Source organism: Ctenopharyngodon idella, chromosome 12 (genome assembly GCF_019924925.1).
Source record: "Ctenopharyngodon idella isolate HZGC_01 chromosome 12, HZGC01, whole genome shotgun sequence".
Lineage (NCBI taxonomy): Eukaryota > Metazoa > Chordata > Actinopteri > Cypriniformes > Xenocyprididae > Ctenopharyngodon > Ctenopharyngodon idella.
In genome coordinates, this window is record NC_067231.1 from 16,394,087 (window position 1) to 16,514,121 (window position 120,035).

Consider the following 120,035-nt stretch of genomic DNA (forward strand, 5'->3'; position numbering starts at 1 on the left):
CGGCTTTCTTGTGTGTGTCCTGTTTCACATGGTTGAATGAGCAGTGCGTTAACCATCTAATGGGGCCAAAGGACGTGTCCGCTGAACTACACTGAATACACACACACACACTCCTCACTCACACTACACCTGAATGAGCACTGAGTTAACCATCTAATGAGGCCAAAGGACGTGTCCACTGAACTCAACACACACTCATACACACACACTAGCCCATTCTCTCTTGAAATGTTCCTCCTCATACAGCATCTGCTGATTCCTTTCAGACATTTAAAAGCATGGATTTAACATATCTCTAGCCATTGTCTTTTTTTAAAGTAATCCAAAGCAAGATTTTTAGGCCTAATGCATTATAGCACTATTGTTAATGCATTAAGGCATCCATAACGCCAAATTGCCAATTAATACATCTTATAATCAGGTGTATGTTCTCTTTAATAATTGTAACCACATTTATAATCTATAATGATACTTACCTACTTATGGATACACTTTTAAAGTTGGCATGAAATTGTCTATGCATGTTATTTATCTTACTGTGAACTATTCATCCCTGTGTATGTTTAATTTTTTTTACATTTTTTTGACATCGTAACTTCTCTCTGATGACTTATGCAAATGTGTCAAATACAGTTTTATGGCCAGTACATTTTCTCAATTTACCTGCCACTGACAATGTAATGCATGAGCTGGTGAATTTGTTCACCATCTCATGCATTACACACTTTTTAAAGAGTCACCGTGAACAAGTAAGCATTATAAATTTGTTTATACTTACACTAGCATTATATAATGGATTTTAAAGTGCATTATAAGACATTATGAACACCTTTATGGTGCATTATCTACAACTTAAATCGAATGTTTCCATTTGCTGTGCTGATTCATGCCCGTATGGGATGTGTTGCTATGGTGTATATATGTATAGATAAAACCTAAAGATGATGATGAGGCACCTGAGAGAGACTGAGTCTTCTGAATGAAAGACCATGAGCGGGGGAGAGATGACCCACTCAGATTAGCTTCATATGCACGGAGGCCTCTGCTGAAAGGCTCTGATCAGACTCTGCCCCCAGACTTCAGACAGACACAGAGACCTGGGCTAGACTGACCTGGGAATGGCACATACGGACAGAGGAGGGAGAGAATGAGATAACAGGAGTGGAATGGAGAGATGGTTGTTGAGGGATGTACCAGCTTGAGTTGCATAGTGAGTGCTGAGCTGTTTTCCTTTAACTTGAATGAAATGAATGACTGAACCATAATCACAATAAAACCAAATCAATCCTACTGATTAAACTACTGTGAGGAAATGAAACACTACCAAATGTTGTTTGGCACTTTAAATGCCCAAACAATTCATAGGATCTACTTTTATGTGGATTCTTTATTGTAATTTTCACTGTGATTAAAATTTATTTGATACTTCTAGCATTGAGGTTTAACCCTGATGTAAACACACAACGTGTGCTTATGTAGATGTGTGTGTGTGTGTGTGTGTGTGTGTGTGTGTGTGTGTGTGTGTGTGTGTTTAATGGCATGAGTAGGGCAGGAGATCGGTGCTGGCTATAAAGTATCTCATTAAAGCTGTCAGGGCTACAGTTCAAATCAACTACAGCTGTGCTGTGTCTGCCTGTTGAACTGCCTAACTGAACACTTCCCCAACAAACACAAACACACACACACACACACACACACACACACACACACACACACAAAAGTGCTTGACAGAAAAGCATTGGTCTTTTGGTACCTGTCCTATAAATAAATATCAGAAAGGATAAATTGGCGTAATTGTGCATTACAGTGCGTGTAAGTACTCAAATGAAGCTAGATCTGTCCCCTTTCAGAAATAGTGGCAATCAGACCAACAGTAAAAATGCAAGTGTTACATTGCTTATAAAACAATAAAGAAATTAATTTTAGGTACCTTACATTTTAGGCACCATATTGCCAGTTACTTTATTTTTACTATTTTCAGGGAAAATAATTCCATAATTGATAAAAGGCCTATATACTTTGCACAGCATAAATGAGTACAGCCCCTCTGAACAAAATTCAAAAGATGTATTTTCTTTATGATCACTAATACAGTTCATGGAAAGATGGCAAAACTAAAATGTATTAAACATATACATAATAAAACCTGAGAAATATATGTCATTAATAGCCATAAATTGGTAAATTAGCCAATTTTGTTTAAATTAAGGAATGCAGAAATGAGTACACCCTAGATTTAATTCAACAAATGTATAATATTCTAGTACTTAGTATGTCCTCCATAATTTTGAATATACTGCTCTGACCCTTCTTGGCACGGAGTGTACAAGTTCATGACAAATTGTCACATCTGTCCTGTTTAACTCCTGGATGATGAGCTCCTTAAATGCCCTGATCTTTAATGGGGAGTGTTGCTCAACTCGTCTCTACAGAATCCCCCACAGGTGCTCAAGAGTGTTAAGATTGAGTACAATACATGTCCACAGAAGGTTTCTCACCCTGGGAGAATGCATATCCTCATTGTCATGTTGAAAAAATGCCCAACAATGCAGGGAATGAGGAAAGGGTAACATCTTCTGTTTCAAGTTTGTGTATTAAATTACACAGTGGTGTGGAAATTCATGACAGCATTGATAAAGCACAACTCCCTCACACCTTTAGCACTCATACATCCCTATATAAGAGCTTTACTACCACTGAACTTTACTGTGGGAACCAGGCACTTCTCACTGTACTCCTCCTCTAGCAACGCCATAACATTTTGGATGCTGTTAGATCCAAAATGATTGATTTGGTCTCATGAGACCAGAGTATTGATTCCCAGAATCTATATTTTGTAAATATGGGCTTTGGATATGGCTAACTGACTTTATTGTGTTTTGGCTACAGTAGGTAGTTCCAGTGAGAACAACAACCTTGCATGTCACTTCTGCAGGCTGTCACTCTTTTCATACCTTTTGCTGTCTCTGAGACACTTGCTTGGTATTTCTCCCGCTCTTTGTCTAGCAAACAAATCCCTCATCACTAAATGAAAGCTTAAAATGAAGGCCTGATTATTTCAGGGGCCTTGTCACAAGTCCATAGTTTTTGAATTTCTGTGTTACTTTTGCTATATTTTTACACTTAAAACAATGATTTGATAATCCTCTTGTACCACTGTCCTTTTTTGTGCTAAGAAATAAGTCTCCTGGCAGTTCTCTCCCAAGTGGTTGCATTGTTGTCAGCATTAAGTCTGAGAATGATTCAGTGGGATATATAACACTTTTAATTGTCAAGAAATGACTTCTCTTTAAATGTTTTGGTTCAACATACTTACCTGTTGATCAAACATTGCCTTAAACTTACACCAGAAAAAAAAATATTTTATTTTATTTAGTAACTTTTAGGAAGGTGTACTCATTTTGGCTACACAACATTTTATCACCTTGATCAGAAAATCTTGTTTTCCTGAATAATTTTGACATGCTTCTTTGGTAATTGATTAAGCAGACTTGCTGGAACATTACACAAGGAGGGGGTGTACTCATTTATGCTGTGCACTGTATATATATATATATATATATATAGCTTGTTTTTGAGCAAATCAGTCGATTGAATGATTCACTTTTAATTGAATGATTCAGTGAGTCACTTATATTGCCACCTACTGACAATGGTGTTTCTTTCCTGAGTACCACTTGAATAAATGGATGTTTTTGAACAAAACATTTGAGTGAATGATTCAGCGATTCACTTTGGAATGAACGATTCAATGAGTCACCTGTTACCACCCACTGGCATAATGATGTAAGATACAGAAACAGTCCACTGAAAAGACTTGGTGTACTAAGGGTACCTAGAGAAATATCTAATTATTCAACTGACAAAAAAGAAAGTGTGGAATATTGGTTACTTTATGCACTCACAGCTTTCCATAATTAAAGGAGCCTGGCGAGAAATTGTCGAGGTGTTGCAACTAACTTCTAGGGAGAAGACAGCACAGCATCTTTCAAATGTAAGCTGAATGTTTTATCATTTTTGTGTTATGTATGTTTCAATATTTGTACATTTTGCACTATGAACGTAGGATACATAATAACTTATAGGCTATTAAGTTAGCAAGCATGCTAAAGCTGGGTAGAAAACAGCGAGTGCTTGCGTGTAGCAAGAAAAAAAATGCTATGCTGCCTTCACATGCTATCGGAAATTTAATAATTCTTACTTCTGAAGACGTGATTACGAGCTCATCGCTTTCAAGTTTCGAAATGGGAGGCCGTTCATGTGCAATTTTTACCTAGGAAATTCGATAATTCCGAGAGGACGTGAAGGGAGCATAAATCACGACGTACTGCATCTACATTCATCGTGTTACTTGTTACGTGACTTGCAGTACAGCACCATTGATCATATTTCAAATAAGAAAAAAAAAACTATAATGCAACCAAGGCCAAATTATGAGAAACAAAAACGATTAATTCATTGTTTAGCTGGGTCTTCAGGCTATGCAGTCTGTTAATCACATCAATATGCATATTTAAACGCCCCCATACCCTAATATAGTGCAATATTACAGCCATTTGAAGTGGTGTACAAAACTATAATGGACATTGAGTGGACTCATTCAGTCTAATAATGCACCTCAATAACGAGTGTACAACCACTGTACACCAAAAGGCTAGCTGCTAGCGAATACACTGTGAGCGTCAAGCTGAATGAATTCAGAAGATGGCATCTCCAGCATTTCTGGCACACTCATTGTCCGAATTCACTCACTCATTTTTATTCACTCATTTAGTGAACTGTGTTACTGGAGTAATGTAGGGTAGTGAATGAGGGTATAGGAGGCATTTTCTAATACATTCATAGACTAGATAGCTAGTACATAATTTGAGAAAAATGTAAATACATTCCTTTTCAGTTCATCTTCAAATCTTTCGGTTGTTTAGTTAATCATAACTGAGTCTGACTGTGCCAACTTTCATCCTGTCACCTCATAACAATTCTTTCTCTCTTTATCCATTGCTAACACCTTGTGGGCCACAGAGCATTTAGGAAGGAGGTGAGGATCATGAATGCTTAATAGACAGGGATGCCTCCCCTTTGACCTCAACCTGTAAAAGGGAAATGGGAGAAATACTTCAGTTACTCCGCATGCTTACAAAGAGCCGTTGCTCATATTAGCACAATAGCAATTCAGAAGAAAAGAGAGGAAGGGGGGAATGAAGTGTTTTGTTCTTTGTTACATTCTGTAGCTGATTGCAGACTGGACTATGGTGTCACATGACTTGAGTGATTCGCTCTCTTCTAACCACCACAGCCCCCCTTCCCATCACCCCACCGTGGCCCTCATCAGGTCATGTCAGCTCGAGTTTGTTGCTCCTGTAGTTTTTAATTCTGTCTGATAGCTGGACAAAAGCAGAGTGGAGGAACAGAGGGGGAAAGAGGGCGACTATGGTGCATTGTGGGTAATAATAAAGCATGTAGTAGGAAAAAATGGGGAACAAAAGCATTTTGTTATTATGTTTTTTTTATAACCCGTCATTATTGCAACTTTTCTTTTTCATTTTTCTTTCACTCTTTCTCCCATGCTCTTCCTCTTTCTTGTCTTGACTGAATGGATGTTGGTCCTTGTGGTTTTTTTTTTTTTTCTTGCTACCCATTCATATTACAAGACAAATGATGTTTTTCCAAAATCCAGAAACTAAGATCAGATTTCTTGACTCTGGATTCTCTCCAGTTTCTGCTAATAGCAGAATAGCACTTAGCTTTGACCTAAGGCCCTCTATGAATGACAGAAGCAAATGAAAAAAGAGAGGGGGAGGGAGAAAACGCGACCACACCAGCCTACAGCGAGACCATTATGTTTGATGAATCTGGCCACCGGTATGTGCCATTTTGAAGTGTTCTGAAGGGGATGTATGGTTTACATATTAATCGTGAGGTTGCCCAAAAGTTGTTCAGAGCTTGTGTGAAGACTGTGGGAGAAACACGAATTGTGAAGAGAATCTACTAACTCTCTCTCTCTTTTTCTCTCTCCCGCTCTCTTTCACACATGATAGAAAGAGCTCCCTCTGCTGAGCTTACTCGATCTCTGTCTAACTGTCTCTCTTTCTCTTAGTGTCAATCTACTGTGGGGCTAGTTGTCACACAGAGAAGTTGTCACAATGGCTGTAACACAGTAACTAAAAGGTTCTGAGTAAGAAGTACAGTTGCACTAATGATTATTTTGCATTTGCACAAGATTTAACAATGACATTATTGATGGTTGCTTTTTATGTTTTGTGCTGATTCAGTGATAGTTTTTTTGGTCATAATTGCTTTACAGTTATTTTGCTAAAAGGCCTGCAATAAACTGTGTAAAGGCAGATATTGTAACTTATCCCATGTGGTGTGACAACATGCCTGCCCCATTGATCACAAGAGGAACTGTATCTTTTTTCCAGGGCAGTAATGGTGCAAATGTTCATTAGTTTTTATGTAGCCATGGCTTTACAGTAGTAGTTCTCAACCAGGGGTCTGGGGCCCACTAGGGGGCCTCAGTAAACTTCCAAGGGGGAGATTTGAAATAAAAAAACAAGCATTAAAATAGGCCAAAACAGCTAAAAATCAATATATTTTAATTTAACCCCTCAACAACTAAAGACCGGAACACACCAAGCTGACGGTCGGCCGTCGGGCAGTTTTTGTTCGGCGGCCGACAAAGTTTTCTCAGTATGTTCCGCACCGTCGGCTGAAGTTGGTCCTCGTTGGCTTTTTTCGGCCGATTCGACATGTTGAATCGGCGTCGGAGCTTGTCAGTCAGTCGGGCCATATGATAATTCTAATTGGCTGTTCAGCTACTGCCACCTGCTGGTACGGAAAGGCATTTATTCATACGCAGGCGTAGACCGAACGTGCTACTTGGCCGTCGGGTGTCGAGCGTTGGTATGCGTTGGTATGTCAGGGCAACTTTGGACCCAGACGTTGCCAACGTGAGCCAACCCCTCAGTCTGCTTTCGTCGCCACTAGTTCGTTGGCATCTGCTTGGTGTTGGCATCAATGTTCACTGGAGTCGAAAGGTTTCAAATGCCTCCTGGAGCTCAGAAAAGGGCCAAAACTATTTTCTGTCAGACTTCCATCAGATTTAAGTCTGAGAGGAAAATGGAAGCTTGGATTAACAAGGGATTTTGGCACAAAAGCTTTGCCATAATGAACCCAGAACATCTCAGCCTCAGGCACCCATAGACAGTCTCACAGTCAAAAGATCAGGACCCCCAAACCTCTCTAAAAACACACTTCAGCCAATAAACAAGAGCATTACCTGTCTGTTAGATCAGCTTTCCAAAAATTGGACTAAAGTGTTTACATGACATTTAAAAAATAATTATTGATTTAGTCTGACTAAAAGCGATGTAAACGTCTCTCCCAATGCCACTGACTAGCAAGTAGTTTCATAGCTGTGAAGTAACAAACTTTACAATTAGGAAAAGCGTCAATACAGGACAGAAAACTGCACTTGTCGAGTGATTTCATGGGACTTTAACCCTTTACATGTAACACACACGTCAGCATTATAACAGACGCCTAGTAGTCTCTCTAAATGAATAAGTAGGGGGTGTTCTGTTTTCTCAGCCCACAGCTTCATGAATCTGACAACTATAGGAGACAGGAAAAAAAGCTAAACCACAGAGACATTTTCATGACATTTGGAGTGCTACTGCTACCCCAGCCAATAACCAAACTTAACCTGTGCAATTAGAGCATGTTACACCGTCTGAGGAGGTGCTTTGAAGCTGTCGGCACCAGACATAGATAATAAAGGGCTCTGCTTTGAACTGGTCAGATGAGGACTACTTAAATTAAAGCTGTCATGCCTCAACATCTTGTGTCCCATGACATAAAGTAGTCTGTTACTTCTATAATTTTTGTTTTTTCAGACAGTGAGAGCAAGGCCTCACCCAATGCTAGATGGATTTAAGCATCATTGAATAGTAATTACAAAAGTAGCTTTAGACTGTTGACTATATTTTAAAGGAATATTCCGGGTTCAATAAAGTTAAAGGCAACATGAAATGAAAATTCACAGTATCAATGCATGTTATAGATCTTATTGATTTATCCTATTTTGATTTATGTATGTATGTATGTTTTGTTGTTGTTTTTACCTCATGTTTAAAAGGTTTAAAGGTAAACTATGTATTTTTTTTTTTTTTTTTCAGAATTTACAAAATTTACATAATGAGCGAGTAGCCTTCATCATGAATCCATCTTCCAAACTGTACTTTTGTCTTGATCCTGAATCGCAATGGTATGCCTCTAATAAGTGTTTATAATCTGACCGTGTTTAAGTGTTTTAGACCGGGTGGGACAACAACCACTGTGGAGTAGCCCAGTGTCTACGTGACTCGTCATATCCATAAACAGAGAGCAGTAGCTCCTGCTATAATGTTCTTCTGCAAGATGCATGCAGTTTTTTATTTAACTGCTAGAGCGCCAAAATTTACATAGTGTACCTTTAATCAAAAATGACAGACTTCTCTCTGGTCACATATGCTGAACTTCTCCAATCATTTAGTCCACTTAAACCCTTCACAACCATCTGCAAGCTTGCATTAATTTTTGAGTCCCACGGCCACATTTCAAAATTCAATCAACAACCGATGATTAAAACCAAGTCCCCGCCCTACATTTTTTTCTATTTCGATAATTTGTTACACTCAGATGTCCATCAAAATACAGAAGGATCTGTCACTACTTATTCTAAGCTTTATCAACAGCATTAGTGACATAAATTTGATTGCCTCAACAAGTAATTTTGAATCGTTCCTTGTTTTCTTTAAAAACTGCAAAAATCAAGGTTACAGTGAGACACAGAAGTGAATGGGGCCAATTTTTAGGATTTAAAAGCAGAAATTTGAAGCTTATAAGTTTATAAAAACACACATGAATTCTTCTGTTAAAACTTGTGTATTATTTGATCTGTACAGCTGTTTAAATCATTATTTTTTACAGTCATTTTAGTGTTTGTGAAGTTGATTTGTCATGACAAAGTAAAATTACATATAACTTTACACAGAAACAGTTAGTACTGATTTTTTTTCGCACTAAATTCATGTTAACATGCATATTGTTTACTTTTGTTTATGTTTGGATGAGTTTTGCTCATGTTTAGCTCTGTTTTCTGTGTTTGAGTTAGTTTCCTTGGTTACTCATTGTTTGATTATCATTTGTACCTGATGTTCATTAGTTTCTTTGTGTTTAAGCTCTGTGTTTCTTTCATTTGATTGTCAGTTCTCATCACATTTTAGTTTGGTTGTTCCTGGAATTGTACCATGTAGTTCATTATGATGACGACAGCCTGCATGTGTTTTTCCTCAATCCTCGAGGGACGTTCAAGAAGTACATGGACTGGGTACTCCTTCACGATGGTTCCCCCTTCACCATCTGTGAGAGCAAGGAAGAAAAGAGTGAACCATTCACAGCCACCAGCCCAGCAACCGCAAAGCCAGAGCCCACCGCAGACGCTGAGCCAGAGCCTGCTAGGATACCAGAGCCAGAGCCTGATCCACAGATTTCCCCAGAGCCCAGATGAACCAAGTCTGAACAGGTACGTGAGCTGGTAACAACACTTGTCCCTGTGGATATACTGGTGGAGTATGAGGGGATGGAATCAAGCCCTGTCCCTTCTGCTCAGGTGGATATAGAAGCGCTGGACTCTGAGTCATTCAGACGCATTCACTCAGGAGAGAGTGCAAAAAAGACAAGGTGTTTTTCATTCAGTGAGTCTTCAGCAATACCTAACTTTCAACCGAATACCAGGTTTTTCATTAAAAAACCACCAATTTCCAAGTCTCCACCATGGCTCCTCCCTCCCTCGACTCCACCATGGGCCTTCATACTGGGGTTCATGGGGATTCCATTCTGGCTTCTTCAACTGTCATCTCCACCCTGGATCCCGTGTATGTCCCTTGTGCCTGTCCTACATCCCCCCACCTAAGCCCCCACCCAAGCCCCCACCCGCCCTCTTTTGGACTTTTTTGTGTAGTTATTGTTATAGTAAAGGTGCGTAAACGGGCCTTCTTGATGGGGGATGTAAGGGAAAATCTGGGTTTTGTTTCTGTTAGGGTGGGTTTTGCTCATGTTTAGTTCTATTTCCTGTGTTTGAGTTAGTTTACTTGTTTACTTATTGTTTGATTATTGTTTACACCTGATGTCCATTAGTTTCTTTGTGTATTTAAGCTCTGCGTTTCTTTCAGTTGATTGTCAGTTCTCATCATGTTTTAGTTTGGTTGTCTGTTCTTGTTTTCAGTGTCCTGAATTCATTGTAAAATAAACTTTAATTACTGCATTTAGATCCTGCACTCATCGTTATTTCAACCAACTGTGACATATGTCACAATTGCTGTCGATTGAGCTTAACTTGTGCTGAACCCAGAATATTCTTTTAAAAAGCAAATTTCGGTCAAAGCTACTAAACTGCCATCTCTTTTCTGTCTTTCTCCCACATAGTGCTATTCACACAATCTTCCCCTCCAGAAGCTACATCTTCTCCTCCAGAAGTTACATTTTCTGATCCCATTGATCCAGTTGGGGTGAGTTGAGCCAGTGTCTTATCAATAATTACTGTAGGATGTGAACATGGGAAATTGTTGTCATATAAACCCCCATGAACACAGACACACACACCTGCCTCTGTCTAATAAAAATGGAGCTACTGAGAAGATGGAGACACAGACATTGACTCATGGATAAAGCTCTCTATACCTTCATCGACTTGGTAACCTGTATGTGTGTGTAATTGATTTGGGCAGAAGGTCTAGAGAGGAAGCAGCACCGAAATCTATACCCATAAACCTGACTCTGTTTAGAGGAACTGGAATCTTAATATCACTGTTTCTTGATTCACAGTCTCCTTCTGTCTGGCTTCCTAATGTTTGATTTCAGTGTAAATCTATAAGTTCATTATTTGAAGACACTAACACAAGCAGTGATTACACACATTTAAATGCTGAAAAAATACAATTGCTAATGGGGTAATAAAAAACTTGAAATAAAGTTACATTGAAATAAGTCAAAAATCTAAAAGTAAGTCTCAACATCTTACACAATTTTGCTTCTAAATTCTAAATTGCTTCTAGATTTACTTTTAAATATATAATATTGTACATTTATATTGTTGTAAGGAGGTTTATTGGTAACACTTTACAATACCGGTGCACTAATATGCATTAATTCATGCTTAACTAATGCACAGATAATCATGTTTTAATGTATGACTCATGAAGAACTAAACCATATTAATGATTACTGCATCACCAACTAATAAAGTTTCTATATGATTAATAGATTAACTAATATATGAATTGTTATTAATTAAATGTGTCATAATGTATTAATTCCTTAATAACATATTTTATTAACTAATAGTGTAAGTTAATGTGTTAATTACCACAATGATTTGAAGCCATGTACTTCAACTTCCAGTTGTCCGCTTTAATTAATCATTAACTAATGATTTGCAAATGTATCATTATGTTATGACTTTACTTGTTGAGGCACATGACTATTAACTATGTTAAGTAATATGTCATTATGGTTTTGACATCTACACTAAGCCATGGATTTCAATTTCCAGCCATTTAGAACCTGTGATTCCACTGTACCAGATGAACTGCTGCATCCAGAATCTTGTTGTTCATGGCACAGGAATATGTCAGGTTAAGCTTGAGGTCTAGGATTCAAAGGCAGAACACTGAGAACATGCAGCCGGGCACTGCTATTTCGTAACACTGTGTCAAGACTGGGCAAAGAGAATAGAACCCATTATAATCAGTGATAGTGATTCAACACTGGATTCAACACGACGCAACACAACACAACAAAACCTCACTTCTGTTATGAAGGACAAATGGACTTGCAATGGTCTGTCATGTCAAGTGTAAACAGCTGTTGCGGCATGACTCGATAATGGTCGCATCCAGTTTAAACACAGTGCAACATCAATCTGTAGTTCAGATTCTGGTGTGCTGATATTTGTGTGCAGCCCAACTTACCCATCCTTCAAACACATTCTCTGACATTACACTCACTGCATGTGCAACTGTCAAACCCATTAATTACATATTACTTAACAATTAGTTAATAGTCATGTGCCTTAACAAGTAAAGTCATAACATAATAATACATTTACAAATCATTAGTTAATGATTAATTAAAGCAGACAACTGAAAGTTGAAGTACCATTGTGGTAATTAACACATTAATTTACACTTTTAGGTAATAAAATATGTTATTAAGGAATTAATACATTATGACATGTTTAATTAATAACAATTCATATATTACTTAATCTATTAATCATATAGAATCTTTATTAGTAGCTGATGCAGTAATCATTAATTAATGGTTTAGTTCTTTGTGAGTCATACATTAACTCATGATTATCTGTGCATTAGTTAAGCATGAATTAATGCATATTAGTGCACCAGTATTGTAAAGTGTTACCGGTTTATTTTACTGCAAAACAAGGCAGAAATAATGATTAAGAAAATTATTTTTTTTAAATGTGAAGTCTGCACAGTATTCTACAATTGCCAATTTAAATTACTCTTGATATAAAGATATACTGAAATAAGCAGAAAATCTCTCTCAAATTCTTACGCAATTTTGCTTCTTAATTAAATTCTAAAATCTAAACTCTAATTAGCTTCTAATTGTGCTTCTAAATATATCATATAGGCCTAATATATTACATTTATTCTGTTTTAAGGATGTTTATTTTACTGCAAAACGAGAAATACAGCTTAAGAAAATTATATTAAATTATGTGAAATGTGAAATCTGCACAGTATTTTATTAATTATTATTTTTACAATAAAATTAATTTTATAAAGTATTTTTAAAACTTGTTTTTCAACACATTGTCATAAAAGGAACATTGTATGGCAAAGCAGTTCCATGTGTGCCTGTCATTATTCGGTGTGGATGATGAATAGAGCAGCATATGGCATTGACTGATGTTGCCGTGTCGATACGGTGCGCTCGCTTGCTGATATGTAACCAGTCAGATAAAGTCATGTGTGGAGATACCTTATCTCTCACTGTGGACCAAATCAATAGACTGTCTCTCCCTTTTCGCCTCTCTGTCCCTCATTTTCCTATGTTCCCCTCCCCACCTTACCCCACAACACGTTTTCTCTCTCTGCTTGTTTTTTTGTTTCTCTGTTTTTTTTTTTTTTTTTTTTCTGGTTTATTGACCATGCCTTGCTAAGAAACACAGAATCATTATATTTGCCATATTTGAAACCACATACAGTACCTCAATATTTGTGTGATTGAGTATCAACTTACTTATTTACAGCGGACAAACTTTTTCAAACTCTAGTTCCCATGTCAACTGACTCTCCCCTTTCTAAGGCCATTTCATGCCCTTTGAGTAAAGTGAGATGACTTGCTGAAATTATGAGGAAAAGTTATATTATAATGACCCCACAACATTATAATAGATTATTTCTCTAAAAAAAAAAAAAGAAAAAACTTGCAGCAGTCGGCCTATGTGTTTCACGTTTGCAGGATCCATATCACACAGTCCATTGTGCTGCCCCTTTAAAGTAATGAAGCTTGTGATGAGTGACACTTCATTACTGCGTAAAAAAACCCAGTGATCATTTCTTTTGTCCAGCATGGAAACAGAGCACTTTCCCTTCAGTTGAACTCTCTGTCACTGGATGGAAGTGTTTGCTATTGACCAACCAACCTATTTGATCTGTAGGGAGACTAAGCTAGCTTGAAAAGGTGATGATGACAGACAAAAAATTCATGAGACAGCGTTTTAAATAGATTCAGTAAAGCATCTTTGTTGTAGTTTTTTTAAACAAAAGTTGATTCAATTCTTATCTTAGAGTTTCACTATGAAGTAACCTTTACATTGTATTTGTTTCGTCACTCTAATAGTGGTTTGACTGTTGTGTTTTACTGCTGTCAGTTTATCCCACCACTCATTATCTCCACCTATTAGGGTCAAGTCATTTGAAACATGCAGCAGACTTCTGCCATAAACTGCCAGATCATAAGATGTTTTGTGTGTCCTTATGTATAGATCTTATCTGTATTATATAGCTCTCTGTATCTCTTCTCCCCTTCCCATAATCGATTGATAGCTCTCGTAAATTCCTCCTGTGTGATTGCAGTAAGACAAACAAGGGTGTGCATCTTCAAGCTAAACAATAAAAACATTCTTCTGTGGTTGCTTCCTGAATCAAAACTGACATCAGGTTCAGAACATGGATTGTAAAGATAATTTAGATAAAGGATGATGTCACATTTATTTTAAACTTGGAATTAGACATTTAGTCAAACTAATTTTTTTTTAAAAAATGTTTTTTTTTTTTCTTAAAGGATTAGTTCACTTTAAAATGAAATTACCCCAAGATTTACTCACCCTCAAGCCATCTTAGGTGTATATGACTTTCTTCTTTCTGATGAACACAATCGGAGTTATATTAATAAATATCCTGCCGCATCCAAGCTTTATAATGGCAATAAACGGGGTATGAAGCTCAAGTAAGTGCATCCATCCATCATAAACATGCTCCACATGGCTCTGGGGGGGTTAATAAAGACCTTCTGAAGTGAAACGATGCGTTTGTGTAAGGAAAATATTAATATTTAACAGGTTATAAAGTAAAATATCTAGCTTCTGCCTTACAAAGAAAGTGTAACGCCTCTCGCAGTTCAAAATGCTTACGCTATGTCCTATGCCTTCCGTATTCAACTATGAAAAAACACGTCACGTCAGTTGCGCTTTTTCCATAAGTTGAATACGGAAGGCCTTTATTTACCCCCCGGAGCCATGTGGAGTGTGTTTATGTTGGATGGATGCACTTTCTTGAGCTTCAAACTCGTTGGTCCCGTTCACTGCCATTATAAAGCTTGGACGCATCAGGATGTTTTTAATATAACTCCGATTGTGTTCATCAGAAAGAAGAAAGTCAGATACACCTAGGATGGCTTGAGGGTGAGTAAATAATGGGATAATTTTCATTTTAAAGTGAACTAATCCTTTAAGTCTTTAGGTAAAAGTCCATTCCATTAGACAGACAGACAGACAGATAGACAGATAGACAGATAGATAGATAGATTGTTAGAAAAAAAAGTAGCAGCTAAAACATATTTTTAAATGGATTAAGTGAATTACATTGGGCAGCAGATGTAACTCCTGTGTGTCTCCATCCTCATTTCTAAAAGTGCTTTAGCTTTAGATAGCGTATTTAAGCCTAGCTAGACTGACTTTTTCTGTAATGGCTGGAAAGCAGAGGAGAAAGAAGAGGGGGTATTGACAGGCTTTTGTTGAGTGCTGGCTCCAGGCATATTAGATTAAGACAGACAGACTGTGATGGAGCAGTCAGTAAAATATGATTAACCAGTGATCAGTGCTGGCTCATGAAACTGTGCTAAAGATAAAGAGACCCATTGAGGAGATGTCTTCAGATCTAAGAGATTAGCCAAATGCTAATATTAAAGATAATTTTATAAAGAGAGAGAAAGAGTTTTCCCTACTTTGCACCATTTCAGTTTTGATCCAAATGCCAATATAGGTGCCATCGGTTGATTTCAGGGGCAGATGCATGAGCAGATAACATTCATAAAGGATCACATACCCATCATTACGGAAATTCAGTTTTTATTCATTATATATATATATATATATATATATATATAGATATATATATATTCTTGTACCCAACAGACAGGAATGTATTGCATGTGTATCTAAAGTTTATTTAAATCCTTTAAAAATCAGTTTGACTTGCATGCAGCATGGGTAAATATTACATGTGTGTATGAATCAAAAGTAAACAGATTCAATCTGAGATAAAACCAGTCCAAACAATGACTCAAACATTCAGCCAGGAAGGATACTCGATTTGTTTGTACAAGTTTAAAAGCCAACTCAAATCTTGTGTTTGAAGCATACACACAGCCTATATTAGTCAGTCACAATCGTTCACAAAATTGTGAATTATGAATCTGATAACATGTAACAAACGCACTGTATGTGAGAAGTGTGAGAAGGTATGTGTGGCTGTGAAAAATTCAGAACAGAAATATAGAAAGCAAGTTCCAAAAATAATGTTTTGCTAACGTTCCCATAAAGTTCAAAATTCAATTGTATTTAATTTCCTACTGTATCGGAAAGAAATATGAGAATATACATACATACATACATATATATATATATATACAGTGCACAGCATAAATGAGTACACCCCCTCTGAACAAATATAAAAGATGTATTTTCTTTATGATCACTAATTCAATTCATGGAAAGATAGCAAAACTAAAATGTATTAAACATATACATAATAAAAACTGAGAAATGTCATAGCCATAAAATAATTGCAGAAATGAGTACACCCTAGATTTAATTCAACAAATGTATAATATTCTAGTACTTAGTCTGCCCTCCATAATTTTGAATATACTGCTCTGACCCTTCTTGGCACGGAGTGTACAAGTTCATAACAAATGGTCACATCTGTCCTGTTTAACTCCTGGATGATAAGCTTCTTATATGCCCTGATCTTTAATGGGGAGTGTTGCTCAACTCGTCTCTACAGAATCCCCCACAGGTGCTCAAGAGTGTTAAGATTGAGTGCAATACATGTCCACAGAAGGTTTTTCACCTTGGGAGAATGCATATCCTCATTGTCATGTTGAAAAAATGCCAAACAATGCAGGGAATGAGGAAAGGGTAACATCTTCTGTTTCAAGTTTGTGTATTAAATTACACAGTGGTGTGGAAATTCATGACAGCATTGATAAAGCACAACTCCCTCACACCTTCAGCACTCATACATCCCTATATAAGAGCTTTACTACCACTGAACTTTACTGTGGGAACCAGGCACTTCTCACTGTACTCCTCCTCTAGCAACACCATAACATTTTGGATGCTGTTAGATCCAAAATGATTGATTTGGTCTCATGAGACCAGAGTATTGATTCCCAGAATCTATATTTTGTAAATATGGGCTTTGGATATGGCTAACTGACTTTATTGTGTTTTGGCTACAGTAGGTAGTTTCAGTGAGAACAACAACCTTGCATGTCACTTCTGCAGGCTGCATCTTACTCTGTGAGATAAACAGTCACTCTTTTCATAGCTTTTGCTGTCTCTGAGACACTCGCTTGGTATTTCTCCTGCTCTTTGTCTAGCAAAAAAAATCCCTCATCACTAAATGAAAGCTTAAAATGAAGACCTGATTATTTCAGGGGCCTTGTCACAAGTCCATTGTTTTTGAATTTCTGTGTTACTTTTGCTATATTTTCACACTTAAAACAATGATTTGGTAATCCTCTTGTACCACTGTCCTCTTTTGTGTTAAGAAATAAGTCTCCTGGCAGTTCTCTCCCAAGTGGTTGCATTGTTGTCAGCCTTAAGTCTGAGAATGATTCAGTGGACTATATAACACTTTTAATTGTCAAGAAATTACTTCTCTTTAAATGTTTTGGTTCAACATACTTACCTGTTGATCAAGCATATATATATATATATATATAAGGAAAGAAATTACCAGTTGTGGGTCTTTCATGCAGATAACTTTTGATAATGATTATTTGATAATGATAATGATTTAAAAGATAATGACCAAACATATCTTTATAAAAGTTCACAATGTAGTTTCAGATGAAATATAATGTGGATAACATTGAATAAATGTTTTTTTTTATCAGGTTAGATACTGATTATTAATCACTCAAAACCCACCTCTCACCCACCCACCATGTTTGTAGTTTTTTCATTCTTTTTATTCATGTTTGTAGTTCTAATCGAATCCTCATCCAAAGTGCAATGGGTTGTAGGCAATATTAGCTGTTAGAGTGTGCAGGGATCTAGGAAATATTAAACCATTCAGGTATCTTTGGTATACTAATTTCAGCATACTACGATTTGGGAATTCTAATTCTAATTTCAAATACTAATTAGGATGGATAGTATGTGAATTGGGACGCAGCACAGATAACTTTGAACAAACATTCTATTAACATTACTAATGTTTGTTCATAACTTTGAGAGAACCTTGCCAGAACGTAATCTAAAGCTCTGAGAACGTTCCCTGTTAGCTGGTTTGGCATGCCTTGATTTCAGTCATTGCTATATTGGTGAAGAGACTGATGGCAAGGACTACACAATTATTCATGCACTCAACACACAAACACATCCACTAAGCCAGACTGACTCCTCTACAGAAAAATCCTGGCTCCTTTTCAATAATCAGAGTCTATAAATTAATTCTTATTGTTGGGGAGTAGCTCCCTCCTGCTTACTTTTCCTCCCTCTCTCTCTCTCTCTCTCTCTCTCTCTCTCTCTCTCTCTCTCTCTCTCTCTCTCTCTCTCTAATGTGTTTCATACACTCAGCTGCTGTCCACATAAAATACCAAGAGGTTTTCCAGCAACCTACTGTACTTTGCCAGTGATCATATTTCTCTTCCATAACTGACCAATCAGATGAGACTTCACCAAACGCTTTCTGCCATCTAAAATCTTCTTAAATTCAATGTTCAAATTTACTGCCATATGAGAAAACAAGAGATGGTTAATTGTTCATGATTATGCATTGTTTTGTCAGCTTTATTTTTATTTTGATAGACAAATGGTGCATATCTTTCATTTTAATTGATGTTTAGATTGATAAATGTGATATTAAACAAGGTCAGTGAACATTTAGATCATTTTCTTGAGTTATACATATATAAATTGTATACTGAACACACTTTATAGACAGTTGACAGTTGTATAATGGGTGGCCCCACAAAAGGCCTTTTACGAAAAGATAGACAAAGAATGTGTATGTGTGCGCATGTGCGTGTATGTGTAAGATGGTGAAAAAAAGAGCACTTAGCTTTAAAGTGCTTTTCCGTACTAATGGAGGAATATTTTGTGTGGTTTAAGGAAAAGCTTCCATTTCGACTAATGAACCCAGGTCATGTAAATATTTAGACACCAATCCAAACTATATCCAGACATGTATAGTGCCCTAAAAAGCCCCGACTATCACACATGCACCCGCCTCCTCCAACAGCAGCAAACATAAAGCATACTATATCCCTCATACTTACAATACAATATACAAAAAGTTAACTGTTTAAAATAATAACTTTTAAAACCATATATATATATATATATATATATATATATATATATAATAAAAAACAAAGATATGACATCCAAAGTATGTAAGGTAGTACAACTAGATCTCTTGTATTGAATCCAAAAGGTTTTAATTATATTTTGCTACACATAAAGGTATTTTTAAAGATTTTGAAGTCATTCAGTTTAACCGTCCAAAGGCCAATATGGCCATTTCATTTGTGATTAAAATATCTTAAAATGTATTAAATGTATATATTTTTTATTCTGGCATGATTTTATAACATCATATATCAAAATGGAATTAAAATTATGTGTAGAAGTCGTTGCTTTGTTATGAGGAAGAATGTCCGGAAAAATGAATTTCATTGATGTCATTCGGAGTAACCAATATAAAGGAACCATTTTGGATCAAGTCATTCATGTGGTCAATATCATGTGACAGGATGTGACATCATTCAGACACCTGCAAAGGACCACATGGTCATGAAGCAAAGTAACAAACTCTCTTTTAACTATTTAAAAAAAACATGTTTTCACTTGCTCATACGCATGTCCCGAAAATCAGGTCATTCGGTACAACCGCTATAAAACATGTAAAATGTTGTAATATTTTAAAAACTTGTACTAAATATAAAATGTTTGATTTTCCTTTTGCTAGCTAGCTAGATATCAGCTTGTTAGCATTCGGTATAACCAAGTGTCATCCGCTAAAACCAACATTTTGGTTACATTTTCTTCATCTCCAAATCACCATGAAATCAAAATTAAGATAAAAATCTAAATCAAAATTCTTATTTTTTAATGGAATACTGTAGTATTTATTATAAATGGTTTATCCATGCACATCATCATTATTATTGTTTTAATTCATGTGCCCTTGTAATCTTTAATCAAAATAACTTCCCCTCCCTCTTGCAGCGACATCTCTTCTCTTCTTTGGGGAAAAAAGACAATAGGGAATAAAAGACTATTGCAACTTCCTTTTTAATGCCGACTTTAAAGGTGCTGTTTGTAATTTTTTGACTGTACTAAAGCATAAAAATACTATAGTATGTTTTCAGATATTTAGGAAATATGTTACGTTCACATACTCATTTCTCTAAAAAAAACAATACTACAGCCAGTTATTTTACTTTGAAATGTGACGGAATGTCTGTTTTTGTTTTGGTCTGTGTGATTCCGCCCACTGCCAATTTACCCAATAGTATTTTGACACCCCGTGTTGCCAATTGGCGGAAAACACAGCGTATTGTAGCCATGGAAGCCAGCAAACAAACTGGTCAACAATCGTCAACCTCATAAGGTCAAACTAAATACTATTTGAGCTGTTTTATTTTCTATTCATTTTTATGAAATTTGCCATTTTTTATAACCAAAAATTTGGGACATAAATACATTTAGAAATCTCAATTTGTTGTATTCACTCAGTAGGTGCTACCTAGTTTGGGACTAAATGCTGATTTGTAGTTTTAATATATAAGAAGCCGAAAATGGAATGTTTATTTACACTTAGTGCAAAGTGAATACTACTGTTTTCACTTTTTGTTGCTATTTACACTAAGAGTAAATAGCATCTATCGCTAAAGAGTATCGCTAGGTATCGCTAAAAAGTCAAGACCAAGTGTATCATATATGTAGAAAGCAGCTAATATAATATTGTTAATAAAAGTGTTATCAGATCTACATTTTCAAATGTATTAGACATGAAATTAATTATTTGTATGAAGGCTTTTCTGGGCATTGACGTGTCACGTACACATGAGTGTACATGTGTGGGAGTCGGTGTGTTATCGGGAGATCGGATAGCAGAGAGTGGTTTAGTCAGTGTGTAACAGAAGGTCTCTGTTGGTCTGAGGTTCCTGTCGCCTAAGTCTTGTGTCTCCAAACGCTCTGGGGGAAACAAGAATCTCCTGCAACTGCTGCTTCTAATCTAGTCAGTAACCACACAATATACACACACATACTTACGCACTGCATGTCAGGGCTGGTCTGGACACCCAGTAGCCAGTGAGCTTCCTCATGCCTTATCTCCTTCATCAGCACTTCTTCAAAGCTGCTTCTGCTCTAGAGAGGCTGGATCCATGAAAGAAAGGCAAGGAGGGGGTCTTAGACGATTGTCATGCATCATTGTGTTGAGGTCAACATACACACGCACGCAAGACTAAATGTCATGAAACATTGCCAGAAGAATTGCTCTATTGTTGAAAAGTTTTTACATTTTAAAATACATTCAAATAGAAAACTAAAACTAAAATTATTTTTACTGTTATTTTTTGATCAAATAAATGCAGACTTGGTGAGATTCAGAGATTTTCAAAAAACATCACAAAATCTTAACGACTTTTGAACATTACTGTATGTATAAGGGTTTCTTCAACTTAAGGTACTTTTATGTTGTAAAGGTTATTTTTATTAAAACATATTTTAATTACTGTTATTTTTAAATTAATAATTCATTTTTTTTATTTATTTTTTTTTTTTTAAATGCCGTTTGTCATTTATTTATTTATTTTTTTTTCAGGTGACTTTAAAATACGTTACCAAACACAATATAGATTTTGAGATGTAGAGTAAATAATTTTTTTTTTTTTTTTTTAGATAAATGAGTCTAGATATATGACAATTAAGAACAAAATGACAAAATGTACAAAATTGTCCTTTGATGCATGTATATACATACACTTTGCACATTGTTAAAGGGATAGTTTTAATAAAGGGATAGTTTTAATAATGTGCAATGGGGGGGCAGACCTCATCCCCCATTGACTACCATAGTAGGAAACAAATACTATGGTAGTCAATGGGGGGCGAGATCTGATTAGTTACAAACATTCTTTAGAATATCTTCCTTTGTGTTCAGCAGAACAAAGAAATTCATACAGGTTTGGAACAACTTGAGGGTGAGTAAATGATGACAGAATTTTCATTTTTGGGTGAACTATCCCTTTAATAGTCAAATTGAGTGAAAAGAGTGTTTTAAGAGAGTCACAAGCCAATATTGTAGTGACTAGTGAGTGCTGTGAATTTCATCACTTGAAATAAATAAATGGTGCTGTATATCACAATTGGTTTCTGAGTATTTGATGGCGTGCAGAGTGTGTGCACTGTGCATGGTTTTTTTTTTTTTTTTTTGGAGTTGAAGAGATAAGAGAGAATGGAGCCGTAGATTAGATACACGTGGCAAATAGTACAACAATCAGAATATCCAGACATGTCGGAGGTTCTGCTATCATGATGGGCAAAAATGAGTGCAGCTCTGGAATGTGTGTGTCCCACGTGTGTACTCCAAGAAGAATTTATCAGGATGCATAGTCTGAAAGGGCATCTTTTATTGTTTGTAATTTTTGGTATCTTTTGAAATCAATGAATAATGATCACGTTTAAATGCATTTGGCTTAGTTTTTTTGGTGGAAGCAGCATTCTGAAAATGTCATGTAAACTGGTTATGGAACAAGTGTGTCTTTAGCTCTTCCTTCCACTGCCTCGTATTCATCCTTATCTGACTTTATATTTCAGTTCTGGTATTGTATAATTCGCTATCTCATTTATAATTGTTGACAAATAAAAAATGATTGTAATTTTAACAGTGAAAGACTGTAAAAATGTAAAAATCTAACCTTACATTTCATGTCATTTTACAGTAATATACTGTTAAATGTACCATTTTTAGAAGTAAAAAAAATAACAAATCATCTTATAATTTATAGTGAAAAGCCACAAACTGACATTCCCAGAATTCCCTGTGTGACACTTCACATTTGATGGTTTTTAATTTAAATCAGTATGTTTCTTCTTAGTTTTTTGTTATCAGTTATGTATCTTAGGGTTTTATGTTACATTTTATGCTGTTAAATGAATGTTTATTGCATTATTTTAGTTTCATTTGTGTTACAATGATGGTGTTTTGTATTTGTATGCATGACACTGCATGCACCTTCTATATATATATATATATATATATATATATATAATGTGTATAGATTACTTCTGTTAATTAGCAAGGCCACACTGCTACTAAAGTGTATATATAATATATATATATATATGCTATATATATACACATATATATATATATATATGCCCATGTTCCAAAAGGAAGGGCAACTTTATTTAGTATCTAGTGTGACCAGTTCCAAAATTGGGAGCTTTGTAAGACGTAAGCAGTGTCCCGTATTTCAATTATGTCTATATTATTTTTTTCTTTCCTAAAATTACAATACCACATTAAGAAATATAATACTAAAAAATGCAATTGACCCTTCGCAAAGACCCGCCCCCCTTAGTTACTATTGCTTTGTCCGACAAGCCATGGCGCTGTCACGCGACAGTAAGCGTAAATACATTGCGGAGCAAAGAGGACACTGACAACTGGTCGACAGACAAGACAGAGCAGGTTACTTTTGATATGAAACAAAGTCTCAAATTTCAAATTTTGTCATTTTTAAAGAAATTTAAACAAAAAATACCATTTTGTGGCTCTTTAATGTGTTGTGACAGATCGCTGTACCGCCTCAGTTCAAGTGGCATCTCTTCCTGCTAGTTCATTTATAGCATCAAATAAACATGAATAAACATCATAAGGAATGTTGTTTCAAACGCGGAAAAACGTCAGAACACACCATTTTTCAAGTTCAAGTCCACCGAGGTTAATCTTCTAACTCCTGACTGCTTTATCAGACAAAATGGCTGATTCGGCGTTATGATTGGTTAGATCGCCTGTCAATCAAACTCCTGGCGAAGGGTCAGTTGGCATTTAAGTTCACTGTGGACCTCATCAAAACATGTTAAATACAGCTACACCAGCCAGGACTTCCTCTAGACAGGTACTGGATAAGAACATCCTGATCCATCCAGATCCAACAACAACAACAACAACAAAAAAAGTTCAAGATGCACTGAATCCAGTAAAATGCATTTATTGTTTGTATAGTCTAATAAAGGAAAGTAAACTAGTTGCTACTTAAGGAAATGTTTTTTAGTATAAAATGTGATTTTTACCTACTAGCCTGTTATTCTGTTATTTTACCTTTCTAGCTTGTTATTATTATTTATATTTAGTAGACTGAATATAGGTCCCGTAGAGTAAATTACATTGTATCAGTCAAACCTTGGCAAATTGAGTGCCAGTCACAGAGCCAGTCACAATTAACAAAGCTTATTGACGATTTAAAACGTTATCATCCAAAGTGATGGCAATAGGCTTTCCAACTAATGTAAATCAATATTTACCTAGTATAATAGTAGTGAATTTATCTCTCCTTAATCACATCTAATGTCCTGCAACAGAACAATACCCAGTGGTCGCCCTATTAGTATTGCATGTTTACGTCACAATCCTAGAATGCACTGCGACAAGCTCTGTGAAAACATAAATCCAAGATGGACAAGTCAAGAAAAACATCAGTTATGAAAGGTATAAATAATCAATAGTTTTTTTCAAGAATTTTACTCAATATTTGTGTATGCTATGTATTTTATGCTTGTTAGAGTACTGTGTTGCTTGCTTAGTAACATGCTAATGTCAAACTATGGAAAGTCTTGGCTGTTGTGGTGTTCTGTTGATTTACCTCACACGTTGCTGTGGTGAACTTTGTCTTAAGCTCTCTTTCACTTAAATCTGAACTGATGACTAAAGAATTGCTGGTAAAAAGTTTTGTGGTAGAGGTAAGTGTTCTTGTGTTAGCTCTTTTAATAAAACAGGGCTGTGTTGGCTGACCTTAACTGTATTTACTGCAGGAACAATTTTATAAGCTTTTTGGAGATTGAATGTAAAAGGAATGACATGAAACAGATCAGCAGACAAGAACATAAGTCTAGGCGTCATCCCTTTGGTTGTGTGTCTGTTTGTGTATTGATTCTGTGGGTGCACTATTTAATGAGTCACACACTTTTATAACAGAATGTTACTTCCATTTAAATGTCATTTCCTTTCCTCAAGCACTCTTTACGACATCATTACAAGTATGTAAATTAGCTCATAAAAACTGAAACAGTTTCGAAGGGAATTGAAACACATATTCTTTCTGTAAGTTTTATAATCAGTGAGACAAAGACAACATTTGATCACGAGCAGCAAAGGAAAGACAGAGCTCATGTTTGTTGTCAGTATCTGTTCTGTGTATGTGGTATGTGGATGTTTGTGATTTGGCGTCCCTCTCATGAGTCAGAGGATTATGACCGCATTTATTGTCTGATGGTCTCACTGTCTGCTCTCTCAGGCCATTTTGACCATTTTATTCCACCCACATGCAGTTGGGACACGCACAACACAGCCCCGTGCACCTATTCATATTTATTTCTGTAACTTCCTTTAACTTTCCTTTCTCACACACATACAATAATTTATACAATAAGTTATCTCTATACATAAAAGTCCGTTCAAAAGTTTGGGGGCGGTAAGATTTTGTAATATTTTTGAAAGCAGTCTCTTATGCTCATCAAGGCTGCATTTATTTGAACAAAAATACAGTAAAAACAGTAATATTGTGAAATAGTATTACATTTTAAAATTACTGTTTTCTATTCTAACATATATTCTAACATTTTATTTATTCCTGTGATGGCAAAGCTGAATTTTCAAACATTTTTTTGCATTGTACCTGTCTTTATTATGTCTTTTTAATTTAATACATCCTTGCTGAAGTATTAATACATCCTAGAAAAGTATTAATATCTTTCAAAAAACAAATAAATGAATAGCATAATGACCTCAAACATTTGAATGGGAGTGTATGTGTGTGTTGAAATGAGCAGTATACTAAATTATTATTTTGTCATCAGGTAGAAATACTTCACAAATCCAACTAGTCTAGTCACTGACTAGCAGGTCCAGGCAGAATATGCTAAATTTTTCCACACTGTTTCAATTTACATATATTAATATTTATAATATAACCAGAACTATGAGTGCTAGATATAGTTGCTTAAAGGTAGGGTAGGTAATTTTCAGAGAGGCTAGCAATAGCGAGCTAGCTTTGAAATCATAAAATCCCACCCTCCCTTCAGAGCGCTCTACAAAGCCATGCCTTCTCCAAATTATCACGGTTACAAATGTAACCCTGGTTCCCTGAGAATGGGAAGGAGACACTGCGTCCTAGGCTTTGGAGAACAAATACCCACTCCATGCCATGCTGAAGGAAAGAATGTCATAATAGCTGACATAAGGTCAATGACTCCACAGAGCTAGGTCTGGAGTCACCATTCCCCATTTTAGATGGTACGCACCAGTGGCCGTCGTGACTCTATTCCCTCTGTTCCCATTCGAAAGGGAACACATGAACAGGTACAGCAAGGAGCAAACAAAAGCGCCACAAGAGACGGTGTTAAACTACCTCATGTCTCAAAGCACATAACATAACCTGTACCACCTGACTGCTTCAGATTAATTTCGGCGTTGATAGTGTTGCCATTGAAACACATCCATTCGAGTCACAAACTGCTCTGAGTATAATGTCACGGGTTTCCATCTCTTCCAAATTATGATAGTTATGGTGTGAACGCAGCATAAGCTTGTTGTTTTGGTTCAAGAGGAACTGTAAAAGGTAGCTGCTATTTCAGTTGCGGTGCTAGGTGGCTGACGTCTGTTTAACTCTGCATAGCATGAAATGCGTTGATGACGTGTGATGTCGGCCTGAGCAGGGTGCACGGAGGTATGGAAATACATACGCTGACGGGCAGGTCGGATTAAAATTTGGTCCTTTACTTTCCCTCATTCTAAACCTGTATGTCCCGCTTCTTCTGTGGATAGAAGGTATTTTGAATGTCTCAGTGATTCTTTTTTTTTTCCTTCCTTACAATGAAGGTCAATTGGGTCCAGTGCTGTTTTGGAGTTTCATTATATGGACAAAAATAGTTGAATCATTTTTTAAAAATGTTCCTTTTCTGTTCCACAGAAGAAAGAAAGTCATACAGTTTTGGAATGTCAGGATGATTAAATGATGACAACTGTCCCTTTAAGAAATTGTTTCTTTTTCTCTCATCCCCTCTTCTGTCTCCTTTATCTGTCTCGTTTATCAGTTTTTCATTTTACTTGATCTTGATTTCCTTTTCTGTTTACGTCTTCTCAATTGAATTTCTCAGCGGTTCCGTCTCTCCCTGTGGCTGTTGCTGTCTGTCTTTAGTGTGCTGATTACTGCTGACACTGATGTCCTCATTAGATTAAGAGACAGGGGGCCATGATCTCATTGCTACTGCAATAATTACAGCTCTCTCCCGCAGTCCAATAACCCCTGAACCCCTGAGGAATTTTCAAACACACTCACGCAGGAGAACAGCCCGGCACACACTTACAGCCATTAGCCATTGCGGCGAGGAGCTTTGGCACCAGAATTAGGGTGGAGACAGGGGGCATTCTCAGGCTGACTTAGCATGCTGCCTAAATAGAGAGCAGTCATGCCATCTTCCATTTTTTCTCTGCTTCTTCCTCTCTGAATGATGTGCAGGCAGAGGAAGTTTGTGGTGGTAAATAGCGGCGTTCCTCCCAGACGCACAGACGTCAGCGTGGCTTGGACGCTCACTCTGGAATGCTGGGAATTATAGCCTGTGTGGTTCTCTCTTGCTCTCAGAGCAGTGCAGTTCCTTTCAGTGTGTGTGTGTGAAAGTGTGACTGCTAGGCATATGGTTTTGTGTTTAAGTTTCCGTTCATAGCCAGTCTCCCGCTTTTATGAATGAATGAAGTTTATTCTGGGAAATAGGAAAGGCCAGTCTTTCATGTTCACACAGTAGATTTTCATTGATATGTAATTGGTGCTGTTCATTTATAACACACTTAGATAGACACAGGCCACATAAGCACACCAACAGTGGCTTGTTGGTGACACAAAATTATCTGCAGTTCATTTCTTTTATATTATTTTTATACTCACTGTAGAGTTTTAGTTATATGTACATCATTCATTTTTTTTATACACCTCAAAAAATATACAGTTGCAAGAAAAAGTATGTGAACCACTTGCAGAATCTGTGAAAATGTGCAAAATTTTAACAAAATAAGAGAGATCATACAAAATGCATGTTATTTTTTATTTAGTACTGTCCTGAGTAAGATATTTTACATAAAAGATGTTTACATATAATCCATAAGACAAAAAAAATAGCTGAATTTATTAAAATGACCCAGTTCAAAAGTTAGTGAACCATTGATTCTTAATACTGTGTGTGGTTACCTGGATGATGTACGACTGTTTTTTTTTGTTGTTGTTTTGTGATGGTTGTTCATGAGTCCCTTGTTTATTCTGAGCAGTTAAACTGAGCTCTATCAGAAAAAAATCTCCAGGTCCCAAAAATTCTTCAGTTTTCCACCATCTTTTGCATATTTGAACCCTTTACAGCAGTGACTGAATGATTTTGAGATCCATCTTTTCACATGGAGGACAACTGAGGGACTCAAACACAACTATTAAAAAAGGTTCAAACATTCACTGATGCTTCAGAAGGAAACATGATGCATTAAGATTCGGGGGGTGAAAACTTTTGAACAGGATGAAGAGGTCCAAATTTTTCTTATTTCGCTTGAATATAATTTTTTTTTTTCATTTAGTACTGCCCTTCGGAAGCAACAGAAGATTCTTGCATGTTTCCCGGAAGACAAATGAAATACAATTTACCTTGATCTTCAAATTCCAAATGTTTTCACCCCCCATCTATTAATGCATCATGTTTTTTTCTGGAGCATCAGTGAATGTTTGAACCTTTTTTAAAAGTTGTGTTTGAGTCCCTCAGTTGTCCTCAGTGTGAAAAGACGGATCTCAAAATCATTCAGTCACTGCTGTAAAGGGTTCAAATATGCAAAAAATGCTGGAAAACTGAAGAATCTGCAGGACCTGGAGTTTTTTTCTGAAGATCAGAGCTCAGTTTAACTGCTCAGGACAAACAAGGGACTCATGAACAACCATCACAAAACAAAAAAACAGTCGTACATCATCCAGGTAACCACACACAGTATTAAGAATCAATGGTTCACATACTTATGAATGGGGTTATTTTAATAAATTCAGTTTTTTTTTTTTGTCTTGTGGATTATATGTAAACATCTTTTATGTAAAATATCTTACTCAGGACAGTACTAAATAAAAAATAACATGCATTTTGTATTATCTCCCTTATTTTGTTAAAATTATTAACATTTTCACAGATTCTGCAAGTGGTTCACATACTTTTTCTTGCAACTGTATATATATAATTTTAATTTTTTTTTTTTTTTTTTTCATTTTAAAAATAAAATAAAAATGCTTTGCTAAATTTACGTAATGTATTAAGACCTGAGAATATGTGAATGTGTGGGTTTGTATACACTACTTCTCAAAAAGTTTGGGGTTGTTTTTTAAAGAAATTAATCCTATTTTATTCTCTACTAGCACTATTACTGTTTGAAAGGAATAATACTTTTATTCTGCAATGATGCATTAAATTGATCAAAAGTGACTACAATACATTTCAGTCATGACAACTCTCGGGGTGGATAAATTTCAAAAGCATTTATTGGCATGGAGCATGGAATATACATAGGCTTGATTTTGGTGGACGAGATTTGCTATGCTGCTGCTGCTCAGAAAAAATAAACCTTTGTTCTGCAAAATAACAAACAAACGGAAGACTGCTACAAGTAATGGTAGATCCCTGTAACAGATCTCTACAGGTGGTGCTTGGGAGGGGGATGGATAATGGAAGCTTTCATATCGCGCAGCGTGCCGATCACAGGCTAGGGTACAATATATATGATTACATGGATTTGGAAGTACTTCTGATTGACTTGTACCGTGGCGTTGAAAAAACCAATCTACGTTCGGTAGAGTTTCATGCCTGAACTATGTATTTATGTTACAAAATATTTCTATAGTATTTTTGAAATAAATGTTATACTTCTGAACAGATTTAGAACAATCCTGGAAAAAGTGTATTAGGGTAATCGCTGCTGAAAATATAGCTTTGCCATCACAGGAATAAATTACATTTTGAAATAATATGATAAACAAAACCAAAGCAGGAAATAAAAAAAAAAAAATCAAGGGTGCTGGAGAGAGTATAACAGCTAGCATTAATGCATAGACAAAACAGGACAATGAACTGAACAAAACTCAGGGCTTAAATACACAGGGCTTAAAGCATTAGTTCACTTTCAAATAAAAAATACCTCAAGCTTTACTCACGCTCAAGCCATCCTAGGTGTATATGACTTTCTTCTTTTTGATGAACACAATCTGAGATATATTAGTAAATATCCTGACGCATCCGAGCTTTATAATGGCAGTGAGTGGGATAAACGAGTATAAGCTGAAGAAAGTGCTTCCATCCACATCCATCCATCATAAACATACTCCACTCCATATCTAGCTTCCGCCAGACTGCCTTCCGTATTCAAATTATGAAAAAAACAGAACTGGCGTCGCGTCAGTTAAGCTTTTTCCGTAAGTTGAACAGGGAGACGTAGGACGTAGCGTAAGCTTTCTTTAAGCTTTCTTCGTAAGTAGAATACGGAAGGCGGTCTGGCGGAAGCTAGATGAGAGGAGCCAGGAAATAGATGATGGAGGGAGGAGCCAGGGAGGAGAGGACAGAGAGAGAAGCCAAGCAGTGACCCAGAGCAGAGCCATTAGGACGAAGGCCCATGGCAGAACCGATGGAGGGAGGAGCCAGGAGCCCAATCAATTGAGGTGGAGCCAGGAGTGGTAGAAACCCAGGCAGAGCCGAAGGGACGAACACCCGGAGCAACATTGTTAGCCTGGAGGGCAAAGGCAGAGTCGCAGGCTTGTAGGACCGAGGTGGAGACAGGGGCTTTGCTGACCTGGGAGGAGCCGGTGGGAGTGAGGACAATGGTGGAATGGGAGGGAAGGATTGAGGCGTAGCCAGAGACCTGGAAGTCTGAGGCAAAGCCAGAGCTATGATGGACCAAGGTGGAGCCAGAGGGACGAAGGAACTTTGGGAAGCCTGAGGGATGACGGAACACAGTGGTGCTGAAGGAGCGTGGAGCCAAGGTGAAGCCGACGGGTCGGCGGGCTAAGGGTTGAGTCCTAGGCTCAGAGGTCCGAGTTGGAGCTAGGGGACTGACACATCAGTGCAGAGTTGGAGACCTGGAAGTCCAAGGTGGATCCGAGCAGTTGGGAGGAGCCACTGAAAGAGGAGCCGAAGGGCTGAATTGCATTGTCAGAGGAGGAGGGAGTGGGAGGCTGGGCGGGTCCAGCGGTGACAAAGGAGACTTGAGGCTGAGCGGGCTGTGCAATTTTGGCCACGATTTGGTCGTCTGAGACACATTTTGAAAATCCTAAAAGATTCCTATAATCCTAGGCTAAAATCTGTAGTCATTGATTACTAGTTTGACATGTTCACCGACAGCTGATTAATGACCGTTGCGATCAAATTTTACCTCAGACGAAATTCTGGCAGTGTCAGAAGATTTGGCGCACAGTCCTGCAGTGTGACTTCTCCTAAGACAAACATCACATTTTCTTCAATTTTTTTAAGACAGGCCGTGATCAAAATTAATGCTAGAGATTTCTTTGTTAGCCACCATTTCAGGCCCGCATGTAATGCAGCTCACAGTCACTGAACATGAATGGGTTGATGATGTAAAACTCAGAACAAGTTTTCATGCACACATCCATTTTTAACGTACAGTCTGACATGAATGACAGCTGAGATCCCACAGCGTGACATGAGGATCATGTTCGTACAGTCTGACGAGCAACAATTGTAAAGGACTATTATAAATCACCACTGTGCTCCTGGCTTAAGGAGACTTGAGGCTGGGTGGGACCATAGAGTCCATTATATTAAGAGTGCTCATAAGGAGCAAATCCATGCCAAGGGTGGGGGCATGTGCGCGACCTAACGCTAAACAGTCCAATTCCACCACACCACACTATTCTACCTAAAATACACATTTGGACGGTCAAGGGTGCTGGTTCTTGCGCACCTGGTCAGACATGGCAACTGGCTTGGGCTCCGGGACAAATATGGCTACTGGCTCTAGCTCCAAGGCGACCATCTCCATCTGGAGGGTCCTTGGTGGGCATTGGCTCTGGCTCTGGTCTCATAGCAGGCTCAGGTTTTCAGTGGGCTCTGGCTCTGTGACCATGGCGGGTATGATAAGGTGCTTAATGGGCTCTGAGCACATGGTGAGCGGGTGGTGAATTCCTCCCTTACCTCACCCACGGTGAATGAGGAGCCACTCTTTGTGAGAACTAATTCAACAAAGTCCATAGATTTCCCTCGACGACCATAAAGGGACAGGTGAACTAGTTGTTTGACTTGTTCATTTAAGCCAGTCCAGAAAAAGGACATCAGTGCACTGTGTATGGTATGCTATATCCAGGAACTCACTGGTGTGGTCCTCGAGGGAGCGGTCATCCTGGGTGAGGAGGGGGAGGCAAACGGCTGGAAGATCCATAATCTTTTCTAGGTCCTGTATTCTGTTACGTCAAGCAAGGCAGGCAAAGGAAGAGGAGAAGGAGAGGTGGATGTAATTGTAACTATTTTATTGATAAACAAAAACAAAGCAGGAAATCCAACAAAAAAACGGTCACAGAAGAGAACATAACCACTAGCATTAAAGCATAGACAATACAGGACAATGAACAGAACAAAACTCAGGGCTTAAATACACTGGACTTAATGACAACATTAACCAGAACCAGGTGTACAACATAATTAGTAACCATGACAACAAATGAAGAGTGAGAATGTGGGGAACAAAGGAAACAGGAACAGCACACAGGAAAACAAGGTGATACAAAGTACAAGTGCATAAAACAGAACATAAACCTGACACACTAGCAAAATCTACTATTTTATTCCTTATTTTTGCAGAATACATATGTTATGCACACATTAACGCATCATGAATTATTAAATCTACATAAAACCATACACATGTATGTTTCATTTCATTTAGTCCGATTATTACTATTTTTTTTGCACCAGGCCAGTTCCATTCATCTCCATTGGTCCATCAGCTGACTGCTGACTGTTGCCTTAATGAGCGTAGGTGTTTACTTCCTCTTGCCCTGCCAAGTCAAACAGTGAAAAACATTGCCTTCATCTTACATGTTCTTTTAGATTTCTCTGCTGTAGTGCCAAAACCCCCTATTCCTATGATGCAGAGTTAAAAAAAGAACGAAAGAAAAAAAACTTCCTAAGCAATTAAATGTTACCCTGGGGATTTCTCCTGGACTAGTATCTTCTTTATACAGTAGTTAGTGAAGGTTTGACAAGATTATTCACATGTGCATTTTAACAACATTTTGTGAAAAAGTAATTCCAACTCTCTCTTGCTAATTAGACCACACAAAGTTTATCTCTGCTTTGAATCCCATATCATGTTCCAATGTCAGATATCCTGTAAAAAGCCAGATCTTTGTAACCATAACATAATCCCTTCAATTTTATTTTATTTTATTTTACTTGTTAGAGTGTCTTCACCACATTTGTTTCCAAAGTCAAATGTCTTTTTGAAGAAAATCAGTAAAAATATATATTTGTGAAATTAGTTCATAGAGATGGGGCTCTTAGATATTTGGAAAGAACAGAAAAGCAAGTGAAGCAGGGCAAAAAAAAGTGTGACAGATAGGCTGGAGGAAAAGTTGAAAAATGAGTGGGTCGAGCAGATAAATAAGAACAAGGAACTTTTATCATGAGGGATGAGCTTGATTCTGTAGAACTGGTCTGTCTACAGCCTTGGAGACAAATGAGCCTGAAATCCACTATCTGTGGAAATGCAGTAACTGTGCCTAGTGTGTGTGAGAGAGATTTTAAACACTGCATCTGGCAGGTGTGTTATCACAATTTTCTGTGATAGTATACTGCACAGCCTTGACTAGCTTGGAGCCAAGATACATGTGCACCAATAATGTGATTATTTCCAGTAATCAGAGTAAGGACTTAATCGCAGTAAGATGTTTATATGACATGCGCAAACCTCTTCACTCCCATTTACACGCAATTTTCATTATTTTGATTATTCGCTAAGAAGTGTGGTTATTTTTACCGCCATTATCCAAATGAACAACTCGGTATAGGCATGTTATGGGCCACTGTTTTAATCTACCTACATCAAATGCAAAAGACATTTGTATGGAAATATTGGAAGGTTTTTTGGTGTTGTGATGCTGTAGCTGGGTTTGCCTGTGCTTTTCTTTGCGCTGTCTCTGTATGAAGATATGTAGTTTTGTTGACAGAGTTGTGTTGACAGAGTTTAGCGATTCGGAGTAGAGGGAAAACTTGTCTTAGACACACATTGCATTCAAACATATACAGAGACAACTCTTCGAGACTTCCCTTAACTTCTCTTATCCCTCTGCCCAGACATATATACATATAGCCTATCATTTGGCAGAGTGAAACAGGGATAAAAAGATAGGATGGTAGGGATGGGAGAGAGACAGTAACTGAACATGCAATGATGCAATGACTTGTTGATAATGGCCATATATTCCATTCCCCCCCCCCACAAAAAAAAAAAAAAAAATCATTTTAAATTTGTAAAGTTCAGCATTTAGAACAGCACAGCCAAAATAAATAAGATACTGATGAAAAATTGGCCAGCTGACACATACAGAAAGGGACAGAAGCACATAAAGATGAATTATGCAGACTGCCTTTGTAAGCTGTTTCCATGCCAAAGTAAACAGAATGGCACTTTTGTGGTCCAGTGTTACAGGTGGATAAAAATCTTTGAGAAGGGTGATGACGGACAGTTCTGGGTCACTCTGGCATGTCCCCAGTATGTAGGCAGTGTGATGGTTTGAGTTGGCACAAATTAAAAACTGAGTAGTGACACATAGTCCTCCTGTCCTTCAATGACTGAAATTTGTTTCCTTAGCCTGTTACCGGTAATCAAACAAAATTACTTGGCTTCATCTCTGGGGTCCAAGAAAAGCAGTAAGGGCAATTTAAGTTTGGGGTTTAGAGGGTTTAACTTGAAAGCTCTTGACAAATTTAAAAAAACAAAACAAAACAAAAACAGTACACATAGCTAAAATGTTATGCACACTCAGATTAATTTCCAATTACCTTGATTCAAGTGTAATTAAACAATGCATTTATTCATGCAATACAGTAAGCGTTTCATGTTTTGGCAACTGCAGCGTGGAAGGAGTAAACCCAAAAGAGCTCCAGGATATTTGTGTGTTTTAATGTGCATTGAGGAAAGTTGATTTTAATGATTTTTTTCAATCTAATTTGAAAATCTAAACTAGCTATTAACTTGTATAACCCAGTAAAGCCTGACAAATGAAATAATAGTCAGAAAAAAATATTTTGACAAAATATCAAAACAAATTTAAAAAAGTTTGCACATGTTGAGTATCATATGTGACCCTGGACCACAAACCAGTCATAAGAGTCTGAAAAGCTGAATAAATAAGCTTTCATTGATGTATGGTTTGTTAGGATAGGACAATATTTGGCCGAGATACAACTATTGAAAATCTGGAATCTGAAGGTGCAAAAAAAATCTTGAGAAGATTTTTTTTTGCAAACTATAGAGAAAATCGCCTTTAAAGTTGTCTAAATGAAGTCCTTAGCAATGCATATCTACTCACAGAAATAATGTTTGATATATTTACAGTAGGAAATTTACAAAATATCTTCATGGAACATTATCTTTACTTAATATCCTAATGATTTTGGCATAAAAGAAAAATCGGCCTATGTGTTTCACGTTTGCAGGATCCATATCACACAGTCCATTGTGCTGCCCCTTTAAAGTAATGAAGCTTGTGATGAGTGACACTTCATTACTGCGTAAAAAAACCCAGTGATCATTTCTTTTGTCCAGCATGGAAACAGAGCACTTTCCCTTCAGTTGAACTCTCTGTCACTGGATGGAAGTGTTTGCTATTGACCAACCAACCTATTTGATCTGTAGGGAGACTAAGCTAGCTTGAAAAGGTGATGATGACAGACAAAAAATTCATGAGACAGCGTTTTAAATAGATTCAGTAAAGCATCTTTGTTGTAGTTTTTTTAAACAAAAGTTGATTCAATTCTTATCTTAGAGTTTCACTATGAAGTAACCTTTACATTGTATTTGTTTCGTCACTCTAATAGTGGTTTGACTGTTGTGTTTTACTGCTGTCAGTTTATCCCACCACTCATTATCTCCACCTATTAGGGTCAAGTCATTTGAAACATGCAGCAGACTTCTGCCATAAACTGCCAGATCATAAGATGTTTTGTGTGTCCTTATGTATAGATCTTATCTGTATTATATAGCTCTCTGTATCTCTTCTCCCCTTCCCATAATCGATTGATAGCTCTCGTAAATTCCTCCTGTGTGATTGCAGTAAGACAAACAAGGGTGTGCATCTTCAAGCTAAACAATAAAAACATTCTTCTGTGGTTGCTTCCTGAATCAAAACTGACATCAGGTTCAGAACATGGATTGTAAAGATAATTTAGATAAAGGATGATGTCACATTTATTTTAAACTTGGAATTAGACATTTAGTCAAACTAATTTTTTTTTAAAAAATGTTTTTTTTTTTTCTTAAAGGATTAGTTCACTTTAAAATGAAATTACCCCAAGATTTACTCACCCTCAAGCCATCTTAGGTGTATATGACTTTCTTCTTTCTGATGAACACAATCGGAGTTATATTAATAAATATCCTGCCGCATCCAAGCTTTATAATGGCAATAAACGGGGTATGAAGCTCAAGTAAGTGCATCCATCCATCATAAACATGCTCCACATGGCTCTGGGGGGGTTAATAAGACCTTCTGAAGTGAAACGATGCGTTTGTGTAAGGAAAATATTAATATTTAACAGGTTATAAAGTAAAATATCTAGCTTCTGCCTTACAAAGAAAGTGTAACGCCTCTCGCAGTTCAAAATGCTTACGCTATGTCCTATGCCTTCCGTATTCAACTATGAAAAAACACGTCACGTCAGTTGCGCTTTTTCCATAAGTTGAATACGGAAGGCCTTTATTTACCCCCCGGAGCCATGTGGAGTGTGTTTATGTTGGATGGATGCACTTTCTTGAGCTTCAAACTCGTTGGTCCCGTTCACTGCCATTATAAAGCTTGGACGCATCAGGATGTTTTTAATATAACTCCGATTGTGTTCATCAGAAAGAAGAAAGTCAGATACACCTAGGATGGCTTGAGGGTGAGTAAATAATGGGATAATTTTCATTTTAAAGTGAACTAATCCTTTAAGTCTTTAGGTAAAAGTCCATTCCATTAGACAGACAGACAGACAGATAGACAGATAGACAGATAGATAGATAGATTGTTAGAAAAAAAAGTAGCAGCTAAAACATATTTTTAAATGGATTAAGTGAATTACATTGGGCAGCAGATGTAACTCCTGTGTGTCTCCATCCTCATTTCTAAAAGTGCTTTAGCTTTAGATAGCGTATTTAAGCCTAGCTAGACTGACTTTTTCTGTAATGGCTGGAAAGCAGAGGAGAAAGAAGAGGGGGTATTGACAGGCTTTTGTTGAGTGCTGGCTCCAGGCATATTAGATTAAGACAGACAGACTGTGATGGAGCAGTCAGTAAAATATGATTAACCAGTGATCAGTGCTGGCTCATGAAACTGTGCTAAAGATAAAGAGACCCATTGAGGAGATGTCTTCAGATCTAAGAGATTAGCCAAATGCTAATATTAAAGATAATTTTATAAAGAGAGAGAAAGAGTTTTCCCTACTTTGCACCATTTCAGTTTTGATCCAAATGCCAATATAGGTGCCATCGGTTGATTTCAGGGGCAGATGCATGAGCAGATAACATTCATAAAGGATCACATACCCATCATTACGGAAATTCAGTTTTTATTCATTATATATATATATATATATATATATATATAGATATATATATATTCTTGTACCCAACAGACAGGAATGTATTGCATGTGTATCTAAAGTTTATTTAAATCCTTTAAAAATCAGTTTGACTTGCATGCAGCATGGGTAAATATTACATGTGTGTATGAATCAAAAGTAAACAGATTCAATCTGAGATAAAACCAGTCCAAACAATGACTCAAACATTCAGCCAGGAAGGATACTCGATTTGTTTGTACAAGTTTAAAAGCCAACTCAAATCTTGTGTTTGAAGCATACACACAGCCTATATTAGTCAGTCACAATCGTTCACAAAATTGTGAATTATGAATCTGATAACATGTAACAAACGCACTGTATGTGAGAAGTGTGAGAAGGTATGTGTGGCTGTGAAAAATTCAGAACAGAAATATAGAAAGCAAGTTCCAAAAATAATGTTTTGCTAACGTTCCCATAAAGTTCAAAATTCAATTGTATTTAATTTCCTACTGTATCGGAAAGAAATATGAGAATATACATACATACATACATATATATATATATATACAGTGCACAGCATAAATGAGTACACCCCCTCTGAACAAATATAAAAGATGTATTTTCTTTATGATCACTAATTCAATTCATGGAAAGATAGCAAAACTAAAATGTATTAAACATATACATAATAAAAACTGAGAAATGTCATAGCCATAAAATAATTGCAGAAATGAGTACACCCTAGATTTAATTCAACAAATGTATAATATTCTAGTACTTAGTCTGCCCTCCATAATTTTGAATATACTGCTCTGACCCTTCTTGGCACGGAGTGTACAAGTTCATAACAAATGGTCACATCTGTCCTGTTTAACTCCTGGATGATAAGCTTCTTATATGCCCTGATCTTTAATGGGGAGTGTTGCTCAACTCGTCTCTACAGAATCCCCCACAGGTGCTCAAGAGTGTTAAGATTGAGTGCAATACATGTCCACAGAAGGTTTTTCACCTTGGGAGAATGCATATCCTCATTGTCATGTTGAAAAAATGCCAAACAATGCAGGGAATGAGGAAAGGGTAACATCTTCTGTTTCAAGTTTGTGTATTAAATTACACAGTGGTGTGGAAATTCATGACAGCATTGATAAAGCACAACTCCCTCACACCTTCAGCACTCATACATCCCTATATAAGAGCTTTACTACCACTGAACTTTACTGTGGGAACCAGGCACTTCTCACTGTACTCCTCCTCTAGCAACACCATAACATTTTGGATGCTGTTAGATCCAAAATGATTGATTTGGTCTCATGAGACCAGAGTATTGATTCCCAGAATCTATATTTTGTAAATATGGGCTTTGGATATGGCTAACTGACTTTATTGTGTTTTGGCTACAGTAGGTAGTTTCAGTGAGAACAACAACCTTGCATGTCACTTCTGCAGGCTGCATCTTACTCTGTGAGATAAACAGTCACTCTTTTCATAGCTTTTGCTGTCTCTGAGACACTCGCTTGGTATTTCTCCTGCTCTTTGTCTAGCAAAAAAAATCCCTCATCACTAAATGAAAGCTTAAAATGAAGACCTGATTATTTCAGGGGCCTTGTCACAAGTCCATTGTTTTTGAATTTCTGTGTTACTTTTGCTATATTTTCACACTTAAAACAATGATTTGGTAATCCTCTTGTACCACTGTCCTCTTTTGTGTTAAGAAATAAGTCTCCTGGCAGTTCTCTCCCAAGTGGTTGCATTGTTGTCAGCCTTAAGTCTGAGAATGATTCAGTGGACTATATAACACTTTTAATTGTCAAGAAATTACTTCTCTTTAAATGTTTTGGTTCAACATACTTACCTGTTGATCAAGCATATATATATATATATATATAAGGAAAGAAATTACCAGTTGTGGGTCTTTCATGCAGATAACTTTTGATAATGATTATTTGATAATGATAATGATTTAAAAGATAATGACCAAACATATCTTTATAAAAGTTCACAATGTAGTTTCAGATGAAATATAATGTGGATAACATTGAATAAATGTTTTTTTTTATCAGGTTAGATACTGATTATTAATCACTCAAAACCCACCTCTCACCCACCCACCATGTTTGTAGTTTTTTCATTCTTTTTATTCATGTTTGTAGTTCTAATCGAATCCTCATCCAAAGTGCAATGGGTTGTAGGCAATATTAGCTGTTAGAGTGTGCAGGGATCTAGGAAATATTAAACCATTCAGGTATCTTTGGTATACTAATTTCAGCATACTACGATTTGGGAATTCTAATTCTAATTTCAAATACTAATTAGGATGGATAGTATGTGAATTGGGACGCAGCACAGATAACTTTGAACAAACATTCTATTAACATTACTAATGTTTGTTCATAACTTTGAGAGAACCTTGCCAGAACGTAATCTAAAGCTCTGAGAACGTTCCCTGTTAGCTGGTTTGGCATGCCTTGATTTCAGTCATTGCTATATTGGTGAAGAGACTGATGGCAAGGACTACACAATTATTCATGCACTCAACACACAAACACATCCACTAAGCCAGACTGACTCCTCTACAGAAAAATCCTGGCTCCTTTTCAATAATCAGAGTCTATAAATTAATTCTTATTGTTGGGGAGTAGCTCCCTCCTGCTTACTTTTCCTCCCTCTCTCTCTCTCTCTCTCTCTCTCTCTCTCTCTCTCTCTCTCTCTCTCTCTCTCTCTCTCTAATGTGTTTCATACACTCAGCTGCTGTCCACATAAAATACCAAGAGGTTTTCCAGCAACCTACTGTACTTTGCCAGTGATCATATTTCTCTTCCATAACTGACCAATCAGATGAGACTTCACCAAACGCTTTCTGCCATCTAAAATCTTCTTAAATTCAATGTTCAAATTTACTGCCATATGAGAAAACAAGAGATGGTTAATTGTTCATGATTATGCATTGTTTTGTCAGCTTTATTTTTATTTTGATAGACAAATGGTGCATATCTTTCATTTTAATTGATGTTTAGATTGATAAATGTGATATTAAACAAGGTCAGTGAACATTTAGATCATTTTCTTGAGTTATACATATATAAATTGTATACTGAACACACTTTATAGACAGTTGACAGTTGTATAATGGGTGGCCCCACAAAAGGCCTTTTACGAAAAGATAGACAAAGAATGTGTATGTGTGCGCATGTGCGTGTATGTGTAAGATGGTGAAAAAAAGAGCACTTAGCTTTAAAGTGCTTTTCCGTACTAATGGAGGAATATTTTGTGTGGTTTAAGGAAAAGCTTCCATTTCGACTAATGAACCCAGGTCATGTAAATATTTAGACACCAATCCAAACTATATCCAGACATGTATAGTGCCCTAAAAAGCCCCGACTATCACACATGCACCCGCCTCCTCCAACAGCAGCAAACATAAAGCATACTATATCCCTCATACTTACAATACAATATACAAAAAGTTAACTGTTTAAAATAATAACTTTTAAAACCATATATATATATATATATATATATATATATATATATAATAATAAAAAACAAAGATATGACATCCAAAGTATGTAAGGTAGTACAACTAGATCTCTTTTATTGAATCCAAAAGGTTTTAATTATATTTTGCTACACATAAAGGTATTTTTAAAGATTTTGAAGTCATTCAGTTTAACCGTCCAAAGGCCAATACGGCCATTTCATTTGTGATTAAAATATCTTAAAATGTATTAAATGTATATATTTTTTATTCTGGCATGATTTTATAACATCATATATCAAAATGGAATTAAAATTATGTGTAGAAGTCGTTGCTTTGTTATGAGGAAGAATGTCCGGAAAAATGAATTTCATTGATGTCATTCGGAGTAACCAATATAAAGGAACCATTTTGGATCAAGTCATTCATGTGGTCAATATCATGTGACAGGATGTGACATCATTCAGACACCTGCAAAGGACCACATGGTCATGAAGCAAAGTAACAAACTCTCTTTTAACTATTTAAAAAAAACATGTTTTCACTTGCTCATACGCATGTCCCGAAAATCAGGTCATTCGGTACAACCGCTATAAAACATGTAAAATGTTGTAATATTTTAAAAACTTGTACTAAATATAAAATGTTTGATTTTCCTTTTGCTAGCTAGCTAGATATCAGCTTGTTAGCATTCGGTATAACCAAGTGTCATCCGCTAAAACCAACATTTTGGTTACATTTTCTTCATCTCCAAATCACCATGAAATCAAAATTAAGATAAAAATCTAAATCAAAATTCTTATTTTTTAATGGAATACTGTAGTATTTATTATAAATGGTTTATCCATGCACATCATCATTATTATTGTTTTAATTCATGTGCCCTTGTAATCTTTAATCAAAATAACTTCCCCTCCCTCTTGCAGCGACATCTCTTCTCTTCTTTGGGGAAAAAAGACAATAGGGAATAAAAGACTATTGCAACTTCCTTTTTAATGCCGACTTTAAAGGTGCTGTTTGTAATTTTTTGACTGTACTAAAGCATAAAAATACTATAGTATGTTTTCAGATATTTAGGAAATATGTTACGTTCACATACTCATTTCTCTAAAAAAAACAATACTACAGCCAGTTATTTTACTTTGAAATGTGACGGAATGTCTGTTTTTGTTTTGGTCTGTGTGATTCCGCCCACTGCCAATTTACCCAATAGTATTTTGACACCCCGTGTTGCCAATTGGCGGAAAACACAGCGTATTGTAGCCATGGAAGCCAGCAAACAAACTGGTCAACAATCGTCAACCTCATAAGGTCAAACTAAATACTATTTGAGCTGTTTTATTTTCTATTCATTTTTATGAAATTTGCCATTTTTTATAACCAAAAATTTGGGACATAAATACATTTAGAAATCTCAATTTGTTGTATTCACTCAGTAGGTGCTACCTAGTTTGGGACTAAATGCTGATTTGTAGTTTTAATATATAAGAAGCCGAAAATGGAATGTTTATTTACACTTAGTGCAAAGTGAATACTACTGTTTTCACTTTTTGTTGCTATTTACACTAAGAGTAAATAGCATCTATCGCTAAAGAGTATCGCTAGGTATCGCTAAAAAGTCAAGACCAAGTGTATCATATATGTAGAAAGCAGCTAATATAATATTGTTAATAAAAGTGTTATCAGATCTACATTTTCAAATGTATTAGACATGAAATTAATTATTTGTATGAAGGCTTTTCTGGGCATTGACGTGTCACGTACACATGAGTGTACATGTGTGGGAGTCGGTGTGTTATCGGGAGATCGGATAGCAGAGAGTGGTTTAGTCAGTGTGTAACAGAAGGTCTCTGTTGGTCTGAGGTTCCTGTCGCCTAAGTCTTGTGTCTCCAAACGCTCTGGGGGAAACAAGAATCTCCTGCAACTGCTGCTTCTAATCTAGTCAGTAACCACACAATATACACACACATACTTACGCACTGCATGTCAGGGCTGGTCTGGACACCCAGTAGCCAGTGAGCTTCCTCATGCCTTATCTCCTTCATCAGCACTTCTTCAAAGCTGCTTCTGCTCTAGAGAGGCTGGATCCATGAAAGAAAGGCAAGGAGGGGGTCTTAGACGATTGTCATGCATCATTGTGTTGAGGTCAACATACACACGCACGCAAGACTAAATGTCATGAAACATTGCCAGAAGAATTGCTCTATTGTTGAAAAGTTTTTACATTTTAAAATACATTCAAATAGAAAACTAAAACTAAAATTATTTTTACTGTTATTTTTTGATCAAATAAATGCAGACTTGGTGAGATTCAGAGATTTTCAAAAAACATCACAAAATCTTAACGACTTTTGAACATTACTGTATGTATAAGGGTTTCTTCAACTTAAGGTACTTTTATGTTGTAAAGGTTATTTTTATTAAAACATATTTTAATTACTGTTATTTTTAAATTAATAATTCATTTTTTTTATTTATTTTTTTTTTTTTAAATGCCGTTTGTCATTTATTTATTTATTTTTTTTTCAGGTGACTTTAAAATACGTTACCAAACACAATATAGATTTTGAGATGTAGAGTAAATAATTTTTTTTTTTTTTTTTTAGATAAATGAGTCTAGATATATGACAATTAAGAACAAAATGACAAAATGTACAAAATTGTCCTTTGATGCATGTATATACATACACTTTGCACATTGTTAAAGGGATAGTTTTAATAAAGGGATAGTTTTAATAATGTGCAATGGGGGGGCAGACCTCATCCCCCATTGACTACCATAGTAGGAAACAAATACTATGGTAGTCAATGGGGGGCGAGATCTGATTAGTTACAAACATTCTTTAGAATATCTTCCTTTGTGTTCAGCAGAACAAAGAAATTCATACAGGTTTGGAACAACTTGAGGGTGAGTAAATGATGACAGAATTTTCATTTTTGGGTGAACTATCCCTTTAATAGTCAAATTGAGTGAAAAGAGTGTTTTAAGAGAGTCACAAGCCAATATTGTAGTGACTAGTGAGTGCTGTGAATTTCATCACTTGAAATAAATAAATGGTGCTGTATATCACAATTGGTTTCTGAGTATTTGATGGCGTGCAGAGTGTGTGCACTGTGCATGGTTTTTTTTTTTTTTTTTTGGAGTTGAAGAGATAAGAGAGAATGGAGCCGTAGATTAGATACACGTGGCAAATAGTACAACAATCAGAATATCCAGACATGTCGGAGGTTCTGCTATCATGATGGGCAAAAATGAGTGCAGCTCTGGAATGTGTGTGTCCCACGTGTGTACTCCAAGAAGAATTTATCAGGATGCATAGTCTGAAAGGGCATCTTTTATTGTTTGTAATTTTTGGTATCTTTTGAAATCAATGAATAATGATCACGTTTAAATGCATTTGGCTTAGTTTTTTTGGTGGAAGCAGCATTCTGAAAATGTCATGTAAACTGGTTATGGAACAAGTGTGTCTTTAGCTCTTCCTTCCACTGCCTCGTATTCATCCTTATCTGACTTTATATTTCAGTTCTGGTATTGTATAATTCGCTATCTCATTTATAATTGTTGACAAATAAAAAATGATTGTAATTTTAACAGTGAAAGACTGTAAAAATGTAAAAATCTAACCTTACATTTCATGTCATTTTACAGTAATATACTGTTAAATGTACCATTTTTAGAAGTAAAAAAAATAACAAATCATCTTATAATTTATAGTGAAAAGCCACAAACTGACATTCCCAGAATTCCCTGTGTGACACTTCACATTTGATGGTTTTTAATTTAAATCAGTATGTTTCTTCTTAGTTTTTTGTTATCAGTTATGTATCTTAGGGTTTTATGTTACATTTTATGCTGTTAAATGAATGTTTATTGCATTATTTTAGTTTCATTTGTGTTACAATGATGGTGTTTTGTATTTGTATGCATGACACTGCATGCACCTTCTATATATATATATATATATATATATATATATAATGTGTATAGATTACTTCTGTTAATTAGCAAGGCCACACTGCTACTAAAGTGTATATATAATATATATATATATATATATATGCTATATATATACACATATATATATATATATATGCCCATGTTCCAAAAGGAAGGGCAACTTTATTTAGTATCTAGTGTGACCAGTTCCAAAATTGGGAGCTTTGTAAGACGTAAGCAGTGTCCCGTATTTCAATTATGTCTATATTATTTTTTTCTTTCCTAAAATTACAATACCACATTAAGAAATATAATACTAAAAAATGCAATTGACCCTTCGCAAAGACCCGCCCCCCTTAGTTACTATTGCTTTGTCCGACAAGCCATGGCGCTGTCACGCGACAGTAAGCGTAAATACATTGCGGAGCAAAGAGGACACTGACAACTGGTCGACAGACAAGACAGAGCAGGTTACTTTTGATATGAAACAAAGTCTCAAATTTCAAATTTTGTCATTTTTAAAGAAATTTAAACAAAAAATACCATTTTGTGGCTCTTTAATGTGTTGTGACAGATCGCTGTACCGCCTCAGTTCAAGTGGCATCTCTTCCTGCTAGTTCATTTATAGCATCAAATAAACATGAATAAACATCATAAGGAATGTTGTTTCAAACGCGGAAAAACGTCAGAACACACCATTTTTCAAGTTCAAGTCCACCGAGGTTAATCTTCTAACTCCTGACTGCTTTATCAGACAAAATGGCTGATTCGGCGTTATGATTGGTTAGATCGCCTGTCAATCAAACTCCTGGCGAAGGGTCAGTTGGCATTTAAGTTCACTGTGGACCTCATCAAAACATGTTAAATACAGCTACACCAGCCAGGACTTCCTCTAGACAGGTACTGGATAAGAACATCCTGATCCATCCAGATCCAACAACAACAACAACAACAAAAAAAGTTCAAGATGCACTGAATCCAGTAAAATGCATTTATTGTTTGTATAGTCTAATAAAGGAAAGTAAACTAGTTGCTACTTAAGGAAATGTTTTTTAGTATAAAATGTGATTTTTACCTACTAGCCTGTTATTCTGTTATTTTACCTTTCTAGCTTGTTATTATTATTTATATTTAGTAGACTGAATATAGGTCCCGTAGAGTAAATTACATTGTATCAGTCAAACCTTGGCAAATTGAGTGCCAGTCACAGAGCCAGTCACAATTAACAAAGCTTATTGACGATTTAAAACGTTATCATCCAAAGTGATGGCAATAGGCTTTCCAACTAATGTAAATCAATATTTACCTAGTATAATAGTAGTGAATTTATCTCTCCTTAATCACATCTAATGTCCTGCAACAGAACAATACCCAGTGGTCGCCCTATTAGTATTGCATGTTTACGTCACAATCCTAGAATGCACTGCGACAAGCTCTGTGAAAACATAAATCCAAGATGGACAAGTCAAGAAAAACATCAGTTATGAAAGGTATAAATAATCAATAGTTTTTTTCAAGAATTTTACTCAATATTTGTGTATGCTATGTATTTTATGCTTGTTAGAGTACTGTGTTGCTTGCTTAGTAACATGCTAATGTCAAACTATGGAAAGTCTTGGCTGTTGTGGTGTTCTGTTGATTTACCTCACACGTTGCTGTGGTGAACTTTGTCTTAAGCTCTCTTTCACTTAAATCTGAACTGATGACTAAAGAATTGCTGGTAAAAAGTTTTGTGGTAGAGGTAAGTGTTCTTGTGTTAGCTCTTTTAATAAAACAGGGCTGTGTTGGCTGACCTTAACTGTATTTACTGCAGGAACAATTTTATAAGCTTTTTGGAGATTGAATGTAAAAGGAATGACATGAAACAGATCAGCAGACAAGAACATAAGTCTAGGCGTCATCCCTTTGGTTGTGTGTCTGTTTGTGTATTGATTCTGTGGGTGCACTATTTAATGAGTCACACACTTTTATAACAGAATGTTACTTCCATTTAAATGTCATTTCCTTTCCTCAAGCACTCTTTACGACATCATTACAAGTATGTAAATTAGCTCATAAAAACTGAAACAGTTTCGAAGGGAATTGAAACACATATTCTTTCTGTAAGTTTTATAATCAGTGAGACAAAGACAACATTTGATCACGAGCAGCAAAGGAAAGACAGAGCTCATGTTTGTTGTCAGTATCTGTTCTGTGTATGTGGTATGTGGATGTTTGTGATTTGGCGTCCCTCTCATGAGTCAGAGGATTATGACCGCATTTATTGTCTGATGGTCTCACTGTCTGCTCTCTCAGGCCATTTTGACCATTTTATTCCACCCACATGCAGTTGGGACACGCACAACACAGCCCCGTGCATCTATTCATATTTATTTCTGTAACTTCCTTTAACTTTCCTTTCTCACACACATACAATAATTTATACAATAAGTTATCTCTATACATAAAAGTCCGTTCTAAAGTTTGGGGGCGGTAAGATTTTGTAATATTTTTGAAAGCAGTCTCTTATGCTCATCAAGGCTGCATTTATTTGAACAAAAATACAGTAAAAACAGTAATATTGTGAAATAGTATTACATTTTAAAATTACTGTTTTCTATTCTAACATATATTCTAACATTTTATTTATTCCTGTGATGGCAAAGCTGAATTTTCAAACATTTTTTTGCATTGTACCTGTCTTTATTATGTCTTTTTAATTTAATACATCCTTGCTGAAGTATTAATACATCCTAGAAAAGTATTAATATCTTTCAAAAAACAAATAAATGAATAGCATAATGACCTCAAACATTTGAATGGGAGTGTATGTGTGTGTTGAAATGAGCAGTATACTGAATTATTTTATTGTCATCAGGTAGAAATACTTCACAAATCCAACTAGTCTAGTCACTGACTAGCAGGTCCAGGCAGAATATGCTAAATTTTTCCACACTGTTTCAATTTACATATATTAATATTTATAATATAACCAGAACTATGAGTGCTAGACATAGTTGCTTAAAGGTAGGGTAGGTAATTTTCAGAGAGGCTAGCAATAGCGAGCTAGCTTTGAAATCATAAAATCCCACCCTCCCTTCAGAGCGCTCTACAAAGCCATGCCTTCTCCAAATTATCACGGTTACAAATGTAACCCTGGTTCCCTGAGAATGGGAAGGAGACACTGCGTCCTAGGCTTTGGAGAACAAATACCCACTCCATGCCATGCTGAAGGAAAGAATGTCATAATAGCTGACATAAGGTCAATGACTCCACAGAGCTAGGTCTGGAGTCACCATTCCCCATTTTAGATGGTACGCACCAGTGGCCGTCGTGACTCTATTCCCTCTGTTCCCATTCGAAAGGGAACACATGAACAGGTACAGCAAGGAGCAAACAAAAGCGCCACAAGAGACGGTGTTAAACTACCTCATGTCTCAAAGCACATAACATAACCTGTACCACCTGACTGCTTCAGATTAATTTCGGCGTTGATAGTGTTGCCATTGAAACACATCCATTCGAGTCACAAACTGCTCTGAGTATAATGTCACGGGTTTCCATCTCTTCCAAATTATGATAGTTATGGTGTGAACGCAGCATAAGCTTGTTGTTTTGGTTCAAGAGGAACTGTAAAAGGTAGCTGCTATTTCAGTTGCGGTGCTAGGTGGCTGACGTCTGTTTAACTCTGCATAGCATGAAATGCGTTGATGACGTGTGATGTCGGCCTGAGCAGGGTGCACGGAGGTATGGAAATACATACGCTGACGGGCAGGTCGGATTAAAATTTGGTCCTTTACTTTCCCTCATTCTAAACCTGTATGTCCCGCTTCTTCTGTGGATAGAAGGTATTTTGAATGTCTCAGTGATTCTTTTTTTTTTCCTTCCTTACAATGAAGGTCAATTGGGTCCAGTGCTGTTTTGGAGTTTCATTATATGGACAAAAATAGTTGAATCATTTTTTAAAAATGTTCCTTTTCTGTTCCACAGAAGAAAGAAAGTCATACAGTTTTGGAATGTCAGGATGATTAAATGATGACAACTGTCCCTTTAAGAAATTGTTTCTTTTTCTCTCATCCCCTCTTCTGTCTCCTTTATCTGTCTCGTTTATCAGTTTTTCATTTTACTTGATCTTGATTTCCTTTTCTGTTTACGTCTTCTCAATTGAATTTCTCAGCGGTTCCGTCTCTCCCTGTGGCTGTTGCTGTCTGTCTTTAGTGTGCTGATTACTGCTGACACTGATGTCCTCATTAGATTAAGAGACAGGGGGCCATGATCTCATTGCTACTGCAATAATTACAGCTCTCTCCCGCAGTCCAATAACCCCTGAACCCCTGAGGAATTTTCAAACACACTCACGCAGGAGAACAGCCCGGCACACACTTACAGCCATTAGCCATTGCGGCGAGGAGCTTTGGCACCAGAATTAGGGTGGAGACAGGGGGCATTCTCAGGCTGACTTAGCATGCTGCCTAAATAGAGAGCAGTCATGCCATCTTCCATTTTTTCTCTGCTTCTTCCTCTCTGAATGATGTGCAGGCAGAGGAAGTTTGTGGTGGTAAATAGCGGCGTTCCTCCCAGACGCACAGACGTCAGCGTGGCTTGGACGCTCACTCTGGAATGCTGGGAATTATAGCCTGTGTGGTTCTCTCTTGCTCTCAGAGCAGTGCAGTTCCTTTCAGTGTGTGTGTGTGAAAGTGTGACTGCTAGGCATATGGTTTTGTGTTTAAGTTTCCGTTCATAGCCAGTCTCCCGCTTTTATGAATGAATGAAGTTTATTCTGGGAAATAGGAAAGGCCAGTCTTTCATGTTCACACAGTAGATTTTCATTGATATGTAATTGGTGCTGTTCATTTATAACACACTTAGATAGACACAGGCCACATAAGCACACCAACAGTGGCTTGTTGGTGACACAAAATTATCTGCAGTTCATTTCTTTTATATTATTTTTATACTCACTGTAGAGTTTTAGTTATATGTACATCATTCATTTTTTTTATACACCTCAAAAAATATACAGTTGCAAGAAAAAGTATGTGAACCACTTGCAGAATCTGTGAAAATGTGCAAAATTTTAACAAAATAAGAGAGATCATACAAAATGCATGTTATTTTTTATTTAGTACTGTCCTGAGTAAGATATTTTACATAAAAGATGTTTACATATAATCCATAAGACAAAAAAAATAGCTGAATTTATTAAAATGACCCAGTTCAAAAGTTAGTGAACCATTGATTCTTAATACTGTGTGTGGTTACCTGGATGATGTACGACTGTTTTTTTTTGTTGTTGTTTTGTGATGGTTGTTCATGAGTCCCTTGTTTATTCTGAGCAGTTAAACTGAGCTCTATCAGAAAAAAATCTCCAGGTCCCAAAAATTCTTCAGTTTTCCACCATCTTTTGCATATTTGAACCCTTTACAGCAGTGACTGAATGATTTTGAGATCCATCTTTTCACATGGAGGACAACTGAGGGACTCAAACACAACTATTAAAAAAGGTTCAAACATTCACTGATGCTTCAGAAGGAAACATGATGCATTAAGATTCGGGGGGTGAAAACTTTGAACAGGATGAAGAGGTCCAAATTTTTCTTATTTCGCTTGAATATAATTTTTTTTTTTCATTTAGTACTGCCCTTCGGAAGCAACAGAAGATTCTTGCATGTTTCCCGGAAGACAAATGAAATACAATTTACCTTGATCTTCAAATTCCAAATGTTTTCACCCCCCATCTATTAATGCATCATGTTTTTTTCTGGAGCATCAGTGAATGTTTGAACCTTTTTTAAAAGTTGTGTTTGAGTCCCTCAGTTGTCCTCAGTGTGAAAAGACGGATCTCAAAATCATTCAGTCACTGCTGTAAAGGGTTCAAATATGCAAAAAATGCTGGAAAACTGAAGAATCTGCAGGACCTGGAGTTTTTTTCTGAAGATCAGAGCTCAGTTTAACTGCTCAGGACAAACAAGGGACTCATGAACAACCATCACAAAACAAAAAAACAGTCGTACATCATCCAGGTAACCACACACAGTATTAAGAATCAATGGTTCACATACTTATGAATGGGGTTATTTTAATAAATTCAGTTTTTTTTTTTTGTCTTGTGGATTATATGTAAACATCTTTTATGTAAAATATCTTACTCAGGACAGTACTAAATAAAAAATAACATGCATTTTGTATTATCTCCCTTATTTTGTTAAAATTATTAACATTTTCACAGATTCTGCAAGTGGTTCACATACTTTTTCTTGCAACTGTATATATATAATTTTAATTTTTTTTTTTTTTTTTTTTTCATTTTAAAAATAAAATAAAAATGCTTTGCTAAATTTACGTAATGTATTAAGACCTGAGAATATGTGAATGTGTGGGTTTGTATACACTACTTCTCAAAAAGTTTGGGGTTGTTTTTTAAAGAAATTAATCCTATTTTATTCTCTACTAGCACTATTACTGTTTGAAAGGAATAATACTTTTATTCTGCAATGATGCATTAAATTGATCAAAAGTGACTACAATACATTTCAGTCATGACAACTCTCGGGGTGGATAAATTTCAAAAGCATTTATTGGCATGGAGCATGGAATATACATAGGCTTGATTTTGGTGGACGAGATTTGCTATGCTGCTGCTGCTCAGAAAAAATAAACCTTTGTTCTGCAAAATAACAAACAAACGGAAGACTGCTACAAGTAATGGTAGATCCCTGTAACAGATCTCTACAGGTGGTGCTTGGGAGGGGGATGGATAATGGAAGCTTTCATATCGCGCAGCGTGCCGATCACAGGCTAGGGTACAATATATATGATTACATGGATTTGGAAGTACTTCTGATTGACTTGTACCGTGGCGTTGAAAAAACCAATCTACGTTCGGTAGAGTTTCATGCCTGAACTATGTATTTATGTTACAAAATATTTCTATAGTATTTTTGAAATAAATGTTATACTTCTGAACAGATTTAGAACAATCCTGGAAAAAGTGTATTAGGGTAATCGCTGCTGAAAATATAGCTTTGCCATCACAGGAATAAATTACATTTTGAAATAATATGATAAACAAAACCAAAGCAGGAAATAAAAAAAAAAAAATCAAGGGTGCTGGAGAGAGTATAACAGCTAGCATTAATGCATAGACAAAACAGGACAATGAACTGAACAAAACTCAGGGCTTAAATACACAGGGCTTAAAGCATTAGTTCACTTTCAAATAAAAAATACCTCAAGCTTTACTCACGCTCAAGCCATCCTAGGTGTATATGACTTTCTTCTTTTTGATGAACACAATCTGAGATATATTAGTAAATATCCTGACGCATCCGAGCTTTATAATGGCAGTGAGTGGGATAAACGAGTATAAGCTGAAGAAAGTGCTTCCATCCACATCCATCCATCATAAACATACTCCACTCCATATCTAGCTTCCGCCAGACTGCCTTCCGTATTCAAATTATGAAAAAAACAGAACTGGCGTCGCGTCAGTTAAGCTTTTTCCGTAAGTTGAACAGGGAGACGTAGGACGTAGCGTAAGCTTTCTTTAAGCTTTCTTCGTAAGTAGAATACGGAAGGCGGTCTGGCGGAAGCTAGATGAGAGGAGCCAGGAAATAGATGATGGAGGGAGGAGCCAGGGAGGAGAGGACAGAGAGAGAAGCCAAGCAGTGACCCAGAGCAGAGCCATTAGGACGAAGGCCCATGGCAGAACCGATGGAGGGAGGAGCCAGGAGCCCAATCAATTGAGGTGGAGCCAGGAGTGGTAGAAACCCAGGCAGAGCCGAAGGGACGAACACCCGGAGCAACATTGTTAGCCTGGAGGGCAAAGGCAGAGTCGCAGGCTTGTAGGACCGAGGTGGAGACAGGGGCTTTGCTGACCTGGGAGGAGCCGGTGGGAGTGAGGACAATGGTGGAATGGGAGGGAAGGATTGAGGCGTAGCCAGAGACCTGGAAGTCTGAGGCAAAGCCAGAGCTATGATGGACCAAGGTGGAGCCAGAGGGACGAAGGAACTTTGGGAAGCCTGAGGGATGACGGAACACAGTGGTGCTGAAGGAGCGTGGAGCCAAGGTGAAGCCGACGGGTCGGCGGGCTAAGGGTTGAGTCCTAGGCTCAGAGGTCCGAGTTGGAGCTAGGGGACTGACACATCAGTGCAGAGTTGGAGACCTGGAAGTCCAAGGTGGATCCGAGCAGTTGGGAGGAGCCACTGAAAGAGGAGCCGAAGGGCTGAATTGCATTGTCAGAGGAGGAGGGAGTGGGAGGCTGGGCGGGTCCAGCGGTGACAAAGGAGACTTGAGGCTGAGCGGGCTGTGCAATTTTGGCCACGATTTGGTCGTCTGAGACACATTTTGAAAATCCTAAAAGATTCCTATAATCCTAGGCTAAAATCTGTAGTCATTGATTACTAGTTTGACATGTTCACCGACAGCTGATTAATGACCGTTGCGATCAAATTTTACCTCAGACGAAATTCTGGCAGTGTCAGAAGATTTGGCGCACAGTCCTGCAGTGTGACTTCTCCTAAGACAAACATCACATTTTCTTCAATTTTTTTAAGACAGGCCGTGATCAAAATTAATGCTAGAGATTTCTTTGTTAGCCACCATTTCAGGCCCGCATGTAATGCAGCTCACAGTCACTGAACATGAATGGGTTGATGATGTAAAACTCAGAACAAGTTTTCATGCACACATCCATTTTTAACGTACAGTCTGACATGAATGACAGCTGAGATCCCACAGCGTGACATGAGGATCATGTTCGTACAGTCTGACGAGCAACAATTGTAAAGGACTATTATAAATCACCACTGTGCTCCTGGCTTAAGGAGACTTGAGGCTGGGTGGGACCATAGAGTCCATTATATTAAGAGTGCTCATAAGGAGCAAATCCATGCCAAGGGTGGGGGCATGTGCGCGACCTAACGCTAAACAGTCCAATTCCACCACACCACACTATTCTACCTAAAATACACATTTGGACGGTCAAGGGTGCTGGTTCTTGCGCACCTGGTCAGACATGGCAACTGGCTTGGGCTCCGGGACAAATATGGCTACTGGCTCTAGCTCCAAGGCGACCATCTCCATCTGGAGGGTCCTTGGTGGGCATTGGCTCTGGCTCTGGTCTCATAGCAGGCTCAGGTTTTCAGTGGGCTCTGGCTCTGTGACCATGGCGGGTATGATAAGGTGCTTAATGGGCTCTGAGCACATGGTGAGCGGGTGGTGAATTCCTCCCTTACCTCACCCACGGTGAATGAGGAGCCACTCTTTGTGAGAACTAATTCAACAAAGTCCATAGATTTCCCTCGACGACCATAAAGGGACAGGTGAACTAGTTGTTTGACTTGTTCATTTAAGCCAGTCCAGAAAAAGGACATCAGTGCACTGTGTATGGTATGCTATATCCAGGAACTCACTGGTGTGGTCCTCGAGGGAGCGGTCATCCTGGGTGAGGAGGGGGAGGCAAACGGCTGGAAGATCCATAATCTTTTCTAGGTCCTGTATTCTGTTACGTCAAGCAAGGCAGGCAAAGGAAGAGGAGAAGGAGAGGTGGATGTAATTGTAACTATTTTATTGATAAACAAAAACAAAGCAGGAAATCCAACAAAAAAACGGTCACAGAAGAGAACATAACCACTAGCATTAAAGCATAGACAATACAGGACAATGAACAGAACAAAACTCAGGGCTTAAATACACTGGACTTAATGACAACATTAACCAGAACCAGGTGTACAACATAATTAGTAACCATGACAACAAATGAAGAGTGAGAATGTGGGGAACAAAGGAAACAGGAACAGCACACAGGAAAACAAGGTGATACAAAGTACAAGTGCATAAAACAGAACATAAACCTGACACACTAGCAAAATCTACTATTTTATTCCTTATTTTTGCAGAATACATATGTTATGCACACATTAACGCATCATGAATTATTAAATCTACATAAAACCATACACATGTATGTTTCATTTCATTTAGTCCGATTATTACTATTTTTTTTGCACCAGGCCAGTTCCATTCATCTCCATTGGTCCATCAGCTGACTGCTGACTGTTGCCTTAATGAGCGTAGGTGTTTACTTCCTCTTGCCCTGCCAAGTCAAACAGTGAAAAACATTGCCTTCATCTTACATGTTCTTTTAGATTTCTCTGCTGTAGTGCCAAAACCCCCTATTCCTATGATGCAGAGTTAAAAAAAGAACGAAAGAAAAAAAACTTCCTAAGCAATTAAATGTTACCCTGGGGATTTCTCCTGGACTAGTATCTTCTTTATACAGTAGTTAGTGAAGGTTTGACAAGATTATTCACATGTGCATTTTAACAACATTTTGTGAAAAAGTAATTCCAACTCTCTCTTGCTAATTAGACCACACAAAGTTTATCTCTGCTTTGAATCCCATATCATGTTCCAATGTCAGATATCCTGTAAAAAGCCAGATCTTTGTAACCATAACATAATCCCTTCAATTTTATTTTATTTTATTTTACTTGTTAGAGTGTCTTCACCACATTTGTTTCCAAAGTCAAATGTCTTTTTGAAGAAAATCAGTAAAAATATATATTTGTGAAATTAGTTCATAGAGATGGGGCTCTTAGATATTTGGAAAGAACAGAAAAGCAAGTGAAGCAGGGCAAAAAAAAGTGTGACAGATAGGCTGGAGGAAAAGTTGAAAAATGAGTGGGTCGAGCAGATAAATAAGAACAAGGAACTTTTATCATGAGGGATGAGCTTGATTCTGTAGAACTGGTCTGTCTACAGCCTTGGAGACAAATGAGCCTGAAATCCACTATCTGTGGAAATGCAGTAACTGTGCCTAGTGTGTGTGAGAGAGATTTTAAACACTGCATCTGGCAGGTGTGTTATCACAATTTTCTGTGATAGTATACTGCACAGCCTTGACTAGCTTGGAGCCAAGATACATGTGCACCAATAATGTGATTATTTCCAGTAATCAGAGTAAGGACTTAATCGCAGTAAGATGTTTATATGACATGCGCAAACCTCTTCACTCCCATTTACACGCAATTTTCATTATTTTGATTATTCGCTAAGAAGTGTGGTTATTTTTACCGCCATTATCCAAATGAACAACTCGGTATAGGCATGTTATGGGCCACTGTTTTAATCTACCTACATCAAATGCAAAAGACATTTGTATGGAAATATTGGAAGGTTTTTTGGTGTTGTGATGCTGTAGCTGGGTTTGCCTGTGCTTTTCTTTGCGCTGTCTCTGTATGAAGATATGTAGTTTTGTTGACAGAGTTGTGTTGACAGAGTTTAGCGATTCGGAGTAGAGGGAAAACTTGTCTTAGACACACATTGCATTCAAACATATACAGAGACAACTCTTCGAGACTTCCCTTAACTTCTCTTATCCCTCTGCCCAGACATATATACATATAGCCTATCATTTGGCAGAGTGAAACAGGGATAAAAAGATAGGATGGTAGGGATGGGAGAGAGACAGTAACTGAACATGCAATGATGCAATGACTTGTTGATAATGGCCATATATTCCATTCCCCCCCCCCACAAAAAAAAAAAAAAAAATCATTTTAAATTTGTAAAGTTCAGCATTTAGAACAGCACAGCCAAAATAAATAAGATACTGATGAAAAATTGGCCAGCTGACACATACAGAAAGGGACAGAAGCACATAAAGATGAATTATGCAGACTGCCTTTGTAAGCTGTTTCCATGCCAAAGTAAACAGAATGGCACTTTTGTGGTCCAGTGTTACAGGTGGATAAAAATCTTTGAGAAGGGTGATGATGGACAGTTCTGGGTCACTCTGGCATGTCCCCAGTATGTAGGCAGTGTGATGGTTTGAGTTGGCACAAATTAAAAACTGAGTAGTGACACATAGTCCTCCTGTCCTTCAATGACTGAAATTTGTTTCCTTAGCCTGTTACCGGTAATCAAACAAAATTACTTGGCTTCATCTCTGGGGTCCAAGAAAAGCAGTAAGGGCAATTTAAGTTTGGGTTTAGAGGGTTTAACTTGAAAGCTCTTGACAAATTTAAAAAAACAAAACAAAACAAAAACAGTACACATAGCTAAAATGTTATGCACACTCAGATTAATTTCCAATTACCTTGATTCAAGTGTAATTAAACAATGCATTTATTCATGCAATACAGTAAGCGTTTCATGTTTTGGCAACTGCAGCGTGGAAGGAGTAAACCCAAAAGAGCTCCAGGATATTTGTGTGTTTTAATGTGCATTGAGGAAAGTTGATTTTAATGATTTTTTCAATCTAATTTGAAAAATCTAAATTAGCTATTAACTTGTATTAACCCAGTAAAGCCTGACAAATGAAATAATAGTCAGAAAAAAATATTTTGACAAAATATCAAAACAAATTTAAAAAAAGTTTGCACATGTTGAGTATCATATGTGACCCTGGACCACAAAACCAGTCATAAGAGTCTGAAAAGCTGAATAAATAAGCTTTCCATTGATGTATGGTTTGTTAGGATAGGACAATATTTGGCCGAGATACAACTATTTGAAAATCTGGAATCTGAAGGTGCAAAAAAAATCTTGAGAAGATTTTTTTTTGCAAAATATAGAGAAAATCGCCTTTAAAGTTGTCTAAATGAAGTCCTTAGCAATGCATATCTACTCACAGAAATAAATGTTTGATATATTTACAGTAGGAAATTTACAAAATATCTTCATGGAACATTATCTTTACTTAATATCCTAATGATTTTGGCATAAAAGAAAAATTTAGATAATACAATAATTTTGACCCATACAATGTATTGTTGATTATAGAGTGGTGCAGGTATGACATCACTTTGTAGGCCAAAATGCGGAAGTGAGTTAGCATTTTAGCACTTCCGGTTCCATCGCCCCGAAGTCAATGGGTTTTTTGAATGGGATTTTGGTTAAATGGCTGAAATAAGATCTGTGGTGAACGCAAGCTCAAGACAGTTTCACGTTTTATTCTATGACATAAAATGCATCAGTATTACCCCACTTGTTTGTCTTGAAAAAGGCAGTTGCTAACAAGTGGCTAAATGGGACTACACAGGCAGTCGGGGACATTTTACAGCCTCGTTATGCTCCTAATTGTACTCTTATAAACTATTCTAACTCAAACGTGCTGGGAAAATGTTTTAACCCTTTGTTAAACACAGAGATTATTTTTTGCGATTTTCCAAAAGTCTGCATAGGCTTTCGATCGAGGGAACCCGTGCGCCGCTAACTTCCGGCTTGGCCTACAAAGTGACGTCATACCTGCACCACTCTATTGCTACACATATACCTGTGCGACTTATGACTGTTTTTGTGGTCCAGGGTCACATATTTGATACTTTAAAGGCCATAGAAATTTGTGTATCAAATATGATACAGTAAGCTTTATAGGGTTAATGCATGTGGTGGTTCATTTGCCATCACTGCATGACTGAACATGAACATGAAGCCATTTTAGGTGATAAACCTAAAAAAAACAAAAAACAGAAAAATGCATTAAAAAAAAATAATAATAAAAAAGGTACAGATATGAATTTTAATATAATTTGAGCTGAATCTTGCAGATTACATGAAGACTGCTTGAATCTTGTCCTAAAATGTACCAGTCCAAAAGGTGAAAGCTCATCTAGAGGCAACACTGAAAGCATTGACCTCGGTTTGTTGGTCTTATTTTAGATACAGATCTTTGCGGTCTTGGGCCTGACATGGATCCGTCCCGGTCCCAGATTCCAGAGGGTTAGTGAAATTTTGTGAGTGTGGCCAGACTGCTGATTTTAGCCCGGAGATGAAATATGAGGATAGCTTACATGTCTGTATGTTAACCGGCTACTTTCTTTTTTAAATGTCGCTATGTCAACACAGAGTTCAAGAAGTCTACTGATAGGCCTGAATCAGTAATTGGGTTTAGGCTGGTATTTCACAACCATTAGCATGCTTTCTGATTAGCATGAAGCTAATTACTGCTTTAAAGGAAACACAGATAGAGGCTGGTCCATTACACTTGTCCATTTTAATTTGGTCTCCATACTGAGAGAATATGACTTGCAGACACCAGCCTCCAAATTGAAACCAGGTCAAAGTACACTGAATTACAGGGTAGTGTGCATGCCTTAATGTTAGGTTGAAAAATAAATTTTGATGTTCAGCTCAACTCTGGAACTGTTTCAGGAGGCTCTTGTGCTCCTTCGACACATTGATATGAACAGACACTCAAGTATACACACATATACACATTCACTGCATCTATTTTCAGCTCCTGAGTGTAGCAGACACAATAAAACAGCATTGATACTTTAAGCACCCAACAGAACCATTTCATCCCAAATGGATTCAGACACAGTCAGTAGTGGGAGCGGAGGCCCAATCATAGGCTGTAATTTCAGCACATTTATCTCATTTCCTGTGCGCTTTGTCTTTCTCTGCAATAATGGGGTAAGTAATTGGAATAGACTCCAGATAATGGGGAATTCTGACCCTGCCATTCCGTTGCAAGACTGCAAGGATGCTTTGTGGCGACAAGGGAGAAAACTTGGGCAGTTTGCGGTTTCTTACACAAGCACTTGGAGTCGGTAAATGGGGTAATATTGTATTCTGTATTCTCCTTGTGCACTGATTGCATTTGAAAAAGTGCTGGATCAGGCCAAGCATGGTTTCATCTTGTGAAATCAGACCATATGAGATTAATGTTCCATCACACAAAGATAATATAAAAATACATCACTTTTGTGCAATTTGTTTTCCAGCAATTCCAGTTTACAAATTTACAAGTTTGTTCTGAGGTATCAAGAGACAAAAAGCCCAAATGATATGGAGGGCTTGTGCAAAATAATGTTTGGCAAATGGCCCAGTTTTTCCAAATGACTTGTAAATCAGTTCAATTAGAAATATGAATCTTGCATATAAATATATTAAGCAACTGTTTTCAACATTGATAATAATAAGAAATGTTTCTTGAGCACCAAATCAGCATATTAGAATGATTTCTGAAGGATCATGTGACACTGAAGACTGGAATAATGATGCTGAAAATTCTGCTGAGCCATCACATCAAATAAATGCAGCCTTGTTGAGCAACAGATACTTGTTTTAAAAAATTTCAAAATCTTTCCACCCCCAAAATTTTGAATGATGCTATAAGTGTATAGAATATATAATTCTGGGATAGCTCAAAAATGAAAATTACACCATGATCAAGCCATCCTAAGTGTATATGACTTTCTTCTTTCAGACAAATACAATCAGAGTTATATTACTGTAAATAATGTCCTGGCTCTTTCAAGCTTTATAAAGGCAGTGAATAGAGGGTGAGATTTTGAAGCCCAAAAAAGTGCAACCATCCATTATAAAAGATAACCACATGGAGTTTAATTAATGCCTTCTGAAGTGAAGCGATGCATTTGTGTAAGAAAAATATCCTTTTCTGTCAAGACCACTATCGTCAAATATGATTGATAATTGCATAGAGTTTGTATTGGCGGTATGGTTCTGTTCTGGGCAAGAACTTCCTGCGCATCCATGCATGGATAAGAGCAGGGAGAGCAGCAATAACCCCCCTTAGGGTAAACACAACAGAACCAACATATGCAGATATCATTAATGTCAATAATTTAACATGTACACATATTTCAAGAATTAGTCTGATTCAGGGGAATCATAAGGCCAATCCTGACTGAAAAGAGGAGGAGCTGGGGATGGAGGAGGGTAATTAGCTCCTGAGAAATGCGATAGCTGCTGATAATACTAAGGAGCTTATATATGGATGGTGTGATAGGCGTCGTATTCCTATAGGTAGATGTGAGTCACCTGGGAGTCAGCTGAAGCGAGCTTGACTGACGTGACCTGCCAGAACTGACGCTAACCTTTGATATTTAAAACTTAAATAACTGCTGCTGCCGTACACACGTCGACTTGCGCCAAAAGAGTAATCCCTTATGCGATGTAGGAATAGCGCAAGCTTTGACGCCTCTCGCTGTTCAAACAAATATAGTTGGGCAACAAACTCAAGCTCCTTTTCTCTTATATATAATATAATTTGTGACCGGTCTTTTGTTTTGCTCTATCCTCTGCACTTCCGCGTTCATCATTGCATCATGCATCGGGTCAGAGTTCACTCTTTTTAGAGTTCACTCGTTTTAAATATGGATATTTTTCTTACACAAACACATCACTTTGCTTCAGAAGGCCTTTATTAACCCCCCAGAGCCATGTGGTTAACTTTTATGATGGATGGATGCACTTTTTTGGGCTTCAAAATCTCATCCTCTATTCACTACCATTACAAAGCTTGGAAGAGCCAGAACACTGTTTAATATAACTCAGATAACTCAGTATTCATCAGAAAGAACAAAGTCATATACACCTACGATGGTTTGAGGGTAAGTAAATCATGGGGTAATTTTCATTTTTTAATGACCTAACCTTTTAATGGTTATTTTAGTTTTTCTGCTGCTATCATAGGTGCAGCATTTGGTTGACACTGTCAAAAATGTAATATTAGGTGCATAACCATGAAATTCAATATATGAAATTCCTTCATTTTATAGATGTGGTATTTTAATTTTTTTTACATTTATGATAAAATGCACACAGCATTTGCAAAAAGAAATTGCTAGTAAATTTTACAAATAATTACAAAGAAACTGTCAAGGAGCAGAATGACTCAAATTAATAAACAAGGATACTTTAATAAACACTCAGAGAATACACAGAGAATAACAAACCATATTTACATCCAACAAGAACCAACAATGAACTGAACAGAACAATGGGTATAAATACAGAGGAGCAAACAAGGGAACTAAACGAGACACGTGAACATAATCAACTAAACTAAACTAATGATTAACTAAGAAAACTGAGGCCCCGTCCACATGGAGACGAGTTTAGCTGTATACGCAAAAATTTTGTATCGTATAGGCGTTTCGTCCAGATGGATCCGGGGTTTTCAGAAGGTGAAACTGCTGTTTTTTGAAACCGGGTCCCAGAGTGGATACATCTGAAAACGATGCACTTGCGTTTTCGTGTGCACAGCCAGTCCGTATATTTTTCTATATTTCTAAGCTTTACTAAAGTTTGTATACAGCGCGCAAGGTTTATGCGCATGCTCCAAGTCTTATTCTTTGTTTTTAGTGTATCTCTATTGCAGAATTACAGCGCCACATACTGATCTGGCATGTATACTACATTGTTTTGAGTCGTTTCAGTGGTTCCGTGTGTACGTAGATATTTCTTGAGACGAGGGGGAAAAAAAGATCGGATAGGGAAAGCTCTGGCTTCATGTGGATGTAGCATAACTAGCTCATGGAGAACGCTAAACTGAGGCCACATCCACACGAAGCCAGAGCTTTCCTTATCCAATCTTTTTTTTCTCTCTCTTTTCAAGAAATATCTGCGTACACACGAAACCAAAACAATGTAGTATACATGCCAGACCAGTATGTGGCGCTGTAATTCTGCCACAGTGATACACTAAAAATGGAGAATAAGACTTGGAGCATGCGCATAAACCTTGCATGCTGTATACAAACTTTAGTAAAGCTTAGAAATAAAGCTTTACTTTAGTAAAGCTAATAGACTCAGTAGCTTCTGCGGCACGAACACAAGCATGTAGTCCGCTATTGCTGTTGTTGTTGTTGTTGTTGTTGTTGCTGTTACATGACGTAGCGGTGTCTGACTAGGGTCGAGACGTGGGGTGATGACATCATCGTTTCACAAAATATACGGATTGGCTGTACACACTAAAATGCAAGGGTGTCTTTTTTAGATTTATCCACTCTGGGACCCAGTTTCAAAAAATAGTGGTTTCAAGCTCCCAAAACGCTGGATCCGTCTGGACTAAACGCCTATAGGATACAGCTTAATGCGTCTCCGTGTGGACGGGCTCTGAAAACATATAAAATAAACAGACACATCAACAAAAATGAAGCTAAACAGAATCCTGACAGAAACACCAAGTATCATTCAATTAAACTTTTTGAAGTAGAAAGACTGAAATTGTCAGATCAATTTACAGTTTCTCTAATAACATTGTACTCTAATAATCTTTGTTTTATTTACAACTTTGAAAAATATTTTTTTTACAGAAAAGAAAAGAGAAAAACTGGCTCCTATAGGCAGTAATATCTAGCACAGAGCATTGTGTATTTTAACGTATTCACATAAGTGCACATCCGCAACTGTTATTCCAACCCCATTAGATCGGTTTTTACTGCAATGAAAATAAACAAACACATTTCCGAGTTCCACTGTGGTCTGGGAAATTAGGATTTTATGCAGCTACAGTATTTCCAGTCAGTTTCCCCCTTTCCAAACTGTAAACAAACTCTTAGGAAAGATTTCTGAATTTCTTATCATTCATTTGAGATGACAAACTGAGTCATAAAGCATGATCTCTGAAATAAATTTTGCCTCTTAAAAACCCTCATTTCCTCCTAAACTTCCCAAGCATCAGAGATCCAGTTTCAGTCTTGTTATTGTGTGAATGAGGCCATCTCTCCGTATATAGTCCAAAACATCACATTCAGACGCAAACATTTCCTCCCACTGTATTTAATGAGAGTTGAGTTTGGAAATGGTTTGGTTGATGGGAAACACAACCATGCAATTACAGTGAACAGGCTGAAATGAGTGTAACCTAACCTTTGCTGTAGTGTGTCATACTGCTGTGCGTACAGGCCAGGGTGTCTGCATTCATTTACAGATTGAGACGTGGATTTTAGCCTTTTGATTGCATGTATGTCATTTTTTTAAGCAAAAACTGAAATCAGAAATTACAACAAAAACATCATTACGTAAAGTGTCTGCTGTTATTGGTTGTCTCTAAACAAGCTGTCAGTGTGCTGCTGTCGTTTTTGCCGTTCAGCTGGGTAATTTTCTCCCCCCTCTTAAAGCCATATGTTATTTTTGGATGAATGGCCCCAAACCCTGCCAGCCCACTAACACAATGGAAATGCCAGAACACTCTTAATCCTGTAAGAATCCCAGTGATTTTAACTAATCCATCTGTATGCCAGGCAATTTATCTTCTCCCATAGCAAGGCAGTATCTAAAAAAGAGACTAACTGTGTATCTCTTTAGATTTATCTGAATCTTGTTTGCTTTCTTTTCTGGATGCCACCACACCACTTCAATGAAGGAGCTTTGTGTTCAAAAATGTCATGACAGGTAGACATCAGCAGGAGAGATCTCTTTAAGGATGTAACAGATAATAATGTTGCTGTCTGTTGCTGCTCTTCCGTGGTGGTTGCGGGTGTCCACTGACACGTGAAGGACAGGCCTTTAGCTGGGGAGGGAGGCAGGGACCATACAGACATATCCTGGATGAAGTGAAATACTGTATCTTGCTTGACTGCTGTTTGTGTTCATGAAAATAAGATAAGACTTGAAACCAATAAGACAGAGAGATGTTTATAAATAGGTCCCTGTATTAGTCCAGGTCATTTTGTTCCTCATTGAAAAGTTTTATTTCTTTTTCTTTCCTTTTTTTTTATCTCTGCAGAAATTAAAATTACTACATAAAAATAAGTTTAAATCATGTTTAGGGTCAGTAAGGTTTTTTTTTTTTTTAAAGAAATTTTATTAAGCAAGGATGCATTAAATTATGAAAGCTTGTTTCCGCCACTGCGTAACAATTGCGTGTTATTAAGATAGAATTGCGATTCTCGCAATTCTGAGAAAAAAACAACATCAGCACACTGACGTCTTGTTTAGAGACAACCAAATGAACCAATAACAGCAGACACTTTACGTAATGATGTTTTTGTTGTTTATGTCTCATAATTCAGACTTTTTTCTCAGAATGCTAGTTTATATCTCGCAATTCTATCTTTATAACACGCAATTACAAGTTATAAAGTCAGAATTGTGTGATGTAAACTCGCAATTCTGAGAAAAAAGTTAGTCTTTTTTCCCTCAGAATTGGTCTCTATAACTCGCAATTGCGAGTTTATATCTCACGATTCTGAGAAAAAAGTAAGAATTGCGAGATATAAACTCGCAATTGCGAGAAAAACGTCAGAATTTCAAGAAAAAAGTCAGAATTGCGAGATACAAACTCTCAATTGTGAGAAAAAAGTCAGAATTGCGAGTTTATATCTCGCAGTTCTGACATTATTTCTCACAAGTGTGAGTTTATATCCTGAAATCCTGACTTTATAACTCACAGTTGCGAGTTTATATCTCGCAATTCTGAGAAGAAAGGTCAGAATCGCGAGATAAAAAGTTGCAATTATCTTTTAAATTGTTTTAAACAACGTGGCGGAAACAAGCTTCCATATTAAATTGATCAAGAGTGACAGTAAAGACATATATAATCTTACAAAAGATTTCTATTTCAAATAAATGCTGTTCTTTTCAACTTTTTTATTAAAAATATTTTAAAAAATACTGTTTTTGATCATTGTTACTGTATTTTTGATCAAATAAATGCAGCCTTGATGAGCATTAAAACATTTTAAAAAATCTTACCATTTTGAATGATGTGTACATTCATATGAGATAATAATATAAGCTGATATATAAGATATTACTATAAAATATTATTTAAAATATAGCATAAGCAAATAAAAGCTGTTTACATGTATTACATGGAGAAGGTCACCTCATAGGGGTTGCCATTTTGAAATCACATAGCTTTATCTCAATAACCCCCATTATTGGACACTTTCATTCACATAATACATTATTGTCTAACTGTGAAGACCGAATTTCTACAATGGCATCGGTAACTGAGAACTACTGCGTTTGCGTAATGCTACACCCATGCCACTTGATGTCAGTATAAGAAACATAGGCATTCATTGAACTATTACATTTTCAGGCAAGAAAGTTCTGAAATCCAATTCACTGTTTTCTCGCATGATTTCAGACTGTCACAGCTCTTATCGTGCGTCTAGCTTGCGCATTCCTATCCGTCATGCGTTCCATCAAAGAACACCCTTAAAGTAAGTGACCATTCAAAACATTTTCTTGAAAGGACATCATATCTAATTCCATCTGGCCTGGTCTAGACCTGTCCGCTCTCTTCCACTCTCTGTCTCACTGCTCTTCATTGCTTGCCTTTTCTACACTTTGCAGTGTGTGCAACTAAAACTGAAATAAAAACTGAAATAAAAACTATATAGACATAGTTTAAATATTACTACTACTAATAATAATGACAAAAGCACACAGCAAAATTACTAAAACTTAAAATGGAAAATACAAAAGTAAAAACTAGTTCAAAATATTATAAACTCAGTATGTCAATGATACTAAAATAAGAAAGGTGTCTGAGAGAGCGAGCTGTTTAAGGGAGTTCTTGGCACAAACAGGAGGAGGAAGTGGATGATTTGCTGGGGGGGTTGGAGTAGGTAGAGCAACTTTGTCCTTCCAAACTAATTACCCTGAAAACAAACAGCAGTAAAAGTAGGCCAGTTATACTTACTGCAGAGAGATGTTTGGCTCAGCATTTGCATGTGAATCTAAACGCCAGACTTTCTATGTGTTTGTTTATATATATTTAATAATTTTGTCTTTGCTGATCCAGTTTTAGTCTGATTAGTATGTCCAGGACTAAGAGTTTGTGTACTGTTGTTCATTTAAGACATTTGTTTTGTATCATTTTCACCAAAAGACAGTGCATAGTTTAAGAGACAAAGTCTCCACACCCCTTCCCACCCAAACAATTTCTGTCTTTTGCTCTCTCAGTCCCTCTTTCTGTATTTCTATCTCTCCCTCTTTCTCCTTTTCTCTCTTTCTAGGATAAGTATTACAGTTAATCAGATTATCACTCTTTTCTCTGAAAAGACCCAGTAGTCAGGCAGATAAAAGGGCAACCCAGAGTCCCCAGGGGTCCTGACAGACAGGGATCAAAGGAGTAGCTGATTAGCCAAAGCAATGTCGCTTTGATACCAGAAAGAAAGTGAGATAGAAAGAGTGAGCAACGAGACAGACAGAGAGAGAGAATTCAGATGGATGACAGTGTTTCATCCCATGTTTCAGCAGATGTCTTGGTTTACCTGCTACAGAGTCATCTCTTTGTCCTCTCTGTGGTAGGTCATACCTTGCTTTTATTCTTTCCTACAGCAGCAGGAAAAGACACTCTTGATCTTCCTTCTATTCAGTGTTCAATTAAAAATGAGTGTGTGTTTGTGGGAATTCTGTACATACGATAGGCTAAGTGTCTATTATGAACCTCACCCTGTCTCGAGTCTTGTTTAGGCTTTAAAGGTCAAAGTTCATCTTGCTCTGATAAACTTCATTCCATTAGTCTGATTGTGACCGACTGGCAAAGCTTGGCAGGAAGCAGTGGATAAAGTCCAGAGTGAAAATGTAATCCTCTCACATACACAGTCAAGCTTACATAAATCACAAGTTCACGGCAGCACACAGGTGATCTTTGTGCCACCCACAGGTTTGAGAAAGTTAGTGCACTAACTAACTCAGAAAACTACTAGACACCTACTCACCACACATATACTGAAGCAGTGAAGGACAAACTCTTTTTCTTGAAATGTTTGATGGTCTTTCTATTAGCAGAATGTGTGCTTAAATGTTAACACATTAAATGAATGGTTCTTTTATTTACTCACCCTCATGTCACTCCAAACCTGTGTGGTGTTGTTTTTTTCAGAGGTTTTTTTGAAGCTCTTGCCATTTGCTCTTGCTGCATCCGAAATCACATACTTCCCTACTATATAGTAGGTGAAAAACAAAGTATGTGACAAAAGAAGTATGTCCGAATTCACTGTACACATAAAAGATTAGGCGAGATTCTGAAGTGAGTATACAATTATGCATTTTATATCCCATGAGGCCACGGAAGAGAATTTGTGAATGGCAAACTGACACTGGTAGGTCACATGATGCGCCCAGATTACATTCATACTACACACATTCATGCTATATATAACATACTTTTTAGCTATCGCAAAGTACTTATTTAAAATAAGTACCTACTTAAGAGAGTATGCAATTTCGGATGCAGCCATAGCGAGCCAGAATCTGTCAGGTTTCAAAACATTCCTTTGAACTGAATCTTTTAAATTAATCAGTTAATTTGTTTCACCATTTGTACTAAACAAACTGTTCAGCTCACTTACTCAATGATTAAATACCAGCAGTTTTAAGTTATTATTTATTTATTTATTGTGATTCATGACTTACATTTTGGACTGTTTATCACAAAAAGCCATGATATTGAATGGCTTGAGGATGCTTGGAAGCGCACACCACAGATGGATTAAGTTTTTGTGTGTGTGTGTGTGTGTGTGTGTGTGCGTGTGTGTGTGTGTGCGTGTGTGTGTGTGCGTGTGTGTGTGTGTGTGTGTGTTTTCTTTTTGGAGCTTAACGTGGTCACGAGTGAATAAATGATATGAGAATTTTCATTTTTGGTTGAAGTTTTTATTTAAAAATTAGTTGACGTAAAATATACTTTTAAACCCCAAATATACTTAAAATTAAATCAAAGAATGCATGTGTGTGACTAATTTCTAAACATATCTGGCTTAAACTAAGCAGTTTTTTTGGTGTTCTTTTTGGTGGTTAGAAACAGCTCTCCAGCACAATACTTAAGGAAAATTTTGCAGCAGCTGTTATGTTTAAATTCCCATTGGTCCATGATGATTACATAAAAAGTGGGTGTGCTCTGGGGCTCCACCTTCACTGACATGGTGATCTTTTCAGATTCATTTGTTTGCTCAGTCTATCAAGGTTAAGTAAGAGTAAAAACATGAATATACTGGAATGGCGAAATGCAGAAGTGGTGCAAACACATCTATGGCCTTGTTTACTCCTGGTATTAAGATGCGTTTTGGTCAATTGGATCTCAAGTGAACGACACTTAATACAGTTGTAAACGGGGTCTAAAACATTTTGAACTTGTCCACTTTCGACCACTTCCAGAGGTAGTCTAAAACGCATTCGACCGGATTGCTTTCATAGTGTAAATGCTTATGTGGTTGAATGTGTTGAAACAGCGCAAAAGACCGCCTACTGACCTAATGTGTAAACATTATGGGAAGCGCGCTAGCCAAACTTTTTGGTTTGAAGACAAAAGAACAATGTTCTTGCACCATTCCTGATTTCTAATATGCACTGTGTTCGGTGTGATCTTGTGGCTGTCAAAGCAGAAACGAAAGCTGATGCTGTGTTTTTCCCTCGTTTCTGGGTGCGTTCGTATGTAAATTGCACAGGCTTATTTTGTCCGTTAGATCAAAAGATAAAGACCCTCCCCTCAAAGAAATCAGGACAGAAGTGGTTGAAAGTAGACAAAAAAGATGGATTAAAATACCAGGTGTAAACGGGAATGTGATCCACTCGACCAAAACGCATCTTAATACCAGGTGTAAACAGCACCTATGATCAGATTTCTTAATTCAGATTTCTTTTTTCTTAACTGCTCTTTTCTTAGTTCAGCATCAGAATGTTCGAAAACAGTATACCATTGCACTATTTCAAACTTCTTTTTACCCTTGAGTGAAGAACAAAGAAGAACTTTGAAAATAAAAAAAAACTTTTAGATATTAATCTGGATGGACATGAAGGTATCTTGAGTAAAATGGCTCTATATTTAACAAAGAACATACAGAAGACCTGAATGATGCAACCTGTTTTTACAGAGTATGGAAGTTTGGAAGTATGGAAGTTTGTTGTGCATAACACCCATTTACATGTTTATCTTTTGTGAGCAACTGTACATTAGACAAAAGTCTGTTTTCTGGCTCCGTCTGTCATTTATTGGATCTGTGAGGCAAACACTACAGTCTCTCATATGATCACACCGGCTTTGAATGTGTAACCATCTGCCTTCATAGTAACCACAGGACACATTTGTTTCAGTGATGTCACATGCATCCGCCCATATGCAGGCTAGCCGGCTGTGCTTTTGTGCTATCTGTGTAGAGTAGATGGAGATGAGCTGGAAAGTGTTGCTGAGATAGGAGTCTCTCTCCTGGGCTTTTAGAGTCTGACCTCAGACCATCTGCCTTGAGATACTGAGTGAGATACAGTTCAGATTGAAGCACACCTCTTTACACAGTCACATACTTGACCATCAATGCTGTAATGGAGGGAAAGACATACAGATAGAGTAAGTGCATGTGTGCTTATATGTATATTTGTTTATGGTCATGTATTTGCCATCAATAGAGCTCAAACCCTTTAGTCATGCCTTTGAACATTTACATTGACAACATAGCATATTAGAATGATTTCTGAAGGATCATGTGACACTGAAGACTGAAGTAATGGCTGCTGAAAATTCAGTTTTGCAAATACACATTAATAAATTACATTTTAAAATATATTAAAATAGAAAACTGTTCTTTTAAATATATCACTGTTTTTAATACATAGTTCAGGCATGAAACTTTAACAAACGCAGATTGGTTCTTTCAACGCCGCAGCACGAGCCAATCAGAAATACTTTCAAATCCATGTAATCATTTATATCGTACCCTAGTCTGTGCTGTGATCGCTGTGCGATATGAAAGCTTCGGTTATCCCTCCTCCTCCCCAGTTTCACCTGTAGAGATCTGCTACGGGGGTCTACCATTTCTTGCAGCAGCCTTTCCTTTGTTTGTTATTTTGACTAAGCTAAACAAATTATTGTATTTGCTCAGCAGCAGCATAGCAGATCTCGAACGTATATGTATATATATATATATATATATATGTATATATATATTCATCATATCTCTCAAAAGCTCACTTGAGATACCATGACCCTTCTTCAGCAAGTGCAGCAAAAAATGTCCTTGTCTCTAAAACTATTTTCTTCTCTGTCTAGGAATGTTATCTGGTGGGCCTCTCCTCCTTAATGGTTCCATATCACTGCAAACTGAACAGAGTATTATCTGGATATAATGGGCTTTTTAGTGGTCTGCATGAATATTTGAATTCAAGAGATAGGCACTTTTCCACTGCGTGGTACGACTCGACTCGGCTCGGTTTGCTTTTCCACTGCACTGTTGCGCCGCCTCTACTGCCATCTACTCGTGTCGCAAATCCAATGATGCTGGTAGTGACAATTCTCTGACCAATCAGTGATCTGCTGTGTTTACACCTCAAGTTTTAGTATCGGTACGGCCCGCTTGGAACCTCAACCGAGGTGGTACTATTTAAGCAAACTGTACCGAGCCGTACCATGCAGTGGAAAAGCGCCAATAGTTCACCAAAAAATAAAAGTAGCCATGCATCTTTTGTTGTTTTCCGAGTCTTCTGAAGTCATATAGCTTTGTGTGAGGAACAAGCAGTAATCTAAAATGATGGTCACTATTATATTATAAGAACAACTTGGACATTTTGCTATATAACTCTTTCAAATTACATAAAGGTGAGTAAACTATGACAGAATTTTCATTTTTGGGTGAACTATTGCTTTAAGCTTATAGTTATGCAGTTCCAGCCAAAACACATACTGAACATGACCACCAGGTTGCTATGTGACACATACACAGAAACACACACATATAAACATCACTGAAAGCCTTAATAAGTTGCAGAAGACATGCATTACATAACGCCTGAGACCCTAAGGAACATAAACCACACACAAAGATGGTTAAACAAACATGTGCACTTACTCAAACACTGACCCTTAGAAAGCTTTTAGGACATTTTATGAGCACTCTCCCAAGATTACATGCTTATGACACACCCTGTAGAGACATGTTCCCTGAAAGTTTCAAGAACGAACACTAGCATACACATACACACCAACACACACACCAAGCAGAGAGTAAACACAACCCGACTGTCCTTGAGCGTTTGTTTGTGGCAGCTCTTAAAGCTATGACATTTATTGATGTGTTTTTTCTTACATTGGCCTTTTAGCAGTATTTGAATCAGGCAATGGTCCCTTTAATCTCTTTGTAAGTTCGTTAATATGTCTCTCCGTTGTCCACACTTGTCCCGGATGAAAGCATTATATACAAACTGCTGACTTCATATCCTCTCATACTTCAAATATCAATTCTTTAAAGTTATTTTGTGCAGTTTTCTCTGCCTGGTATTGATACACTAACGGTCAAAAGTTTGGAATGATTTAGTGCTCAAGAAACATTTCTTATTATTATCAGTGTTGACAAGAGATTTTGCTGCTTAATATTTTTGTAGAAACCATGATAACACTACCGGGTAAGTAAAAAACTTTTATGCTATTAATGCTGTTCATTGAACTTTGTATTCAAAGAAAAAAATCATGGAGTATCATTGTTTCCACAAAAACAAAACATCTTTTCAACATTGATTTTTGTCATGTCTTAATAGTCCAATGAAGATAAGAGAAGGTGAGGAAGATCAAATTAAGCATATTTATTAAACAAAAGTAAATCAGGTAATACAGACGATGAGATAAAAACAAACGAAACAGAATGTAGGCATAAACACAAGCTCTAACACAAACAATCCCTGACAATGAACTGAATGAAAAGAGGGCGAGATATACACAAGATAACAAACTCAAATACAAACAGGTGTGCGCTAATCAAACATATAATGAATAACCATGGAAACAAATGACAAACGGCAACATAAGAACAAGGAAACAGGAAACAAAGATGAGCAAACAAAGGCTACGTTCAGACTGTCAGTCCAAATCCGATTTTTGTGCATAATTGTGCATAATTGAAATCCGATCAGATTTAGCAAGTCTGAACGGCCAAAAATCACATGAAATGTGATTTTTACAAATCCATTTCGAGCTACATTCATATGTGGTTTGAAATTCTATTCAAATCGCATTTCTGGAAATCCGTTTCAGTCTGACTGCTCTGATCAGATTTCGCATGGTTTGTGACTTTCTCACACCATGTAAAACATAAACGTCACATGTTATTATAGGAAACATGCTGAAAATTGCTGCAGAAACAAGGCTGTATTGTTGTAAATTGTCGGACGAGCAGAATAACAATATAATGTAGACATGTTTTGAAACCAGCAGAGATGATAACGCTGAATAAAGCCGCTCATACCAGCTTCTTACGTTTCTGCCATTGCCTCATCGTAATGCAATAGTCCAGTGTGGCGGCTACACAATGTCATGTTGTAAAGGAGACAACGCCTGTATTGCAAACCCCTCCATGCTGTGGTGGTTGTTGTTTTTGGCATATGCCTACCAACTCATCGTCATTACCATAGAAGCCAATGCAGATATTCGGAAAACGAAAGAGCGCATGGACACATAAATCAGATCTGAACAGTTGCGAAACAAAATGTGGATGACAATCATTTTAGATCAGATTCCAATCGGATACACAAATTATCGGATTTGGACTGACAGTGTGAACGTAACCTAAAAGTTCTAGAAAACGAAACGAAAACAGATTAAACTGGGCATAATTGTGACTTAATGCCCTCTCCTAGGAAAGCGCATCCACGCGCTGTAAAGTCCAAATGAGGAAGGGAGGGTGGGGGCTCTGGAGGAGGGCAAAGGAAGAGGCACTGGCAGAAAAAAACAGGGTGGCAATGATTGTGGGAGGAGCCAGGGAGGCCAATGGTCCTAGTGGCCAAGGCGAAGCTGCAATGACAAGTGTCTGAGATGGAGCCAGGGTGCCAGATGACTAAGGTGGAGCCAGTGGGACTGAGGACCAAGGTGGAGCCGGAGAAATGGTGGAGCCAAATGAAGCCAAAGGGGTGGAGAGATGGAGTGCAGCGGACAGCTCAGAGGTCCCTGGCGTAGGCAGAGCGACTTCTGACCAAGGCAGAGCCAGAGGGACAAGGGAGCCCGATGGAGCCATAAGGACAATGGTATCTGGTGGAGCTGAGGGAGGGAGGAGCCAAGGCAGAGCTGACAGGTCGACAGGCCGAAGTGGAGTGACGGGATCAGGGGCTGGAGGCGGTGCCGGGGCATCCACTTGCCTGGGCGAAGCTGGAGACCTGATAACCCGAGGCAAATCCACACAATAGAGTGGCATCATAGGAGAAGCCAAGTGGATTAAGGAAATCAGTGGAGGCGGGGCTGAACTTTTGAAGAGGATAAGGACTTTTGAAGAGGAAGCAGGAGAGGGAGGCTGGAACCAGTGGAAACACGGGAGACTTCGAGCTGGACGGGACCAGCGGGGACGGGAGATTAAGGTAAGCATCATCTTCTAAGCAATAAATATTGCAGAGGTCATCTTCAGCTCACCCTCAGTGGTGGGAGTGTTTGTGGGGTCTTCCTCCATTCCCTCGTACTCCACTAGCTGTCCCATGATGATAGATAATATTGCCGGCTCATGTACATGGTCAGACGTTTTGTGAGGCTTGGGCTCCAGGGCGATGACTGGCTCAGTCCTTTTCTCCACTGGCGCTGGCTCGTGCATCTGCGGTGGGCTCTGGCTTAATATCCGTGCAAGGGGGTAATGGCTGACTGGGCTCTGGATTTTGCGATGTGACGAAGGGTGTAAGGTGGGGCTGGACGATGGTGATGTTCTCCTCTTCAGCATTGCCTATGATAAAGGAGGATCCGTCCTCCCACAGAGCAAAGTTGATGTATTCTTCTAAACTCCAGCAGGTATCCCCCTTTGGCATAAGAAGTGAATGTCCTTATCCAGCCCACACAGAAACCTTCCATGAGGGTGAAGTCATCGCACGGTGGCAGATGTTTACAAACTCATCCACATAGTCCTCTAAACTTTGACCACCCTGAAAAATAAAAATAATTCCTCCGTTTAGTCCCTTGCAGCTTCTTCCAGAGTCAATGTTAACTGCTGCAATTTAAATGTATTTTTAGGTATTTTTAGGTCTGTCACGTCTTAAGAGTCAAATGAAGATAAGGGAAGGTGAGGCGGATCAAATTAAGCATATTTATTAAACAAAAGTAAATCAAGTAATGTAGGTAATCACAAACGAAACAATGTGTAGGCATAAACACAAGCTCTAACACAAACAGTCCCCAAAAAGTGAACTGAATAAACAGAGGGCAAGATATACACAACATACTGAACTCAAATACAAACAGGTGTGCGCTAATTAATTATATAATGAATAACCATGGAAACAAATGACAAATGGGAACATAAGAACAAGGAAACAGGAAACAAAGATGAGCAAACTAAAAGTCCTAGAAAACGAAACCAAAACAGATTAAATATATATAATAATAAGAACCGTTATTAATATTTGAGCACCAATAATAACTGAGCACCAAATCAGCAGATTAGAATGATTTCTGAAGGATCGTGACACTGAAGACTGGAGTAATGATGCTGAAAATTCAGCTTTGTCATCATCATAGGAATAGATTATATTTTAAAGTATATTCAAATAGAAAACAGTTATTTTAAATTGTAATAATATTTCACATTATTACTTTTTTACTGTATTTTTTATCAAATAAATGGAGCCTTTTGAAAGAGACTTCTTTCAAAAACATCCTGTTGCACAGCAAATTGCATACAGATTTTAATACTTAATAATAAAATGCATGTGTGTATTGTGTGTGGGCGTTTTTTTGTTTTTATGCTTGGTGTTAGGCTTGTATTTTGTGTGTGTTGGTATGTGTGTTTGTATGTTTTGTTTTGTACTCTTTTGAGGCCTGCAGTTCTGACCTTTGAACTCTGTCCTTTGTTCCCTCTCTCCAGTGGCAGAATGAAAGCGAACAGTTCGTCTCTCCTGCCGAATATCTCCATCTCTCCAACTGTGCCAAAGTGACTGTGTAGATTCGGGTTCTTTTGAGATTAACAAAACATTGGTTTAACGTAATCACATACAGCTCAATGCATTTATAGGCCTGCGAATATACATGGAAATCATTTTAAAGGGATAGTTCAGCCAAAAATATATATTTTAATTAATGTCATTAATTAAATTAAATTAAAATAACTATTATTGTTCCATATCTGAATGATTTTCTTCCTTCCACATATCATAAAAAGAGATTTAGCAGGATTTTCAATCTGTTTTTTTTTTTTTTTTCCATACAGTAAATGTGAAAGGGCCTAAAAAAAATTAGTGCCATAATAGTAGTTCATATGACTCTTGTGCTATATTAAAATTTTCTGAAATCATACAATAGCTTTGTATGTGTACACATTTGTTGTGTTGCAGGTGGTTCCCATGTACATGTAAATGATAACATTTGGAATCATAGATGGAAAACCTGGTATGAATTACATATTACAGTAACTGAAGCAAATAGAATTGATCAGGCAACTTATTTTGGTCTTTTCCTCACATAAAGCTATTATAGGGTCCGTGTTATTTTAGTAATAGTGAATAAATAATATTCACTATTATGGAATTTATTAATATTTTGAATTCGATTTTATTTTTTAGTTTTCATTTTAGTTTTAGTTATTTTATAATGTTCTTTTGTCATTTTTCTTAGTGTTTTTTTTTCTATTTAGCTTTTATATTTTATGTCAATTTTGGCTTTTTGTACTTGGTAACACTTTACAATAAAGTTTTAGTTGTTAACATTAGTTAACTACATTAGTTAACATGAACTATAAATAAAAATACTTCTAAAGCATTTATTAATCTTGGTTTATGTTAATTTCAACATTTACTAATCCATTATTAAAATCAAAAGTTGTCCACTAATATTTAATGGACCAGAGCTAACATGAACTAACAATGAACACTTGAATTTCTAACATTAATAAGATGAATAAATCCTTTAACTAATGTATTGCTCATTGTTAGTTAATGTTATTTAATGCATTCGTTCATTTTGCAGCTTTATTTCAGAGGAAAAAAAATGGTTCAGAAAAAGTTATGGACAACTTTAAAAAAAAAAAAAAAAAAAGCTTGACACCCCATGTTCACCATTCACTGTCATTGTAGCAGCTTGAACATTCTGCTAAACTACTCTTGTTTTTGTTCCACAAAAGAAAGAAAGTCATACAGGTTTGTACCGACATGAGTTTGAGTAAACGACGACAATATTCTCATATTGGGGTGAACTATCCCTTTAAAAACAAATCAATTAGTCTTTTTCAAAATGTTTTATAAATTCACAAGTTAAGCTCTGTTACAGTCCCATGTGTACCTAACAAGACCCATTCGATGACCTTTGACCTGAGAGGAGTAATCGTAGCCCAAACATGTCTCCTCCTGTGCCAACAAACCTGGTTCGAGTTACACTTTTAATAGGCAGGTTTAAAGAGGGCAGAGGGAGGTGGAGTGTGGAACAGATCAAAAGTTCTTTCCTAAATGTCCTTTGTCGTGACTTTGCCGTGTTTGATGTCTACGCTGTTGACTCTCTCGCTCTTTCTCTACCTCGCTTTCTCTCTCTCTCATTTCAAAGAGAAGGAAGAGTCATCTGCCTCCCGTGGTCTGCCAATGCACAGACCACCAGGGGAAGTGAGGGAGCGAAAAAAGAAAGAGGAAGAGAAAGATAACTGGAGAGATTGGACAGTCGGGAGCTTTTGAAGAGAAGAAAGACCGAATTCTGCCCCAAGAACAGCGATAACGGACATTGGGGCCCTCTGGGGGAAGGGACGGAGGGGTATATATGAAATATGAAAGAAGAAATGAGAGATTTGAGCGTGAAATGCTTATTTCTTAATAAATGTTCTTTTCTTCTTTTTCTGTTTAAACTGGCGGGACAGTTTTATGTTTGCAGAACATGTGGACAGTGTGGACTGTTGTCCTTTCACCTAGAGCCAAGGCTCATGAACTACATGGTCGAGAGTGTTGGGAAATCTGCATCCTATTTCATGGTTGGCAAACATCTGTTGACAGAATACATAATTTAAGAATCTGAGGCTTTTTCTGGCCATAATCCTTGCATGGCAGAATGGGAGAATATTTTTTTTTTTGACAATATTTTGCTGGTATTTGCACCAGCAAGGCCCATACTGAGTTCTAAACAGAGATGAGAGAGCATCGGATGAATAGATCAATAGATGGATGAATAAGTGAAGCGAGTCAGTATACAGCTATTCACTGTCCCTGTGCCCTTTCTGTCCTCTCTGTGCTATTTGGATAAAATCTCTTTTATCTCCGCTGGTGCCAGCCTCTGATGCATAAACACTCCAGACTGACTCCTTTTGCTTTTGATAGAGGGAGAGAAAATGAAAGGAAGCAAAAACCGCATTAGCGTTGCAGCACCAGTAAGAACATCCCGTGTCCGGCCTGTCATTCATTTCAATTTACACTTTTTCATTTCTCTTATACAGTTCATTTCCTCCTTGAACTGTTCTGAAGTCATCCATGCTAATGTGCTTATATAAGAACTTATTGTGTCCTGTTGATTTTTTTTGGTCAATGTTTTTTTTTTTGGTCAATGTTTTTTTTTTTTCATCAAAGTGTGTGGGTTATTTATTTTTTTTACAATTTTTTTTTTTTTTTTTTTTTACATTTTTCTTTTTTTAAGTTACAATACATGTCAGTAAAACTTATGGGTCCCAGGACATCATTTTTGTGGGCATTTTCACTGACTCATATCACTACACTATGAAAAAACAAATCTTGTGTTGCAGTAGAAAAAAAATCAATATATCATTTTTATACATAATAGATGTCAGTATAATCATATTTTTAGAGAATACATTATTTGAAATGTTTTTGAAAGAAGTCTTCTGAAATATTTAATATATTTTAAAATGTAATCTAGAACTCGCTGAACTGCGTTCACTGCGTCAACTGCGTAGGAGACTGACAGGGAAGAGGAAAAATTGTTGAATAAAGTCATTATTTTTGTTTTGTTTTTCACACAAAAAGTATTCTTGTCGCTTCATAACATTAAGGTTGAACCACTGTAGTCACGTTGACTATTTTAACAGTGTTTTTACTACTTCTCTGGACCGAGAATGTGATAATTTTGTTGCTTTCTATAGGAGGTTGCTTTTCCTCTCGGATTTCATCAAAAATATCTTAGTTTGTGTTCTGAAGATGAATGAAGGTCTTACGGGTTTGTAACGACATGAGGGTGAGTAATTAATGACAGAAATGTAATTTTTGGGTGAACTAACCCTTTAATATTTTGTGGAAACTGTGATACATTTTTTTTTCAGGATTCTATGATTGGGAAAAAAACAGAATTTATTTGAAATATTAATCTTTTTTAACAATGTAAAAAAAAAATGTTTCTCTCACTTTTGATCAATTTTATGCATCCTTACTCTATAAAAATATATATATATTTTTTTTTAAATCTTATTAACCCCAAATTTTTGATAGGTAGTGAATATCTAAAATATATGATTAAAACAAGGAAAAATACTTTGCCAAAATATAAGGCATTATAAAGGCCCTGCTGGGAATCTCAGACATTGTAAAGCTGTTTCAGTTTGTCATCACATATATTTAACCAGGCGTCTTTGTAAAAGGCATTTGTTCAAACAGTTTTAGATGTATGAACATGTCACCTGCCATCATGTCAAAACGTGTGTTTTTCATTATCATTTCCTCTCCACACACTTGTGTCCTCAAACACAAGTATGTGTGTATTTTGTTAGATGTGTTATCTACAGCACTGGAATCAGATACTTTATGATACAACTTTGAAGAACTTTTCATCTCTTTCGCACACACTCACACACCCCGTCTCTGTCTCACTCGGCAGGGTGGGCTTTAATCTATTTTCACCCCTGGCTTCTTAAGAAAGTAGATCCAATAAGTCAGCTTCCTGCTGCGAGAGTCACTCCTGACTAAACTTTGTGTGTGTGTGTATCCTGTATGGGGAAAAATGGTTTTCTTAAACCTTTTCCATCTCTCATTTCGGCTTGATTTAAAGGGATAGTTCAGACAAAAATTAAAATTCTGTCATCATTTATTCACCCTCATATGGAAGCCCGTTTCCGCCACTAAATAAAATAAAATACAGTAATTGAGACTTTTTATCTCAGAATTCTGACTTTTTTTCTCACAATTGCGAGTTATAAAGCAAGAATTGCAAGATATAAACTCGCAATTGCGTGATATAAAGTCACAATTGTGAGGAAAAAAAAGTCAGAATTGCGAGAAAAAAGTCAGAATTGTGACTTTATATCACACAATTGCAAGTTTATATCTCACAATTCTGACTTTTTTCTCGCAGTTCTGACTTTTTTTTCTCACAATTGTGACTTTATATTACACAATTGCGAGTTTATATCTCACAATTCTGACTTTTTTTTCTCGCAATTGCGAGTTTATATCTCACAATTCTGACTTTATATCATGCAATTGCAAGTTTATATCTCAGAATTGTGACTTTATAACTCGTAATTGTGAGAAAAAAATCGCAATTACTGTTTTTATTTTTTTATTTAGTGGCGGAAACGGGCTTCCATACCCTCATGTTGGTCCAAACCTGTATGACTTTATTTCTTCTGAACTGTAAAAAAATATTTTCATGATTTATCACAACATTTTTACTTTTATCAAATCAATTTCAATAATTAATATCGTTCAGATAACATAATATTTTGAGTATCTGTTGATTAAACCAGTCGCCTTCATTGTATTAACTAAAATTTTTAATTTCAATGAACTCAAAATTTTAAGGCAATCAGATAACTTACTTTTTTTAAGTTAAACCAACAATTATTTTTGATGTTTTGAAGAATGTTGGTAACCTGCTCCTACTATCAAGACCAAAAAAAAAAAAAAAATCCCTTTTAGTACATTATTAATGATGATAACATGTGACAAGCTCATTAGATGTTGGTCATGCAATAACCACTCTGTGAAATACATTTGGAATTTAATATCCCTAATCACAGACAAACAGAACAATGAGCCAAATCATCTCTGCCCACCTTCTCATTCCTTCAAACCCAAATGAGAGAGCGGAAGTGGAAAAACAAAAAAGGTCTTCCTCAGAAGCGGGTATAAAACTCCCTCTGTTCTGCATTAAACGAGTCTCTTGGAGACTCTCATCCTGTTTCCATCCTGCCGCTCCTAAAACTCATTACCGGCCCCAAACCCCCCCATCCCTCTTTCTTTATTCCCCTCTTCCCTTGCTCTTCCCACTCAATCTCTTATCCTCTGTGCCCCATCTGCCCTTCCTGTTACCATGGTTATCATCAGAACAAAAAGGCCATGTTGGTCTTCATAACTTTGGGTTGGGCTGGAATTGACTGACTGAATGGCAGTTTCTATGCGTTAGAAGTTTATAGATATAATTGTATGTACGCCTTTTTCAAATATACTCATGTTTATGCCTTATTTATTGTGTTGACCATTGCAATACTTCCAAATAGAGAGCGAGACGTTGGACATTTATGTGATAAACCAAAGATGATGTCATGAGTTTCTGTGCAGGAAATGTTGCCTTGTAAATTGTTTTACGATGATCAGTCGCATTTGCGGATACTGTGTTGCAAAATTGTCTGTGACTTCTCCTATAAAACAGAGATATAGCAAATACAATGAATACAATGTATATGTCATGGCAAACATGTTGAAGATTAGCAGACAGGCAGTACATTTACTGTGTGCCCAATTTTTTCCACATAAAAGCAGTTTTTTCAGCATACTGATGGTACGAGTTAGATGCGTTTCTGGGTCAACATGTTTTGTTGATCCTGGAACAACATTCTAGTCCGAAAATTTAGTCCTAACCATATCCCTACCCCTAAACCAAACTCTACCCATAAGTTCTCCCTAAAATCAGAGGGAAATGATAGGTGAATAACACTGATGTAGAAGCACCTAACCCTGGTTGTAAGCCTAAACTTGACAAACTGTAAACTCAATTACGATTGGTTAATGGGAATGTTGCTCCATGGATCAACAACGATGTTGATCTAGGAACATGTTGCATTTAGTGAAATCAGGTTCTGCACACTGATGCATCTTCTCTTTTGACTTCCATTCAAACAGAACAGTCTCTTGTCTCCTGAAAGGATTCTGGCATGTTATGCATTTCTAAAGCTGCAGTCTGTAAGTTTTGCCTCTTTGTCGCCATCTCTGTTTGAAACTGCAATTGCAGTTATTTACGGTATTATCATCTTTAAGTGGGTTGTCACGGCTCCTCAGCGCGGATGAATCTAATGTTTTGAGGAGAATGTGTGGCTGTCAGTCACCGCACTGGTGGATACTGTACTTTGGAATCACAGGAAGTATGACCAAAATAATAATTTTCACCGGAAAATGTAATCTGAACAAAGTAACAAATCTGCCACTTTTGTTCTGACCAACTGAGGGAAAAAAAGCATTACAATAAAACACACTATCAATGGTGACTAAATCTAACGATCACTTAGCTCATATCACATCAAACCGTGCAAATTATTATTATTGTTATACTTTGTTTTCAAATTGATAATGTTAACAACATCAGCATTGCGTGACTATGTGTATTTAGTGTGTATTAGCGTCACCTGTAGATTTCAATTTCTGTACAGTCTAATCTCTAATGTTAATTTGTCATATACAATCCGCCATCAAAATGATAAGTTTAATTATTCCAGCTGCTGTGAGAAAAGGCTATAAATGATCTGTCACATGCCATATAGCCTACTAGCTTGGACTACTTTGTGTAAACAGATGTGACATAATGACGCAAAGACAAATGGCAACATGCTCGAATTTCCAGCGGAAACCTACCAATACCACTCGAATTAGAAAACATTATTACAAACTTACCGTTGTAAATCGGGCTAAGGTAAGGAGATAGTTTTGAACACTGGCTGGTTATGTACCTGCTCAAAAATTTATTTTGTATCATTTTTAACCCAAAAAAAAGTTACAGCCTGCAGCTTTAAGATAATCTTGAAAGATTCCCCTGAGGTAGGAGCTCTGATGATGTTTTTGTTCAAATAACTGTTTTCTATTTTAATACATTTTAAAAAGTAAATTATTCCTGTGATGGCAAAGCTGAATTTTCCGCATCATTGCAGTCTTCAGTGTCACATGATCCTTCAGAAATCATTCTAATATGCTGATTTGCTGCTGAGTCATGAAACATTTATGATTATCAATATTGAAAACAGTTGTGCTGCTCAATATTTTTGTAAAAATACTTTCTTTCAGGATTCTTTGATGAATAGAAGGTTCAAGAGAACAGCATTTATTTGAATTTTTCAATCAATTTTTGATCCATATGTATAATGTATCCTTGGTGAATAAAAGAAAAAAACATTTTTTGAAATTGAGATTTATACATCATCTGAAAGCTGAATAAAACATTCCATTAATGTATGGTTTGTTAGGATAGGACAATATTTAGCCGAGATACAACTATTTGAAAATCTGAATCTGAGGGTGCAAAAAAATCAATATATTGAGAAAATCGCCTTTAAATTTGTCCAAATGAAGTCCTTAGCAATGCATATCCACTTACAAAAATAAATTCTTGATATATTTACGATATATATCTTCATGGAACATGATCTTTACTTAATATCTTAATAATTTTGGCATAAAAGAAAAATCTATCATTTTGACCCATACAATGTATTGTTGGCTATTGCTACAAATATACCTGTGCGACTTATGACTGGTTTTGTGGTCCAGGGTCACATATATCTACTGAAATTGTTAGCTCTATTTGTTTATTGTGTATGAGCTTCCATGGTGTTACATAGGACAGCTCACTGGGTTTTGGAAAAACGTTAATAAACATTAATAATAAAAATTTTTGGTTCAACCAAAGACGTAAAGCATTAGAGGAAAATGCATTAAGGAAAATAACTTCTCTTATAACTTCTTGTCACTCACATATTCTGTTCCCATTGCATTTCCATCAACTCACATGCTTTAAATCCTGGACCATTTGCTGGACTCCTCCTTAAAGGTAGCGTTTCTTGAAAAGTCTCACTGTGTAGGGCGGATTGACAGCTGTGGAATAATTTTTTTCTGTAAAAACATCCCAGAGGTTTCCGACAGACTGTCTCCTGATCAAAACTAACATTAATACGCTATGTTATTTAGAGTTTAACTTTTCCCGCTTGATTTTATCACTTTGCCTCAATGAGGACTCTGTTTGGAAAAACCATGTGCCCGCCAGGGCGAATGGGTCACTAAACAGTGCGACTCACTTCCTTTCAGGCATGATGTGTAGGTAATGTGTCAGAAAACTTGTGAAGATACCAGCTAACCCATGTAAGAAAGTGATTTGAGGACGTGTAACCGGCCGATCTGTGGACACAGTGTGAATGAAGTGTGCTTTTCACACAGTAAATCAAACAGATGAATGGTGTCTCTATCCATTTGTCTCAAAACACTGATGAATAACACTCACAGAACTTTTAGCATTTGCGTTCCTCAGAGAAAGGCTGTTTGTGTGTGACGGGTGCATGTGCGTGACCGTGTGTGTGTGTGTTTTTTGGTTGGGGAATAAATGAAGATGAAGACAGGCGCCACTGTTTATTGTGTTTGTGTATGCGTGTGGGCCGGTGTGTTTGAGGAGTGTCTGCTCTACACGAAAGCCTGAAAAGAGACTGAGGGCCACAGAGACACACATGGAGACTGAGAGCTGAGCAGTGTGTACCATCTAAACAAAGAACAGCTCTGTTTGCTGAAAACACTTTATGCATATGTGTCTTTGCTGCTGGGGTTGCTGTCAGAATGAGGTTCTCAAAATAATATGCTGTGGTGTCTGCATTTCCTGTTACACTTGATGTAAACTTCCCCAGCCTGTATTTAATATTAAAAACCAAATGACTAGGCAAATATAACCTGTCTGAACATCTTTAGATGTGTAAATGGTCTTAAAAATTAGGATTCAGAAGCATAATTGCTGCATGCTCTTGCAATTCCTGTTGAAGGAAATGCCTTGTCTATTTCTGCCTTTTTGTTTTACACCATTGACGTGGAGTGTCACCTCCGTAAGTATACCGTTAGTGGTTTTGTGATGTGTCCTGAAGTCTTCCAGCCGGTAGGTACTGTACGACTAGACCGACGTCTCAAGGCACTGAGTGTTTGTTGTGCCAGACTCTTGGCTGAACTTCTCTCCTTCTGTCAGCACTCTGTTTTAATTATCGTCCTAATTTACCCCCCTTATTTTTCCAGAGTTGCTCCACTTCAGTCACTTTCCCAGGTGGAGTGGCATCCGGAACGCTATCCGGTCTGGCACCAAACTGCCATGCTGGCTTTCCAGAACTTTTTTCTGTGTCCTCTCTCTCTCTCTTTCTCCTGTTTGTATCCAAATAGCAGGATCCTATACATCTTTTTTCCCTGTGAATCAGAGCCTGATCATAATGAACACCTGAATCAGTAGAAATATCAATAGTGTACTTGTGTATTCCACTTCAGGGTGCCTCAAAAACCTAGATGAATATGAGCACCTGTGTACGGGTGTTTCTTAAAATTTTGACACTTTTGTATCCCAGGGGGTGATTTTTGTTAAAACTAACACTTTTTTGTTCAGGCTATAGGCTTTTGGGCAGCACTCTGACATGTAACACAACAGCACCAGTGACCAGAATTCCAGATTTTTTTTCTGTTATATGATAAACTTTATATAACTGACTATTCACTGACAGGTGAAATGAATAACACTGATTATCTCTTCATCACGGCACCTGTTAGTGGGTGGGATATATTAGGCAGCAAGTGAACATTTTGCTGGTTCTGATAGAAAGGTGTCAGAATACACAGTGCATCGCAGTTTGTTGCGTATGGGGCTGCATAGCCGCAGACCAGTCAGGGTGCCCATGCTGACCCCTGTCCACCACCGAAAGTGCCAACATTGGGCACATGAGAACCAGAACTGGACCACAGAGCAATAGAAGAAGGTGGCCTGGTCTGATGAATCACGTTTTTCTTTTACATCACACGGATGGCCGGGTGTGTGTTCGTCACTTACCTAGGGGAACACATGGCACCAGGAAGAAGGCAAGCTGGCGAAGGCTGTGTGATGCTTTGGCTAATGTCCTGCTGGGAAACCTTGGGTCCTGCCATCCATGTGGATGTTACTTTGACACGTACCACCTACCTAAGCATTGTTGCAGACCACGTACACCCTTTCATGGAAACGGTAATCCCTGGTGGCTGTGGCCTCTTTCAGCAGGATAATGCACGCTGCCACAAAGCAAAAATGATTCAGGAATGGTTTGAGGAGCACAACAACTAGTTTGAGGTGTTGACTTGGCCTCCAATTCCCCAGATCTCAAACCAATCGAGCATCTGTGGGATCTGCTGAACAAACAAGTCCGATCCATGGAGGCTCCACCTTGCAACTTACAGGACTTAAAGGATCTGCTGCTAACATCTTGGTGCCAGATACCACAGCACACCTTCAGGGGTCTAGTGGAGTCCATGCCTCAACGGGTCAAGGCTGTTTTGGCAGCAAAAGGGGACTAACACAATATTAGGAAAGTGATCATAATGTTAGGCCTAAATGGTGTATATACACACACACTGTTTTACTCAGATCCCTGACTTTGTCTAAAAAAGTATGATAAAAAGTGAAATTGACTGTTCCACACTCTCTGTTGTCATTTCCACCACAACAGTTTTGCTCCAGTAACTTTGTTTTTTAAGAAATTGTACTTTGTTTACTTGTGAGACAACAGTGTCACTGAAAAGCATGAGACATGTGATTTACCCAAATTTACCCATAGTTACCCATTCCACAACAGTTTTGCTCCAGTAACTTTGTTTTTTAAGAAATTGTACTTTGTTTACTAGTGAGACAACAGTGTCACTGAAAAGCATGAGACATGTGATTTACCCAAATTTATCCATAGTTAAAGAAACACCAGTATGTACACTTGTTCAAAAGTTTGGGGTCTATACGATTTTTCTTTTGAAAGAAATTAATACTTTTATTCAGAAACGAAGCTGAATAAAAAAAGGTTTAATAAAAAAAATTTTTTTTATTTCAATGTTGTTCTTTTGATCTTTCTATTCATCAAAGCATCCTGAAAAAAAATGTATCACTGTTCTCACAAAAATATTAAGCAGCACAAATGTGTTTTCAAAACCCAACACAACTGTCTTTTGAGAACCAAATCAGAATATTAAAATGATTTCTGAAGGATCATGTGACACTAAAGACTGTAGCAATGATGCTGAAAATTCAGCTTTGCCATTACAGGAATAATATTTCACATTATTACTGTTTTTACTGTATTTTTGATCAAATAAATGAAGCCTTGGCGAGCATAAGAGACTTCTTTCAAAAACATTCAAAAAATTACTAACTAAAAAATTATGTTCATGACTATGACGTAAACTAAGGCTATTGGCTATTTAAAAAAAAAGACAACCCTTCAAATAATTTTGCTCTAGCTTCCTGTTTCAATAGGAAATATTCCAGCACAGGAAAAAACAACTGTGCTCGCCAAGCCATTTCATGTGTCCTTTAAGGATGCAGTTAATTCAAGAGCATGATGAATTATGAGTGTGGTAAATAAATGAGGTAAGTAAGTAAAAAGAGAGGAGGTGCTTTTCATTAATAACAGTAAGCTGTGCTGGTGTGGCTGTTTATACTGCGAGACTAACAGCAGTGCAGAGTGCAACTGTAATCTGCCCCTCTCAGTAAACAGTCTGTCATAGTAATGGCTCTGAAAACAAACGATCAACTCACTTCTGGGGCCCCACCAAAGAACTTTAACACACATACACCCTCTGGAAGCTCTTTTACCAGGGGCCTACCTTCAAGTGATGTGGATGACAGCTTCCTGCATCCCGTCCTGAGTCTCTAAGGAGTGAGTGTGTGTGTATATATATTTGTGTGAGAATGAAAGTTTGTGTGTGCCTTGGGAGCAGCGGCAGACACCAGAGAGACATAGATTCAGGATCTCCATGGCGATAAGGAAGTCAGCAGGAAGGAGACATCCCAGACCCCTTCTAGCACCCAGACTGACAGTCTCCCCCCAAACTCACACACGCACACACTCTTGCACAAACCGACGCTCAACGCACACTCCGCATAAACACATGTACGCATTCCATCTCTCTTTTCCTCCTTAAATGACAGAGGCGCTATTCATGTTTCATAAAAAAGAGGAGAAAAATAACATCGGCTATATCCGATGGCTCGATAAGTGAGATGAAGAGAGGCCGGAGCTTCAAATGGTCGTCCTGACTAAGTAAGGATTTGTGCTCATTTTCCCAAAGAGAAGCCCACTGTTTCATTCCATACACAGCTGTGCATCAACTAGTTCTTCCTGCAAGAAAAACACTAATAGCTATTCTTGTTTGTATGGCTCCACCAATGTTTGTTATCTTTGATTATAGTTGTACATTGTCTTCAGAGTTTTAAAGTGCAGGCATTTTGATGTGTAGGCCTACTTAGGCAGAGGATGTTTAAAAATCTTCTTCATTAACATCTGCCACCATTACTCATTGTGTATTGTGTTGTAGTGGTTGATGTTCACGATGACAAGCACTATAATGGTCCTAGTCACAACTTTCAAAACTGCTTTATGGAGTTTTTGTCTACTCAAAGTTTTTTTTTTCTCAAAAAGACGTTTTGTCAGCGATATATGTTGTTAAACAACAGTAAAATCCAGTGAACGCACTATACTTTTAGACCTCACACATCATTTTTCTCATTCCTGTCAAAAAATTAAATATGGCTTTACCCTGATTAAAGGGATAGTTCACCTAATGAAAATTATGCCATGGTTTACTCACCCTCAAGCCGTGTATATGACTATCTTCTTTCAGACGAACACAATCAGAGATATATTTAAAAATATCCTGGCTCAGCTTTATAATGGTAATGAATGGGGGGCGTGTTTTGAAGCCCCCCAAAATGCATCCATCCATCATAAAAGTAATACATTAGGCTCCAGGGGGTTAATAAAGGCCTTCTGAAGTGAAGCGATGGGTTTTTGTAAGAAAAATATCCATTATTAAAACTTTATTAAGTATGATAACTAGCTTTCCCCAGATGACCATACAAATACTGCACAAGTCAACTTGTGCCAAAAGAGTAATCTCTAAAGCGATGTATGATGCAGTATAGGAGTATCGTAAGCTTATGCCTCTCGCGGTTAAAACTAATAGGGCTGTGCAACAAACTCAAGCTCCTCTTATCTTATATCAAAATCCTCCGACATTTCTCTTTAAAATTTCTTGTTTTAGACTAATAATTCGTGACCAGTGTTTTGTTTTGCTCTCTCCTCTGAGCTTCCGCGTTCGTCATTGCGTCATGCGTCGGGTCAGGGGTTACTCTTCCACCACAAATCGTTGCGTAAAGCAGTCTGCCGGAAGCTAGTTATTAAAGTTAATAAAGTTTTAAATATGCAGGGGTGCACATAAGTGGTACGCAGGTCCGCATGTGCGGTAAAAATAAACGATGCGCACCAGAAAACATGGAGGTAAGTGCTTTTAAGTAGCAACATTTTTGAGTACTGGTTCACAGGGACACCTTTACTTACTGGAGTAGGAATTTTCTCCATCTCTGGTAAGATAGCAATCATGATGATAAGTGTGTTCTTTAATTATTAGGTGTGCAATGGATCGCACTTAATCCGTGATCCGTACGGATAAGTTTCAGCACGCATGTGATTCGCGGATTAACTGCTAAATGTAACCATCATAGAGTGAAAGTTTATCATTTGGACGTGTTTTGTCTCGCCAGTTAATACATTCAAACAATTTTAAAAGCGGAAGAAGAGGCGAAAATCGGGACTCGCGAGCTGTTATCTGTGCGCACAGCCTCACACCCCCGAAACGCGCACAAAGAGAGAGAGAGATACAGTCAGACAGCGCTCGAACACCGAATTAATTCCTCTTTCGCGTTTACTTGCGCTTGAACGGACACATACACATAAAATTATGTCTCACCAAGTATTCTCTCGGGTATGTCATAACTGGACAGTTGAGAAAGAAACCGGATGTTTGTCAGTTATTCAGTCCATGCTTTTCTTCTTAAAGTGACAGCAGCCTAATATTCTTGGTGTTGTCTGCGTCAGTAATGTTAGTAAAAAAAAAAATTCATCATATCATCATCTACCATGTTTGAGAGAAAAGAAGATAGCGAGGAGAGCAGTTAGGAGGATAGTGATGAGGACAGCTTTTAGGATAAGTGTGTCGAGTAAAGTGTGAGTACCAAGCAACATCTCCAGATGCTCCCTTGAGAACCAGACCAAAAAAGTTGTGTGCACCCCCATGGATATTCTCTTATGGATTCTTACAAAAACCCATCGCTTCACTTCAGAAGGCCTTTATTAACCCCCTGGAGCTGTATGAATTATATTACCCACCCCCCTTTTTGAAAAAACGTGCTTGTGGCGACATTTCTGCAAAATATTATGTTGCTTCTTGCAGCTTTTGTGACACTTTCACAGTGAAATGTCTAAGATTTACAGGACTCGTACCAATGCTGTACCAGGTGAGCTACCAAGCAAGTTTACTTCATCAGAAAAGCCATACATATGGAGCTGAGTGATGCAAACCTCAAAATGTATAACATTACAAATCATACACTATATGGTAAAGGTATTTTGAGATCATAACAAGGAACCGTCTGAAAATAAGTCTTTATAAATCAATAATCTGCCCCTGTAATTGTAATTTGTGTGAAAAGAAATAAAAGTTGTTTGTATTTACTGCCACTAATGTTCATTTCAGCTAAAAAAAAAAAAAAAAAAAAAAGCAGTTAATTGTATATATGGATACGCTTTTGGAGTTTTGCAAAAATGTAGATAGAGGCATGTTTTTCCAATGAGCTAATGTTGAAAAACGTTTCTAAAACTAGCCAGAAATTAATGAATGAAGTTCTAATCTGTATTTGATTCTTGATATTTCCTTGTACAATCTGTGGTGACTTTTGGGAGATTATCCCACAGACACTATTTTAAACAAACTGTTTAAAGCTGTCGCCGCATATGTAAACATATCCGTCTTCTTTCTCATGCTTCTGTGAAAAAAACAGAAGCCCCTTGGACAATAGACGATAAACAGAGGCCGTGCTTGTGTGTGTTTGCACTGTGGCTTTTTGCATTAGTCTTCCACACATATTTTTGTGTTTGTGTGTGGAAGCATGCACACACCCGTTTATCATTCAATCATTAGCCATTAGTGGCAGTGTTGTCTGTCAGCATTAGCAAACAGACCTGGAAAGATTGGACAGGTCAGAGTGAGATGAACAGCTCTACCATCTTCTCCCTCAAACTCACACACACTCATAAGCAAACATAGTGGGGAAAAAGAGAGAGGCCAAAAGTCACTGGGGCAGTACATGCCTCCTTCTCCCTTCCAAACTTGACCTTTATTCTTTATTGTATTTTATTTATACTTTATTCTTCAGTGTTTTTCTTTGCTATTCTTTTCAAATATGGTGATTGTTCAGAGAGAATTCTTGAAGATGTTTCATCTATGCTGAAATATTTTGCATGTTTCCATTGAGACTAACATAGGCTGAAAGGAGGCTACTTGCTCTAATTTAAATAATTTCCATCATGATAAGGAGACAAAATAAGAGAGAAACATAAGCAGAGAAATAAAAAGAGTTGAATAAAGGAGTCAGAGTAGTAGACAGATAGACATGAGGGGAGAGAATAGTCTATATGTTAAGGTCTGTGGGTGGGCTGCTCGGATTAGCCCAGAGGACAGAGAGACACAATGGCTGCCTACTGACAGGTCTCTGTGAACACACACTGTCTGACAGGCATGAAAAAGCCACCACCTTACTGAGAGGTCAAAGGTGATAAAGCATCAGGATGCTCACTTACTGATGCAGACTTAATGCTATAAGACTTCTGCTTTACCTCTCATTTAATTGTTTCTATTATTTCAAAATAGATTCTATCAATCTATTTTGAAAGAAATTTCTATATTTTTAACTTTCTATTCATCAAAGAATCTTGAAAAAGTGTATCATGGTTTCTACAAAAAATATTAAGCAGTATTAAACTGTTTTCACCATTGATAACAGGAAATGTTTCTTGAGCACCAAATCAGAAAATTAGAATGATTTCTGCAGGAACACTGAAGACTGGAGTAATTTAAAAATATTCACAGTATTACTATATATTTGATCAAATAAATGCAGCCTTTGTGAGTCTTGTTTCAGAAACATTTAAACATTTTACCATCCCTACATTTTTGAACGGTAGTGTAGCCTACGTATGAGGAATTGAAACCTTAAGTAATTAATTATTGTTAAAATATTATAGTTATAATATTCTAATTTTTTTTAACTATAATTAAAAATGAATGAAAGCCTTGAATATGTGCAGAATATACACAGTAAATGTATGGTTTTATGTTATATTTTATGGCAGTCTCATGATCATCTTTCTTGCTATTTTTGTTCTTGAGGATATTTTCATCATGCTACAATTGGTTAATTAGCATTAAATCATTGTAGGTGAAAAGTACTAATAAAATGGAATACACTGTAAACCCGAATAAGTTGTCAAAACTAAAAAAAAAATGTGAGGTAATCAGTTACATCAAATTTTTGAAGTTAAGAAATTACAAATTTAAGTAAGCAGAGCTGGCAGATTTTAATTTTGTACTCGTACAGCATGCTGGGAAATAGAAATCCCAGCCCAGTTTCAATTAAATTCAAGTTTATCTAAATTAAATGAAACAAGTTCATAAAACTCAAAACAATTAAACAATTCAGATACTTAAAATGTGTCAGTTTCATGAATTCAAAAGAAAAAAAAAGATCTAAATACTTTAAGTTAATGTGACTAAACTAATTTGTTTAATTTGAGTTTGCCCTACTCAAACCAAGTAATTATTTTGAGCGTTAGGGTTTATAGTGTATTATACAATCCAGTACAGTCCTTTTGTCAGCGCTGTTGTGCAGCAGTAATGCATGTAGCCTACCAGTGCTGCCAATTGAGCGATTTTGTCACTAGATTAGTCGAGTGACGTGTCTCACTGAGGTCGGGGTTGATCTATTTGCCCCGATTTCACAGATCGGATGTCCAACTTCGAGTGCCGTTCCAGACATTATTTTTTTTAAGTAGGAGGTGGGAAAAATCCAAATTCCGAGTCTGGAATGCAGCATTAGTTCCATTGGGGATACAGGGTTGAGTCTGGCCTGCAAAGTGTCCTAATGCCCAACCACCCAAACCAACCCGTTTTCTGTCATTCCTTCACTGTGCTGTCAAAATAAAAACACAAAAATAAATTAAAAGAAAAAATGATATTCCTATAGAGCTATAATCATTGAGACTATCATTATTATTAGGGATTTCTATGGTTTTAACTGTACTTTGTTTAAGGATACATAAATATCACAGCCTTGGAAAAAATGTAATGAAAACAAGTGTTTGAGTCTCTTGTAAGGAGGTTTGTTTATGTATGAACGAGGCCCAGAGTTTCTCAGAGGTCTGCACACTGTATTGATCCCTGTTACCACAGTCTCCTCAGCTCCAAGTCTAATCCTGCTTAGATATACATCTACAGTAGTTCTGATCAGAGGTGGCTGAGATGTTTGCAGTGTGAGAAACACATGACGACGGACCTCGGAGCGGCGCTTTAGAACTCAATACCCCAGGAATCCACAGGTAGTGTTTTAGTCCTGTCATTATCCTGCCTCAGAAACCCACTGCACCGTCAGCACAGACAGCATTAAAATACCGCAGTTATTAAACATCAAACTTCAGCCCTCGGCCCGTCACAGAAAGAGACCTTTGTACCTCTGTGTGTATGTATCTGTAAGCGTGAGTGAGGAGAGAGAGAGATTCCTGTTAGCGCAGTGCGCTAGATGAACGTCTGTTTAGAGTATCCCATTTCTTTCAGGATCCTGCGGTGGGTTTTTATGTCAGTGGATGGATTGAAGTCCTGTAATGTCTCATAAGCTTAAGTCAATACATGTGAAGGAAACCCAGTTCACTGTTAGCTTGTGTTTCTAAGACCACCGTGGCACCGCTCTGCTCCGTGTCAAGCTGGAGGGACGTAAAACGTAATGTGTTAGTTAGTGAACCGATGGGATTCAAGTGCGAGCTGAGGAACAAAGATCCTGAATATGTGAAATTTAAAAATTCACCGAAACAAATACACCTCAGTTCCGTTTTGGTGTTCTTGTAGAGCACTTTTCATAATGCATATTGCTCCAAAACAGCTTTACAATGTGTGTGTGTGTGTTTGTGTGTGTGTGTGTGTATGGGTCAACATTTTTTTGTCCAAAGGCCTTGATAATAATAAAAAAACAAAGATATGACATCCAAAGTATGTAAGGTAGTACAACTAGATATCTTTTATTATATCCAAAAGGTTTTAATTATATTTTTCTACATATAAAGGTATTTTAAAGATTTGAAGTGTCAAAAGGTCATTCGGTTTAACCGTCCAAAGGCCAATACAGCCATTTCATTTGTGATTAAAATATCTTAAAATGTAATGTATATATTTTTTATTCTGGCATGATTTTATAACATCATATATCAACATAGTGCAAAACGGTATTAAAATTATGTGTAGAAGTTGTTGCTTTGTTATGAGAAAGAATGTCCGGAAAAAGGAATTTCATTGATGTCATTCAGAGTAACCAATATAAAGGGACCATTTTGGATCAAGTCATGCGGTCAATATCATGTGACAGGATGTGGCATCATTCAGACACCTGCAAAGGACCACATGGTCATGAAGCAAAGTAATTAACTCTCTTTTAACTATTTGAAAAATTCATGTTTTCACTTGCTCATACGCATGTCCTGAAACATCAGGTCATTCGGTACAACCGCTATAAAACATGGAAAATGTAATATTTTAAAAACTTGTACTAAATATAAAATGTTTCATTGTCCTTTTGCTAGGTAGCTAGCAAGCTAACTAGCTAGCTAGATATCAGCCTGTTAGCACTGTTTGAAAATATCGTCATTCAGTATAACCAAAAGTGTCATTCGGTAAAACCGAAATTTTGGTTAAACTGAATGACTTTTTTGGTGACAAATTTTTTCCATCTTGTAAAAAATTACAAATCTTTGTAAAGCTGTTTTGCAGCAATATATATATATATATATATATATATATATATATATATTTCTATGAGAAAAATTTAGGATTAATGTTCATACAGTTCATTTTATTTGTGCTATATTTAACTGATTAATAACAATGGTGTGGGAAAAACATCTGCAGGAAAACCACATCAACAAGACAAAGAGTTTGAATGGTGAGTTTCTGTCATCATTGGACTGACCACACAGTCATGTTGTACAAGGAAGTCCATAATAAACTTTACTTCCTGAGGATGCTCATGTCTTTCAGTATGTGCATTAAGCAGATTTTCTATTAGCCTGTAGTGACCATTGTGTTTTACTGCACTGTAGTCTGTAATATGGTGAACCAATAGCAGATCAGTAGTCAGGAGGGTCGTCGGCATTACTGAAAGCAAACTGTATATAAAAGGCCATACAAACTGAACCAGCAACTCCTGACCATGCCAAACCTCTGTCCAAACATGAACAGTGCCAGGAGTGATGCCATTGCCAGGCGGAGAGGGGTGCCATTGCGTGTGTCATAGGCTGACTCACTGACTTAGTGCATACTGAGAACAAAATCAACAAGTTAACAGTGCCAACAAGCTCTGTGTCATCACAAAGAACGATTAATCCATAAATTGCATACACAAATAATGGAAACAGCACACACACCAGGCTATATGGATTCCGAGAAATAAAATAACTTCTAAACAGAAGCAGATGTTTAAATAAGCAGAAAACCAAATTCAATATGTGAGACAAAAAAAAAAAAAAAAAAATAAAAAAAAAATGCAGTAATAAACAGAGATTTGCTGTAACCAGATCGACATTTTGTTAGACAGGCGTGAAAGTGCATCTGTACACAAGCACATGTTTCTGGACACCATGACTGCAGGGTACTGTGTCTCAACAAAAAAGGACTATGAATTATGAAATGTAATAACTATCATCTGTTTGTACAGTCTGGAGATGGGAAGATTAGAGGACAGAGCGTCTCTGGTTATAGCTGTGTTTGTAAAGAATGGCCCTTTGTACACAGTAGCGCACACTAACATTAGTGGTGCCACACCAGAGGCTATCTGTCTGAGTCCTGTTAGAAGGGGGGAGACGAGCTGTCCCACCGTCCCACCAAACGAAACTATTCAGCTGGGTTTATGAAAGCTCAACAGGCAAAATATAAAAAAATGTCATTTAGTTAAAATAATAATATACTGATATATTATATTATTATACTCTAAATATACTAATGATAATGATAATTTTATGCACAAAATGTTAAAATGTTATTTAGTTAAAATAATAATATACTGATATTATATTATATTATATTATAAATATATGGCCTATTAGCTACTGCTAATAATAATAATAATGATACTTTTACACACTTTTGTTTGTTTTGTCCAGTGATTTGAGACGTATCTCTTCAACATTTAGGTAAGTGTGTTTTCCAAATCACTACATTAAATTGATCCGGAGTTGTGATGATTGTGAACATCTGGCCCACATAACGTCAAATCGTAGTCCCTAAACAGTCTTATACTGCCCCCTTCTGGGCATAAGCTGTAATTTTTTTTTTTTTTTTTTTTTTTGACAAAGTTCTCAGTGGTTTCCGACCCCGTTCTTTGAGGCCACCAGTACAGAATTTGGATGTCTACTTCAATCGCAAACACAACTGATTCGACTCATCAACTCGTTGGCAGAGACTCAAAGACCTGAAACTGTTTTGTCAAGTAAGAGAGACGTTTAAAATTTGCAGTGTTTTGGGGAGTTGAGTGTTCTATATGAGCTGCTCATCGCTGGCGTTAATCGGAACAATGTAAATAAACGGATGTAGGCCTAGTCTATAACTGAGCATGCTAAATGCTAGCTTAAGAATAATGAACTAGCCTACCTATCACTTCACATCAGAGATTTCAGAGACCGAAAACCTAGAGAAAAAAGAAAAAAAAAAATCCATAATAAAAGGAAATAGAGCGTCAACTGTTGCAACTGGTTAAGTATTTTTAGATGTCTAAATTTAGTTCAGACTAAAGTCTAGTCTAAATAGTTTTCCATTTCTTACTGTGCACATTTTGTCAACATATTCTTTGATAACTGCTGACATCCTAGAATTCAATGGACAAAATAACGAAAATGATCGGCCAGTGACTTATTATCACAATATTCACGAGTCACGACATACTGTAGGTGCAGGATCTCTTCCAGGCACTTGTATACCAAAACTGGCCACAAGGTGGCGCTATAGTACATGAATTCATATATTTGCTGGTCGCATGCAGTATCTTTAATAATCTCAGCATGTATTATTGTACTGTACCGATAATACAGTTTTCGCAGCATCTTCTGCCAAATTTCCCATCAGCTTTAACGCCATTGATTGCTCCTTGCAGCTGTATATTTTTTTCATTCTGTCCCTTAATGCACATGGTCAATAACACTCAGAATTGTATTTCTGTTATATTAGTTTCGCAAAGGCATAAATAAGATTTTTTAGGAATGATTTGGTATGTAGTAGGAATGTAGTATATATATATAAATTCAGGTTGATTGGGACAATTTTTGCCTTTGCGATTACTGGGAAAAGTGTCCCATTCAACCTTAATTCACATATATTTTAAATGGAACAGATTATTGATACTTTTAACAAAATATTAAAAAAAAAAAAAAAAAAAAAATCTGAAAATAAAGTATCATCAGGCTTTTTGTGGCCCATGCAATGCAATGATGATTGAGATGATGACGGATATAGCCTGATGCATCATATTTGATACTCACATTTTAACAAGATTTTTTGGAAATTATGTATGGATTATAATGTAAACAACCTAAGTTGCGTATTCAGTCCAGTTCAGTAAGTGTTCATCTCGAAATATAACTCACAATATAAATTCCACAGCAAAAAGACACATGTACCACACGTTTTTAGACTATTACGCTAAAAGGCCTTTTACTGGCTAAAAAAGTATAAATTATCAATTAGATGACAGAAGGCATGTAGTACATTGTGTACAACAGGTTTTCAAGAACAGTTTAATCACGTTGATAATTAAAGGGTAAGGTCTAGTATAAATCAATAAAAGTCAATTAAATGTCCCCATCATGATAAAAACCAAACAAACAAGCAAATGTGTGTATGTTTGTATCTGTGGGCACTTTGATGCAGGAAGTGATTGTTGCGAGTGACACATCATTTTAGAAATTCTTGTCCCTTTATGGTGTAATATCTCTCGCTGTGCATTATAAAGGTCAGGGAATATAGGCTTTCTCACCCCCTTCACTTTTCATTTCACAGGCAGAAACCTATCGGCAAGGGGAAACCCACTTCCTTACTGGAGCTCTGCTTACAATGCTGTTCTCTTTCTTTTTCTCAAGAAATGACACATGAGCAAAAACACATTTCATTTCAGTGTCATTGCGTGGAAATAAGTGTGCACGTGTGAAATAGAGTGAAGTGTGATTTCAACTTTATTTAGCTCAGCAACTGGCCACTCCCATGAAGCAATGGTTTTCACATAATCTGAGAAAACAAAAAGTGTCCCAAAGAGTCTTTAGATATTTTCAAGAAACGGCTAAAAACACTCTAAAAAATCTTTCTTGGCAACACTAGACCCATTAATACTAACATATTTAGGCCTATATATATATATATATATATATATATATATATATATATATATATATATATATACAACCCGAATTCCGGAAATGTTGGGACGTTTTTTTAAATTTGAATAAAATGAAAACTAAAAGACATTTCAAATTTGATGCCTGCTACAGGTCTCAAAAAAGTTGGCACGGGGGCAACAAATGGCTGAAAAAGGAAGAAATTTTGAAAAGATTCAGCTGGGGGAACATCTAGCAACTAATTAAGTTAATTGATATCAGGCCTGTAACATGATTAGCTATAAAAGGGATATCTTAGAGAGGCAGAGACGTCAAACGTCAAATTGCAAATTACAGTGCATAACATCATCAAAAGATTCAGAGAAACTGGAGATATCTCTGTGCGTAAGGGACAAGGCCGAAGACCTTTATTGGATGCCCATGGTCTTCGGGCCCTCAGATGACACTGCATTACTCATTGGCATGATTGTGTCAATGACATTACTAAACGGGCACAGGAATACTTCCAGAAATCATTATCAGTAAACACAATCCGCCGTGCCATCTGCAGATGCCAACTAGCTCTATCATGCAAAAAGGAAGCCATATGTGAACATGGTCCAGAAGCGCCGTCGCTTCGAAGAGCCAAGGCTCATTTAAAATGGACTGTTTCAAAGTAGAAAAGTGTTCTATGGTCAGAAGAGTCCAAATTTGAAATTCTTGTTGGAAATAACGGACGCCGTGTACTCTGGACTAAAGAGGAGGGAGACCTTCCAGCGTGTCATTGGCGCACAGTTCAAAAGCCAGCATCTCTGATGGTATGGGGGTGCATACGGTATGTGCAGCTTGCATGTTTTGGAAGGCACTATGAATGCTGAAAGGTGTATAAAGGTTTTAGAGCAACACGTCTAGACGACATCTATTTCAGGGAAGGCCTTGTGTATTTCAGCAGGACAATGCAAAACCACATACTGCAGCTATTACAACAGCATGGCTTCGTCGTCTATAGAGAAAAATATGTCAAAGACGACCACGAACTCTTCAGCAGCTAGAAACATATATCAGGCAAGAATGGGACCAAATTATAACACCAAAACTCCAGAAACTCATAACCTTGATGCCCAGACGTCTTCACACTGTTTTGAAAAGAAGAGGAGATGCTACACCATGGTAAATATGCTCCCGTCCCAACTATTTGAGACCTGTAGCAGGCATCAAATTTGAAATGTTGACTAATGTAGTTAACCCTGGGTCACTCTAAACCCCAGGTAAATGGAATCCTGGGTTATCTTGCTTCACGTTTCACACTGCTCATAATTTACCCGGGGTTAACAATTAATCCTGTGTATTCATAAACTGACGTTCCACATTCTACATTCCTAAACCCTGGGTTAACGTTCTTATTTGCATATTGAATCTGAATTCAAATACTGTATATTGATTTCTTCTATTTAGGCTAATAAAGTTAACATTTTTATTTTGAATCATAAATTCTGATTCGACGGCATAATTTGCAGTACTTCATGGGATGGGTTGTGCAAGAATTTCAGTAACACTTTATTTTGATGGTCCCTTTTGAACATTATGTTCACTATATGTAACTTTGCAACTACAAGTCAACTAACTGTCAGAGTATTAATAGACTATATGATTAATATTTGCCTACACTTTATTGTATTGGTCACCCAACACCTTAACCCTAACAGTCTTATAATACTCTACTAACACTCTGAGAGTTAGTAGGTACAATGTTACTTATAGTCAACAGAATGTTAAAAGGACCATCAAAATAAAGAATTTCAATATAATGTCTTGCAAACTTTTTTATGATTTTCAAATGCTAATTTTGATCAGAAAACCCAGAACACCTTTATGTTTTCTGTCCTGGACTCCTGAATTGAGTTTGGATTATTTTGTGACCTTTTCTGCACACAAAATTCTCAGTAACCCAAAAAGTGTTTGAACTTACCCACTAAATGACATGTCTTGTCATTATCAGCAATCAAATTTTTTATTTTACACTGGTTACTTTTAGCTTTACAAAAGATGCCTCGACCAACACTCATCTTTCCGCCACACATAATACCTTTCTAAAAAGTGATGAATCACACATTATTCATCTTTTTTAGTATACTTATTTATTTTATATAACTTCCCCCAAGTAAAAACGGAGAACAGTTTTTGTCTTAGATGATACTATCATTTATCACAAACAGACACTCTGGTCTTTCCAGAATGACTAACTTCAGAAGAACTGTTTCTTGCTTGAAACAGCCATAATGTAATTTTACCTTGGTTATCTGAAATCGCAACCGTAGATTATAGCATTTGATAAAATAATCATCGATATAGTATATTGGCATTACATATTTATCCAAGGTGTCATCACATGAAAGACACAAAAAAAAAAAAATGCAGATTTTAGCAAATAAAAATAGGCAATCTTTTTCATACAATGTATAGACAACAAAACTGCAGTGCCACAGCAAATATTTATGGAGTTTTATTTATTAACTTTTATGAACAATATCATTTATTGGAAACATTGGGGGGATCTAGACGATCTATTACATTTTTGTCTGAGTGCTTGTTTCATTGTCTTGCATTGCAACAACAACAAAAAAACATTCCATAGGAATATCAATGATGATTTTCAGTATCATCTGAAAACACTTCCTGGAAAAAAAAAAAAATATATTGTTGTAGTGTCCTTTTTTTTGCCATCTCTTATTTTTACAATGGATGTATTATCCAGGGCTCTCAGATAAAGCTATTTAAAGACAAAGCACTCACATGGGGATTGCAAAACATACATTAAACCAAAATTATTAATGAAATGATTTGCTAAAGACACAGATAAACTAAAATTAAGCTCAAATGTTCAAATTCAAATTCAATTCATTAATCATTCATTATGATTAATATTTCACAAAAAAGAAACCCTACAAATGTAGGTCAGAATGCATATACTTTCAAATAACACAGGCCTGCCTCTGTAGTTCACTGGAGATACATACGTTCTTTACATACATAGCACTGCTATGGTCAAAAATAACAATAAAAAAAAACATTCTGCTTTTGGCAGTGATAAACTAGTATAATAATAATCGTTTGCATGAATATTTCAGCATATTTGACATTCTCATTAAGGCCTGCCTTATGTGATCAGATATGGAATACATAATGCATCTAGCACAAGCTTTGCAATTACAGTTTATATATAAAGCAGAAAGTATTTGTCTGTATTAGGGTATCAGGGATGAACAATATAATCAACACCATATTGTTTATCAGAAATATTAGAGATGCATTTTTTTATACTGTACGTTATAATGTTGTAATGCGTAAATGTATTTTATATATTTATTTTTTAAACAAAATAGTGTATAGCATTAATATTGGCCATATATTGTTTATCAGACATAACACACTGTAATTATCGTTTTATCTGTATTGGCCAGAATCGTAATATTGGTGCATCCCTAACAGTATGTATTTTATGTATAAAATGTTGTCATTATATTCATGCTCTCAAAGCACAGACAAGGAACTGTAATAAAACCTCACAAACTGTTCATCAAACAATAAAAAACACAGTTCTTTCTTCTCTTCAACAAGTCTTGAATGTCTCTTGCATTTCAAAAAGCATCCATCTCTAATTGGACGGCTCTTTTTGCAATTAGCGTACACTGTCCTCATTTAGGACACCATATATGCTGAATCATCTTGTGGGAGAGTTTGGCTCCACTGAACTGACAGCTTCTATATGAATGCAGACTATACAAGTACCCCACTGGTCCTCAGGAAAAAATTCATCTTATTAGCCATATTCATTGGACGGTGGCCCTCTAACCAGATTGTAGTAGCCAGCCAAGGCGCCCAGATCTATATAGAGGGAACCTTTCTTCTTAGAGTGCCCAGAATCCTCAGTGTACAAAGAAGATTCTGCAAATACAAGAGTAAAGGATCTTAAGCATGCAACTAAATGAATTTGACATGACATACTGTATTGTGTGTTGTCTGTTGTGTGCTATACCTTGAGTGCTGTCTGAGAGCTGACTGATCTGTCGCAGCAGTGGATGTGTGCCCTCCTCCAGCGCAGAGTCCAGACTCCAACAGCGCGGCTGGTCTTCCCGAGACGGATGGAGGGCCTCCTCGTTCAATAATTCTGTTGCAGAGCTCCTCCGTGCCGGGACCCTATCGAGGGCGTGTTCCAGGAGCCTGCGCATTGCAGGGCTGCAGCTTTCAGGTATGTCCTCCAGAGGAGGGGCCTGTTTGTGGATCTGCAAACAGAGATTGTGAAAATCAGGGGTGCAGCTATATGGTTGCTCAAACATTTTGACTGCATAAACAGCTCCACTCAAAGAACTATGAAACTGGCACAAAGGCCACGTACACTGAACTAAGCTGTCAGCTGAACTAAGTTGTCACTTCACCTCCTAATATGGAAAAAAATAATAAGCCCAAAGTTGAACTTGTTTTTAGAATGCTGTGTCATGCGTGAGACATGTGGAACATTTTAATAGAAAAGCAGTGCAGTGAAATGCAAAAACGCAATCTGTGTAAACAGGCCTTACATCTTTGGCAATCAAGCACTGATCTTTATTAATTCATCAGTGCAATCAACACAATTTTGGAAGACACTTGTGTTCCATATGCAAATAGAACAATCATAAAGGATTCACTCTCAGGTTTATGGAAGCTTGTTTCTGCCACGGAATAAAAAATAAATGATAATTGCGACTTTTTGTCTCGCAATTCGGACATTTTTTTCTAGCAATTGCGAGTTTATTATTAATTTGTAACTCGCAATTGTGAGTTTATATCTCGCCATTCTGACTTTGTAACTCGCAATTGTGAATTTATATTACGCAATTATAACTATATCTCGCAATTGCGAGATTATATCACGCAATTCTGACTTTGTAACTCGCAATTGTGAGTTTATATCACGCAATTCTGACTATATCTTGCAATTGTGAGTTTATATCACGCAATTCTGACTTTATATCTCACAATTGTGAGTTTATATCACGCAATTCTGACTTTGTAACTTGCAATTGTGAGTTTATATCTCGCAATTCTGACTTTATAACATGCAATTGCGAGTTTATATCACGCAATTTTGACTTTATATCTCACAATTGTGAGTTTATATCACACAATTCTGACTTTATATCTTGCAATTCTGACTTTATATACTCGCAATTGCGAGTTTATATCATGCAACTGTGAGAAAACAGTCAGCTTCCATACTGAAACAAGCTTCCATACAGGTTTAAATGGAGGTTTCACTTCTGAAATTGCTATGAGTACCAAGGTTATTATCGTTAATGAAAATCACTAAAACTAATAGGCTACTATCAAAGAAAAAAATATTTTTATTTATGTGTGAAGGTATTCTATTCACGGTCACAGTTAGATGCATATCATTTTCTGTATATTTGAAGCATTTTTTTCCCTTTATTTTTGCCACCCCAATGAAATCACTGTGTCTTACCTGGCCACACCAGGTGAAAATCAATAGTGGCACAGGTGCATTCGCAAGCAGCCTCATGCAAAAAGACGCTGGGCATGGATTTACATTCAGTTACATGAAAAGGAAGTCTAGTATGTGAAAAGGGAACTGAAACCAGTTGGACTTGATACACAAATGCAGAACTTTGCCAGCTTTTAGTCTGCTTCCATTACATGAGCAGCGAAACATGCAAAACTGGCACAGTCAAAATAATCTGCAAAACGTAGAGGAAGCTTAAACTGCTGATAAACTGCCGATTTTTTTTTTTTTTTTTTAATAAAAGAGTTCTTTAGAAGTTGTTTACAATGATGGAAAGGAGAACTTGCCATCACAAGTTATATCTTGTGATCCTTTGCCTTATAGAGGTTAAAACGGAAAAAAACAAATGAAGAAAAGGAAAGCGAATAAAGAAAAAACGAATAAAGAAAAAAGACAGGAAATAAAATGTATAAAGAATTATTATAATTATTAAAATTATACATAATTAGCATCCTTTGCTAAAGGAAAGTAAAACAAATAAATAAAAAAAAACAACTAATAAAGAAAAAAGACTAAATAATATTATACAGAATTATTAAATGATGCATAATTAGCATCCTTTGCTAACAGCAGTTTAAATGGAACAACAAATAAATAAAAGGAAAACTAATAGAGAATAAAACAAAAAATAAAGAAAAAAATACTATAAATAATATTATTCTGAATTATTATCATTATTATTAAAATTATACAGAATTAACATCATTTGCAGTTGTTTAAATGGGGGGAAAACAAAAAGAAAATTAAAAGCCTAAAAAACTAATAAAAAGTTATTAGTAAATAAAACTATACAGAATTATTGTGGTTATTATTATCGTTATAAAAAATTATACAGAATTAGCATGAGATATGCTTTGCTAACAGAGGCCTTGTTATGACATCAGCCTGCATGGCATTTCTGGGTTTTGCTCTGTGGTTAATGTATATAGACGGTTTTTCATATGGTTAGGTTTTTGCCACATTCAGGGACTCTCCCTATACTGGTGCAGTAAAATAAATACAGACAAAATATAATTAAAGGGCAAGCGTTCCGATGCACCATGATCAAATTAAAAAAGCACACTCACTATGTAGAGGTATGAGGGGTAGGATGTTCGGGGATATCTCCTAACCCATGGAGGACTGCCACTCATCATGTGTATGATTGTGGTTCCCAGACTGTAGATGTCAGTCTTTGTGCTGTGTCCTCGACACAGAACCAGCTCTGGACTCATGTACATCTGTACAAAAGGAAAAACACAAAATATGACTAAAAGTGATCTCAGATCCTACATATGCAAAGGTTTTTAACAAAAGGCAGTTTTCTACAGTTGAGTCACACTGAATGATATAAATATGAAAAACAACTTCTGATGTAACAGGCAAATGTTCTAGTGGACATCTGGCAAAAGGCTCACTGTACTGCCTCGAAGTAAACAACTTTATTATTATATGTTGGGAATCTTCAGTGCTGTTCAAAAGGGCATGCTGGACTTTCCAAATGGGGCAAAAAGTCAGCATCCCTCAGTGTGTAATGTGCATGTGTTTGTGTCTTTTTGGGCCTTTCCCAGAGTTTGTTAGGGAACAGAATGTCAATTAAGAGGGGGGAAAAGTGCATCTATGTGGGTGTGTGTGTGTGTCTGTGTGTGTGTGTGTATGCCTTCTGATTTTTCAGATCTTCTTTCAGTTTGTCAGAACTATCCTTTAACTATTTCAAAAATGTACATACCATAACTTTCTAAAGGACTTCTGCCACCAGTACAATCAGGAACTGCTAAATTCTGCATTGTTTCTAAATACACACTCGGCTTAAAACTAACATTTAGTCACGAAACAGTCACAGACCAAGTATGGAAAAATTAAAGTGTGCAAAGTGACCTCAGACACACTCACCTCGGTGCCACGTAGGTCCCGAGGAACATAGACATCATCCTTCATCTGTACTGTAAGACCAAAATCCACCAGCACGGCTTTGGCGGACATCAACACAATATTACTGGCTGCAGGGACAAAAAGAGAATTTAGTTCATGTCTTAGATGCATCTAATCTAAAAAAAATAAATAAATTTAAAAAAAAAAGCATTCAGAAGTGTGTAGTAATTACTTGAGATAATATATTTAAGATATTGCAACCATATTTTAATTGTTTCTGCAAAATTTAGGTTGTTCAGCTCATGTATGTTCTGCACCAGACAAGCAGTAAGGTATTGTTTTCCAGAAGCAGATTAAGGTCATTACTCATAGGGTGGATTGAAATAAGCAGATCATCAGAAGTCTCAAAACCCCCTTTTCTTGCTCTCTCTCCATATGTGACACTACTTGAAATAACATATTTCCTCTCCAAGCCAAATGTCAAGAAGCCAACCCTCAAAACCACAAAGCAGGAAACTGTGATTGGTCACTCATTTCACTGAATCTCTCCATCTCTTCACTTTACCCTCTCAGTCTTATTGAAATTTGAAAGCACTAGTTAGACGGATGGCCTGTTGAATAAGCCCCTGAAAGTAATACATTTGAGTACATCTGTCTTCTCCCTCCTCTCGCTGTCTTGACTGGAAATTCCAGACGCATGAGAAGTCATGAGCTGCAGCACTGATTGGCTTCTGCGTATGACTAAACAGTAGCAGAATGCTGTCCGCCACAACCCCACCATATTAAATTATGTTGTGTTCCTCATCTTTGAAGGGCACAAACTAAAAACACACGCTTAAAACTTCTCTAGCCTGTGGCCAATCCTCTGTCAATCATTTAACACTGCTACTTCCTCCAAGTGGCCTCGTTTTAAGTTCCGTCACATAAGCTGAATACCTTACTTGACCACATAGTCATTATCTGACTTACTTACAGAGCACCTTTTGTTGCATTTAGGAGGGAAATAAGTGTTTTTCGTGCTTGCGGTTGCAAAGGAAAAAGTACTGAACTTCTTTTGAACCTGCTTTTGAAATATGTTTTGAACCATTTCAATTCAGAACAGCTGAACATGCAATACACAATGTCTTTGGTAGGAAACTGCAGTGATATTTCAGAAAAAATCCCTTATTATGCAATCCAAAGCTCTTACGTTTGATGTCGTGGTGTATAATGTTGTGAGAGTGCAGGTACTCCAGGCCTCGCAGAACCTGCTGAGAGACCCATATGATCTCGAACTCTCTCATTGGACCACAGCTTTCTAGCTTCTCCAAAACCGAGCCCCCTTCGCCCGCTTCCATGAACAAATGCACCGTCTGCTCCCACAGCAATGCCCCATACAGCTCTGCTATGTTCTCGTGTCGGAACCGGGCTTGGATTTCCACATCTGCAGGCTTGAAATGTTCCACAGGAATCTGGAGAGAAAGCACACATAACTTAAAACTTAGTTCCACTTAACTTAATTCCAAAATCTACCAACATCTGTCAATGGATGATGCACATTTCTGTATTCATTTTAAATATTTTAAGTGAATTTTAAGTAAATGTTTTGAAAAATAAATTATGTAATTTCATAGGTTTAAGGTTTTTTTTTTTCTTAATTAGAATTTATTGCATATGCCAGTGTTAGTGACTTTGCTGTGTCTGCAGATATGCATCTCAGAAAAAAAATGTAGTAGCATTCATGAAATAAATTGTTTTTGAACAAATTGGTTGAGTGAATAATTTAATGACTCATAGGCTACATTCACACTGTCAGTCCAAATCCGATTATTTGTATTTCCGATTGGAATCTGATTTAAAATTATTGTTGTCCACATTGTGTATCACAACTGTTCAGATCTAATTTGTGTGTCCACGCCGGTTTTCCGGAATATCTGCATTGGCAATGACGTTGCGTTGGTAGGCATTCGCCAAAAACAACACCGAAAACCGCAGCATGGAGGGGTTTGCAATACAGATGATGTCTTATTTACAACATGACATTGTGTAGTTGTCGCACGCTAGACTACTGCGTTATGAACCGGCTGGTATAATCGGCTTTATTCCGTGCTGCTGTCCCCGTTATATTGTCATTCTGCTCGTCCGGCACTTTGCAACAATACAACCTTGTTTCTGCAGCAACTTTCAGCATGTTTCCTATAACAATGTCTGACGATTATGTTTTACGTGGTGTGAGAAAGTCACATAAACGGAATTTTTCATATTTCCAGAAATGCGATTTGAATAGGATTTCAAACCACATATGAATGTAGCTCGAAACGGATTTGTAAAAATCGCATTTCATGTGATTTTTGGCCGTTCACACTTGCTAAATCTGAATCAGGATTTCAATCGGATATGCACAGAAATACGATTTGGACTGACAGTCTAAACGTAGCCTTAGTCTCCACATAATGGAGTATTAAACAACAGCACTCTTGCTTGTGTGATATTGATTAATTGTTCCAGACATTGGCCACCTTGACCACTAATTATCACTAATTGATTACTAATTATTTGATCAAAACCTTAAAGGCAACATTAAGAGGCTGAATGTTTTTGATTCAGCAACACCCTGTTAAAGTCACCATGAAATCAAAATTGACAATCGTTATTTCATGACGCATTATTATTTTCATGTGATGTCATAATCTTCAATCCAAATAAAACTCCCCTCCCTTTGAAGACGTGTTCACTCACGAGATTATAGAAATAGCAAAATGGACAAAATCAAGTCCTGCTCTAATTTTTTTCCTGTTTGAGAAGCCGTTTCGGTTGGATATATACGTCACAATAGGAAAGAAAAATCTATCGCAACTTCCATTTCATGGCGACTTTATATTGACCACAAGATAGAAACTACTTCTCCCACTAGACATCTGCACTGTGTCACACAGTTTAGACACCGTCTCTGTGGGCTACATGTTTCCACGGGGGTGTTCCTGTCAGCTTCCTGTGTACGTTAGAGCCATTCTCGGTTTCTGTTCAAACATTGCACACTGCAGACTGACCCTCCAGCATTTTAGAGAAATGGTGTTATTTCCCAAATGTTCTCTTCCTCATTTGATTACAAGTTCTACAACAAGTGTTTCTCTTTTCAGAGTCATTTTTTTCCATGTTCATAAATTCTTGTGGTCTCACATGCTGGTGCATAAGATTGTCACAAGAACACATCACACTATCACGTGTCATCTGTGTTAGATTTTCTTGTGAAAATTATGTTTATGCTTGTTTTCAACATAGTATTTTGAACAAGCAGTACAATTTTTGTTTTTGTTTTAGTCATAAAATAACACTGATTCCGAGAAGGGAAGCCATGTCTATTAAAACAGTGGAATGAAAACAACTACCTTTGCCAAAAAAAAACCAAAAAAAACAAACTTGAGATTCCCGGAACAACGTTCTCTGCATTCCTGAACTTACTAGTTTGCATGCCATTCGCTTCCGCGTTTTGGTGTCCTGAGCCAGATGGACCTTTCCAAATGAGCCTTTGGGAACATGTCCAGGGCCTATGGGCTTGTAGGTCAGTTTCCACGGAAACAGGAGAACGTCCAAGTCAATGCGATAATGCCCCTCCTTAATGACCATGTCTGTCTGCAGAAACAAAGCAGGGCGTTCATGAGAGTAAAGCTATGACAACTTGTAAAACAAGTATAAACACTCCTTTACACAAAGTATTTACAAATAAGCTTGCTTTAATTAAAGGGATAGTTCACCCAAAAATGAAAATTCTGCCATTATTTACTCACCATCAAGCTGTTCCAAACTTGTATGAATTTTTTTCTTCTGCTGAACACAAAAGAAGATATTTTGAAAAATACGGGTAACCAAACAGTTGATGGGCTCCATTCATTTCCATAATATGAACAAAAAAAATACTATGGACGTCAATGGGGTCCCATCAACTGTTTGGTCACTGACATTCTTCAAAATATCTTCTTTTGAAATTCATACAGGTTTGGAACAACTTGAGGGTGAGTAAATGATGACAGATTTTTCATTTTTGGGTGAACTATCCCTTTAAGCCAACAATCTCATAGTTTAAAGATGTTTTAAATACATTCACTTACAAAATGTTGTAACTCCTTTGACTGTATATGTATGTTATGGATCTGTATGTTATAATCAAAATAACCATCAATAGAGCTTACCTTGTTTAGCAGAACACCCATTTCTTGACCCACATCTAAGAGAGAGGAGGATGGTGCGTTTGAGACCATATTGACAAAGTCCAAGAGGTCGGATGCAGTCCCATAACGGACCTTTCCAGGGCTTTGCGCATGTGTGATTAGATCCTGTGACGTTTCCTCATTCTCGTCCATGTCTTCTTGCGAGAAACTTTCCTCAAATGAGACTTCTGATTCCACCTCTTCGCTAACACAGTAGAAATTCTCTGCCTCCTGGATGATGTCTTCAATGTTCATGTGAGCAAGAAGCAGTTCTATACCAGCATTTTCATTCTTGTACTCCATCCTTGATTGAATTCTAGAACAGAATGTTTGATAGTCAGAAACAGGACAAGAACTTAGGTAATTAAAACATTGATGTTGTTTACACCCATATGTATGTACACAGTGTGGTCAGGTGTTTCCTGATCTGCATGCTTGCTCTAATTTGCCTGCAAGTGAGGGGTGGTTTTCAGGGGGTGGGAAACCCCAAGAGGGGGTTTCTTCTTCAAAACAAATAACAGCAAAAACTTTTATATTGCAACAAGGTCCGTCAGCACAAACTCACAAGTGCAAATAAGATGTTAAATAAACCTAAATCGTGAAGTTGACCGCCTGTTTTGACAGACCCCCCACAAGCCCAATTTCCCCAAAAATACGGTGCTGAAACATTCTGACAACCTCATCTCCTGAGATATAATAATATAATAATAATTACTTTTAATCATTATTTATACAAATAACTAATGCTCAAAAAACACGGACTAGAAAGTAAGCAGCTGGCAAGGTTTTGAGTCACTGCCAAACCTGCTTAACTAATCCAGTGTATATTTTCATACTGTGATAATACTAATAATGCGTGCTGTTCGAAATATAGGGGCCTATAATAATGTAGTACACAAAAAACAAAACGATATATTATGTATAAATACCAGCCGTTTGCCTACCTTTCGGTCAGTGTGTTCACAGCAGGGCACATGCTCACTGATAGTCCATAGCTCCCACTGAAGCTGTAATAGACTGACGCTCGTAGATAAGAGGAATATGAGCTGCGCCTCCGCTCTACGTCGACGTCAACTGCGGTTTCGTTTTCTCTTTTCACTAAGAGGTATTTTCTCATTGAGAGGTCACGTATCTGCTTTAATTCTGCCACAGTCCCTTATCAGACTGTTCCGTGGAAAATTAAGGATGTCATTTGCTTTCATCTTCATGATTCACTTTGGGAAAAGAGGTGTCATAACATAATCACATAAGAAAAACATGCGCGTATGAACTGGTATTAGAAAAACACGCCAGTTTGATTCCTTTTGATATATGAGGTTAATAAAACTTCCATTCACCGAATCGTTCGTGAACGATGTAAGTAACTAACATAACTTGTAAACTTACAGAAATAATAAGTCATTTGGTGAACAGATTCAAAACATTTGAGTAACAAGAATTTTAGGGATTTCTGGGCTGCGGTTAGAGCGGTTTCAAGTAGGTATTTACAAATTTGGCAATCTCCGGGTTGCATATCTTGAATGTTTCAAGTTTTTTCAAACTTTTTCCAACGCAGCACTGCATGTCCATTCATAGCCACCGTAGAGCCATTGTGTACGCACGCGCCCGTCTCAAATCAACAATGGCGGCCTCCTTTGCCGTGTGTAGGTTACGTTTCAGGAGTTTAGGGAGGTTTGATAGATTTTATCTTGGATTGGAACCTCAAACTCAAAGAAGACTCGCTTCAACTATATCAGTAATCAAAGCCCAGGCAGGAAACAAGACTGCGAAAGCCGGTAACATTGTTTTTCTGTAAATCTGCAGGCATGTCGTTTACCAAATGAGATCAATTAATATTGAGAATGACAGCTGTAAACGCATTCATGCTTTTATCGGTCATTTCATGTTAAAAATAAATAGCAGGTTGTCTTCTCGTGGAGAAAATCGCGATAGAAATGACGTGCATGATCACACCACACTAATTCAAAGCTTCTTTCCACTTGCTCACTTTCGTTTTAGTCACGAAAGCCAAGGAGAATAAAACATTTCAAGCAATCCAAGAGGAGAGAAGAGAACAAGCTGAAAGATCGGTCTTAATCAGCTGTCCGCCCAGGTTCAACGAAAAGAAGTTTTTAGATTACCTGTCTAAACACGGGACAGTCAACAAGCATTTTTTCTACAGTAGCTACGTAAGTGTGCAAAACTACACCAATTAATTTAATATCTAGTTCTAGACACTCATGTGATGTTTGATGACAAAGATCAGAAATTTGACTGAATTGTGTTTATGTGTGATTCTGTGACTGTAGGGAGCATATGCAGTAGTTGAATTCTCCAGTAAAGAGAGCATCGCCTCATTGAAGGAGAACACTAATATACCAGCTGTTGAACATGAAGCTGCGGTGCCTTTCAAATCTCGTCTGCTGTCATTGAAATGGCCAGGCAGTCAGTCGAACAACCAACCCGTGCCAAATTTCCAAGAGCAATCCCCTCCATCCATTGGTGACATCACCCAACTGCTCTCAGAAAAGGACAGTGTAAGTCTTCACTGGCCAATGTTTTTTTTTTTTTTAACCAAGACATATGATTAGGCTCATGGAAGAGGATAAAAAAAATTGGTATGGGAGATGCAGATGTTTTAATTTAATTTGTTTGAGTGCTAGGTCTACTTGTTGGTGGTTCAGATCTGAGGACAAATAAGCATCTACTCTTCATTTCTTCCACAGGTAGATGAGCAACTGCAATGTCTGACAGAGGCCTTACAGCTCACAGAAGAGAACATCAGTCTGCGCTTCCTCGTTTGTTCTCTGCTTGGAGACATAGCTGGAGCATATTTCCCAGAATGCATCATCAGGCCTTTTGGCTCCACTGTCAACAGCTTCGGCAAACTGGGCTGTGATGTCGACATGATTCTGGACCTCGATGGCATCTATGCAACAAGCCAGAAAAAGGTCAGTGATGTGGGCTTAGGTTATGTAGATTGAATTGAAAAGGAAAAGGTCATCTAGAATTTAAAATCCTGCCATCATTTAGTCACCCTCGTGTCATTCCAAACCTGTATGACTTTCTTTCTTCCATGGAACACACAAGGGTCATTCCGTGTCAAATCTACCAAATTTTGGAAACTTCCCCAGCTCAAATTTTTGATTTTAATATTTTTTTCTGTAGAGAGACAAATATAGTGATGAATGCCAAAATATTCAATGTCACAGATGTATATTTACCAAATAGTGTTATATTTGATTTTATAGTTAGTTTACCTTTGATTTCTACTCTATGGACAAAAAACATGGAGATTTTTCTCAAAATATCTTTTGTATTCTGCAAAAGGAAGTCATACAGTTTTGAAATTACATAGGGATGAGTAAATCCTGGCAGAACTGGGTATAAAATACCCAAAAATGTTTTGTTTTTGCTTTAATTATTCATGTTTTGTTTTTTTGTTTTTTTATTTATTTATTTTTTTTTTTATTCCATGGAACAAAAAGTAAGTTTAGAACAAATTTTCTTTTAGTTTGTTTATTATGCTGTAATATTTTAAACAGGGCTCAGGACTGTCTCTGGAGTACCAGGTGAAGAGAGGGGCCTCAGAGCGGGCTGTGACCCAGAGTATCCTCTCAGTCATTGGGAAATGTGTAGACCAGTTCGGCCCTGGATGTGTGGGAGTCCAGAAAATTCTCCAAGCTCGATGTCCTCTTGTCCGCTTTTCTCACCAACCCTCTGGCTTTCAGTGTGATCTCACTGCCAACAACAGGTAATTCTATATTTTTTTATGTGATGTCTGCGTAATATAATGTTGAAATTGAGGCTGTCAGTTTATTTTCTCTCTACATTTCACACTTCCCCAAAACAAATGTCACCACCCTGATGCTTCCTTTTTAGAAGGTGACACACCAGTAATGCACAGAAACCTGCTCAGCTCTTTTTGTTGTACTGTGTCCCCTGTGGGTTAGAGAGGGGTATTCCCAGATGTATAGCCTATATTGTACACCCATATGTGCATAATAAGAAACACAGAATGCATTTGTCCTTGGATGATTTTTGTTGGTGGATATAGAAACACAGGACAGAGAGCAATCTATTGTGTACAGAGTGACTGGTGAACATAAAATGCATTTATTGTTATTTATTGTTTATTTTTGCTAAATATTTCTTTCATTAAAAGCTGCTGTGTGCACCCCTAGTGACACCAGATAGAACTGCAAAATATAATGATTTTCACATTTTTGTCATTTTTGGTTTTCCTAAACACTCCACCTTAATTTCGACATGAAACGGAAGTTGCAATAGTCATTTCTTTCCTGTTGTGACGTATAAACAAGTCAAACAGCTTCTCAAACAAGAAAAATGTATGGTGGGAGCTAGTGTTGTAGTTCTCAAGACTGGTCTTAAAGGGATAATTTTCATTTTTTGGTGAACTATCCCATGATTTACTCACCCTCAAGCCATCCTAGGTGTATATGACTATCTTCTTTCAGACGAACACAATACGAGATATATTTTAAAATATCCATAGTCCTCCAAGGTTTATAACGGTTGTGAATGGTAGGCCAAATTCTGAAGACAGAAAAAATGCATCCATCCATTAAAAAAATGAATCCATATGACTCAGGAGGGTTAATAAAGGCTTTTTGAAGCAAAGGGATGTGTTTTTGTAAGAAAAATATCCATATTTAAAACTTTATAAATTCAAATAATGAGCCTCCGGCAGATGACCTGCGCACGTCAATTTGGGCGGAAGAGCAACCTTTGACCTGACGCAATGACGCACGCGGAGGTGCAGAAGAGAGAGCAAAACAAAACACTGGTCATGTATTAGAAGTTTAAAATGAGAAATTTTAAAGAGAAATGTCAGAGGATTTCGATATAAGAGAAGAGGAGCTTGAGTTTGTTGCCCAGCCGTATTTGTTTGAACTGTGAGAGGCATCTAAGCTTACGATACCCCTACATCCTGCATCATACATCGCGTCAGAGGATTACTCATTTGGCGCAAGTCGACTTGTGCATTCTGCGTGTGGTCTTTCGTCGGAAGCTAGTTGTTTGAATATATATATATATATAGTTTTAAATATGGATATTTTTCTTACAAAAATGCATCCCTTTGCTTCAAAAGGCCTTTATTGACCCTCAGGAGTCGTATGGATTAATTTTTTCATGGATGGATGCATTTTTTCTATCTTCAGAATTTGGCCTACCATTCACAACCATTATAAACCTTGGAGAACTAAGGATATTTTTTGAATATATCTCGAATTGTGTTCGTCTGAAAGAAGATAGTCATACACCTAGGATGGCTTGAGGGTGAGTAAATCATGGAATAATTTTCATTTTTGGGTGAACTATCCCTTTAAGACCCTTTTTTTTTTTTTTTTTTTTTTTGAAGGTCTTGGTTTTGTCTTGGTCTCGGTCTCAGACTAAAAGGACTCAGGATTATATTTAAAGACCGGTCAAGACCACAACTGTGGGGATATCGCTAAATTGCCATAGCATTGTCTAATTTCTTTGTTAACATCATTAATTTGATTGGATGTAAAACTTCCTGCTTCAAATGCAATCAATAACTTATTTCTAATTTCATTTATTTTGTTACTGTTGTTACTGATCGTGTCAAAATTGTCACCAAAATTAATACAAATGCCCACAAAATTCAAGATATGATTGCAAAAAAGTATTTGTATAAGATCTTTATATTTATATTATTACATATGATATAATTAAGCAAAGAAAGAGGGGTGTTTTCACAAATATGAGCACAATTGTAAACTTGATATTGATTTTCTACAAATGTTCAATAAACAAAATTTTATTTTTAAAACATTAATCTCAACATTATTTATGCATTTGTAATTGTACCAATTCAGATGCAACTTCTGTTCCACCTCTGCAGTGTAAAGATGAATTTTGTTGTTAGTGATTTAAATTGATTGGTAACACCTCTGTATAGTGTCTTATTATTCGAATTGTAATTATTGATTAAAAATAAGACATTTCTCAGGCAGTAAATGTGGGTCTTTCAGATGAATTTGAGGAGTGCTAGTCTCTCAACCGCCCAAAGTCTTGGTCTTGTCTTAGTCTCGACACACACTGGTCTTGGTCTCGGTTTAGGTGGTCTTGACTACAACACTAGTGGGAGCCAAGGGACTTGATTTTGTACGTTCGGAATTGATTGGATCGTTATGGTTTGCTATTGCTGTGATCTCATGTGAGTGACAGGTTGTCCCACCCTTCGCACCGGTAACACTCACTATTGGTTGATTCAAATCTTCTTCTTTTTTTTTCTTTTTTTGAAAATAATACGCAGAGAAAACTATAAGCTCTTTTTAGCTTGATTCCCCACAGGTGAAAAAACAACAACACAGCAACAGAGATTGAAATGATAACCTTAGGACAAGACTTCCTGTTTTGTTTTTTTTAGTATGTAGATGTGCTATCATTTTAAATCACCCTGACATAATGCCCTTGTGTGTGCAGGGTGGCGATGAAGAGTTCAGAACTGCTGTTTCTCTATGGGCAGCTGGACCCTCGTGTTCGGCATCTGGTGTTCAGTGTTCGGTGCTGGGCTCGGGTTCATAACATCACAAGCAGTATTCCAGGAGCGTGGATCACCAACTTCACTTTAACGGTCATGGTAGTGTTCTTTCTACAGCAGAGGAATCCTCCCATACTGCCCACACTGGACCAACTGAAGGATCTTGCAGGTATACACAATTGTACTTTTACAGACATGCTTCTCTGCAGGTCTCTATTGTACAATACTGCCATGTAGAGGTGAAATACAGTACCTACACATTTGGTCAAAATTGAGTTATGACTGAAATTGGCTCTCGTAAACGATGATCTGCCATGTGGCACATGAGTTTGACTCAACTATGCTCAGATTCAGAGAAAACTAAGTGTGAAAATGAATATTGAAACAACCAGAACTCAATCAAAAACTTTTAAGCAGTTTTTTCCTCTCCTCTAGTGTTGGTGTTTTACCTTTTATAGAGGACAGTGGGGTAAGATGTGTCTGTGATTAAGCTGTGGTGCCCCCCATTCTAGAAAACCGTGTATACATTTTATCATGTGACCATACACTTAAAAAGTTTGCGATCAGTAAGATTTTTTTTTTCTGAAAGAAATAAATACTTTTATTCAACAAGAATGCATTAAATTGATGAAAAGTGACAGTAAAGACATTTACATTGTTACAAAGTATTTCTATTTAAAATAAATGCTATTATTTTGAACTTTCTATTCATCAAACAATCCTGGAAAAATACATCACGGTTTCCACAAAAATATTAAGCAGCACAGCGATTTTCAACACTGATAAAAATTAGAAATGTTTCTTAAGCACCAAATCAGCATATTAGAATGATTTCTGAAGGATCATGTGACATTGAAGACTAGAGTAATGATGCCGAAAATTAAACTTTGCCATCACAAGTAGAAGACGGATATTTTAAATTGTAATATTTCACAATATTATTGTTTTTTTATTGTATGTGTAGGTAAATTTTCTGTATGACTTTAATAATTTACTTTGAAATAAATATTAATTTTAAAGTCAAATTGCTCGTGTATATAGTTATATATTATATAATTATTATTATTTGCTATAATACACTATTACATAAAAAAACAAACTAAGTTTTACTGACTTTTCATTATACTGATGTCGTTATGGTGGCTGAAAGACCAAAGCTTTTATGACCAGAGCTCACTGTCTGTGACCCCAGTAAAGTCGGCATACATCATGCTATATGGCTGTCCTGAGTCGACTGTCTACACACAATTATTGTTTCTTGTCTTCCAGGGTCAAGAACACTGATGCCACAATAGTGATACACAGTCCATTTCTATATGGAAGGTCCATCACATAATATTTATGTTTTGTGTGTGTGCACTTTCCAGGACCATCAGATAAGTGTGTCATTGAGGGTAATGACTGCACTATTGTCAGTGACCTTAGCAAGATAATACTGCAGAAGAACACAGACACATTAGGTGAGTGCATAGATTGTTTTCATAATTTACACAAACTTGATGGAAGGTTTTACCTTTTCACCTTTGGACAGATGGCTCATTTCTGTTATGCATTTCTGTAATGCATTCAATGTTTACTGATCGTTAATGACATTAAAATATTAATGCTGTTTATTTTTCTGTTGATTTAATTTTTTCTTGCACAGAGAAACTGTTGCAGGAATTCTTCGAGTTTTATGGCAATTTTCCCTTCAACAAGGCATCTATCAATATTAGGAAGGTGAGTCATCCACCGATGACACGTGCATGCATGCGCAAACTCCTAGAGGACACTGCTGACGTCTTAGCAGACCTTCCACAAACGGCCTCCAGAGGGCAGTGTATATATATATTCAATTCAAAGAAAGTGTCTAGTACTGCAGTGGACACTATATACAGTGGGGTCCAGAAGTCTGTGACCATTAGTGACATTTTTTCTGTTTTGTTTTTCTAATTTTATACCTTTTTTTTTTTTTTTTTTTTGTAGCAAGTTATATTGTCAGCATAACAATTTGAATGAAAATGCTGATGCAATTGATGTGTTAATACTGTCTGTGCATGCACTGTGTGTTTAAGTGTCTGAAGGATTAAATATCCTGCTTTATATCCCTTTCACCAGGGAAAGGAGCAGACCAAACCGGAAACAACAGCTTTGTACATCCAGAATCCATTTGAAACCACTCTAAACGTTAGCAAGAACGTTAATGCAACACAGCTAGAACGTTTTGTGAAACTTTGTCAAGAAAGTGCTTGGCTTCTTCAGAAGAGGGAAATTCTTAACCGAAGTTCTAGTCAATCGGCTGAGTCGGTTTTGCCGTGGGGGTTCACTGCGCTTCTCCTTCCTTCAGTCACCTCAGGAACAGGGGTGAAAAGTCGCAGGAAGAGAAAACTGGAACCAGCTAGTTCAAGGATAAAGAACCTGTTAGACTCTCTGAAGATTAAAGGTGGTGAAACTGTTGCAAAGAAGGGAAGTACAAACCCTAGTAGGTGATGTGGTCAATAAATCTCTCACCAACAAGAATAAGAGAAAAGTCTTCTGAAGAGCAAATGGGAATGACCAACGTGCCCAAAGATTGGAACAAATGTGAAGTATATATATTTCTACAGTCAGAATCTGGAAGTCTTTTAAGAAATGTTAAAAACTAAGCTCAATTTTCGTTCCACTAAAGTATTTCACATGAAAGAGAAACTTTGTAGATCCCAACATGATATAACGTAGGAAGAAGAGGTCCACTGCGGTCTTTGACTCCTAGAAAAATGGAGCTTAATGGTTGTTGTGTTGATCTGATAACCGCAATCGTTACAGTTTCCACAGAAGTGGAGCAGAACCTCTGAACACTAAACAGCTTGCATGAAACAGTTGTGATTGTTAGATCACACACAGACGCCATCTTCTCTGCGTTGCAAAACCAATACAACGGTCTAATGTACAACAAACTTTATGTAAAAGCAAACGTCATGTAACATCAGTATCATGGTGTTGTGAGAGGTACATAAAGATTAAACATTCACTGTCAACTACTGTACATAATATTTTATAAGATATTAAAACAAAGCAATTTCAATCAGACCATTACTGTTTGTTTCTTCTTGGGCTTCTTTATTTCTAATGTTTTCTTTACATCTTAGAATTTCAGTCTTATTTCTCTTGATCTGTGAATTGTGACTTTATATCTCAAAATCTGTCTTGATTTCTCACAACGAGACCTTAAAGGGTCGTGTGTCAAACCGCTAAATTGCTGAAATCACGTGACTTTGGCACTCCGAACTGCGGATTCGACACGCTGATTCATTATGCTCCGAAGCTTCCTGAAGCAGTGTTTTGAAATCGGCCATCATTAAATAATTCATTATTTTGTTTTTTTTGGCGCACCAAAAATATCCTCATCGCTTATTAATATTATAATAATAATA

At 37.0% G+C, this 120,035-nt stretch overlaps 2 protein-coding genes and 1 long non-coding RNA gene across 9 annotated transcripts; 2 read left to right on the plus strand and 1 right to left on the minus strand.

Annotated features, from left to right (window-relative positions):
* Positions 1–3,786: 3,786 nt before the first annotated feature.
* LOC127523393 (uncharacterized) lies at positions 3,787–101,632 on the plus strand. Of its 6 annotated transcripts, none has more exons than XR_007932865.1 (4): positions 3,787–3,994; positions 9,267–9,565; positions 10,468–10,550; positions 98,230–101,632. It is a non-coding gene; the product is annotated as an uncharacterized LOC127523393 (long non-coding RNA). The 6 variants fall into 6 exon arrangements; XR_007932864.1 differs by lacking the exon at positions 98,230–101,632 and adding an exon at positions 75,798–79,959; XR_007932863.1 differs by lacking the exon at positions 98,230–101,632 and adding an exon at positions 77,465–79,959.
* On the minus strand, positions 101,029–111,246 carry map3k8 (mitogen-activated protein kinase kinase kinase 8). Its single transcript, XM_051914032.1, has 8 exons — positions 111,080–111,246; positions 110,118–110,451; positions 109,390–109,560; positions 107,138–107,399; positions 105,970–106,076; positions 105,165–105,317; positions 102,577–102,823; positions 101,029–102,485 (listed from the first exon to the last, which is right to left on the minus strand). Exons 1-8 carry the CDS (start codon positions 111,109–111,111, stop codon positions 102,361–102,363), a joined length of 1,431 nt encoding a protein of 476 aa, XP_051769992.1. The 5' UTR covers positions 111,112–111,246; the 3' UTR covers positions 101,029–102,360.
* On the plus strand, positions 110,447–119,691 carry mtpap (mitochondrial poly(A) polymerase). 2 transcript variants are annotated; one of them, XM_051914031.1, is made up of 9 exons: positions 110,447–110,495; positions 112,134–112,303; positions 112,424–112,651; positions 112,841–113,065; positions 113,660–113,868; positions 116,586–116,812; positions 118,011–118,103; positions 118,289–118,362; positions 118,741–119,691. In XM_051914031.1, the coding sequence occupies exons 1-9, from the start codon at positions 110,462–110,464 to the stop codon at positions 119,110–119,112; spliced, it is 1,632 nt and encodes a 543-aa protein (XP_051769991.1). In that variant the 5' UTR covers positions 110,447–110,461; the 3' UTR covers positions 119,113–119,691. The 2 variants fall into 2 exon arrangements, with proteins under 2 accessions (XP_051769991.1, XP_051769990.1); XM_051914030.1 differs by lacking the exon at positions 110,447–110,495 and adding an exon at positions 111,545–111,910.
* The last annotated feature ends 344 nt before the right edge of the window (positions 119,692–120,035 follow it).

What these genes read in the sequence shown, in the direction of transcription:
- map3k8 (XM_051914032.1), bottom strand. Translation starts at nt 111,111, where the DNA reads ATGTGCCCTGCTGTGAACACACTGACCGAAAG. An exon ending in AGCGAATGGCATGCAAACTA is followed by an intron (nt 107,400 to 109,389) that starts GTAAGTTCAGGA and finishes CTTTCTCTCCAG; the next exon opens with ATTCCTGTGGAACATTTCAA. An exon ending in TATACACCACGACATCAAAC is followed by an intron (nt 106,077 to 107,137) that starts GTAAGAGCTTTG and finishes TTGTCCCTGCAG; the next exon opens with CCAGTAATATTGTGTTGATG.
- mtpap (XM_051914030.1), top strand. Translation starts at nt 111,697, where the DNA reads ATGTCCATTCATAGCCACCGTAGAGCCATTGTGTACGCACGCGCCCGT. An exon ending in ATTTTTTCTACAGTAGCTAC is followed by an intron (nt 112,304 to 112,423) that starts GTAAGTGTGCAA and finishes CTGTGACTGTAG; the next exon opens with GGAGCATATGCAGTAGTTGA. An exon ending in GAAGAACACAGACACATTAG is followed by an intron (nt 118,104 to 118,288) that starts GTGAGTGCATAG and finishes TTTCTTGCACAG; the next exon opens with AGAAACTGTTGCAGGAATTC.